The sequence below is a fragment of the Lissotriton vulgaris genome, chromosome 9 (assembly GCF_964263255.1).
Source record: "Lissotriton vulgaris chromosome 9, aLisVul1.2, whole genome shotgun sequence".
Taxonomy (NCBI): domain Eukaryota; kingdom Metazoa; phylum Chordata; class Amphibia; order Caudata; family Salamandridae; genus Lissotriton; species Lissotriton vulgaris.
The window spans coordinates 1,190,428,024-1,190,572,202 of NC_141697.1; the positions used below are offsets into that span (position 1 = coordinate 1,190,428,024).

Sequence of the window (144,179 nt, forward strand, 5' to 3'; positions counted from 1 at the left end):
GAAATGGGGTTGCCTTTGTGCTGTGGTGAAAAGGCAACAAACAGTTGCTTAGTTTTCCTGAAATGTTTTGTCCTGTCTATATAGTACAGGAAAGCTCTCTTAAAGTCTAGTGTATGTAGAGCTCTTTCTGCCACTGAATCTGGATTTGGGAAGAACACTGGCAGTTCTATTGTTTGATTGATGTGAAACTGGGATACCACCTTTGGCATAAATTTAGGGTTTGTACGTACCACTACCCTATTTGCGTGAATTTGGATGAATGGCTCCTGAATAGTTAGGGCTTGCAGCTCACTAACTCTTCTAAGTGATGTAATCACCACTAAAAAAGCCACTTTCCAGGTTAGGAATTGTATTTCACATGAGTGTAGAGGTTCAAAAGGGGGTCCCATCAGTCTGGTTAGAACCACGTTCAGGTTCCAGATAGGTGAAGGTGGGTGTCTTGGAGGAATCACTCGTTTAAGTCCCTCCATGAAAGCTTTGATAGCAGGTACTCTGAAGAGTGAAAGGTGCTGCCTGTTCTGAAGATAAGCTGCCACCGCAGCTAAATGTATACGTATGGAACTGTAGGCTAGATTGCATCTGTGTAAATGTAACAGATAACATATGATGTTTTGAGTTGATGCATCTAGCGGATTTATGTCATTATTGTTACAATAGATGACAAATCGTTTCCACTTCGCCGCATTGCATGCTCTGGTTGTAGGTCTTCTTGCCTCTTTGATAATATTCATACAGTCAGGAGGCAAGTTCAGGTAACCAAACTCTATGACTACAGGAGCCAGATCGCAAGGTTCAACTGTTGCGGATCTGAGTGCTGAATGTCTCCATGGCTCTGCGTTAAAAGACTGGGTGTTAATCGCAGCCTTTGATGAGGCACCACGGAAAGTTCTAGGAAAGTGGTGTACCACGGTTGCCTCGCCCACGTTGGAGCAACTAGGATGAGTGTCATCGAGTGTTGTCACAGTTTGCGTGCCACTAGTGGTATGAGCAGGGCTGGGGGAAAAGCGTACGCAAACCTGCCTGACCAGTTCATCCATATCGCATTGCCCTGAGACTGCGGATGTGGAAACCTGGCGGCGAAGCTTTGGCATTTTGCATTTTCCCTTGGGGCGAACAGGTCTATCTCTGGGTGACTCGACTGCTGGAAGTACGGTTGTAGCACTGAACGATGTATCTCCCACTCGTGCATCTGGTGGCTGTGTCTGCTGAGCAGATCCGCCATCTGGTTGTCCCTGCCTGGGAGGTGTTCCACCATGAGGAATATGTTTCTCTGAATGGCCCACTTCCACATGTTTTGCGCTAGATGTGACAACTGTGGAGAGTGTGTCCCTCCCTGCTTCTGTATGTAGTACATGGCAGTCATGTTGTCCGTCCGGATCAACACGACTTTTTTGCACATATGTACTTTGAACGCCTTCATTGCCATAAAGATTGCCATCAGTTCCAGCAGGTTAATGTGCATCTTCTTTTGCTGTGTCGTCCATAGTCCCTGGACTGTGTAATAGAGGACATGCGCTCCCATCCCAGGAGAGATGCGTCCGTCGTAAGCACTATTTGTGGTACAGGCTTTTGGAACGGTCGTCCCCTGCAAAGGTTTTGTAGGTTCCACCAATGCAGAGTTATATGTGCGACCGGTCACCAACACTAGGTCTTTTAATTGTCCTTGAGCCTGGTTCCACTGCCGTGCTAAGCACACCTGAAGAGGACGCAAGTGTAGTCTCGCGTGAGGAACAATGAAGATGCAGGAGGCCATCATGCCTATCAACTGCATAAACACCCGTGCTGTGAGCGAGTGTTGGGGTCTGAATTTCTGAATCAGTAATTGAATGCTGTTGATTCTTGCTGAGTTTGGCTGTGCCTTTGCTGCCAGAGTGTCTATTGTCGCTCCTAGGTACTGTTGTACGTGGGTGGGTTGAAGATGAGACTTTGGGTAGTTTAATGAGAATCCGAGGCTGTGTAGGAGGTGAATAGTGCAGGACATGTGGCTGGCACATTGCTGGGCTGACTTTGCTTGGATAAGCCAGTCGTCCAGATAGGGGTAGACGTGAATATGGTTTCTCCGTAGGTGTGCAGCTACTGTCGCTAGGCACTTGGTAAACACTCTGGGGGCTGTTGTCACCCCGAAAGGCAGAATCTTGACCTGGTAGTGCTGATTCTGTATGGTAAACCGGAGATATTTCCTGTGTACTGGATGTATCGGAATGTGGAAATATGCGTCTTTTAGGTCTAGTGTTGCGAGGAAATCTCCCTGACTGAGCAATGGTAGAACCTGCTGTAAAGTGAGCATGTGAAAATGTTCTGACAAGATGTATTGGTTTAGGGGCCTGAGGTCCAGTATTGGCCTGAGAGACACGTCCTTTTTGGGGATTAAGAAGTAAAGCGAGTATACCCCTGTACCCTGTTGCTGTATAGGTACGAGTTCTATGACCCCTTTTTGCAGCATGCTGATGACTTCCTGCTGCAATAAGTGTATGTGCTCTGCAGACATAGGACGGGTTCCTGGGGGGTATGTTGGGTGGAGTGGAGGTTCGCTCTAGACAATAGCCGTACTGAATAAGTTGTCTCACCCACCTGTCTGTGGTAATGCTTTCCCAGACTGGCAGGAAGTGTTGTAATCGTCCTCCGACCGGTTTTACATCGTCTGGGGGCAGTGACAAGGCGTCACTGTTTAGTATTGTTGTTATTCCCTCGTCCTCTGCCTTTGTTGCTGTTGCCACGGTATCCACCTCTATTGTTTTTATTATAGGTGGTCTGTGTGCTCCCTTTATTGTATGGAGTCTGCTGGGATGCCTGGCCTCGTGCAGCTCCTGTTACCGGAGCGACGAAAGGAGCCTCCTCTGAATTGTTGTGACTGCAAGGCACCCATAGACTTGGCTGTCTGTGTCCTTTTTAATCTTTTCTAATATTGTGTCCACATTAGGACCAAATAAATAATCAGGGTTCACAGGGTGATTTAATAATGTGGTTTGAATCTCAGGTTTGAACCCAGAGATGCGTAACCAAGCATGTCTCCTGAGCATGACACTTGTTTTGATGGCCCTGGCTGCGGTGTCTGCTGCGTCTAGCGCACATTTAATGGATGCGTTAGATATGAGTTTTCCCTCTTGTATCAGTGTTTCTGCTCCCTCCTTGTAGACATCAGGCAAATGTTGTAGCAGTTGCTCTAGTGTGTCATAATGCGCCCTATCGTATCTGGCTAATAGGGCTAGTGTATTAGAAATTCTCCATATATTAGCTGCTTGAGCAGCCACCCTTTTTCCAGAAGCTTCTAAGATCTTAGACTCCTTGTCTGGAGGAGGAGCATCACCAGTGGTTTGTGAGTTGGCACGCTTAAGAGCATTTGATACCACCAAAGAGTCCAATGGCAGCTGTCCCTTAATATATGTAGGGTCCACAGGTGCCAGTCTGTATTTTCTTTCGATTCTGGGGTTAACAACCCTTGCTCTTGTGGTTTCCTTGAAAATGTCTCCTGTGTGTTTAAGGACACCTTTCAACATTGGCAATGTCTTGACTGATTTCTCTGAAGTGGAGAAAGTGTCAAATAGGAAGTCCTCTTCAATTGGGTCAGCATGTATTTCCACATCATGATTGTGTGCTGCCCTTTCTATTAATGCGTTAAACGCAGCTGTATCCTCTGTTGGCGAAGTCTTGACGGGATAAGAAGGAGTTTCAGGAATAGTCTGTGACTCCCCCGGGTCAACAGGGTCTGTCCAGACTTGAGTCTGGTCATCCTGATCCGTGTCCAGAGGGTAATAAATTGTTCATTGTAGTCATACCCCATATCCTCATTAGTGCGTGTGGGTGAGTATGCAGAAGTGTCCTGGCCATGGTACCTTACAGTCTCAAAAAGGGCAGGTGATGTGGAAGAATCCCTTTTCTTTTTGAGTGGAATTTTATATGTTTCAAGAGGATTTTCTGACCTGATCTTCCTCTGATAAATAGTAAGTCTGCCAGATTCGGAGTCGATATGTAGCTTCGACTGCTCATCATAGGAGGGCTCTTGGTACACAATGTCCTCTTCTAGAGAATGACTCCTTTTCCCCATCAACACCTTCTTGGACGTTTCGATCCCCAGTTTCGGATCGAACGCCTTAGGCCGTGCAGTCGGGGGCAGTCCGAATTTTATCGGTCGCATAGTTTTTGTAGACAGACTGACCTTCTTCGGGGCCGGCGTCGTTATTGGTCCGACCGACTTTGTTTATTCGCCAATATGTTTTTGGCCTTGCGTTGACTTAGGCGCCTGTTGCGTTGGAGGCGCGCTCATCTGCCTCGACGTGCTCCTTCGAGCCGCTCTTGGACTTCAGCTCGAGGCCTTTGACGAACTGTGGCCTGTCGACTCGTTGCTTCGGATCGAGAACCTTCCAGGACTCGAGTCCCTTATTTGTGTCGCTGTCCGTCGACCTCGTCGGTTCGACGTGCTTGACTTTAATCATGGACTTCAGCGTACCGATCTTCGGTTCGACACCCCTTATTTGTGACCCCGCAGGGTCATCAACACTTTTCTTCTTCATTGAATCCGATGGATTCGAACCCCTCGATCCGAAGACTGTCTCCAGCAGTTTCGTTTTCGTCTCCATGGCTTTCGGTTTTGATTTAACTAGTGACTGGTAATGTTCGACCGATGGCTCGTGTGATATATTCTTAGCCGGGCCGAGACGCGGGGCTATAGAATGTTCGTCATGATCTTGGCTAAGGCCTTCCGACGATGCCTCGACCTGAGCCCTTGGAATTCTTTCAGTGTCTGTTCCGGGCCCTGTACCCACTGTTGGGCCTGGTTCATCGCTCGAGCTGTCATCGACGGCTCCGATGGCTGATGCGTCGTCCCTTACCTAGACGACGTTTGCATCCTCGGCGTTTTCTTCGTCCTCTTCATAATAGTTGGAGTCATGCGCCGAACCGGGATCCGACTGCTGTTCTGGATCCTCAGTCTCGACGACCTCATCGTCTTCTTCATCGAAGATATTCACCGGGTCGGGCACTGGCTTCGTCATCGTCTGCCTCGCTGCGCGTCGAAGTCTAAGCGTCTTCTTCGACCGGAATTGAGCACAAGCTAGACAGTTGGCCTCATTGTGCTCCGGAGATAGGCACTTGTTGCACACCAAGGTGTACATTGATGTGTGGGTACTTCGAATTTCAAAGGGGGCATCGTTTGAACGGGCTCCGTTCCATCGACGATCGGGCCTCTGGTGTCGAAAAGGCCACACGGCTCTCTTCGACGTCCTGCTCGAAAAAAACTGGAACAAAGTACTCGGCACCGATCAAAATAACAATACCGACGACCCCGAAGGCCTTTTGGCCTTTAGAAAAGTTTCCGAACTTGAGTAAAGAAAGTACATCCGAACCCAATGGCGGAAAAAAACAAAATCGGAGGATGGAGAGGTTGCCCATGCGCACTGTAGTCCGGGGGAGGAGCCACCTATCTCATGATACTTCGAAGACTCTTCCAGGACAACAATGTGCAATCATCCGGACCCAACACTAGGCGGCGATCTATGCACCGATATGAATTCAGCAGCCCACATGCCTCGAACATATATATATATATATATATATATATATATCCACCGCTTGGCTCCCTTTCCCTTCGCTAGGCGCTCCTTGATTCTCGGTCGCGTTGCTCCTGCGGTTGAGTCAACCGCTGTAAATTATCACTGGGTTTCCCCGGTCCCGGGGAAGAATGGAGTCGCAGAAAGACGGCTCTGACACGCTTGTTTCAATAAAGAAGGTTTATTTTCATTAATCCATGTGGGGGGATTTAAACAACAAAAAGCAACCAACGCGTTTCGACAGCGTCCGCTGTCTTGATCACGGTCAGTTTGGTTAGTGAAGCTCACAATTTTATAAAACAAACAAAACATTAAAGTTACACCCCCTTAATCACTGGCACCGCCCATGATTTTGGGTTTTGTGGGATATGTAGTTCGTGATCTATCCGTTTTACTTTGGGATGATAGTATAATTCTTTCCCCCAGTGAATGTGTGGGAATGCATGACAATTTTACATATAACTTGCTGTTCACATTAGTTATATACACGTTTGAATTAGCAGTTGGTATATTTTCTTAAGGTATTACGAGAGTCATGAGAAACCCATAGAAGTTGAGGTCCCGCCCTCCAGTGGACTAGGGTGATGCCCCTTTATCATATTACCCAATCTGTGACCTGAAATTTATGCATTGTTAACCAGGCATGGCATTTCATATAGTTCAATTCATTTATACAGTTTTAATATGTGAGCACAACCCAGTTCTATCTATATTAGGGTTCTCATTAGCGCAATACTGCCCACTGGTGGGCTGATTAATTCATTGGAACGGTAGTTCGTTTCATATGTGAGCTTAAATCAAGTGACAATAATAAGTGAGGTAGTGAAAAGATAAAGTGGGTTAAAATTGTTCATGGTTAGCGGGAAATTCGTAGAAAGCTTAGTTCAATTAGAGGTGTATGTATAGTTCTTCCGACTGATTGAGCCCGAAGGGGGTCATAGTCCTGAAGCTCAAGATGTGTTTCGATTCTTTTCGTCGGAGTTCCTTCTCATTGTGACCACCCCTTACTGAGAGACTCATAGTTTCAATGCCCCAGAAACGTAGCTTTTTCCAGTCTCCTTCGTGGTTCAGCTCCATGTGCTTTGCAACAGCGTTGCTTCTGTCCTTATGTACAGTAGCTCTTACATGCTCTAGTATGCGTTTTTTTAACTCGCAGATCGTGCTGCCTATGTATTTGAGCTTGCATGGGCATTCGATCATGTACACTGTGTTTTTGCTGTTGCATGTGATGCATTCTTTGATTTTCCAGGTTTTGTTATTAGGCATTGGTATTTCAGTAGTTGGCCTTGCAATTTCGCAGATCTTACAATTGTAGCATTTTACAAAACCCTTAGTTTGCAGCCATGATTTCTTGTTGGAGGTTTGGAAATGGCTGTGAACCAGTTGGTCCTGCAGATTTTTGGCTCTCCTGTATGTTAGTAAGGGGTGGTTACCCATTTTTTCTCCTATGACTGGGTCCAATTGTAAGAGCTTCCAATTTCTTCTTAGTATTTGATTTACTTGTTTTGTTTCTAGGCTGTAATCCGTAATGAATCTAATTGGCTCTTCTTGTGTTGGTCCTGGGATCTCTTTCGGTTTTAGGCAATCTTCCCTTGCTTTTTGATTGGCCTTTTCCCAACATAGTTATCCATCAACACGAGATCCACCGCCATGGTTGTAGTTTAAACGGCAGCGCGGAACAACAACATACACACACACATATATATACAACTGACTTGCACCTGGGTTACGCTGGCATATTTGTGCAGCGTATCTTCAACTTTCCAGGCCATACATACCCCGGCAGCCTTATTGGTCTGAGATCATGTGATACACTTGTTTCACGCTTGGTTCCCACAGCAACCTGTAGTTCCGCGCTGCCGTTTAAACTACAACCATGGCGGTGGATCTCGTGTTGATGGATAATCACATCGATATGCATGCTTGGCATAGGGGCACCATAAACACACACTTGTTCTCCTGTGCAATTAAACAGCAGATTTCTTTGTATTTACTTTTGCGGACAAACATGCATTTTCACATTTGGCAACTAATTATGCACGATGTCAATGTATTAATTCATATTGTTGTAATATGGGTTGGACCATACCCGACACAGTATAGTATGTGATTCATATGAAAATGACTGTTTAACATGTGAATACTTTACATTTTACGCGATGTATTACCAAGTCCTGTTTCTATGATGATGAAATGAAACTTTATTTACCGGAAACTGTGCACTTTGAAACTAACGTGAACAAGGCTGTCCGCAGCCGAAACATGTTGTTGGTTTAAATAAACACCCTTGGAGCTTCGAGAGGTGTTGCGTGGATTTGTGGACTGAGAGCACCGTTACTTTGGAACTCTTTTGAACATTCACTTTACCGGCGGGCTCGGCTGGCATTGGTGCCACTTCCCGCGGGGCCGCTGTCAGCGTTTCGAGCGGACTTTGGAACTATATATATATATATATATATATATATAGAAACTTGAAATGTAAAACGGAGTTGAGTGCATCACACAGTATTTCTTCTATGTCTACTAGTGAGTTTGCACAGGTGATTTGAGTTAACCACTTGCTTTCACTTTAAAAGGTGTACCTTGCACAGAAAACGCTGTCATGTGATCAAGGCTCCGTTGAGCCGAAACGTCGGTGACTCTTTCTGCGAAATAAAGATCTTTTATGCACCTCGAGGTCCGTGTCCGGAGTCTACTTGCTGGCTGTGCGAGCTAGGAGACAGACGGTGTACAGGATATATATATATATATATATATATATATATATATATATATATATATATATATATATATATATATATATATTATTCAGATGGGTTTTAATGGTTCAACATTCCAATTGGGGTTTCATTTAAATAAAAACGGCAAACATTTTCTCTTCGGGTAGGTATTGTGATACTCATTTTTGAAATTATCTTTTTGAAATTAGTGTTTCCAGGATCTTGCTCATAGGTGGAGACATTTCATTTTTATTAATAGAGTATATTAATGTAGTTACCGTGATGCATCACTATCCACTCACATGTTGTCATAACCAGGGATCCTCATTCTATTCATTGTTTGTAGTTGAGATTGAATTGAGGGAGCATTTTTTTAATTTGAGAAAAATAGAAAAATAATGTGCAAAATTAACATGTAGGCTTAAGAAAATAAATGTGTTTGAATGCGAAACTGTACTAGGTAGCCATACTTACTTGACTATTACTGAATAAAAAAAATGGCATTAATTGACCTACAACTGAAATGACTAAAGAAAGTTGACATAACCTAAAATGTTTACATTCTGACCTTTACATGGACATGTTCTCCATAATGAATAGTCGCATAAAATTTCCGCAAAATGTTTCTACTTACAAAAAGATCACACTTAATAATGATGAGATTAATTTGAATGGGGAAATGAAGGCCTCATGTATGTAGAATCGGTATTTAAACTTGATCTTGACCAGGGCCACTGGAATTATGCAATTGTGCGGCAGCAGTTATTTTCGCATAAGTATAGATTTGCTGCATGTGTCAGATAATCTGACGTCAGCTGCTTAATCTGCAGATTTTAACCAAAAAATATGTGATTTCTAGCTCAAGTGGTTCAAAAGCTACTAAAAGTGCAGCAGCGAGCATTGCCGCATAGTGGAAGGCCTTTCGCAAAAGTTGATATATTTGGTCATTAATCTGGTACGGACGAGGTGTACTCAATGCCCAGACAGGGCTAACAAGTGTAAAAAGTACAGAATAATGAAGAAATAAGATTAAAAAATGTGATTCAGAATTTGCCTTTTCTTGCCGCAAAATGAATACAACCCTACCACAGGATTTGCCTCTCTCTTGCCACATAATTCCAGTGGTCCTGATATTGACACTTTCAACTAACCTGTTATTTTCCCTTCCGAATGAACGGTTGCTGCTAAATGTTTTCCATTTGATATATTGATATTTCAACTTTTACATAGACCAATTATAATAAACTTGATATTAGAAGGTTAGAAATGTAGTTTATGCATGGGGAAGTAGTTCCGAGTGGAAGAATAACCCACATGAATTTAGAAATGATACAACTTTGTTGCAAACTTCATTGTTGTCTGTGGACTATTGTATTCTGGGTGAGAAGACGAGGAGTGATCCAGTTCTCATGAGAGCATCTGAAGAGTACTGGCTGACTGAAGAAGAGAAGACTGCAAAATGCAACATTTGAAACTTTGTGTTTAAATAAGTGCGGTTTCCTTAGAGTAGACCGAGCCGGAGAACCAGTCCATGCCACGCCGGGGCTAGCCTCGGCTTACCCCACTTACACATGCTCGGAGACTAGACTGAGCTTCTAGAATCTCTCTCTATATGAGAAGTTCTGCCTATATTGATTACTGAGACAACTTTAATGCTGGAGCTTTATGCTTTATTCTCTCGAACTAGAATTATATAGGGGATCCAACTGACACCTTTCCATTTCAAATCTTAGAATAGATATTCTTTCCTTTATGGAAAGTGCTTAATGCACTTTTAATGATTACACATTGATTATTGATTTTCTAATGCTATTCTAACAATTGAGATTGATGATCTTCACTTATAACTCAATACAGATGATCTACTAAATATTTGATTAATAAAACACTTTAGCTCATACCAAAATCTCATTATTAACTGAAAATAGATTAGACGTTGAAGGGTTAATATTGATGTGATATGCAGCTCCTGGTTAATCTCAGCCTAAATCAAAGGTCAACTGGCCTATTCAGCTGGGATTTTCTCCTGGATGAATGGTAAATTCTTCTCATGGTAACCCGACACATAACTGAGAACCCTGCACCACCAGTATTTTATGTTTAGAGCTCAGTGGGAGTGTACCGCAGGAGAGGGCAGCGGGGGAGAAGGTTAGAATGCCGTAAAGAAATACAATTGGTGGAGCAAAACTAAAAAATAGGATAAAAATGCCCTGTAACTTAAGAAAAGATGGTAGTGAATAATAGGATGAGGTGGTTTTGGCCCTCAAAAGACTGGAAGTGGACTGAAACATTACAATGGTTCAATGAACAATGCATTACTGACTCTATCTCTGAAGCTAGATAGCACTTAAGCAGGCCGACCACAAGTCAGACAAGAAACCAATATGAAAACTTTCCGCCCCAACTTGTTTATATATTTGATACAACCAAAGCACCTCCCTGGTTAATTTCAGGACTAGCTATGTAGTGTACAATATAATGTTATTTATGGCTCTCAGAGAGCCTCTATTGTTTATTTCATTTGCTGAAAGGCAGAACCCCATGGTATGACATCAGGATAGTTGATAACAAAACCGGTTACCCACTGTTGTAATGTCATATAGGGCTTCCAGGCCAGGTGACAGGCCTCCCCAAGAGCCTGTCTGCTTGTCTGCTTTGGTTGAAAGCAAAAAGCACAGCTGCAGGATGGGGTAAGGAAGGCAGTCAAGGTGGTGGGGATTGATTAAGGATAGCAAATAAGATATTAACTTCTCAAATTAGGGTCAGGAAGTAGAGAGCATGTTCTGTAATATTGGAGGCCATACTTAACGCAACATTATAGATGGGTAAGCATGAATTATGGGCCGGGGGGGGGGGTGTTTCGCCTTGGAGTTATGAATGATATCACAGACAATTTGAGCTCTCTCATTCTCTACTTCATGTCACTCGGAATCCCTATGTGAAAAACATCCCCATAATGTATTTACCCATCTATATTTCTATATGTTAAATATGGCTCTCAAAGAGAGCCTCTACCGATTGTTACAGTTTCTAAATCTCATAACCTACATCTATGACATGGAACAGTTGATAATAAAATTGGTTACACGCTGTTGTGATGCCATAAAGGCCTTCCACGATAGGCTGACAGGCCTCCAGAGAGCCTGTCACCGCAGCTTTGCTTGTCTGCTTTGACTGAAAGCAGATAGCACTGCTGTGGCAGGGAAGGTGGAGGGGTGGGAGTTGTCAATGATGGCAGGTACGTTTTTTTATATTTTCTTTTTACAATCAGGACAGGAATACAGATTTGAGGCAAGGCTAGGTATGGCTTCCCCATCACTCCTCTGCCACTGCGTAGCAGTTGAAAGGCGGCAGATCATTTTGGGGGCAATACATAAGATGAAATTATAGTTGGGTAAAAGTAGAACTACAGGATTTTTTAACCTTGGTGTTCTGAGAGACATCAAGGAAAATGTGAGCTTCGCTCTTGTTGTCTATTTGACGTCACTCAGAACCCCTCTATATAGTATGTACACACAGTAATGTAAAAGATGCATTATTCTTCTATGCCAAAATTGCAATTGGTCCTGTTAAGAGCTTACAAACATTTTAGCAACCGTCTTCCAAATGTTGTAGAGGTACAAATGCTGCCCCTAAAATGTTTTAAGCATTAATAAAACACAGGCATTGGTTGTTGCTGTCATTCCATAGCATCCCTCCTTATTCTGAACCTTCAGAATCAGTATTTCCATATGGTGAGGTAATATCACCTTCATCATGCAGGAACTGGTTGTGAACGCAACAGTAACCGACCAAGGATATCCCACTATAAGAGGAGAAAGGTAAAGTAGCCATGAAACTTCAGACAGTTTGTTACCTGTAGCACACTTGTTCAAAATACAGTAGATATCCGATTCAATCTGAAGGAAAACCAACCTAGGGTGCATATGCTCCATCCAACAGAATGGCAAGTCACACGTAAAATTAGCCCCAAAGCCAGATAGTAATGCTAAAATATTACAACGTTGTACTTTTGTTTTGTTGAAAATGTGTGTCATTGAAAATGTTTTAAAAAGACTACCACCAATGCTCAAAAAATAGAAGCAACAATAAAGTCCTTTTTTAATAATTTAGTTATGTGACAGCCTGAAGTTGAATCTACCAGAAGAAACTCAAATGTTTGGGGTGGGGGTGTGACAAACATACGGAAGCTACTGAGCAAGTCTTTCAAGTGGGCTGGGGCTTGTCTTTGGGAAACGTTTTTTTCAGGATTCCTCAAGCTCTTATTGCCTTGTGAAGGCACCACAAGCTCAGGGTCATTTAAATGAGGACGGTCAAGTCACGCGTCGGTAGAAAGAAAGCAGGTCATCCAGTTTGGAGGTTGTGGGATTCGGTGCAGACTGTGTAAAGCTCTGGGTATTCTGTGTTGGTTGAAAGCGCTGTCCTGAGGGTCCCCCTGGATTCCCAGGGTGTTTCCAGCTATGGCTCTGGAAGCTGCCAGTTTTCCTCTGATTAGTGGTGTAACTCGAAGGTGGCGCAAACTCTTCATCTCGTTCATCCCTGGGATCAGGGCGGGACTTGGACCATTTGCTAAAAGTAAGTTCTAGAAAATAAAAAAATAATTCGATTAACAATACTGCATCCAGAGGCATTTGCTTGTATTAAAAGATTAATGTAAAAACAATTGACAAAGACGAAAGCACAAATAAGGAATTGATAAATCAGTTATCCTTGTAGAACATAAAAGGTGGGCATCAAATCCGACATCAAACAGGTTTTTTTTATTGGCCTATCAGTGTCACTAAGTATGTTACATAACCTCAACTTTAAACAAAGCCAGAGCAATAGGACAGACCCAGCTCATAGGATTAAAGCCAGCCATTCCTAAGGAAGTCTTGAAATCTCTCTATTCTCCAGGTGACCAGGGCTTATGTGGAAGCAGTCTTTGAGGATGGTGTGAAGGATTGTGGGCAAGCCTAGTATCAGCTGATTGCCAAAGATGCTCTTTTGTTACTTCACCTTTGATAAGATACACTACATTTGCCTTTCGTGAAGGATCTTGAATTATCGTCACCCAATTCCTTACTACAATGACACTCTGTTTGTCTGCTTCACTGGATGGGGCACAATTAAAATGTAATAAGGATTTACAATGTGTCAACTTGAACTACAGATGTTAGTGCAGTGGGAAGAACCAGAAGCAGATGGACTGCTGTCAAAAAGGACCATTTCACAAGGTAGCAGCTGCTTCAATGGAACTAAAAAAGAAGTCAGAAGAGAAAGCACCACGTCTTTCTCGTGGGACCCCATCTCTCTCTAAAGGAATTATTCCGGCTGAGTGATAAGAATGTAACGCCCTCAACCATCCAAATTTCCTACTAAATGGGGTCCCAATGTTACACTTACTTTTTCACACCAGGCTTCCGAATTGACTGATTTCTCTGGTTAATATATGACGATAGTGAAATATTGGTCTTTTGTCAATATTAAATTGATCTACTGTTAAGAATAGAAGAAGATGAACCACATAATCTTTTGCATCACTGTTCCATTACTGGAGTATTGTGGAAGAGACAGCAGCTGTACCATACAAGAGGCAGAAAGAAAGAATACACTTTGAAGTGATATTTGGTGGTAGCAATTGGTTGCCTGACTGGCTCCAGTGACCTACTGTGTGCACACAGCTAAGTTGCAATGCGCTGCTCTTGCTGGTTCACTGTCTCGCTATAGCGCTTCGGCACCTTCGGGTTTTAGTGCGTTCTATAAATGTTATCCTATGTGTTTGTGAGTGAGTGAGTGTTGTGCATTTGTGAACACAAGTCTCTGCTTGTGTACAGGTGTATCCGACTGTGCATGCTTGTGCGTGCCTCTAACTTTCTGTACATCTATTTGCCAATATTTGTCAATTATAGTTCACAAGTAGCTTATAGTCTGATGTAAGAACTGCTCCAGACCCCCAATCTAATATGCACCTTCTGTTTTCCTTCACGATTCACTTACTCTTTCCCCAACCACCAAATATAGCTTTGTGAGTTGGGATACATAGTAAATAGATCGGTTAACATCAGTGCTGTGGGGATAAAAATGACAGCCGAGATATGCTTTGAATCAGCGTCAATGATAAACTTTGTTTTCCTGTGATCCCAGAACTAGTTGCAAAAAAAGTACCCTTTTGTTGAAGGCATTGAACATGTGTCAACTAGAGAATGAAATGTCTGCAATAGGCCTGGGCGGTAAATTCTGTTCAGCTCGCGGAATTTGGGTAATTTCGCTTTCCGCAGAGAACACGAAGTTGCCCAAAATACTGCGTTCCGCGACTTTGCAATTTTTTTTTCTTGTTCGCGTTCTAAGAATGCATGTTCGCAAGATATTTCCCCTCGAGCACGTAAACAGATTGCGAACAGGAAAAAAGCATTGTGTATAACATGTTCGTTGAGATTTTTTACCGTTTCTCGGAGATTTGCGTAACGCGATTCAGCAAATTCCGCCCACACCTAGTCTGCACTCAGACGGAAAAGTCCCAGAAGAACGTGACAATAATATATAGAGAGGAGACACAGATGTCCCAGAAGAGCCGGATATATATGTGAACAAGGCTCCGGGTGAGCAGAAACATTATGGCGACTAGCACGCAACTTTTGAAATAAAGAACAGCACTAAATCTAAGGTCCGTGTCTGTGCTGCTTGGGAGGGCGTGTGTAGCGAGCGAGCCTGGAGGCGGAATATATATATCAGTTTCTTTTGTCCTGACTACACCAGAGAAACGAAAACGGACCCAGGCAGGTAATTTCCAATATTTTTATTTTGCGTGCAACGCCATGACCGCCATGACGCGTTTCGGGCCCTATGAGCCCTTGTTCACATAACGTTGTAATGGCAAGCCCCACCCATATAAAGTGCAAGTGCAGGTATATCCATACTAATAAAATAAAGAGAGAGCCCAAACCTTTGAGGCGGGTAATTTTAGGAACCACAGCACCAATCACAACACCCAATACAGCGTTGGAAAGGGCAGTTGCAGCAGAAGGACATAGGCTATGCAGACGTCACCATATACATTTAAAAGGTAAAAGTACCGTGCCAGCAAAGTAGTCCCTTGTGGGCGTGTCTGCCCTGTGCTGTGGGCGTGTGCTGGGGGCGTGACAAACGCTGGGGGCGTGTGATACATTCCACCCTTCATGCCATGTCTCATCATATTGTGTGCTAATCCCACCCTGCTCACTTTAAATACCCCTGCACCCCATTATCATAGCCCACCCTTACTCCTTAAAATACACCAACACCCTTAAACACTAACCCATTTTAACCCTATAAATATACCCTGTACCCCAAAACCCAAACCTATCCCTAAACCCTAAAAATACCCCTGTACCCCAAAACCCAAACCTATCCCTGAACCCTATAAATACCCCTGTACCTCAAAACCCAAACCTACCCCTGAACCCTAAAAATACCCCTGAATCCTAAAAATACCCCTGAACCCTAAAAATACCCCTCAACCCTAAAAATACCCCTGAACCCTAAAAATACCACTGTATCCAAACCTACCCCTGAACCCTAAAATACCCCTGTACCCCAAACCTAGCCCTGAACCCTTAAAATACCCCTGTACCCCAAACCTACCCCTGAACCCTAAAAATACCCCTGTACCTCAAAACCCAAACCTACCCCTGAACCCTAAAAATACCCCTATACCCCAAAACCCAAACCTAGCCCTGAACCCTAAAAATACCCCTGTACCCCAAAACCCATACCTATCCCTAAACCCTAAAACTACCCCTGTACCCCATGACCCAAAATTATATCTCAACCCTTAAAATACCCAAACACCCCAAAACATATACCTCAGTACCCCAAAACATGTACCCCTATTCCCATACTTACCTTATCCAAACATTTTTTAAAAAAACATGCTTTTACCATTCTTGCATTTACAACGAATTTCGTTGTAAATGTATGCGTGGTAAAAGCATATAAAATGTAATGCCATGCGTTATAATGGCATTGCGGAGTCATGGTACTTTCGTAATGAAAGTATGCAGAGTGATGGTATGCCGAAAGAAAGTTGCGGAATAATGGGTTTTTACCCTCCCCCGGTAAGTACATTGGTGGCACGGCGGCCCACATCTCCAGCAACATACTCATATTTTTTCACCACCCATTTGAAAAATGCACGTGCATGGCATGCCCAATGATAAGGGAGTAAAGAACAAAGGGCAGATATTAACTGGACAGTCAAGGGTTCTACAGCACCAGTGGAGGCAGATGTTTAGGTATGGTGCACCCATCATAAAACGACATCAGGGCTATCAGCAACACAATTGTAAATGCATATAACACAGAAACTAGTTACAGCCACTAGAAGCTGCTACCCAGATTATATGTGGAATTTTATAAGCTGCAGCAATGCTGCAGAAGGAAACAACAGTTGAATACTGTGGACCCGACTCACAAACGGACTCACGACTCGTAAAATCACGAGCACTCGGGTGGAATCTCTGCACTGCAGTGCTCAGTTGGGAGAGTTTTCCCCAAGTTCGGGTACTCCACACTTGCAACTTTAAGAGTCAAAGTCCCTGTGTGAATTGGGCCCTAAATGTTTGAAGTCTACTTCGAAAAGCTAAGTACCTTTCAAATGTGCTGTATGCAGTGACCTGATGAATACTTTACATGTTATTAGATCTAAGGATGTGGTTTCAATAGCAACCGAAACAAAACAAAAAAACCTTCCTCAAGAGCCCAACTTGCTGCTACTTAACTCTAAAAGCCATTCCAAAGACTAGAAACTAAAGCTCGATCTAATACTTTTGCTTCCTACAGATTAGAAAGCATCATCAGAGAAGAGCAATTATCAAAGAACCAGTGGAAAGGTTTCCTTACCTTTGCCTATGTCCCATTCTCGGACGTAAGGAACACCAGGTTTCGTATCTTTCCTCTCCTGCACGATGACTTCCACCTTCCTATCAATGCCGACTTCTGGAACCAATGGGGCTGCTGCTTCCTCTGTGGGTATGGTGGGTAAAAAAATAGTTAGTGAGGTAAAAAGTACTTGTTTTATCATCATACCTGTTTTTTTTTGTTTTACAAAACATGTTTAATGGAAATGTTCTCAGTTCTGGAAACGGTATGGGTCAATTCTAAGAGCCACTAAAGATGAACAAGTTTGCTGAGGGGAGAAAATAATAACATAGAAATTGAGGTTCCACCCCAGAAGGCTCGTCTTTGGATCTTGCATTACGGGCAGGAGCCCTGAAACTAGAGGCATTATAGAGTAAGCACTCTTTCAGTGACAAGAAAACGCCACAGCCTGCGTTCATCACGGACTCTGTATGTTCCAATGTGAAACTAAAACTTTATGACCTGGTCTGTTATGTAAATGTGCTCTATCTTTAGGAGAGAAAATCTGGAGAACTAGATCGCATCAATCAAGAATGGACCAGTGGAAAAACGGAGGCACCTTTAATACTAAATATAGGACTCAACGCTCAGATACTCCTAAGAGTTACGTCTTTGATGCAACCAAAGGGTGTTTTATGCTCTGATGGATGTAATAATGCATTTCAACTCAAAAATACAATTTATAAGTATCTGCATAATTCCTGTCACATTAATACTAATGAGGTAGGATTACCTCTGAGAATCCCTGTGAATGTCTGCAAACACAAAATAGGTGTTCTGTGAGGGACTGAAGACCGCCATTCCTGCATTTGCAAAATGGAGATATTGAAGCCTCTATACCTAAACCCAACAGAGGCTGCAATGTTAAATAAAACTGACACGATGAGTGGATACTGTGGGGAGCGTGCTGGAGTTCACTGGACTGCTCTCTACTGTTCGCAATCCTGCAGCAGTCATTCACAACGTGGGCGATCTCTCTCACAGAGATAGCTTGCGCTTTGCAAATGCATTACCCCCACCCATCAGGTGATAACATTTCCTCAATGGATTGCAATTGCTTTAGTGGCTGCAATGCACTGATAAATATTCTTCCAAGTCACAGGAGCAGGGGGCTTTTCATACGCCCTTTTCCTTGTGCGTCACTAGTAGTCGCAGTGAGCACTCTGTGAATGGCAAATCCATTTGCGACTCATAACTCTTTTGTAGAAGCCCAAGTGGGGGGTTTCAGACTGGAAAAGTCTGCATCTATGAGCATCACAGGGTTTGGAAGTCTGAAAATGTTTCTTTCATCAGGCCCCTAATTTTGGTCTGTAGGAATTACATCACATCTAGTGTTGCATGCCTAGTGGGAGACTGAACGACTATCCCGTCAGTTAGTGAAGGACTTGCTGTCACTCAATGCAGAATCTTTCCCTTATGCAAAGGTTAGGTTTTATCAAAGAAAATAAAAAGGATATTGGCGAAGGGGATTTGACAGAAAGGTGATAAACTTGGTAGTTAAAAACACTGAACTTAAAATGGAATACAGTAGTGCCCCAAAGCAGGGTGACAGGCTACCATAGGTTTAGACACTTGTATGTTCCTAACATTGGACACACAGGACATTCTTTGGGTAAAACTCCTCGTAACAACAGGTGCAAGGCTGACTTTAGCATGGGTTAAGTAAGCTATCACTTCCTGTTATCACAAGAGGTGGCTAGAGGCAAACTGAATCCATAAGATTAGGCAGTGACTGTGACTGGTTGTATTTTCCGGCTTTGAAATGCCAACTTGGGATAACTCTGGAGGTATGGATTGCCTTACATCTCTTGCATCTTTCAAGTATGCATCATAAGTAAAATTGCAACACTTCATTCCTTAATTGGAGAGTTGCTGGCTTCAAGGCTTTGATTACAAATAAACAGGTATTGCAACAGAATTGCTTATTTATTACATATACTCAACAGCACTATTTAATGCTTTTCTTTGCGAGACTAATAAGTTTATTTCTCTTCTCAAATATTAAATATATCAATACACCAGTGATGTAAGGATAATTCTTCTACTTAGGGTTGACCTGGACTTTGCACCAAGACAGACTATTGAGGGTTTCAGTACTGGAACTACTAGTAACATGAATGATTCTAGCCTTTCAGCAGCTAAAAGACTGGCATCAGGGATAGAAAGGAGCTACATTTACTTTAAAGAAGTCCTACATTCAAATCCTCAATGAGTCACAAAAGTAAATCATACCTCACAAATATTCAGAACAAATTTGTCTTCATTCTTAAGAAGCCAGAATGTTTTTGCTCACCATGTCATATTGCTTAGAGTGCAAAACAAAAATGATTGTGAAACACATGCCATTGGAAACGTAAACGTAAAATCCTTAAACCTCAGTTGGTCATAAAATATGTTACTTAAACAGTACTTTGTCCTCAATGAATACCTTGGGACCTGCCTAAAGGGCAGACCAGGACAAATATTCCCTGGGTTCAATTTGCAATGCACAATCTCTCACCCAGATAATACTACTGGAACTAATGCTACATTTCAGAAATGTGCTTCAAAATGCATGGATCTGCAATGACTGATACAATCAAAGAAACTAGAGGCTGGATTAAATGAAAATGCTCCACTGCTTAGGTAATGTTTGTGAACTGCTTTATAATGTAATGTTTTCGTTCCTTGAGATTTTTCTGCAACCTCTGCAAGACAAGTTAACTTGTTTGTTTTGTACAACAATTAAAAAAAAGATCCTAATAAAAAATAAACTGGCTTTAAAGTAAAATAATGTGATCAAACATTTAGGAAGGGATAGGGCCCTCCAGCACCATCATACCAGACTGAACATATCTGAAATAATACATTAGCGCTTGGAGACTTCTTGGTAATAGTCACATTATTCTGACTGCACAAAAAGGCTAAAGAATGGCACTATAAGGAAAACAAATTAAAGTTTTGGAAACCTAACACAGCTATTTGTTGAAAAGAAAGATGTTCAATGACAGAATCGGCTTTTTAGTATCCTCTTTGTTACTCTGCACCATGATAACCTTTTCTCTGATCCAAGCATGTGCTTTCAAATGTTATTTAAAGTGAAACCAAAGCACCACAAGTCATTTTAACCAAACTCACCTTTAGTATTTTCCAGTTGTTCCTCTTCTTCATCGGGCCCATCCCCTTTCAGCTTCATCTTCCTCTTGCGCAGTTTTGACAGCCGAGCTTCTAGCATTCGCTTTCGTTTCTCTTTTAGGTTTTCCCTCTTGACTCTTTGTTCGACGGTCTATTTCAAAATCAAATTTCATTAACAAAAACTTGTGAGCAACTTAGGGGAATATTTTAAAGTTCTGAAAAGTTTGCAGTGTACATTGCTGATGGACATATAGAATGAAATAAAACTGACAATAGACCTTCCGCCTGCGTCATGCTTCAAGTCTTCGTACATGATATGGGTTTAAATATTCACAAGGTAGTTAATTAACGATGTTCAGCTCAAAAATTTCAAAGAACTTTTTTTAATGCTCGTTAGTGCATACCACTTATTACAGTTGTCATCATTCTGCAGAGACAGTACTAAACAATAGAAATCATTGAACAGTACACAATACCTCCTTACTTAAATTTCATCGCACCTATACTTTTCCAAGTGTAAAAGCTGGGTAGACATGAACCTAGAGATAAAACCATAGGGCATCAAGTAGCCATATCATATCAATCAGGCACAGTATGAACATCAACACATTTAGGCAAAAGCCATTATCCAGCAGCGACAGAGCTCCAACCCATTTCACCAAACTATGCAAAAAGAAACAGTAAGTGTGCATTGCAAAAAGAAAGAGTGACTGTGCATCTTTAGGACTCCTTTGATGCACATTATTTCTTTTTTCCACACAGGCTTGCGTATTGCCCTTTTGTGAAAACAGAATTCATAATTTTAGGTTTGGCAGGGTATGATAAGGGATACAATGCACCCATGATGGCAAGCTCCTCCTTGACCACAGATAGAGCCCTTTTGCTGTGTGGAACCAAAACCTGCTGTCTCCCACTTAAATGTTCTTCTTGCTTCCGGTCTTTTTAGTACTCGGGACCTGATTTAGATCTCGGCAGACAGGTTTATCCATCACAAAGGTGACGGATATCCCATCCGCCAAAATATGTCGGCAGACAGGATATCTATCACCGTTGTGATGGAGTAACCCATCCGCCAAGATCTAAGTCTTAGGAGTTTGGGTCTCCAAAAGTCATTATGACAGGACACCTGTCATGTTGCCAGTCTCAATGGCCTTTTGGTTAGGATCCTATGGCTTTTACTTCTGGCGGGAGAGACGCCTTGCTTGAGAATTTTTTTGGGGGGTATTTGCACCATTTTTCAATTGTTACCTTCCAAGACATTAAATATATCACCTTTGCCTTGAGCTCGAGGTTAGCTGTAGTTTTCAAATGAATGCCTCTAAGTTGAATAACCAGGGAGTGGAAGAATGTCTAATGTAAAATAATGGTACACCAGCTTTCGTCCATATTCTCATAAAACTCGATACCACAAACCTTGATGATGAATTAAAAAAATATACATTTACTGATTTAAAAAATATATTTTACTCAAATTCACCTGTGTTAACAAGGTATTGGTTTCAGGCGAAGTTTCCTATAAATACAGTTCAGTTTGCATCTGGAGGCAACATTCTGCACTGGCCTGCAATGATATGCTTTTGGAAAACTTCGAAATGCTCCACATATCTTGGGAGTAAGTCTATCGGTTTATGATTGACCATAAGGAAATGCAAAGAGCCTGCCAATTTCCTTAATTTTTGATTGCATGTCTGAGGTCCTGCTACTAACTTCACTCCATGAATTCCTCCCAGTCAGCTTTTCAAAATGTTTGCAACCTAAGAGTCATTTTTGGAAACAAACCTTACACGGATTCCACAGGGCAACACGTTCCCTAAAAACACACCTGGCACCAAGCAAAGTATGCAGAATCCTGCTTGTTCTAATTCTGCCTCAAGACTGCCCTAGCACTGACAACAACCAGGATAGAATGCTGAACTACTGAGGCAATCCCAAGAAGATGATGATCAAACCTTGAGGCACAGATCTTTAAATGTCATAGCATTTGCTCCCAACTTACAAAACCTGTCAAAGTCAAGACTTTGAATAAGACCCTGAACAATGTTCCTACCTTTCCTATTTGACTACGCCAAACTGACCAACCAGACGCCTATGTTCGCCAACCAAAACAAACGCTCTCTTCTTAAGGACCAAGGGAAGCATTTATGAGACAGTATACTACATTTACGAAGCTCCTCCATCTCGAAACTGCTTTCCCTAGCAGTATGACACCAGCAGATCTTTAAAGATTTTGGAAAGTCTCAGAAAGTTAGCTGTTGCGTGAAGTCATGTTCTAAGATGGCTGTTCCATCTAGCAACAATATTCCTCAAGAACATTCTTTTTCTCTTCTTCAAAGCGCTATGACGCAATGTCTGAGAAGTGCAAAGCTACATACAGCAATACAATATATAATAAATGTAGAAATATGATTTTCTTTAACTTCTGAATGTATATTATGGAATCTTATGTTGAGCTAGCATGAGTTACTGCTAACTAAATAGCTTTTTATATGATTCATCAAAAGAAATGAGACAATGACACTCATACTGGGTAGGTGAAATGTTTGCCTAGAGTTCCAAATAAGACATGCAATACCCAGCTATTTAGTGGGAGTACCCTGTAGTGCTGTAAGGGTGAACAGCCCCGATTAACCCCATCCTGTTGCAGCACTAATATCACCAAGACGTGCTCCTTGCATGGAGAAAAATCATTCTAACACACAGGAATGGTTAGCAAATGTGGCATTTACATTCTAAATTGCACCCCGATTGCAAATAAGCACAGAATTTGCGAAGCACAATTCTATAATCTTAATTATTTCTGGGTAATTTTGGGCTGAGATTAGTGCTCAGTTGTTAGAACAAGTGCATTTAAAGTTTGTTCCAGATGGTTTGCTTGTAAAGAACTACAAAGGAGAGCACAATCCAAGGTCTGACCCCCTACACCATGAAGCATCATTTGCAGTTTCAGTTGCAATGGAATTTTTGAGATTTGGGTGGCCTATCTGGCAGAGGGCGAGAATATTATTTGCATGTTCTCTTAGAAACAGTCAAGAGTAGATGGGGAAGAAATGATCAAGCATTGTGTTTCTTCTGTGGTACTAGCACAGCTGCAGCTTTTAAGATTATTTGGAGAAGGAAGATTTGGATTTTGGAAAATTAATGAAGTAATATGTTATATACTGGAATCAATACTTGTAGGGGACAACACTTTCAGATTTTTCTTTGAGTATTGGGGGAAGAAGAGAGATTAAGAGGGTCAGTTTAATATAGTTACACTGTACAATGAACCTCACAGAAGATACACACACCACTTTATACATACCTGGTCTCGCAGCATCTCCAATGTCTCCATTTGCTTCCTTCTGTTCTCCTGGTCACGTGCAAAGGCAAAGTACCCCACACCAAGCTCTCTGGCCTCTGAAACAAAGCACATTTTTTATCAACATTATACTCTGTTGTGTATGCAGAAAACGTGTCTACATGGAAACAATGAACAGTCCATATAAAACAAAGTGAAAAACACTTAAAACCTCATGTAAGCAAAGAGGGGGGATCTTGGAAGGCAGTTTTTTTTATCTCAGATTATCTGCTTTTGCACTATTCCGAAGGCCCAATGGTGGACACTCATTTCTGATCACAGCAGAGGCAGTTTAACGTAGCACAGATAAAGAGTTCCTACTCACTAACAAAGTTGTTTCGTAATGACACAGATGCTGGGAAAACAGTGAATGGCAGAGTAAAGAAATGGCAACATATTACATTACATTATTATGGTAGCCAAAGAAAACAAATGCAAAGATACAGCCATCTTTTCCCAGCTGTTAGAGGACAGGCTCCCCGTGGATCATAGGCCGATAGCCTTTCCATAACCAATCAGTCTTGGTCTGCCTTACTAAATGAGGATGCCTTACTCCCAACCATAAAACAAGAAAAAATTAGAACTCTCTTTTATAATATATATATTTTCATATGAAAAGAGAAGAGTCTGGGCATACACCAGACCCTGCGGACAATGGCCATTCTGCATATATATATTTATAATGATGGCTCTGGCCAAGAGGGCAGCTGACGATTCTAAGATATAATTTTTTTTTCAAATATAGTAGGAGGGCACGGTTCAGATGATTAGTCTGCAATATTGATAGTTTTAAATGTTGCTTCATTTGTTATTCACTAGTTGAAAAAGCATAGTCAGGCGGTTGCATGAGGAAAACAGTACAGTTTGGAGAGAGAGACTATGAGAAGCTAATGCTACCTGCATTTAGGACGAAAAGTAATTTGAGTTGATCAGATTTGCCAATAAACATATTCTGCCAAGTAGTGCTGAGTTCCCAGATGTAATAAGTGTTGGTTTGAGAGATGCCTACGTTGCACAATCCAGAGATTATTTTGATGACCACTTTAGTTGGCATGTTGCATCTGAAATGTGATAAATGATAGGATAGTCTGAATTATGTGAGGGTTACTTTGAAGATTTTGAATTGGAATCACTTTTTGTTGTTATGGTTTTAGGTGTTAATCATGGTCTTTTGAGGGTTCTTTTTTCAGTTTTCACAACAGATTCACATTTCCGACAGTTACAGATGGATAGGGGTTGTAGACGGAAACTATGAAAGACAGGTTGTGGGAGAAGAAAAGTAAGAATGGGAGCTGGAGCTACAGAAAGATTTAGGACAGTAAAATGTTTGCCATTTTGTTCTGAGCAGAGGCTGTTCAGCTGCAAAAAACACTCGGATACTTAGAGGGTTGTAATCTTTTGTTCATTATTGGATTGTCCAGATGAGGCGATTTGATCTGGAGCAGCGGAAAGTCAGCCAAACGAGGGACTACGATACCAAAGTAGGCAGTAGTCCATTGTAGTTCCATATTTTTATGAAGTTGTGCTTTGATCTGGAGGATTTGAATTTCGTCGATTTTTGAATTGAGTTAATTTGATCCGGAGAAGCAAAATATTAGCAACCATAGGCACTTGGATACTCAGTATAGTGTAATCTGTTGTAGATTCTGTATTTGTGGCACATGATGGTAAGATCCTGGTACAATGATAACTGGTCAAATGCTTATGGCAAGCCGGTGGTTTCAGAAAACCCACTGCCGCCTTCTTGATCACTTCAGGGTTCCTAGTTCTTTCCAGCAAGGCTACACATGCCAGCTTTCTAGCATTAGCTGGCTTGATGTGAGACATGATTCAACACAATCCAATTTAAAGTGGATCAATTTAACTGCTTTACCAACTTAATGCGTACTACTACCCTGATTGATTCATGTCTACTACACCTGCAATAGCATAGATGGATATAACACCTTCAGGAAAGACTGCTTCAGCAATGCTGACATAGCTAGTATTCCTTGAAGCACATCATAAAAAAAAAACAATAATAAGGCCTTGAAAAATCATTAAAAAGTTACTAGATCTAGGAACTTGAATAATTTACTCTAACTAAATGTAATGCACTTGGATCCATAAACTGGTCTCAAATTGTGTGATCCTAAGCAAATATTTTATTTTACAAAGCTGCCTTTTTTCATTATCATATTTGAGTGCAAGTTAAAAATATGTGAGTTAAGAATTTCAGCTGTCCAAAAACAAATTGTTTGATTAAATAGACTAAACGTTTGCTCCATGTATAATAAGAAATGAGCCCACATACAGGGTACAGGTGATCAATGACTTGACTCTTCGTTCAATAATTGCATTGCCATAAGCGCAGCGGCATGAGTGTTTATCAGTTCATATTTAAAAACTCACTTATATTACTAACACATGATGTGGTAGCGTAATATTTCAGCCAGTAAATATACCATCGAAATGGGTAAATACTTTCCCACTAACATGCAGGTTTACTGATCAATCTATCTAGCCTATAAATAATCTGTGAAAATTGGGTTTCAGCAAACATTTATAGTTTGCACATCACCAAGCAAAAGTATTCCGATTTGTTTTCATCCTATTACCATATTTTTTCCATCACACAGAATTACAACAAGCATTTACAATGCAATGGTCTCGGCATTATTAAAGGTAGAGCTATTGGCAATGCTCATGACATTTTTTTACATTTTTTTAAAAAAACATAAATAAATGGTATTGTCATTTACAATGGCAATAGGTGAGCATTAGAGAGTAGTAGAGAGTATTCGCGGACACAGAGCCACACACACAGAAAGCCCCACACACACACATACAGAGAGAGCCACACACACACACACACACACACACACAGTCCCACACAAAGCCCCACACCCACACACACAACGCCCCCCACACACACACACAACGCCCCCCACACACACACACACACAACGCCCCCCACACACACACACAACGCCCCCCACACACACACACACGCCCCCCCACACACACACACGCCCCCCCACACACACACACACAACGCCCCCACACACACACAACGCCCCCACACAACGCCCCCACACACACACACAACGCCCCCCCACACACACAACGCCCCCCCACACACACACACACAACGCCCCCCCCACACACACACACAACGCCCCCCACACACACACACAACGCCCCCCACACACACACAACGCCCCCCACACACACACACAACGCCCCCCACACACACACACAACGCCCCCACACACACACAACGCCCACACACACACACACACAACGCCCCCCCACACACACACAACGCCCACACACACACACAACGCCCCCCCACACACACACACAACGCCCCCCCACACACACACACAACGCCCCCCCACACACACACAACGCCCCCCCACACACACAAAACGCCCCCCCACACACACAAACAACGCCCCCCCACACACACACACAACGCCCCCCACACACACACAACGCTCCGCAAACACACACACACAACACCCCCACACACACAACGCCCCCACACACACGCCCCCACACACACACAAACGCCCCCACACACACCAACGCCCCCACACACACACACAACGCCCCCACACACACACACAACGCCCCCACACACACACACAACGCCCCCACACACACACACAACGCCCCCACACACACACACAACGCCCCACACACACACACACACAACGCCTCCACACACACACACACACAACGCCCCCCCACACACACACACACACGCCCCCACACACACACACACAACGCCCCCACACACACACACACAACGCCCCCACACACACACACACACAACACCCCCACACACACACAACGCCCCCACACACACAACGCCCCTACACACACACAACGCCCCTACACACACACAACGCCCCTACACACACACAACGCCCCCACACACACACACACAACGCCCCCACACACACACAACGCCCCCACACACACACAACGCCCCCACACACACACAACGCCCCCACACACACACAACGCCCCCACACACACAACGCCCCTACACACACACAACGCCCCTACACACACACAACGCCCCCACACACACACAACACCCCCCCACACACACAACGCCCCCACACACACACAACGCCCCCACACACACACAACGCCCCCACACACACACAACGCCCCCACACACACAACGCCCCCACACACACACAATGCCCCCCACACACACAACCCCCCCCACACACACAACGCCCCCCACACACACAACGCCCCCACACACACAACGCCCCCACACACACACAACACCCCCACACAAACACACACAGAGCCACACACACAATGAGGAACGGGGGGCAGAAAAGAGAACACAACAGGGGGTGGGCCGGTAGAAAAGCAAGCACAACGGGGAACAGGGGGTTGGGGGGCAGAAAAGCGAGCATAAGGCAACAGGAGGGTTGGGGGGCAGAAAAGCGAGCATGAGGCAACAGGGGGGTTGGGGGGCAGAAAAGCTAGCACGAGTCAACAGGGGGGCGGAGCGTCAAAACAGTCACTAGCTCTATATTAGCGTTCGTGTTCGTACTAGAAGCCGAAATCTAATACACAAATGAGTAACAGTCTTATTGGGAACATAGGCAGCCACAAAAAGGGGAACAAACAAACATTCTCAATCTGCACAGTATGAATAGAATACCACGGGCACATAATAGCTTCCCAACTTAAGAAAGGGGCTTCAAACACATGCCTCTCAGCCGACTACGCTTCTTTTTCCCTATACTCCCAATGCAACAGTCTCGCCTTTGCAAAAGGTAGAGCTATTGGCATTTTAAATGACAGATAAATAAATGGCATTGTCATTTACAATGCCAATAGCTTAATCTCTCTCAAATGCGAGACCTATTGCATTTGCACCCACACACACAGAGAGCCACACACAGAGAGCCAGCCACACACACACACACACACACACACACACACACACACACACACACAGAGCCACACACAGAGCCACACACATATAGACGTGGTGAATGTGGTGGTGGTGGTGGTGGTGGTGGTGGTGGTGGTGGTGGATGTGGTGGTGGATGTGTTGGTGGTGAATGTGGTTGTGGATGTGGTGGAGATGGTGGATGTGGTGGTGGATGTGGTGGTGGTGGATGTGGTGGTGGTGGATATGGTGGTGGTGGATATGGTGGTGGTCAGTGGCGGCTGGTGACATTTGAAAGTGGTGGGGCGGAAAGTGATAATGATACTACACCGTAGCGAGCGAGCGTAGCGAGCGAGCCTGGACCCCCCAAGGAGGGTTCGGGGGGAATTCCCCCCGAGAAAATTTTGAAAAAATAGTGGAAAAATGGTGCATTTTCGAGCAAATTTGAGAAAGCAGGAAGGTTAATAAAGCAATTGTGAAAGTGCAGGTATTACATTATTAAAGAGCTGTCATATAACATACTAGGTAGCTGCTTATTCAGTATAACAACAGAGCTTCATAACAGACAAATGCCGTGACTCACTGACCTCTTTACAGCATTTTCTGATCTGGATCAGGTACATGTTCCTTGCAGCAGGCATATTAACCTTCTCTGCTACCTTTCCATGAGTCAAAACCTCCATTAGACAAAACTCTGATCTCTCTCTAGGATAAACATGACCTGGGGCCACAAATTATGGCAGAGCAATGCGGGGAGTGTTTTAGGGTGTCCCATGGCAATGAGGGGTCATGGGCTCCAACTGAGTCAATTCTATTCAGTTCTTCACCTCTATAGTTCGGCCCCCCTTACCATGAGCCCAGCCTCAGCAGTGTCAGCAGCACCAAATAGACCTCGGTAGTGCCTGTCTTTTTAGGGGCGCCCGGGCAGTCAGCGACTACTGTCCTTTGACAACCAGACCCCTTTTTTTGCTGTTGATGTCCAGAGGCTCAACCCTAAGTGTTGGACCCAAAGCAGATCGCCAAGTAACCCTACAGCAGTGGCCCTGTGGGCAGTGAAGTCCCTTCGTCACACACCATGAAAAGCTAGAGTTGATCCACCTAACTCAGCCAGCAATGCTTGCCTGCCTTAAAATCCCACAAGCCCCCTGTTAGACCTGTCAGCCCTTGGGTGGTCTTTCCCTGTATTTTTTTGCCCTTGCCTCATTTTTCACACCTACTTTTTGTTGGCTTTAGGACTCTGGGCACCCTCCCATTGCTAACCAATGCCAGGGTGCAGGTGTTCTCTTCCCCCAATGTTGTATTACCTTTAAGGAAAGGCGTCCTTGAGAGGTTTGATGTGATATTTAAAGGCATTACTATAGTCACTTCTTGTAGGATCCTCCAGGTTAATACAGTTACCCCGTTGCCTGTCAGAGAGTTGATACGACAAGCGGGGTTAGCTAGTGTTTCACTGCTAGATGAGCTGGTTAATATTCTAATGAAATGTTCACCCATTCATAGAAAAATGTAACCTGAACGTGATTCATGAAATGTCTTGATGAAATGCTGATGAATTAATAATGCAACGCTCTATTTGAAAGCCTATATAAAAGATCTTGATTCTTTCAAATACAACTACTGGTGTGGTCTCCATTATTGCTCCACTGTGTGTTTCATTGGATGTGTGCATTAAGTAGCTGCTTTACACACAAGCCCCTGGCTGCCTTCCTGCTCGAGCCATGCTACCCCCTTAAGAGCTGGTGACCCCAGGTCTTACACCCCCTCTATGCAAACCACCCTCACACTTAATACTGTTTCTGTTCAGAAAAGCACCTAGAAGCAGTTCAATTATGTTGTGTGCGCCTTACAAACAACATTGACATGGATTATAACAGAGGGTCGGTCTGTCTCACTACCCACACATCATGAAAAGCTAGAGTTGAGCTAATGACGGCCTGCCATAATATGAAAACCTATTCAGTAGCACTTGAAAAAGGGAATTGTGTTTACATACGCTACACGGAAATATTCCACTTCGGCTACCAGCTTTTCCATTCTTTGTAAACAGAATGTTTCCCTGAATGGGGATAAAGCTCGACTCTGTTTGGTACTGACAGCTAGAGAAAGGAACAGTGTACTGAGCGGGATAAAATGCTTTACTGGCCCTTTAAAATGAAAACTGCATTCTACCTTCGTGGCCCCTGGCTATATCTTATCAGGTCTGCTAGAGACAGATTTTGCGTTGGCAAGATCTCATTTAACAGCAAACATGAGAATACCTGGGAAAATATAAACAGGGGATTTCTGGTCTTTTTTGAGCACTTGTACATTTTGAATTGCGTTTTTCATTCGTAAGGGCAATGAAAAACAGTCCCTTTATGCGACTGAACTATGCAGTTTTCCTGACACACATTCTGCCCCTGGTACTCCCAGTGACTTGAGTGAGCAATCACAGCAGGGACTACAGTAGTAGCCACATCTATCACCACAGAAGGGACCAGAGCGGCAACAAATGCTGTCCTTACAGCAGTAACACATGTGCTGTCATAGCAGTTACCAATGAAGCAATCACAGGTTCCATCATGACAAGGACCATACAAGCAACAACAGCTGTCTGCACTGCAGGGACAACAGCAGCGACCACAGTAGTAACCACACCAGTGGAGTACAATAGCGTCAACAGTTGCCTCCGATTGAGTCACAACCAATGCGACAATTGCCACCACCACTGTAGCAACAACTGATGCAACAACAGTAACAACGGCTGCAAGTACTACAGAGCTAAAGATATAACAGGACTCCAGTAGTGATCAAAGGTGCCATCAGGGTAGAGACCAACGCAGTGACCACAACTGTAACCACAGCAGGGAAGACAGCACCAACCAATGAATGCAGCATACAATCACAAGCGCTGAGTGCAAACCTCTCTCACACGTACTGGTGCTGCTCTCGAAAGCACCTCCTAGAAGCAATTTAACTAGTAACAGTGTGCGCTTTGCAAACAAAATTAACTTTGTTGGATGTACCAGCCGCCATGGCGCAGAGTATTAATTATTGATTATACACTTTAGGAATCTGAGGCTGAGCTCGACCTCATAGCGACGGACGGTTCAAATCCAAGTGGGTCGACTCCGCCTTTCATCCTTTCCTTCAGGTGCTGCTGCTGGCCTGCAGCTCGGAAGAGAAGCCAGTTCATGTGCATGGCAGAGCTTTACCAATGAGAACCAGACAGAGGGTTTGGACAATTGAAAAGGAGCGCGTTATAAATGGGCAGCACAAGTACCAGATGGAGCGCTGAGCATAGTTTAGAATGCAGAGCAAAGGTCAGGAAGCTACTAGTCGGGTCAGGGGCTGAGAACAGTGACCTGGCCCACGTAAAGCCCTGGATATATGTATACTCATGGGACCGATTGCTAGGGTGCATAATGCATATCTGTGTTACAGTGGATAACATTCCATTTTTGTGTGGATGTGCCCCAGTACTGTTTTTGCCTCTGTATGCAAGCAGTTCACAAAATTCAAACCTCTTGGTTGCTTTGTTAGTTCTTGATATAGCAGATGTGTTCAACATCAGCTGACCAACCATGAGGACGGGGAGAGAAACCTCTCTTTTTGTTTCTCACGTTTGGTCCATGGAAAATGAAATAAATACCAATGCTTGTACGTTGCTAGCTGACTTGACCTCTGAAGGTAAAGGAGAGGATGGGGGGGAAGGCCAGAGACCCCGACTTTAAGAAATGAGGAACCCTGTTCGAGTCTCTGCACTTCAGCTCAACATCTTGTGATTCTGGGCAAATCTTTTACAATCCTTGTGCCTCAAAAAAGGTGTCCTTGCATAATACAATTGGTGCTCGTGTACAGCGCTCCGAGTCCAACACCTTCGGTTGGATCGAGTTTGCGCTATATATAACTTTTAAAAAAACTGTTCCTTCATTTTTTTAGACTACCTATACTATACCCCATCCACGTGACAAGCGTAAATACGGGTTAAATGTTCATTGTATCTGTACAACAAGTTAGTTTGGCCTATAACTTCTCCCAGTCTTTAAAGCGCATTTAGGGGCAGGCATTTTTGTGATTAATGTATTTAGACAAGAATATTAATTGGTAAGATAAAAGGCACATTTAATTGTACTTTTTCTAGGAAGCAGCTCTGGCCCTGGGTTACCTCATTACTATTTACCATATAGCGGGAGAAGCAAATCCTGTGCATTGCAGTAATCAAACAGGATTTGCATACACTATTAAAGAGTCAAATCTCTGAGGTGGCTGCCTCGGCAGCAGAGAGAATGCTCTCTTGTTGTAGGCTAGAATTGGTTCCCAATCATGGGCATTAGATTAGTGAGAATGCGCTTAATTAATTCAATAACATATAGCTAGCTGCACGCAGGAGACGGCCCGGGGAAAGACGGCGGGCGTGTTTTTTGCTCGCACAATGAGTGGAAGATTGCTGATTATTAATTGGGGTCAAATTAAATATTTAGGCTGGGGTGCATCAAAGAAAACCAGGAGAGGGGGTTCCAGGCAGCAGAACAAGTTGGAAATGCAGGGCCCTGTTCCCTCAGCTGCCTCCACCGCCCGCACACTGGTGTTTTTCGTCAAAACAAATATCATAATTCACTTAAATGCCACTTTTGCTGGGGGTTATTGCTGTGAGGCAATGAACTGATTGGCGCCTGTTTCTTTGCCTTTACCCTCTTTGGTAGTGAAATTAATTGATCATTCTCACGGCCAGCTGGAGAGCAGCTGCTGGCATGCTGATGCTGACGGCGAGGCTGTGCTGCCCACCCACACGGGGACAGGAAGAGGGGAAATGCAGGGGATCAGACGATAAAGTTCTGCAAGGAGTCAGCGCTTCTCTTTAGGTAGGAGTTTTGCCACGAAATCGGACGTTTTACACTAATTGCCTTGTTTCTTGTGAATGTGGCCGCCCCAGCTTTGAGACCATTTCCCAGCGTTACCAGACGCACAGCCGATGGGTGCTGCGTGATTTTGGAACAGTGGTGTGCTGTTAACTTGTGCCTGCTCTTACACACACAACTCTAACCAGTTTCGGTTTAACTTACGGAGGGTGGACGGACGGTGGACCGGATGGCTGGCACTAACTCAGACTGCACGCACACTACTTCTGCTGCTAGTGACTGCCTACTCTGCTGCACAAGCAAAGGTCCAGGCAGGCCGCAGGCTGCACTCTGAAACGGCAACGCAACAACGACTTCACAGGCAAGCAATGCAGCGGCGAAATAAGGCAGTAGATGGCCACGGCGGATTTTGAAGCGCAGAGGCCTGAGGTGAAGGTGAGAAAAAAAAGGAAAACGGAGGCCAGTAGTAGTGAAGCAGGCGATAGCAGGCAGTGACAGAGAGCGGGTTCCCAGCCGCGATCGAGAGGCAGAGTCTGAGTCGCGCCGTTAATGCTGCTAGCGCAGTGAGCAGCATATTAGCACGTTAATAAATACACAGATGTGGGGTGCAGTGTGTGCTTACTCACAGTTGATCCCAGTTGCTCCCAGATACTCAAGAAGACTCGCGGCCACTCGATCCCTCTGATTTACGGAACAGCTGACAGGTAGCGGTGAGTGGTGAGTAACTCTGTTTCGCACCCTGGTGTGTGGCTGCTTGATTCTAGGCGCCAGCGCCAGGCTTCCAGGTTCAAGAGGTTTTCAAAAGGTTTCCAGTTAGTTCAAACACCGGACGTCTTTTCAGAACGCAGGAAACATCGTAGGAAAGCAGCTAAAGTGGAGATCTGCACCCGTTTTGATCCTGATAGATTTAAAGATTTTTTAGCATATCGGGAACTGAGACAATATATCTGGTGTATTTGAAAGAGGTTAAGCCATCGTAGAGTCTACGAGGACAGGGTGTGACAGTACTTTTCTTCACTGCTGCCGGTCACGACGAAGAGTCTCCAGCACTGGTGTGCCACGCACGGTGACGTCCCCACAGCGTAGGCAAATGGCCAATCACAAACTACATGGCGACATAGCCATATGTGATTGGCCATAGTGTGCGACCCTCAGCATAGATAGCAGCCAACACCCACGTGGCACCATCCTGCTGCAGCAGCCAATCCTGGCGCAGCGTTAACAGCGCCACTGCGCCAGGATTGGCTTAAGAGCAGGGTACTATCTGCCCTACATCAGACCGGGGGCCCGGGTCCTGCCTATGTCTCTGAGTGCAAGATGGGAGAGGGGGGGGGAGGAGGGCTACAGTCTACGCATGCGCGGGCCAGTCAAAATATTAAAGACTCCGGGATTTTACATGCGCGGTCAGCGGGCAGCTGTCTGTACGGTAACTGTGTGCTGCCTGCCTCTGCCTGTCACTCTCTGCCTCAGCCCCGCCCCCCACGGCCCACTTCCTTAATGGATGCCCGATTCAGTCGGGCTTGTCCCGGGCCGGTAGCGCGCAGTGCTCGGGTGCCTGCGCGCTCGGCTCAGTTTTATTTAAAAAAAAGTAATTACGCTCATTTTGGCAGTGCGGTCGTCCATGGCTAGTGGGGCACCGCCCCAACGCCCCCAATGGACGCACCGCCACTGGTGGTGGTGGATATGGTGGTGGTGGATGTGGTGGTGGTGGATGTGGTGGTGGTGGATGTGGTGGTGGTGGAGGATGTGGTGGTGGAGGATGTGGTGGTGGAGGATGTGGTGGTGGAGGATGTGGTGGGTGTGGTGGTGTTAATGTGTTGCAGAGCATTGTGAATGTTGTGCAGCATGATTAGAAGTTATAAGTTATAATTAAGAAAGTGTTATAACCTTTTGTCACTTTATATATAACCTAGAAAACATTATATACATTTGACGTATCCTAATAAAAACCAGAATTAACACCAAAAATGTGTTCTAGTTTTGTTGTTTATGCAAGGAAGGGGGCAGTGGGTGGAGGTATAGGGAGGGGTGGGGTAGGAGAGGAATGAAGGTGCAGGGATGAAGGGGATGGGAGGAGGGGGAGTGGAGGTGCAGGGAGGGAGGGGGTGGGGAGGGTGGAGTGCAGGCGGAGGGATGGGGTGAGTGAGGGAGGTGGAGGGATTGAGGGGAAGTGAATGTGGGAGATTGGAGGTTGAGGGAGGAGGGAGGGTGGTGGGAGTGGAAGTAGAGGGAGGGGAATAGGAGGTGCAGGGAGGGGATGGAGGTGGGAGTAAAGGTGCAGGGAGGGAGGGGGAGTGGAGTTAGTGGTGGGAGTGGAGGAAAGGGAAATAGGAGTGGAGGTGGAGGGGGTAGAAGTCGAAGTGGAGGGTGGGGGAGAGGAGGTGTAGGGAGGAAGGAGGGAGTGGCAGTGGAGGTGGGAGTAAAGGTGCAGGGAGGGAGGGGGAGTGGAGGTGGTGGTGAGAGCAGCGGTGGAGAGGGGGGATTCAGCACTTTGACTAGCACATTACATGCTGATCTCTGCATTTGTGCCCTAAAACATGTACCCTGTCAGCACTACACCCTGGGAGTCCCTGGACATACACAGATCTCTGCAGCAGGTGCCTTAATCCAGTGTAACATCTTAAAAGTGCTACTAAATGTCTAGGCTGCGGTATACAATTCTTGTGGGAAAGGAGTGTCACTTTCACACGTGCGGGGCTCAAACTACCGATTTTGTTTGAAGCAGAGGTCAGCCAAGCCTGGGATAAAACGGATGGGATGTCCCGGGACAGAAAAGGGAGATGCGAGATTCAATGAGACCTTTAAACCAGCATAAGTAGATATGGTCATGGAAGGTGTGTGTATCCCGGAGGGGTGTGTCTATAAGCAGTAGCGCAGCTTGGATTCCATGGGCCCTGGTGTGAGCAAGGACAATGGTACATTGGAATGAAGCTTTCATCGTATTATCCAGCAATTATCAGAGTTCAGTGGACCCCTATAAGCTTCACATAAAGGGCGGTAAAGACATGGGGCCTCCTTTCTGTGGCAGTGGTGGGCAGGGGGGAGTGCTGGAGGGGGATTTACAGTGCGAGGTCTCTGCCATGAGCACCCCACAGCTGTGTCTGTGTTCTTGCAGGGTGTGGGAGGGCTCCGAGGGAAGAGGGGGGGAAGGGGGAGGGAGACACAAACAGGCAGACTCTCCTTTGAACCCCAGCCCCACCTCCAAATTCCTGCATGCCCTCGCACCCTCCTCCAGCGCCCCTTTCCCTTCAGACCAATTTACACATCCTTCTAATGGCTCAGAGGGAGGATTTGACTTAAAGAAATATTGGTTTAACTCCGAGAGGCCCCGGCTTGGGGGACACCGTTAAAAGGCCGACTGGAAAAGTGCACATTTGTGATGTTTAAAAACACAACTTTCAGGGGAAGCCGTGGTATACAGCTATGGTTTCACAGAGAGCGCACAATGATGCGTCGTGATGAAATAATATTATGATTAATACTCAAGATACAAACAATTTTAACACCTTATAAAAAAAACTACAGGAACACGTTTGTATATTAAAGGAACAAATTATAGCGGTAACGAAAACATTGTAAAAGCTGAATTACAATTATTCAGATCATTATTGTTAATAAAGGCAGCCGTGCTATTAATCATTATAATATCATACAGTGTCATTGTTGCTAATATTATGTTACTGCATGGCGCCCCTTCTTCCTCTGGTATGGGGGTCGGCGGCACGAGCGTTTATTACACAGTCCCACGAAGCTCCTCCCGCGCTCAGTCCCATGTAGCAGCTCCTCAGCGGTTCCTGCTGTGAACACCCCATGCCCCCTCTCGGTCAGACTGCGCCCTTCCTCCCTTGGCTCCTCGTGATAGTTCCCCGCAGTGATGATTCGCACCCTCCCTGCAGCATGTCTCCTCCCCAGCGCCGGAAAGCAGTGATCGAGGTGCTGTACTTGACATTTTGAAGGGCGAGCGCTCCCTCAATTTCCAAATGCAAATACCTCGCCCTGACTCACAAAATACAATGTGTCGAAATTTTGCATTTGAGGGGTGCATTTAGAATGTGTAAACTTCAGATATGGGCAGGAATGTGGACATTCCTGAGGGGGAGAAGGTAGGCGATGAGGCAATAAGCAGCCACAAACTCTGACACGATTATGGGCATTTTCCCACAACTGATCAACAACGAAAAGTACACACGTAAAGTAAGTGTGCTTCAAAAATGGAATAAACAAATAAAACAAATTAACTAAGTCTATTTCTAAAAGATTCCGAAAATAGACTCATCTCGTTGGCATGGAAATCCTTTGGGGGTTGCCCAAACCACAGATTGCCACAGACGCCACTGGTGTCGTAGCAAGGGTGCCCTGCCATATGCCCCTCCTTCCCCAAATCCAATCTCTAGTTTGTTAGTAAAAACAGTTGTAACTCTCGTGCAGCGGGTCCGCTTACACACCTGGGCCCCGGTGCCACTGCACATGCTGCACTACTGTAAGCCCCGCCCATCACTCCACCTCACACGAGAAGCCGCGACCCAGAGTTAAGCCAAATTGCCTGGGTGGCTCCTTAACAACCGCAGAGCCATGCGGCTGCTCCCAGAGCCGAGATTAACATCTCGCCCTAATCGCCTCCCTGCCGTACATATGCTAATGGTTCGAGCCCAGGGCGATTCTCAAAGCCGCTGGTGGTATCACAGCTGAGCAAGACAAAGGGCCATTCATTTGACAGCCCACAACTAGGAAGTCGGGTATTGACGTTTTCTACAGTAGATCTAAAGCAGGACGAGCTGAGGTCATAAAAAAAGAATACTCTGTGCTAGTCACTGCGTGGGATTTTTTTTACGAAAAGGAAGGAAATAGTGACAAGCACGATCAAAACTGAACGCAACTAATGTTTCTACACATTACAAATGGAATCCCAGAATAAAAAATAAAAACAATACAGCCCTTGCACATTTTCCTTTAAGCAATAACGAGATAGTCAAACTTTTAATAAATACATGTTTCTATTCCCAGTTAATACTGGTGGCACAGTTTTGATGCACAAAAGTGCTTTAAACAAGAAATTGCGCACAAGCAGAGAACACCACCATCTTTCTCCGAGCGCACTCTCATTTTCGCATTCGGGGGCGTGGTTTTCTTTCTCTCCTCTTTCCATTGGCTGGAAGGTAAAATTCCAGGCAATGGGAAGAGGAGAGAAAGAAAACAAGAACCTTAAAAAAACGCCATCGAATCCGAAAAAGACGGTGCTTGGACCGAGTGACGCCCCTCTCCTCCAATGGCTGGCCAGCATTTACTAGGCCAGCCAATGGAGAAGAGGGGCGGGTTCCAAGTCCCCTCTAAGAAACATTAAATCTTCGGGCTCCGCCCACACTGCTTACAGCAGTGCGACGGAGTCCTCGACCTAAAAAATGGGATTTCATAACTACTCAAATACTTTGACATGTTTTTACAGTTTACTTATTACTAGCTATTTAAATGCTGCACGTTAGAGAAAAATCCTGCCACCTACAGCCATTCATTTCACACTCTTTGTATAGCACCTCAGATAATTCACTTTAAAAGATCCTGAAACTCTGCAGTCTGAGAAAGAAAAGTTACTGTAAGAAGACATAAACTGACTTCTGACCTCTGTCTCGGAACACAGAGCAAGTGTGACTGTATATAAATAAAATTGAAAGGCACTTTCTAAATGAACAGAACACCTGTTATTTGTCAGCTTGCCAGAAGGGGCAAGTAGGCTCTAAATATAGCTCGCCCTGATAAAATCTGACTCGACATAGAGAGTTGGCGAGTAGATTTCTTGAGACCTGAATAATACATTTTATCTTACCCACCCACCATTTTGGATACTGAGTGCTCTGTAGCAATTGCACTCTACAGCTCCCTGGACATTAAATAAAAACTAATACACATATAGAGAAGAAACAATATGGGTAGATGAGCGAAAAGAGGCTCAGGCCAGGAAGCGGGTTTAGGAAATATATATTTAACATGATTGGAGGGATAAAGAGGAAAAGAGATTGTAAAGGACAATCAAAGCGAGACAGGGAAGACGGATCAATTGGACATAATAGGTTAAAATATAGGGGAAAGAAGCAAATGAGATAGGAGTAACAAGAGAGACTAGAAGCAACATGGATCAAGACAAAGAGACAAGCAGAGGGGATATAGATGTGGAGGCTATCTTGGCAAAGTAGAGATGAGGGCAGGAGAGAAAAAGTGAGATAGAGGAGAATTGATCAAAGAGGTACACGACATGGAAGGAAAAAAGGAGAACTAAGCAAGACAAAAGTCAAAGGAAGTGAAGACAAGGGGAATCGCCGACCAATGGGTAAGACGAAAGATGAGACAAGTAAAAGCATTCAGATGGTATAGGAAGAAACATTTGAAAAGAGCAAGAAGATGATACAAATAAAGTTTCAATGTAAAATTAAATGTGGGACTCTTAAAGAACCCTATTCTTTCCACGTAATGGCCCTCAAGAATAAGAAAATCTTCATAACTAAAATACAAGAGCTTTCTGCCATCTGAACCTCAAGTCTCGAGACTGTGTTCCTTATCTTCTTTCCAATTCTATCCAAAATATTACATTCTCCTTGAAAATATTCTCCTTAAAACTAAACGATGGACAGATATTAACCAAGTAAGATAGTAGAGTGGCAAAGAGATTTTGTTTTTCTGGATTTTATACTTCGCAAGTCGTATGATTATTTTTATCTGGTGATGTAACTTACTTGTGTCATTGATTCAATACTGAAACACATTTTTAATTAAATGGATATAGTGTTTCCATGCTCTCTCATCTACAGTGGAAAGGTAACAAAGACCCAAGACAAACCATTTTGACGAATATCTTCATAGTGCATTGGCCCAATAGGCCTTTTCATGGCCTCTTCCTCCTCTTCTTCCCACTGTTTCCGCTGCAGCTCTCTCCTCATATCTTCTGACAGCAGCGTCTTTTCTTCAGCATCCGGGCTAAAGAAGCGCAGAATGGAAACGGGGCATAAAAAAAGAACTTTAACTAAAGGGTTGTAGGGCTATGAGCATGGATATGCCAGGATTGTGACAACCAGTGTATAATTCTATAATACATTTAACAGTTATGTGCTTTACTTGATTGCAGAAGACTTAGTCCTACGTCATTCTCTGCAGCTGCTGCGAGTGACTCCAATACACTCTATGCCCGTAGCAAAAAAAATTACATAATGTCACTTCTGACACTCCCCAACGCTAGTATCGCATGGCGTTACATTTTGACATTTCTACATTTTAACTAAGATGCTTGTACAGTTGATTCTGTTGAAAGATTTGATGACTCAAATTGGTGTTTACCATGTATGTATGTCGATTTGTAGAGCGCGATTGCTGCCCGGGGGCGTCCAAGCGCTAAGAAACCAACAGAACAAGAGGGAGTAGCCAGGGCGTTATTGGGCAGCAATGAAGAGGAATGTCTTTAGCTGTTTCCTGAATGAGGTAAGATTAGGATTTTTCCTTAGGTGGAGGGGTAGGGTGTTCCATAGCTTGGAAGCATTGTAGGTGAAAGTCCTACCGCCGGTTCTGGATTTTTTTATTTTGGGAATTGTGGCCGTGAAGGTCTGGTTGGATCGCAGATTCCTAGTGGGGAGGTAGTGTGACACTAGGTAGCGAGTGATGAGAGGGCCCGTTTTCCAGAACGCCTGGTGCGCAATGCATAAGGCTTTGAATTGTATTCTTTGGGGAATGGGTAGCCAATGCAATTTTTTCAGTCCATTTTTTACTGATTGACGTCGAGGAATCTGAAGCAAAGTGCGCGCGGCACAGTTCTGCACCGTCTGTAGTCTCCGTATCGTGTACTCTGGGGCGGCGAGGTAAAGGGCGTTGTTATAATCCAGTCGTGACTGGATAAGGCCCTGGATGGCTACTTGTTTTGCCTCCATCGGTAGAAGATGGAGTACCTTCCTTAGCACTCTGAGGAGGCCGAAGCAAGTGGCTGCCAGTTTGGTGGATTGGGTCCCGAAGGACAGAGATCTGTCTAGCCACACCCCAAGGCTCTTGATGCTGTCCTTTGGGGCCGGAGGGGTACCCAGGCAGGGTGGCCATAGAGTGCTGAGGGAGTTAGGGTTGGCAGGGCCCAGGAGCATAAGCTCTGTCTTGTCTCCATTCATTTTTAATGAGGAGGAGGACATCCAGTCCTTAACTTCCTCTAGGCATTTCCTCAGCCCTCCTTTCGAGGTATGGTTAGCTTCCTGTCCCAGTGAGACCACTAGCTGAGTGTCGTCAGCATATGAAATGATCTTAATTCCATGCTGACGAACAATTTCAGCCAATGGCCTCATATATATGTTGAAGAGCGCCGGGCTCAGTGAGGAGCCCTGCGGGACTCCACATTTTGATGACCTGCTGGTAGAGGAAGATGTTCCATCAAATACCCGAAAGGATCTGTCCTGTAAAAAGGATTCAAACCAAGACAAAGCTTTGTCCTTATGCCGATGCCGATGCCGATTATAACATTGGCTAATGTGCAAGATTTCTTATAAATTATTGATCACACTTTCTGACACAGACCTCCCCACAAGTGACAGCAGCGCTTTGCCTTCAGTGCATTTGAGCGCGCAGTGGGTAAGGCTGCAGCTTAAACAGAGCATTTTGCAGTATTTGGTCTTGATTCGTCAGGCCCCGGGGAAAACCTCAAACCCCAGACATTTCTAAAATGTACAGTCCAGCGTAAGCCACGGAGATGTGACTGGTCTGAATCCCAACATGTTCATCCTCCAGAATGCCTTGCAAATATCGAATACTAGCTTGCCTGCACCCCAAGCAAGGAGTCAGTTGTTGTTTGAATATGTTTGTCTAAGAAAACATCCAAATAGTATTTAGCTGCTTGCTGGGGCACAGCAAGCAGCCAAACACTGTTTTATCCCTTAGGATTAGAAAAAAATAAGCAGTGTTTAAAACTTTCCTGTGGCACAGATGTCAATATCTGTAGTATGGATTTTATCTTACACTATAAACAAGCATTTACAATGCAACGGTTTCGCCTTTGGAAAATTTAGAGCTATTGGCAATGTAAATGACAATGCCATTTATTTATCGGTTTTCAAAACCAACACATAAATACAAATTTTGTCATTTACAATGCCAATAGCTCAAACTTTTCCAAAGGCGAAACCGTTGCATTGTAAATGCTTGTTTTAATACTGTGTGCAATAGAATTTAAAAAATAATGACTGTCACATGGACAATGCTTTCAGTCACTAGCTGGGACCTCGAGGCACTTTAAGCGGTCACCACTATTCTACGAGTGCCCCAATCAGGATTCAGTTGGTTGACTGCCTAGTGACACACACACACTTTATTTTTCAATTAAGGTATCTTATCTGTAATTACCTCAAGGTGAAGGGGAACAAAATTGTTGCAGAACATTTGGTTTTAGTTTTTTAAGCCACGTCACCAACTTTGTTTTCAGCATCAAAGTTCACGTAGTTGTTTCTATGCACCTCAACCTCTGGATGACCTAGGAAATACCCTGTACGAGGCTGGAACTGGAGCCCATCAGCAGCGCAGCCCAGCACACACCAGCCAAAGAACTCTGTGTGTCCTGAAGCTGCAGCAGCCCTAGCTGACACAACATGGGTGGTGGTGAGCGGTGGTGGTGGTGGTGGTGGTGAGGTGGGGGGGGGGGGGGGGGGAGGGAGGGGGGGAGGGAATGGCGACTGCCACGATCGATGATTTACAGAAACAGCAAAGTCTGAGGCTTGCTCACCCAACCAAAAAAACGGGAAGTCTCTCTAATCGTACAACGCACCTCATAGCTTCCACTCACAACACAGCCATAGGGGGCGGCTGATCATTCATCCTCTTACCGGCTTCTCTCTTCTCAGGCTGGCGGCGGGGACGGAGGCTGCGACGGCGGTCTTCTTCTGGAGCCTTCAAGGCTCCCTCGCACTCCGGTCCCGAGGACCCACCAGGCGAGCCGGGGGCACTTCCGGGTCGCGCTGCTGAGGGCAGCCAGTAGCAGCGCGGCCCTGAGGACAGAGAGGCGGCACTTCCGGGTCGCACTAGGCAGCGGCCCGGCAACGAATTCAATGCCCCTGGGCTGCGGTGGTGATTCAAGGTCTATTCTACCTGTGACTGCGTTTTCGTTCAGCTGGAAATAGCCCTCTCATACTCGAGAGGCTACCACATCAGAAGCAAGTTTATGTACTCCTTAACAAGCCATTTATTTTGTTGATTCAAAGCGCACAATTCGAAGTATCTCATTAGGTCGGCCAATTCATGCGGTGCTTGCTCCCTGCTTATTTCTTCAGCAGCTTACTCGTCCACTGAATCCCACTTTACAAAAAAATATACAAGAGGTTAACAGTAAAACCGCAGCAAAGCCAGCCCGCCATCGACGGTTGGGCACGCGCAACGCGCTACAGCTCTCAAATCCCGTCGCACCTAAGATGTCGGGCTGTGACGCCGATGCCGTAAATCGCTCTCGTGACACTGTTCATAAAAGGCCCCTAAAGAGCTCTGATTGAGGTCAGGGGGGCGGAAGAAAAACCTCACGCCAACTGGAAGCAGAAGCAGCGCCCTCGTCAGCGGTGATAGCAACTTTGCATAAATACATGGATAAACAGATGCTATTCCGAAGGGCGGGCTACAGTAAAGACCACGTTGATTGCAAACTCTTGAATCCTTCAGAAATGCAGTTTTCTGTAGCCCAGTGACAATTCTGCGGAGAGCAGAGTGGGAGAAGAGGAGTGGGAAGAGCGGGAGGAAAAAAAAAAGAAAATCAGCCCGTTAACGTAACAGCTGTTGGCGCTCGCGCTGACATATTACTCCTGGGCCGTACGTCCTTAATGGGTTTTTTAAATGTGCTGCCATGTTCAGTTCATTAGTTGCCGGTGATCTGAAATGTCAAACTATTATCCTCGACAACGGTGGCCAAGGTTAGTATCTTTCAGAAACATCTTTCTAATAATATAACTGTTTGCAAGTGGGGAAGGTGATCCTCGCAACACAAAGGGGACGCGAAAGAATGGACTGCTGAAGTACATATGATTTCCCCTGCCTTTCACTTTCAACCGTTGAGTTGGGCGCGTGCTGCAATATCGCCCTTAATACAAAGGGGCATTGCCTCGAGTCTCGGAGTAGGGGAGGGAGAGAGGTGTACGTCTAATTAGGGAAGGACTATTTGATAAGAGGTGCTTTTTTTTTTACAGGCTATATATCGATGACAAACAGCATGTTTTAGTAACACATTGCTTAATAGAAGATTTATTTGCAAAGAATAGAACTTCCTCCTTTTCACCATCCACTCTCCATGCATGCCTTTTTCGGGATTGCACTGCAAAGGAGTAGCCATTTTAACAAGTCAGGTCCCGGGCCGCGCTGTGATTGGCTGACGTCACGGGGGTGTCCCGGGCTGGCAGCCAATCACAGCGCGGCCCGGGAATGACGTCACGGGGGTGTCCCGGGCCGGCAGCCAATCGCAGCGCGGCCTGGGACAAAGGGGCGGGGCTTAAAAAAGCACCAGAAACACCCCCGAATCGCGTTTGAGAGAAAGCGCGATTGACAGCCTCTGTCTCCCAATGGCTAGCCTCCATTTATGGAGCTAGCCAATGAGAGGCAGAGGCGGGGCCGACGTCCCTACTGAAAACAAAAGTTTTCGAACTGGGAGGGGCTTTGCCCCTCGCCAGGTCGAAACCTAAAAATTTTAATAGAGTCTGGCTCCATCGTTTGGATAGAAAAGCATTGTCAAATAAAGAAGTTGTGTGAAACTGAATCAAGAATTTGGGATTGGGAGGGGGGACATAGAACACAAAGTCCATCTCCTAACTCCCACCTCCTAGTTCATATCTTCTGTTGGCGGGTTTAGAAGGGTGATGGGAGAAAGGGTAGGAGGAGCTGGGCTTCGCCATCTCTACCACCTCCCTCCATACCTCCACAAAGAGGTATGTGTAGGTGGGCAGTGCTATAAAGGAGCTGGGCAAAGTAATAAAAGCTCCTCCCACAGCTCTGCACCCAACATTCAGGCACCAGCCTGCTCCTGGAAGGATCTCAGGTGGGCGTTAGATACCTTGGTTTGCAACCAGTTCTGGAATCCTCTCAAAGTGCTTGCCATTAATTGAAAGAGATGCAAACTAACCCACTAAGCCTGTAGAACCGTCTTCCTCTTCTGCAGAAAGCTTAAAGTAACAGTTAGGTAAAATCACAACTAGCGGCTCTCCCACTTGACATTCTTCCATTTCTATTACTTTCGCGTTCACTGAAGATCTCAGAAATTGGATGATAAAATGTATATGTGGTTTGCCAGGTTCTGGTCTGGGGTACAGGGCTCTGAGCATCTGGTCTGTTTCTGTTAGGTGTCCAAAGTCAGGATGTAAGGTAATGGATGACTTCCTGCCTTTATTGGGATGGGGAATGCAGACAAAAAGGGGATGAAATGGGAAGGTAGCAGCTGGCCATATACTGCACCTCATGTCACTACATTAAAGCATCCAGTAAGTCCAAAAAGCTCTCACCAAAACAGTTTTTCCCAGTTGAAGGTTATACACCGCATGCATGGGATGTTTTACAACGACAGAATGCAGAACACCTGCATCACTTACACAGGCTGGATAGATCCAGCCTAGGCAGCCCCAAAAGAAAAGTTTGACATTAGTAAGAAAACCCCCCCTCAACTTCATCCACCCCCACCAAATGCACCTTTTGCTAGTTTTCAGAGGTCTAGACTTTGGTAAATTACCTCAAATGAGTCTCTAGTGTGTACATCAAAGAACGCAGCTGGATGATTAACCTTCTATAATGAATAGAGGGAGTATTTCCTATTCAGGACTGATCTGCATTTTCTATTATGTGATCCATGTGCTCTACACACACTGTACTACATATCAATCCCCAGTTCTAATTTGTATTGACTTTCTTTCCAGTGAGACGTTTGTGTAAGTCTGCCCAAACAAATGATGTGAGGACCTAGGCATACTCCTAAAACAAATGCAAACAGGTACAAATACAAGCATGCTACTCAAAGCTGTACAAAGCATGGACAATGATCTTTTTTGCAGTTTCTTAAACTTACAGGATAAACAAATGAGAAAACAGACTGTCACATTTTAATGTGCAAATCAAAGGCAAAACAAGGACTCGCTGGTAAGTAAGCAGCAGCAAATATTTTACAATAAATGCGTTCTGCCAAGTTCAAAATCCAACTGAATGAACCCAGCACAATATTTTTGAGCAAACTTTAGAAGAAAATTAGACAAAGGTGAAATTACTAATTGTTCTTGCTAAAAAAAAAAAAAAGAACAAACACTAAAGAGTGTACTGGCTTCTTCCAATGCTCTTCGTCTAATTATAGCTTCATACAGTTGAATGCGTCTTTTTCGGATTAGTACAACATATTTTGATTGGGAATCGTAAGCTAAAAACTTTGCTTTGATTTGCCATCAAGTCATCAGTAAGGCTTTAGGTGTATTTTTGATATCGCCCCAATTGGCAGGGAAGTTCCCAGGCACACAGCTACTATACTTCTTTTGCCTATACAACACTTTAAGAAAAACAATTACCTCTTCCCCTGCAGTTCTTTATCCATTTTCAGCAGGAGAGGTAAGTCTTTCTTCATACAACGTCGGGACCTGCCCAAGGTATCCAGGTAGTCTACCCTGTAGAAAAAACAAGGGGGATTAGGAACGGTCGTCGAGAAGGGCGGCCTCCTTACACTGCCAGGGAGCAGCAGTTTTTGTCATGTTATTACGTTTGAGTTCTGATTGAAAATAAAGACCTGCTTTTAACTTTAACTGTAAAATCGGTAAAGAATATAGTCCTCTGGTGCATTAAAAAGTATCCTAAACTAGAACACTGATCAGTTGCCTACAGATTAATTGTGGCACTTACAGGGCCAAAAGAAAAATTTGTCACGATAACTATATAAAGTAGCAAACTTGAGATTAATGAATCCTACTCTGCTCCCTAAAGCCAGTTCCATCTTCCAGTTACAAGCACTTCTCATTTATAGATAACCCATATTATAAATTATAGCAACATGCTCCAAAGACAGAAACACCTGGTGAAATACTGTTTGACCAAATGTTTTAATTAAATATATTACTTTGGCATTAATAACACTTAAAATTAGATAAAACCTTTAAACGATGCCAAGTGCTCTCAAAGTTATTTAGACTTTTTATTTTACCATTTGGTTTGTATAATACTTTTTACCAGATTGAGCCACACAACATGCTAAGTGACCAATAACAAAAATTCACATCTGGCAGAATATGGCAATGAAAAAAACATCATGTAAGTCTGAGTATTCTCATCCAAATACAAGTTGAGCAATACTTGATCCTACGCAGTTATTCTATTTAATATCCTCTTTCCCATTTTCATCTGTGTAGGAGAGTAGGGTCTGCAATCCTATGATCACCCAGATTTTTTGCTTTTGTTTCACTGGTTTACGACTTACTCTGGCTGTGGGCCTGCCAATCAGACCCACAGCCTGGCTGTTCTCTTTCTAAATTACGAGATGTACCCTAGGTGCATTTACCAATTGGTACTGGGCCGCCTTATCAGACCCTGTAACCCAGGGCGTAGGTGTACCCAGGGCCGCCAGGGGCTGCAGCATGTATTATGCCACCCCTGGCTGGCCTCCTAAATCTGACACAACTGGCTGCATGACAGCTGGGGCAAAGTCGTGTAATCACCCTTTGCTTTAGATATAGTAGCCCTATATCTAACCCTCCAATGGACACCCGAGTCCCTATCAGTCACTCCTATGGCAGGCCTTGACAATCCTGAAGGCAGAGTGCATGGGCTCGTGTGAACTAAGCTCTGGCCCGAGCCGAGCCCGGTTGCAGCTTGCGGGATCAAGACCCAATGGCTGTTCCATGATAACGCGTACCATATCGGTAACTTCGGTGTCGCGTTATCAAGACATGTCGAGTAAGGTGTCATACGAATCGGGGTGCTGCCCTCTCACCAACCCTGGCGACGAGGTTAGCATTCCGCCCTTCTAGAGGGACACGACATGTACGTAACTGTGAACCCCGGTTAAAGTTAACGAAAGCCTCAGCTCCACAAAATGGATGCTGCCACCACAGACACAAGTCTGACCTCCTGCGGCTGGGAGTCCTTCCAGCGAGGAGCACTTGGACAAAGGGTTTCCTGTCGAGGGCGGTGTTCGCACCGTCCCAGACAGGGTTTGTGTATTCTGGGTAGGTAGGGCTTTTGCGAGAAGGTGACTGCGGAGTGGCACCCCGGTGCTCACTACGCATCTGCCGGTTAGAACCAGTTCCAGGGGCGACAGCCCTGGCCTGGGGAAAGTCCGGCAGGGGAGAGGGGTGTAACTACCCCCCTTCCTGGTCCCACCCTTAGGGCAGGACCTAGTCATGTACCCACCCCTTTCTTTAGGATAAAGGCCGGAGCGGGGACCCTTCCAAATTAGATCATCTTTGAATCAAGAATACTTTCTACGAAAGGACTTCAAGACTCTTCTTAAGATTTCTCCCTTGTGGCTAAGGAGTAGTCACCCTGCATCAGCGGGCACCATCTAAGAACTCTGCGGTTTGCTGTAAGTCCTTCCTCAAGGAATCCGACGGCCCAGCTCGACGAGAACCGGCTTCCCTGGCACCTCTGACCTCTACCCACGTCATCAGCTCAGCTGTGATCTGTGGGTGCGACGAGACCTCGAGGGACCGGCCATCATCAGAACCTGCACGCTCTTAAAACCAGCACGACCATCGAGGTAACTCTCTGGTGAGTGCTCTGGGGTCCGAGAAGCCCCGACCCTGAGCCGCTCCAGCCCCGAAGTGCAGTCTCCCAGCATCTCCACGATCTGCGTGGGGCCCTTCTGCTCGCTGCTCAGCACGTTGTCTGGTCACTTGCCGCTGGCTTGTGCCCTTCTGTGACGACGACCAAGAATCAACACTGCCGGTCTGGTTGCTCCAGACCGACCCTTGCTTCCACCTTTCCGAGAAGCACCCCGGACCCTCCTGGTCCACTCAAGACGCCGACAGCGACATCCGTCGTGGGACAGCTCGCACCTCCACCGTGGTCGCCGACAACGCCTCCTGGTCCGTGAGACTGCAGAGCCTAGCGTCGCCCACTCACCTGGTCGAGGTGACGGCCAACTGGTGCCTTCCTGGTACCCTCTGACTACTGGCTAGTAGTACGAACTTGGTCCCCTCTGCTTTCAGGTTTTCATCAATCTCCGATCCAGGCTTGGATCCCAACGAACTATTCCTCACTGGTCGCCGGCCAGCAACTCCTTTTCTTCCGGCTCCTGGCTCGTCAGCGAAGACCCCGACGCCTGTAAGACTTGCAGCCGCAGCCCTCGTGGCTAGGTAACTCGGCATTTCGGTGCCTGCATAGCCTCCTTACTCTAGGGTCCCGAGTCCCTCGCTTCCGACTTGCCTTAACCTTTCCGTGTCCTCGGACACTTGTCTTTAAACTGTGCACTTGAAGTATCTGCTAAAGCGATTTGGTTTGTGCTTAGTACCCTGTCCTCATAAAGAGTACAGGGCTGTTGTGATTCTTAATAAATATACTGTTTATTTTCATAACACTTGTGTGGTGTCCTTTCACTGGGTGTTCAAGGGGTACATGTGTGGTAAACAGCTGGCTTAACACGCCCTCTCGAGTCTTTAGCCTTAGACTGCTCGTATCCACGCTACTAGGATAGCTGGTCTATAGGTTGACTTACAACCAAACACCATAAGGGTCGTTGGAACGATACATAGCGGTCGCTAGAATAGCGAACGTTGCATATCGGGCCAACTTCTCACATTGGTGAGCAGCGGTTGGGATTTGAGCTTGCTGTTGTTTTACCACACGTATCCTAAGAATATCTTGTTGAAAGATCGCACAAGTACTGTTAGTACATATAACTAAAGCTTAGAATACTCTGAGTTCTACTGAACCAGCTGTTGTAGCTCCTCAAGGCTTAGCACACCTTGGCTACAACTCTTAGCAAGGGAAAAGTAGGAAAACACATAGTGTAGGTAGGTGCATCACTTACACCACACTAGAAACAGTATGTCGGGCCAAGGAGGAAACCCTGAGTCTCCCCTTGTGTCAGTTGACCCTCCACAGGTCATCCCTTCAGGATATACTGTGCTGAGCTTCAAGGAGTTAAGACGATTGTGTCACTCCCGGAAGATTCAGCAGGGGTCTAACCCCACAACGTCCTTTCTGATTGGTCTCTTGGAGACTTATGATGCCAGGAGAGCTGAGAAACTTCGTAGCTCTTCTAATCCAGAAGGAGACATGCCTCCCCTCGAGGGAACCCGGGACGATCCTGACCTCATTCACCTCGCAACCGAGAACGAGGATGTGGAGGAGGATGAGGATGAGGATCTCTCTGGGGACGAGGCAGATAAGGGACAGGTAGAAGTCGGCAGACTAAGCAGGTCCAACTTAAGCAAACATGATAGCGGTACTGGGGGACCCCTGGGGCCACTATCAGGTCAGCTTAACATGGGGAATGGACGAGCCAGATCTCTATCAAGAGGCTCTGGCAGATCCCTTCATACCAACGGCTCTCACAACTCTTCTCAAAGAGGGATGACGTCCCCTCAGAGGAGAGTGTACGAAGCGAAGGAAAGAGCAGCTAATCTGCGGATCGAAAGGGAAGAACTTGCCCTGGCCAAGGAAAAGCTTGCTTTTGCTAGAGAGCAACAGTTAAGTGGGGCAGTCCCCACTGGTGGCAGCAATGTACCTAGTAATAGGGAAAAGAGTTTCGATACGAAACACCTTGGGAAGATAGTGCCCCCCTTTAAACAAGGGGACGACATCCACAAATGGATTACTGCTTTGGAGAGGGCCTGCACTGTGCAAGGCGTTCCCCAGAGTCAGTGGGCAGCTATCTTGTGGCTCTCCTTTGAAGGTAAAGGAAGAGACAAGCTCCTCACCACAAGGGTAGAGGACGCTAACAATTACCAAGTCTTGAAGAATACACTCGTTGAAGGGTTCGGCCTAACCACTGAGCAGTACAGGGTGCTGTTCAGGGATACCCAGAAAACGCAGTCTCAAGACTGGTCTGATTTTGTCGATTGTGCCACTAAGGCTTTTGAGGGCTGGTTGCTGGGCAGTAAGGTTACTGATTACAAAGGATTGTATAATTTGATGATGAGAGAACAAATTTTAAACAATTGTCAGAACCAGTTGTTGCATCAGCATCTTGTCGACTCGGATCTGACCTCTCCTCAAGAATTGGGGCAGAAGGCAGACAAATGGGTTCGTACGAGAGTTAAACAGAACCAGGGCCAGAATCAAGGTGGTCAGAAGAAAGCAGACCAGAAGGGTAAAGATTCTAAGGGGGAACAAAATGACCAGAAGTCTTCGACAGGTCCCCAACAACCCAAAGAGGGTGGGGGTCAGGCTCCCCAAAAGAAGAAAGAAGGCCAATCCAAACGATGGTGCCAGTACTGTAAAAGTAAGTCTCACTGGTTTAGTGAGTGCACCAAGAAAGGAGGAGGGCAGACTCCTGCCACTGCAGCCCCTAAGGCACCTGTGCCCCCTAGTACAGTCAGCAGTGGTAGTGCGCCTCCCAAGGGTTTAGTAGGGTTAACCCTGGGTTCTGAGGGGCGTGACAACTTAGTTGGCACACTCACTCAGGCTGTCCTTGTCAGTACAGGGGACGTAGACGTGTCCCCTGACGTAAGCCCCAATACTTTGGGCAAATACAGACAGACGCCTTTTATAAATGGAAAGATGGCTCAGGCCTATAGGGACACTTGTGCCAGCGTCACCATGGTGACGCCTAACTTTGTGGACCCTGGACAGATCATGCCAGGTACAGAATTCCTGGTGACCAATGCAAGCAATGTCACTACCAATCACAGTATGGCAATTGTAGCTTTCTCCTGGGGAGGGGTAACTGGCCAAAAGAAGGTTGTAGTTAGTCCAGACCTCCCAGTGGATTGTTTGTTGGGCAATCATTTGGAGTCGTCACAATGGTCAGAAGTGGAGCACCGGACTCACATGGAAATGTTAGGTTTGCCAGCACATGTGTTCGCTGTGACTAGGTCACAGGTCAGGAAATGCCCCACTGAACAGGTGCTGGATCCTGGAACAACGGACCAGACACCTCCCAAGAAAAAGAGCAGTAGGGTTAAGGCTGCGCCTTCCCCCTTGCCCCAGGTCGAGGATCAAGTCTCAGAGGAGGCTGACCTACAGGAATTGAGGGAAACTGAGCCGAGAGAGTTCGAACTTGATCAAGTTGAATTCTTGGGCTCAGGGGGACCCTCAAGGGAAGACCTGGGGAAGGACCAGTTAGACTGCCCTTCTCTTGAACCCCTCAGACAGCAGGCTGCTGCTGAGGCTGCTGGGAACGCCACAGGTACCCACAAGGTATACTGGGAAGATGGACTCCTGTACACTGAGTCAAGAGACCCCAAGCCTGGCATGACCAGGAGGCTGGTCGTCCCCTTGTCTCAGCGTGGTTTCCTACTTACCTTGGCCCACGAGATTCCCTTAGCAGGTCACTTAGGCCAGACGAAAACGTGGGACAGGCTTGTCTCGCACTTTCACTGGCCTCACATGAACGAAGATACCAAGGAGTTTTGCCGCTCCTGTGTCACTTGCCAAGCCAGTGGTAAGTCAGGTGGCACGACAAAGGCCCCCCTTATACCAATGCCTGTGGTGGGGGTGCCCTTTGAACGGGTGGGGATCGACATCGTCGGTCCCATGGAACCACCGACAGCATCAGGGCACAAGTTTATACTGGTGGTAGTGGATCATGCCACCAGGTATCCTGAAGCTATTCCCCTTAGGACCACTACAGCACCTGTTGTGGCAAGAGCCCTAGTTGGAGTATTCTCCAGAGTGGGCTTCCCTAAGGAGGTCGTCTCCGACAGAGGTGCAAACTTCATGTCGAGCTACTTAACTGCTATGTGGAAGGAATGTGGTGTCAACTACAAGTTCACTACACCCTATCACCCACAATGCAATGGGCTTGTTGAGAGATTCAACCGGACCCTAAAAGGGATGATTCATGGACTACCGGAAAAGCTTCGGCGTAGATGGGACGTCCTGATCCCCTGCCTCTTGTTCGCCTACAGAGAAGTCCCACAGAAGGGGGTTGGCTACAGCCCTTTTGAACTTTTGTACGGGCATCCTGTAAGAGGACCCCTGTGTTTGGTGAAGGAAGGATGGGAGAGACCTCTCAAAAAGCCTGCAGCCAACATAGTGGACTATGTGCTCGGCCTCCGCTCGCGGATGGCTGAATACATGGAAAAGGCATCCGAAAACCTTAAGGCCAGCCAAGAACTCCAAAAAGCTTGGCATGACCAAAAGGCTGTCTTGACTGTTTATCAGCCCGGACAGAAGGTGTGGGTGTTGGAGCCAGTGGCCCCAGCAGCACTCAAGGACAAATGGTCCGGGCCCCACACCATCCTGGAGAAAAAGGGAGAGGTCACCTACCTGGTCGACCTGGGAACTCCCCGGAGCCCCCATAGGGTGCTTCATGTCAACAGGCTAAAAGCATATGTCGACAGGAAGGACATGAGTTTGCTCATGGCCATAGATGAGGGACAGGAGGAGGAGAGTGACCCTCTCCCCGACCTGCTCTCTCAGAATCCTGACGATGGCTCGGTAGATGGTGTTGTCTTTTGCGGCAGCCTCTCCGAACATCAACAGAGCGACTGTAAACAGGTTCTTCAGTCGTTCCGACATCTGTTCTCTCTGACACCCAGTCAGACCGATTGGTGCACCCATGAGGTCGACACTGGTGACAGCTTGCCCGTAAAGAGTAAAATCTACAGGCAGCCTGATCACGTCAGAGACTGCATCAAAAGTGAAGTGCAGAAAATGTTGGAGCTGGGAGTCATTGAACCCTCGGACAGCCCTTGGGCTAGTCCCGTAGTTCTAGTGCCGAAACCTCACACCCAGGGTGGTAAGAGAGAGATGAGGTTCTGCGTAGACTACAGGGGCCTCAATGCAGTCACTAAGACTGACGCCCACCCAATACCAAGGGCAGACGAACTTATTGATAGGCTGGCTTCGGCCAACTACTTAAGTACGTTTGACCTGACAGCTGGGTATTGGCAAATCAGGTTAGCTGAGGACGCCAAGCCTAAAACTGCATTTTCAACCCCTGGTGGGCATTATCAGTTCGTGGTGATGCCCTTTGGTCTGAAAAATGCACCTGCCACCTTCCAACGGTTGGTGAATCATGTCCTTACTGGGCTGGATGACTTCTGTGCGGCATATCTTGACGATATTGCTGTCTTTAGCTCCACCTGGGAGGATCACCTGGTCCACCTGCGGAAGACGTTAGAGGCACTGCAAGCAGCAGGTCTCACTATCAAGGCCACCAAGTGCCAGATAGGGCAGACACAGGTTGTATACCTGGGCCACCTAGTCGGTGGAGGTCAGGTTCAGCCACTGGAGAGCAAGATACAGTCAATCAGGGACTGGGCTCCTCCAACCACCCAGACTCAGGTTCGAGCTTTCTTGGGCCTGACTGGATACTACCGGAAGTTTGTCAGGAACTATGGGTCCATCGTGACACCATTAAATGAACTGACAAGTAAGAAAATGCCAAAAAAGGTTCAGTGGACAGCGAGCTGTCAAAAAGCATTCGATGACCTAAAGCAGGCCATGTGCACGGCGCCTATCCTCAAGAGTCCGGACTACTCCAAACCATTCATTGTCCAAACAGATGCTTCTGAGTTGGGTGTGGGAGCTGTTCTTTCTCAACTGAATTTTGATGGTCAAGACCAGCCCATTGCTTTTATAAGTAGACGGCTGACCCCTAGAGAGAAGAATTGGTCAGCTATTGAGAGGGAGGCCTTTGCTGTGGTTTGGGCCCTGAAGAAGCTGAGGCCGTACTTGTTTGGCACTCACTTCAAGATTCAGACCGACCATAAGCCCCTCTTGTGGCTAAATCAGATGAAGGGTGAAAACCCCAAACTGCTTAGGTGGTCCATTTCCCTACAGGGGATGGACTTCACAGTGGAACATAGACCTGGTACTGATCATGGCAATGCCGATGGGCTCTCCAGATATTTCCACTTAGAACAAGAAGACTTACCTGGTCAAGGTTAGTTAGTTGTTCCGACGTTTGGGGGGGGGTCATGTAGGAGAGTAGGGTCTGCAATCCTATGATCACCCAGATTTTTTGCTTTTGTTTCACTGGTTTACGACTTACTCTGGCTGTGGGCCTGCCAATCAGACCCACAGCCTGGCTGTTCTCTTTCTAAATTACGAGATGTACCCTAGGTGCATTTACCAATTGGTACTGGGCCGCCTTATCAGACCCTGTAACCCAGGGCGTAGGTGTACCCAGGGCCGCCAGGGGCTGCAGCATGTATTATGCCACCCCTGGCTGGCCTCCTAAATCTGACACAACTGGCTGCATGACAGCTGGGGCAAAGTCGTGTAATCACCCTTTGCTTTAGATATAGTAGCCCTATATCTAACCCTCCAATGGACACCCGAGTCCCTATCAGTCACTCCTATGGCAGGCCTTGACAATCCTGAAGGCAGAGTGCATGGGCTCGTGTGAACTAAGCTCTGGCCCGAGCCGAGCCCGGTTGCAGCTTGCGGGATCAAGACCCAATGGCTGTTCCATGATAACGCGTACCATATCGGTAACTTCGGTGTCGCGTTATCAAGACATGTCGAGTAAGGTGTCATACGAATCGGGGTGCTGCCCTCTCACCAACCCTGGCGACGAGGTTAGCATTCCGCCCTTCTAGAGGGACACGACATGTACGTAACTGTGAACCCCGGTTAAAGTTAACGAAAGCCTCAGCTCCACAAAATGGATGCTGCCACCACAGACACAAGTCTGACCTCCTGCGGCTGGGAGTCCTTCCAGCGAGGAGCACTTGGACAAAGGGTTTCCTGTCGAGGGCGGTGTTCGCACCGTCCCAGACAGGGTTTGTGTATTCTGGGTAGGTAGGGCTTTTGCGAGAAGGTGACTGCGGAGTGGCACCCCGGTGCTCACTACGCATCTGCCGGTTAGAACCAGTTCCAGGGGCGACAGCCCTGGCCTGGGGAAAGTCCGGCAGGGGAGAGGGGTGTAACTACCCCCCTTCCTGGTCCCACCCTTAGGGCAGGACCTAGTCATGTACCCACCCCTTTCTTTAGGATAAAGGCCGGAGCGGGGACCCTTCCAAATTAGATCATCTTTGAATCAAGAATACTTTCTACGAAAGGACTTCAAGACTCTTCTTAAGATTTCTCCCTTGTGGCTAAGGAGTAGTCACCCTGCATCAGCGGGCACCATCTAAGAACTCTGCGGTTTGCTGTAAGTCCTTCCTCAAGGAATCCGACGGCCCAGCTCGACGAGAACCGGCTTCCCTGGCACCTCTGACCTCTACCCACGTCATCAGCTCAGCTGTGATCTGTGGGTGCGACGAGACCTCGAGGGACCGGCCATCATCAGAACCTGCACGCTCTTAAAACCAGCACGACCATCGAGGTAACTCTCTGGTGAGTGCTCTGGGGTCCGAGAAGCCCCGACCCTGAGCCGCTCCAGCCCCGAAGTGCAGTCTCCCAGCATCTCCACGATCTGCGTGGGGCCCTTCTGCTCGCTGCTCAGCACGTTGTCTGGTCACTTGCCGCTGGCTTGTGCCCTTCTGTGACGACGACCAAGAATCAACACTGCCGGTCTGGTTGCTCCAGACCGACCCTTGCTTCCACCTTTCCGAGAAGCACCCCGGACCCTCCTGGTCCACTCAAGACGCCGACAGCGACATCCGTCGTGGGACAGCTCGCACCTCCACCGTGGTCGCCGACAACGCCTCCTGGTCCGTGAGACTGCAGAGCCTAGCGTCGCCCACTCACCTGGTCGAGGTGACGGCCAACTGGTGCCTTCCTGGTACCCTCTGACTACTGGCTAGTAGTACGAACTTGGTCCCCTCTGCTTTCAGGTTTTCATCAATCTCCGATCCAGGCTTGGATCCCAACGAACTATTCCTCACTGGTCGCCGGCCAGCAACTCCTTTTCTTCCGGCTCCTGGCTCGTCAGCGAAGACCCCGACGCCTGTAAGACTTGCAGCCGCAGCCCTCGTGGCTAGGTAACTCGGCATTTCGGTGCCTGCATAGCCTCCTTACTCTAGGGTCCCGAGTCCCTCGCTTCCGACTTGCCTTAACCTTTCCGTGTCCTCGGACACTTGTCTTTAAACTGTGCACTTGAAGTATCTGCTAAAGCGATTTGGTTTGTGCTTAGTACCCTGTCCTCATAAAGAGTACAGGGCTGTTGTGATTCTTAATAAATATACTGTTTATTTTCATAACACTTGTGTGGTGTCCTTTCACTGGGTGTTCAAGGGGTACATGTGTGGTAAACAGCTGGCTTAACACGCCCTCTCGAGTCTTTAGCCTTAGACTGCTCGTATCCACGCTACTAGGATAGCTGGTCTATAGGTTGACTTACAACCAAACACCATAAGGGTCGTTGGAACGATACATAGCGGTCGCTAGAATAGCGAACGTTGCATATCGGGCCAACTTCTCACAATCTGTTTATCCCTTTCTTCCCATTCCACTGCATCAATTGCTTGAATTTTGACAAAAGCGATCAAATATGATGACGTCATTGCTGCAGGATATAGAAAATACCAGTGGATAAAGTTTCAACATGCTACCTCAACGAGTCTATTTGATTTTGCCTAAGTGTATTTACCTGCACATAAATATGTTTTTACTTTTACACAGGCACAACCTATGGCAGAATCCAAAATATTATGACAATTGGACTGAGTAAATTAAGTCTCTATGAGATGTTGCTTAAGGTCCTCTCTACCAGTCAGATACTAATAACACAACCTCAAATAATGTTGGTAAACCATAACATACAAGTTGTCTGAATCAGTACCTAACACCAGCAAATCTGAAGTTATGCACTATGCCTTTAAATGCAGCAGCTCATCCAGAATTTAAGATACAACCAACAAGATGCAGACTTAAATCATATAAATGTACAAAACACTTTCCAAAGGGAATCTCTGGAAGAGTAAAAGAAATATATAACCAAGGGAGAGGGATGAGAGGCACCCTATGATCTGACAGGCCATGGTTACCTGTAATAATTGTTTAACAAATAATATTAGCTAAAAAGTGGTTTAATTCTACAATACTGTCATCTTTAACATAAAAATTTGCATGTACGGATAGTTGGATATGTGATTTGATTTTTTCATGTACCTGGCTTACCTGCAATAGGTACACAAGTATTGGCCTTTGATCTCAGTTTGATTGCCACACTGGAAGAAAAAATAATGATCTCTGCTGGTAATTCCCCAGACAAGGATGCAGGCATTTCCTGAACTAGCTAACAATAAGAAACAGGTGAGCCAAATGCATTGCTCGGACCCAGACTTATGCATCTTGCTAAAATGAAAGTGGGTGTTTTTTTGCTAATCTTAATTACTTAACATAAAATCTAAACAAAAGCCGTCAATAAGTGGAAATTAGTGCAGCATTAGGAAAAGCTTTTCCATGCGCTATGCCAACATGTGGAAATGATGTGCACTGCCCTTAGATGACTGGGAAGACGTGGGTATGGTGTGGGGTGCTATATCCCCATGATTATAAGATATACATCGACAGTTTTATTTTTGAAGTCTTTCTGATTCCAATGGCTAAGAGACAAATACTAATAATTTAAAGGGGTATGCAAAGGCAACCTATCCACCGAAAGTTAAGTTTGCGCTGGACTGCACCCAAAAGGCCTATGTACCTGGATGGAGGACATCTCAGTAACCCGAAAGAGCTGTGAACAGACTAACATAGTACAGGGCATTATGTTTTTTCCAGAGAAAATCTCTCTGGCAGCACCTGTGCACAACCACTAACTTGATTTATGTAATGCTAAATGAAGCACTTCTGCAGTTTTACTGGCAAATGACAAGTAATATTATCTGATTTCAGTTACTCAACTTTCCTACTTCAATTTACTGACCCATTGTTGGATTTCGTATACAAATATGGAGTGATGAGCAACTAAACAAGCATTTGCAATGCAATAGGTCTCGCATTTGAGAGAGTTAGAGCTGTTGGTGTTGCAAATGACCATGTCTTTCACCTATGTGTTTTGGTTTGGAGTGTAATGGATGGTTGTAGGTTGTTGTGGAAATATGTGGGTTGTATTTGAATTATCAGTTGTGGTATAATGTGTACATTTGTGGTGTTTTGGAGGCATGTGGTGTGTTGTGGAATTGGTTGTGTATTTGAAATAGGTTTGTGTGGAATTATGTGATGTTTTTGTAACTGTGTGGAGTTGTCTTGTGTGGCATTGAGAGTAATTATGCGTATTGGAACTATGTGTTATGGTGTGGAGTGCATTTCTGTGAATTGCTGGTATGAGGTGTGGAGTGCATTTATGTGGGGTGTATTTATATTTTATTGAATAGAGTGCTGTGAAGAGTAATTATGTGGAGTGGAGTGGCAATATGTAGAATGTAATTATATTGAGTGGTGCAGAACTGTGTGGCATTGAATTGTGATGGGTGGAATTTTGTGGCATGGTTTATAGTGGCACTATGTGGCAAGGTGTAGAGTAGTATTTTATGGTATGGAATTATGTGGTTGAACAGGGATCTCTAGTGGCATATCTTGTGTGGTTCTAGAATGTCTTAATGGCTCACACCAGTGACAAGAAACCGTGCGCTGGGGATACATCTATTGTCACCAGTGTGGCTCTATTCAAGAAGATTGTGGGATCAATAGATGCCAAAGAATAAATCAAGTAGAGCTTACCTGTGCTAATCCATGCAGTGGCGTAGCAAGGGGAAGCGGTCTGCACGAGTTGGGGCGGGGGAGGGTAGGGGGGGCTGGGGTGAGGGAGCATCACCAGAACCCCCACTTCCCCCACCCGTTCTTCGTCGCGGCCGTGGGGCACCAAAGGCAAGGAACACCACAGGCAGCAATGTGCCTAGCTACCCCACCGGGTCCATGCCTTTTTGAGGTTTCAGCAGCTAATGTTGCCAGCCACCCTTAAACGCAATCACAAGTATTTGTAAAAGAACGCTTTCCTTTGGTTAGTTAGTTCTTAGCTCTCCCTCCCATATGAAGATCCTCTGATGAGAACAAAAGTAAGCCTTCAATGTTCATGACTTCAAGGAGCACAATGGCTCCTGTCGAAGCTTACTGAACAGGTGTCTTCTCTGCTGGTCTTCAGCAGTAGCACCAGAGAGCTCTATGCGAGCAGGCAGATGAGGTAACCGACACTTGTTATCGAAGGGTGCAGGCGTACGCTCATAGCACTGTTTCATGTACCCGTAATTACCAAACTGTAAGTGCATCTAAGGACGTAAGAACTTGGAGTCGTTCTGGGCGCAGCACCCAGAAAAACATAAATGACAATTTACAACACAGTTAGCAGCTCTGAAATTAAAGAGACTGAAAGTATTTTTGGTAAGCTTGTAGATTTTCTTATACTTTGCTACCCAGAGCCTCACACCAGCTTCTGTATTTCTTAGCTTGGGATGAGCCCGGTTTAAGCTACTTTCATCACCTTCCAACTATAACATCGGTAAACCCGTCCATACTACAATAGAGGCTCAAATTAACTAGCCTAAAACTGTCTTGAACAGTGTGTGCACATAAGAGAACATCAAAATAAATGTAATTTGGCTAGGTTCCTAAAGTTTAGACAGGTATACTTGAGACCAGGTGGCGATTTAGAGGATACCCGCTGGAATTATGAGGCAGGGGAGGACCAAATTATGTGGCAGGGATTACCAAATTATGTAAAGATAAGACAAAATATGTGACATAATGCAGCACATCTGGCGATTGTATGACCTCATAATGTCATTTTTACACGTTAACACTATCTGGAGAAAGGTTTTATTCCATTAGTACCAGCCCGACACCAAAACACTTCAATCTACAAAACAAAGATTAACAATCAACCTTTAAGAAGGGCCTTTTAGTACCCCACAACACGTGTTGCTGCGTTTTAGTAACTTTTGATCTGTTGGAGCTAGAAACATTGTTCAAATCTGCAGATTACGCATGGGTTATGATGGATTATGTGGCAAATACTGAAAATCCATAAACATTGAGGCTGAAAAATTGCATAATTCCAGTGGTCCATCAAGAGTGATGGCCATCTGAGGTGAAATTAAGCCTTATTAAACTATTTTATTAGCCTATATGGGGTTACATATAGTCTATATTTCAGCTGTTAAATCCAGAAGTTGGCATTACACTAGACTAGACAGAAGGGCTGGCAAAATCATGACATGTGCCCAGTCACCTGAGCATGAGGACATGGCCCTGCAAATATGATGAAAGAACACAAGGAAACTGGCAGTTCTTTTGTAATTTAGTTTTTAAGCAAGTTCAAGAAAAACTGAAGGGGCAAATCTGGTGGGACCTGCTTCTGTGCAAGCCTTGTAAAGACCTGGACGCACAGGGATCCAAACACCTAAAAATTACAATTCTGTCAGGAGAACGCTGTTTAATCATATTTTTTTAAACTACCACCATCATGTGTAAAAACCAATAGGTCTGTCCTTAGCAATTGTGAGGTCGTTTTTGTTTGCTTAATTTGAAAACCTGCAATATGGAAAAACAGTGTGATAAATATATCAAATAAAGGAGCATTCCAGAGCCCAACACAACAGCACATACACTGAAGTGTACTCCTTCTCATGCTCCTGTGCGCATGTGATCGAACAAAATGCTCTCATTCACAACGCGGACAGCCGGTGAATGAAGTAGGTTGACAAACTACCGTGTAACCTGAAGTTACGGGGCAGTAGATGAGCTATACAACGAATGGGAGATATGCAACTCTACTTAGCAGAACTATTAAATAACAAAAATCAAGGAGCAGCTCCAGTGGAATTGCTAGTGGTATATAAAGCAAGTTGGGCAAAAATGAACAGCTTTTCCATCCATAGAACGAAGTGAGCATCTCCCGGTTTGAACACTGAAAGTGTTCAGACCTGAAGCGCTTTGCAATTTCTGGCTCTAAAGGTGGGGAAGGAGGGCACAGAGAGGTTTTGTTAGCCTTGGGGATGCCACAACACCTAATCAGCAAAATACATTTTTATAGGCACATAAGCTGGCACTGGAGATTAGAGAACAGTGAGGGAGGTTTAAAAGGGGAGCCAAGGAAGGTCGAACTATTGGTACTCACAGCTCAGATCTTTTGGCCCTACTTTCGGTTTGAGAAGGAAAGGGCTTTTACAGGTTATTTTGTTAAGAAAATAAGTGCCGGGACTCTTGTCAGAAGGCAGCTTGCACAAGGCCATTTCTCCTGACAGCACCACCTAAAACAAAATAGAAAGTGGGCGAAAATGTGGTGCAATGGCCAGAGCTGCCGACCTTGGGAACGAGGCTAGAGGTTTGGCGTCAGCTCAACATTAGCAGCTGAAATCAGTGGTTAATTTGTTTGTATGAGATGCTCTTTAACTTGACTCAACCTATAATCGAAATGTTTGCCTGTTTCCTATTCCACTCGTCTACAGCAAGCCAGCGTTGTCTTAGCAGAGGCGTCTCGTATGCAACTCCGAGACCAGATGCCTTTAGTTAAGACAGCGCAGTGCCCACCTTGCGGGTGTTCGTGCAGTGGAGGGGGCGGGGCGGACGGGGAGGAAAAGGTACGGAGCAGTGTAAAAGGTATACCGCGATGCTCCGAGAAAAAAAACACAAAGCCACATGAAGGGCGTAGATGGGTGAGGGAGGGGAAACAATGGAGGAAGCGTAAGATATGTGAATGATTGAAAAAACAAAGTTGATTGAGCCGTGCGCAACGCAACGCTCGGCTACCATTATTAAGTATGTGATATGATTTCTTTAATTAAGGTAGAGCCTGTCTTGCGGATGTTGGTATAGCAGTGTAGAGAAGGAGGAACTGAGCGTATTTTAAAGATGTGACGCAATGCTTCCGGTAAAACAAGTTCTCGGCATTGCGTGGTGGGGGCAGGGAGCGGCACTGCGTGGCGGGGGCGGGGGAGCGGCTTCCTTTGAAGTCTGATGCCGATGGTGTACGATGTGCACGCGCCTGGCACACATGCACTGTTGGCAATCTGCCTCTGGGTGCATTTTTCAGAGCCCATACTTAAGTCTCACTGAGAACGCATGGGCGTTCAATCAGCGAGACCTAAAAATAACCTATCCTTGTAAATACTCAGAAGGTAGATCTGTAGTCATTATTGGAGGCTGAATGTAACACCCTAAGATCAGATTACGAGTCTGGCGGTCCTAGGACCGCCAGACTTGTGGTGGTGCGGCAGATCCAGCCACCGCCGCCCCGGAGGTCCGACCGCCCGATTACGACTCGGGCAGTCAGACCACACTAGGACCACCGGATCCGCCAGGGAACTGCCGTTCACTGGCATAGGAGCAGCAGTCAGAGGCCGCAATATGCTTGGCGGGACCATCATGGCCCTGCCAAGCATATTACGAGTTTCCTCTAAGCCAGGCTGTTCATGGCAGTAATCCGCCATGAAAAGCCTAGTGGAGAGGAAAGAAAGGGGGCCCTGCAGGGCACCCCTGTGCCTCAAACATATGTGGATGCACACAGGGAGTATCACATGTGCCCCCCTGTGTGCACGCACATAGGTTCCTGTACGCATGGACTTTCAAGTCCATGCTGTGCAGGAACTTTTTGAGGCGTTCCCATTGCGATGCCCCGTTAAAAGGCACAGTGCTGCCTTTTAAAGGGCACCACAGGGGGAACCACCACGCCGCCCACCAGACCACTGAAAAGTAGTGATCTGGCGGGCAGGCGGCAGAGACCTTTGGCGTAATTAGGCCCTTAGTGTAAACAGTTGTGTTGCAAGGTACTAACCTAGGATTTGCCTATTAAAGAGACGAGGCATTTCTTCCGAGTTTATAAACCTGTGCTGTTCAATTACACTATTTTCTGTGTCTGCACGTAATGCATACGGACTAGCAATACAGAAAGAAGTCCAGAACTCAAATGCAAGATTATGACAGTTTTATATACAAGCCTAGGCACTATTGTATCAATCGGGTGTCCCTCTGTACGGCAGAGCTGACAGACCACATACTTTACTATTTACACCAAGCAGTACCTCAATAAAGTCAAACAGAATAAGAAGTGCCAATTGAAGATTAAACTGTGATCACAGCAGGATGGTTTGTGTTGAGTTTCTAATTAGGCACTGCTCACAACGAACGCACTACAATAAACGGTAAAAAAGTAGCTTTCTATCCCACATAATATTTGTTTGCAACTCAGAGCAGTTAATGGAAAACATAAGAGATTTAAACTTGATAACATTTAAGAGAATTCCTAAAATATAAACCCGTGAGGAAGGTTATACTGTTCTTATATTGGACTGTAAGGTTTAGAGGGTTAGTACAGTGCGGCATGGGCTGTTCTTTCTTGCTGACGAGTTCCCAGATGCTTGTCTGGATTCACATTGAGGTAAAGACCGCCCACCCCATGATTGGTCTTTTATTTATTTATTTATTTATTTGTTAGATTTATACCGCGCATGGCTGCCCCAGCAACGGGGCGTCCCAGCGCACCAACAACTCCTGGACATTAACCGCAACAAACAGCCTTAAGCCGGGAAAAGCCAGGTCTTAATGGCTTTCCGGAACGCAAGATGGTTTTGGATTATTCTAATTGACCCGGGGAGAGAGTTCCAAAGTTGCACGGCCAGACAGCGGAAGGAACGACCACCCGCTCGGCGGCAGAAGAACTGCATATTAAGGATATTGTGCAGGGGGCAGATGGTCAGGCGAGCCTAAATAGAAATGCCACTATTAAAGCGGATCTCCAGGGAATAGTCACTCAGAAAGAGGCCAGAGAATACCAGTCTTCCATGGCAAAGCGTTATGAAACGGGTGAGCAGGCGGGGAGGGCATCTGCACTCCGGATCAGGCAGAAGAGGACTAAAAACACAATTTCCAGTATACAAGAGGATGGTATCGATTATACGGTGCCTAAGGATATATTAAGAGTTTTTAAGACCTTTTATCAAAAAATGTATGATGAGGAAGATAGGTTGCATGATCAGAGACCGGAATGCGACGATGTTGGTCCTGTGTTAGACAAGCATAGCAGGGATCTATTGGATAGAGACCTGCCCCTGACTGAAGTAAGGAAGGCTTTGCGGGAGTTAGCAGCTGGTAAGGCCGCAGGCCCAGACGGGATTCCCCTGGAAGTCTACAAATGCCTAGAAAAAGAGATCGCTCCAATCCTTCTTTATTTATTTAATGGTATAGTCTATACAGGCGTAAACCCAGACTCTTGGAAAGAGACTAATATTGTTATATTTCATAAAAAGGGCAAACCCAAAGATAACCCAGGGTCATGTCGACCAATCTCGCTTATCAACGCGGACACCAAATTATACTCTAAGTCTGGGCGAAAAGATTGGGGGGGATCATTGGCCGCCTCGTCTCTCCATGGCAGCATGGGTTTGTGCCAGGCAGGGGCACAACGGATCATACCAGACGGGCCATCGCACTATTTGATGCCCATGCTGCCACGGGGGGAGGGATGGCCATGGTCCTCCTCGAGGCGGAGAAAGCGTTTGACCGAGTGGTCCGGGAGTTTCTGTGGGGTATCCTAGCTGGCAGGGGTTTTGGGAATAAAAGCATAAGAGCCATTAAGGCGACGTATAGGGACCCAGTGGCGAGGGTTATGGTCATGGGCCAGCGATCTGACGAAATATTAATTAGAAGGGGCACTCGCCAAGGATGCCCGTGCTCTCCAATTTTGTTTTCTTTATACATTGACCCGCTCATCCAGAAAATTTTAGCCTCTGAACAGATTACCCCAGTGATGCTTAATGGTCACTCCACTAAATTGTAAGCATACACAGACGACTTGGCAATAATAACCACGGATCCTCATCAATCTATGATAGAGTTGTGTCAACTGTCCAAGGATTTTGGGGGGCGGTCTGGGTATCGCTTGAACGAGGAAAAAACTCAGATAATCTGCACGAATAATATCATTAAGACAGATCAAAGGTTTGTAGATTCAGCCGTGTATCTGGGGGTAAGGGTTAATGCCAATGTGGATGTGATAGTTAAAGATAACTATTTACCCTTGATAGATTCTATTGAAACCGAGCTGAAAAGAATCGATGTGTTACATCTATCACTGATCGGGAGGGTGAATGTTTTAAAAATGACCATGTTTCCAAAGGTTATGTATTATTTCGGGCCATTCCACTGCTGTTAGAAGAAAGGGTGATCAGAAAAATAGAATCAGTATTTTTGCGGTTCATCTGGCAGTATGGCAAAACCAGACGATTGATTACTCGTATGTCCTTGCCAGAGGGGAGGCTTGGCTATGCCGAACCTTAGGTTGTATCGGTACAAATGAATATACTGTTTCAATTAGATCCTGTAGCACTAGAAAGCCATCCGGATAATCAGGCACCCCCCTCCATCTTTGAGCTCCTATTGGGAAGGAAGGCTATTGGGTTACTAAGGTGTGAAGTGGACCGCAGGTATTATAAAGAAAGCTAGATACAAGATTCTGGAAGGGGTGTGGGGGACATGGAAGGCAGTCAGGAAATTTTTGAATATTCCAAAAATAAATGGCAATATCGATCTTTGGAACTCCAACATCTTTCCCCATCTAGGCCAGAACAGGGACAGTCGACTTTGGAATGAGCGGGGGGTAAAGTGCTTGGGGGACATTATGGTAGCTGATGATATCCTTGGCTTTGACATATTGCAGCAGAAATTTGGTATTCCATCTAGCCAGTGGCTGTTATATAGTCAAATTGTCCAGACATTGCGGGCAAATAGGCCAAGGATCTCTCTCCCTGCGGCAAACCCAATGGTCTAATATCTGAGAAAAGGGGGCAGGAAAATAAGAATAGGGTATAATTATTTACAACAAGGTATTTTGTCCCAGAAGTTAGGGGACCCAGATGTTGACCTAGATCTTGCCTTACTCATGAGTAGGAAAATCTTCCGATCCTCAAATCTGAAGGCCCAGCATTACAAGACTCTGTATAATTTATACTACACCCCCGCAAAATTATTTGCTTCGGTGTACGGGAAGACGTCAGATGCACCAGATGTAATATGGGTCCCGCAGATTTACTCCATATATGTGTTATCACTGCCCTAATTTGGCTCCAATTCTTAGGGAAATACAGGTGTTTTTGGAGAGGCTGCTAGATCAAAACATCGATCTATCCCCTACAATGGTTTTACTAGGTACTGATGGGAAACTGAAGGCTGTGGGGCATGCCGAAGCCCTGGTTTTCATCTCAGTGGCAGTGTTACGCATACTTATTTCTTCTGGTTGGAAGGATAACACCGCGCCCACTTTCCAGATGTGGCTCACAAGGTTATTAGGAATGCATAATACAGAGGCGTGTTTATATGAATTTAAGGGAAAGAAATTGCAGGAAATGGGAAGAAACATCTTGGCTCCCCTCAGAAGATGGAGGGAATTTAGGCGTTGAACTTTTAAGGAGAAATTTTGTAATAAGAAAAACTGTTCCTTTTATCCTGCCTGAGTTGTGCTGGCATGCATTTTAATTTTGTGAGCCTTGTGTCTTTTTATTAATGCTATCAACTGATGCTTTTATCTTGCCCTATCTATTCTGGTATGAAATCTATTAGACTGGTGCCTTCTTATTAATGTTTGATTGATGCTGATGTATTTATTCTGATATTGTCTCTTTCTTTTTTGTACCTCAATTGCACCTTAACATCTCAATAAATATCATTTAAAAAAAAAAAGGAACGACCACCCGCTCTGGGTCTCCGGACACGCGGGGTGCATACCAGTGCTGCGGTGGCAGACCTTAATGGACGACGGGGAGCGTAGGACTGCAACAATCCTCTCAAAATCAGCCGGAGCCTGTGGTGATAAGATCTTATGCGCTAAGCGAAGCGTCTTAAATTGGATACGCTTTGCTATTGGCAGCCAGTGGAGCCTCTTCAAGACAGGGGAAACTGAACAGGTATAGGGGAGAGCCATCAACATGCGAGCGGCAGCGTTCTGTGCCCTCTGCAGGCGCTTAACGCAGGCTTTGTTTGCGCCTAGATATAGGCAGTTCCCGTAGTATAATCTCAACAGAATGGTCGCCTGTAGGATGAGTTGGCGGACTTTCCGGGGAAAAAAGCCCAGTAGTGGTTTCAAGCCCCTCAAAGCGCCAAAGCACGTTCCAGCCACAGCTTTGGATTGGGCATCGAAAGTTAGTTCGCTGCCGAACCAAATACCGAGATTTTTCACTGTCTCCTTAGGCGCCGGAGCAGGGATCAGCTGGTCCGGCCAGTAACTCTCGGACCACATCCCTCGATCTCTTCCGAACAGCAGGATTTCGGACTTGCGTTCAACTGCAGGCAGTTAGCTGCCATCCAGTCCGCTATAGCGGCCAGATCCTCCTTGAACTTCACCAGATTTGTGACTTTTTTTGGGAGAAAGCGATCACCAGCTGGGTGTCATCCGCGTAAGATACCAGTGCCAGGCCCCTATCCCTCGCAAACGCAGCCAGAGGCTGGACGTAGATGTTGAACAATAGAGGACTTGGCACTGATCCCTGCGGTACACCCTGGCGCAAGGCAAACTCCTGTGACTGGAAAGGCGGAACATGCACTTGGAAGGACCTTTCTGCCAAAAATGACCGAAGCCACTTTAAAGTCCAATGTCTTCTGGTAAATGGGTTTTCAAAGCAGAAGACTGTGTAGGGGGAGGTGGGGGGTTTGGATCATGCGAACATCCTTCCAACCAGTGTCGATAAGCCAAAAATATGATAAATGATTCACAGAATGTTAGTGCTTCTGCAACTTACAAGAAGCTTCATGGACCAGAAGTGGATAATTTATGTTTGTTGGGCACACTAGAGTTTCTAGACTGTAAGAGATTACATTCAGAAAAGCCTAAAAGGTTATTAAGCCACATCTGTACAGTCAAAGAGTATATGAAGTAGATCACCAACCATTCTTCATCAGGGTGCTCCGGAGGAGGTATCTCTGATTCGTGTAGTCTTTCTTCTCTCTCATCACATTCTGATTCTGCATTACTTGGTGCCTTCTGATTCAGAGCTTGGACCTCTTTCCTCTTATCGATTATCTTCTGAGTGAAGTCCACAAGAAAAAGATCTTCAGTTTCCTCATCTGGGAAAAAGGTATTTATTCAAAATTTAAATCTAGAAATCAAACCACAGACCTTTGTCTCTGTCTTTTAAGCGCCAACAATAGTTTGGCTTGACCTGCCTTGTTACTCCTGAACTGGAAACTCATGTAGCCAAACACCAGTTAAATTATCCTTCGGAACACAACTAATCTAGTGTCATTGCTACTCCATGTAAATTACAAACACGAGTCCTCAATCCAATGTACAAAGATAGAATCAGAAAAAAAGGAAGAGGCAGGTTTGATTAGGACCCACTGTGCATAGGAATTGTATGAAGCAACCTTTTAGAACAAAGGTCAGTTAGTAAAATTATTTACTGGTCCCAAATTATGTCCAGTTTTTTTGCAAACAATAATCAGTACACCTGACTCACAGCTATAATTTTTTAAAAATATTTTCATAAACTGCTAGATAAATTTACATAAATCAATATAAATATGCCTAATGTATGGCCAATACATTTGTTCAAAGTTTTGTGTAATTATATTCAGGTTGTTTAGGTCTCGCGACCTATCAATGCGCGCAAGCGCATTGAGCGGAGCGAGAATTCAAGTGGTCAAAATGCTCGTGAAACCAAGGGTTTCATTCCTGCGGTTTTGTTTGAGTTCACGTGAATCACGTGACCAAACAAGCACGCGCATTCCCGGCCGCACAGCACAACAAAGGGCTTCTCCTCCCCTAATTATTCATGGCCGGCCGCAGGCCGGCCGTACTTTCAGTTTCCCGGCATTATCAGATACGTGTTGTTTTTCACTTTGTCTCCGTGCGTGCTTTTTCGTTCTAACCTTCTCTAATCTCTAGCTGTCTTTGATTCTATCTACAATCTCTCTGTGTCTACCTCTTCCCTCCCCTCTTGGTCCGTCTCTGTCTTTGCCGGTCTTTCTCTCTCCGAGTGTCTCTCGCTTCAGCCCTACCCCCACACACACTATCTTGTTATCCACGTATCCTGCCTGTCTCCTTACCCCTGGCCCTATGGCTTGTTTTATGATTCTTTATCTTCTCCCCCTGTTCTTGTCTCTGTCTCATCTCCGCCCCCCACTCCCCTGGCTCAGCTTGGCTTTATTTCTGTTTCTCGTAGTCTTTCTGTGCATCATCCAAGCATCCAGCCAGATTTATTGTTTCTTTATCAAAGGTTACGCTCTGTTCCAAAACTTTGGTTTTGGAAGACTAGTCGCTGTTGAGAGAAACCCTGCTTTTCACAAGAACGCAATTGTTATTTTTTTAACAAATGAATGAAAATGAAATGAAATGAAAATAGCCGCTTTGTGTTTTCATTTTGAAGAAAAGAATTCTAGAGCGCCAACCTTTGCCTCCGAACGAAAGCATGCAGCTGTACTTGGCCTCATAGAAGCTTGCAGTGATGCTAAGCCTCAGCCGTGCAGCGGTTTGCTACCTTTTTGAGGGAAAGACCGTAGATCACGTGTGAAATGTATTGAACCTACTAATTTCAACCATGGGAAGAAATGAAGGAATGTGCTGATGTATCCAGGTTATGGGTGGTGATTGTTGACACTGTCTGATGTGTTCTTGTGGCTGTTAACATTTGGATGTGAGACTGACTGGTACTCATCGCATACCGCATACATGCAACCCTTCAGTGTATCTCATTGAAAGTGGACCCCCTCGTACTCGTGGGATTATGAATCCTAGTAGCACAGACGACCGTGAAAACAGAACTCTACAATGCCGTTCCTGCAAACGCTGACCAGCTGCAAACGCTGACCAGCTGAAATGGCTCAAGTGCGTGACCAGTAGTAGTAAGTAGAGATAAAGAGCTCACACACGCGTCCGAAAGATGGTCCAGAGTATTGTCCACTGACCACTTGGGACACTCTTACGGAAAGGCAGTGTCATTTCGTACCTGAGGAATTTGGAAGGGTTTGTAAAATGTGAGCTAACACTCCTGGTCTTTCATCATATTGGATCTGATGAAATGAAAACTTCATTGCTGTAGGCCTTGCCCTGAATAAATAAAGTTCTTTGGTCCCTACTATCAAATGAGTGTGCCTTCAACCCCACCAGCCAGTGCTGGAGCAGCTGCCACCCCTTAGAACAGAGAGACGAGCCTGGGGTAATGTACACGCCGCACATGGTATTTATTTATTTATTTATTTTTATTTATTTATGGAATTTTTAATGCGCACTACTACCCTGAGGTGTCTAGGCGCAGTGAGATACTCCAAGATACAGTGGTCAGGACACGATATAAGAAAGAGCTATAAGCTCTTTTTGCCAGATGGTTAATATTAATAATATTATTGATTGAAGAGCCAAGTCTTCAGAGCCTTGCGGAAGCTAATCAGGGTTGGCGCAGTTTTAATGTCTAAGGGGAGTGAGTTCCACAATATTGGAGTTGCTACCAAAAATCGTCTGTCGCCCCATGTTGCCGTTCTTGTGCGGGGTACAGACAGTTGATAGCTTGCTGCTGATCGTAGGTTCTTTTTAGGAGTGTACACCTGAAATGCCTCCTTTAGGAACTTCGGTCCAGTCTGATGGATGGCCTTATAGGCAATGCACAAAGCTTTGAATTTGATCCTGCTCTCCACTCTTAGCCAGTGGAGCTGACGTATGGCTGCCGAAGTGGAGTGGCGTCTGGGTATGTTGAGCAGTATCCGTGCTGCCATATTTTGGACAGATTGAAGTTTGTTCAGGATGCATTTATGCGTGTTGAAAAAGAGAGCATTTCCATAATCAAGCTTGGAAAACACTAAGGTAGTAATCAGTGTTTTTCCTGCTGATGCTGGTAAATACGGCAGAAGTTTTTTTATTTTTTTCAGCATGAAGAACGCCGCAGAGACCACCTTGTTAACATGATATCCAAAGGATAACTTGCTATCAAAAATCACTCCTAAATTCCTGACCTTGGCGGCTGGAACCGGAGGAGGGCCCATCTGACTGGGCCACCATGTCGGGGACCACTCTGGAGAGATATTACCAAAGGTCATCACCTCCGTTTTCTCCGCATTAAGCTTCAAACAGTTCCTGTGCATCCATGATTGTATGTCCAGTAACCCCTCCTGAAGCTTAGCTGCTACCACTGGGCCGTTCTTATGCACCGCCAGCACAAGCTGGGTGTCATCTGCGTAGGTGGTTAAACGCATCCCATAAGATTTGATGACCCTCGCCAAGTCCGCGACATAAATGTTGAAAAGCGTCGGACTTAACGAGGATCCTTGAGGGACCCCGCAAGGCAGTTCAGACGTCGGTGAGTAATGATTACCCAGTTTGACTGCCTGCTTACGGTCAGCTAAGAAAGAAACTATGAGTTCTTTTGCCAGATGGTTAATCCCGAGGGCTGCGACACGGTCGACCAAGATGACATGGTCGACCGTGTCGAAGGCCGCCGATAGGTCCAACAAGATAAGCACTGCCGCTCCTCCCGAGTCCATAATATGTCTGATTTCATCGGAGGCCTTTATCAGCGCTGTCTCGGTTCCGTGTCCTTTCCGGAACCCGAACTGAGTGTCATCCAAGAGTCCATTTTGCTCAATAAACTCTGACAACTGTTGGTTCATAATGGCCTCTACGATTTTAGCCGGGAAGGGAAGGCAAGCAATAGGCCTATAGTTGGCCGTAACGGTGGGGTCTAGGGAAGGCTTCTTGAGCAGAGGTTTGACAATAGCCTTCTTCCAAATCTCAGGGTAGACACCAGTTTTGAAGATGGAGTTACAGATATCGGTGAGCGGCTGGGTGATGGTGTTATGTAGTTGGTTCATTATGAGGGGAGGACATGGATCAAGCGGAGATCCAGATTTGATCTTGGCAACAAGCATGCAGACCTGATCTTCAGTGACTGACCGAAACTGAGCGAAGAGAGGGTGAGTGGGCGCTGGATGGATGGATAGGTCCATGGATCCTCCCACTGGTTCTTTGGAGAATGTGGAGTAGATATCCATCACCTTAGAGGTGAAGAATGTAGCCAGTGAGCTACAGAATTCCTGCGAATTCTCAGTTGTGGGTCCAGTTGGAGGATTAGAAAGAGAGCTCACCACTTGAAAAAGCATTCTGGCTGAGTTCTGTGCTTGCTCAATTTGGCCAGTGAAAAAAATATTCTTTTGCGTAATGAGAGCTTTCTTATATATTGCCAGTGCAGTTTTATAGACTTGCTTAGCGGGGGGGCTATAATGCTTTCTCCAGCGCCTTTCTAAGTTTCTGCAATACTGACGTTGGAGTCGCAGCTCCTCTGTATACCACTGGGCAGATGGAGTGGCTCTATTTGGACGATAAAATTTTTCAGGTGCAACTTGATTAGCTGCCTTCAGGATCCAATCTTGAAAATTAGTGGACATGGTTTCAGGATCACATGATCTTTCTGGGGCTGATGTCATAAGGAGATTAGTGAGGTGTGGAATGTCTGCATTTTTCCACCTCCGCGTCCCCACTGACGACCGGATTTTGGTCTGAGAGGTACACTTATGCACATTTGTTTGCACCTATCCAAGTCAAGCAGGTTAAGGTGAGGTTTATTGCTCAGTTTTACACCTGGACAGGGCTTCAACAAAAAGGCGAACGGTAAAGATCGGACCATCGACAGTGGTAAAGACATTCTTATGTCGCTTAAGCAGCTTAATAGGCCAACGCCGAACTCCGCTCCTTGACACCTGCCTATCAAACAACGGTTTTAAACTAATTGACATAACAATCGTCCGATCTCCCTCTAGGGATAGGATACTACAAGCGTCATTGTGCGCCTGTTCAAGATACCCCACCCACCCTCTCCCCCTTATTTCAACATCCTTTCGTGAAATAAATCCTGCATTCAGTTTTAACTTTGGATTTTGTAATCGCTTGTAATGTAGCACCCTCCAACTGATCTTGAACTAGACTAAAACAAATGTACTTTGCAGCACTTGGCTCCTCAAAGTATAACACTTCCAATCTGTGTTTTGTAGTAAAAAATGACAGCAGAACAAGGACGTTCATTGTCAAATATTCCTTAGTTATGAAAAGGGTTGGGGGTGGGGGGTCTCTTACCACATGCTCGGAAAATGCGACGGGCCACAGACAGAAGGTGCTTCCACTCTCCAAATTACAGCAGGTAATGGCCAAAAAAGTATTTCCGACAGTACAAGTCGATCACTAATTGCAAATGCTTGCTGCACACAAACTATGACAAAGGCTTTTCATAATTTGGTATTATGTCTTCGGAAACGGCGTTTGTTGAAGGAACTAAAGCCAATCCTTCCTCGTACAGCAGCTTGAGCACTTCTCCCTCGGTGACAGCACCAGTTATGGCAATGAGTGAGCCAGAGCATTGTGACTGGTCTTTGGTGGACAGACATCTTTGTTGTATTCGTCATTGCCATGGCTTTGTGGACCAAAGAAGCTGCACCTTTTTCAGTAGGGCATAAGTTGCCAATTCCTTGTTCATATAGTGACACATCCCACAATGTGGCTATCTGTTTCAGTTCCACTACAGAAGAATGCTCCAAAATGCAAGGGGATGTTTCATTATGGAAAGGCTATGCACGGGACATGGAAACGCACAATATTTGAATGGACAGCACTCCCAGTGTACTCCTGGAATTCAGGAATACGGCAGCAGTAATTAGATCACTCTTATGGCAGAATGTTTGTGAATCAGGCCAGTGATCTCCAAGGACCACTCTTACTTCTTTACTTAATTCTCGTGCAGGTCTGTAGGCCTTTCAGATGCAACCTCCCCCCACCCTGTCTGGTGAGAGGCTGCTCCATTCATTACTACCCTGGCTGCCAATGGGGTTTTATAACATTGCTTGTGGCTTTCACCCCTCCTGTAGTATGCACTTAGTTAGACATGCCAACACTTTTCTCTTCTGCAGTGTATCCTATTCATTATTGAGCGCCTTATATGACACCCCGCTTGAGCCATGCACCGCACTGACCGCCCCTCTCTGGACTGTCTGTGTTCTTTGCCCTTCGACATACGTGACCTCCGGTACTGGACCCAGTAATACGCCTCATGAGGCCAGTAGGGGCGCTAAGGAGTAGCGCAGCATCCTTTCCTTCAGGTGACCATCTCACCATGTTAAACATAGTAACCGCAACATCACTCTCAGTTTGGTGGCTTTGGAGACCTTACTTCTCTTGCTCCAGCATGCTCTAATGTTTACCCCTCACGCATTCAGATTTCCAGTTTTATAAGGCTTTGTAAATCACGTACTCTTGTAGTACTTATGGCTTACTCCTTACAGGAGTAAGGCACACAATGCAAGTTATTTTTTGTTAGGCCCATAGAAGGGTTTCTTTCGTGCGGTTTTGTTTAAGTTCACGTGAATCACGTGACCAAACGAGCACGCCCATTCACGGCCGCACAGCACATCAAAGGGCTTCTCCTCCCCTAATTATTCATGGCCGGCCACAGGCCGGCCGTACTTTCAGTTTCCCGGCCGCTCTGCATTATCAGGTACGTGTTGTTTTTCACTTTGTCTCCGTGCGTGCATCTCCCTCGTGGTTTTCCCCCACCACTCGTGTTGTTCTCTCTCTTGTGAACCCAACCCACCCCCCCCTTGCATTTCCCGTACTTGTCTTTATTTTTTTCCTTTCTATTCTTTTCTCACGTATATTTTTGCTTCTTTTTCGTTACATTCCTTTATTTTCCTTTGTGTCTCCCTTTTTCATAGGTAATGTTTCCTATCCCACTGTTCCGTTGTTCCTTTTCTCTTTCTTTCGTGTGTCGTGTTGGTGACGCATTATTTAACTTTGTCTCCGTGCGTGCGTCTCCCTTGTGGTTTTCACCCACCACTCGTGTTGTTCTCTCCGTTGCCAATAGGTCGCGCAGTAGGAAAGTTGGAGCTATTACAATTGCAAATAACAATGCCTTTTATTTTTGTTTTCATTTTAAAAACATAAAGGGCTTTGTCATTTACAAAACCAATAGCTCCAACTTTCTTACTGCGAGACCTATTGGCAACGCCAGTGCTTGTCTCCTATGCCACCACAATGTCTTCACTATGGGAGATTAAGTGTACAAGTAACATGTGGGAACTTCCATTACCCTAAACCAGCCCAGAGGTAAACAAAATATTTCAAAGCAAATATGTAACATTGGGCCAATTTTACAAGCAAACAAACCATTTTTTATTAACACCTTGGATGAATGTTATGTTAATAACTTTTATTTGGCGCACAGCTGCCCCAGCGAAGGGGCGTCCTGGCGCCTGATCAGGTACCACAACATAACAGGTAAAGCTGAGCAGGGAATCAATTAACAGAGGCGAACAGGTGGGTTTTGATGGCGCGTCTGAAAAGAGTTAGGCTGTTTAGGGCACGAATGTGTACAGGAAGGGAATTCCATAAATCAGCCGCCAGAATACGAAAGGAGCGTCCTCCCATCCTGCTCAGTCTGAATCTTGGCTTAATCGCCAGATGGTGAGATTCAGACCTGAGGGACCGCGTAGGGACATACGAAGAAATAAGGCCCGCAAGGGCGGGTGGGGAGGAAAGCTTCAGGATCTTAAATGTTAGACAGAGAGCCTTAAATTTGATTCTCTGTCTGACCGGAAGCCAATGAAGGGAGGTCAGAACGGTGGAGACGGAGCGTCGTCTCGGAAGGCCCACAATGGCCCGTGCAGCAGCATTCTGCACCCTCTGAAGCCTAGTAGCCTCAGCCTGATTAACTCCAAGCAGCAGGGCACTCCCGTAGTCCAGCCGAGAGAGGATAGAGGCCTGAACCACCAGTTGCCGCGTGGGAGGGTCGAAGAATTTGAGGACAGGTCTTAGTCCTCGCAGGATACCAAAACAGGTAGCTGCAGTCTTCTTTGTATGGCTGGTGAAAGAGAGGTTGGAATCCAGCCAGACCCCCAGATTTTTAACTTCGGCTGCTGGAATGGGAGACACCCCCAATTCGGGAGGCCACCACTGGTCTCCCCAAAGTTCCGCCTGCTTCCCTAAGATCAGGACCTCGGTTTTCTTAGCATTAAGCTGTAGGCAGTTGTTACGCATCCAATTAGCCACAGCTATAAGTCCTGCACGGAATCTGGGCGCATTCACCTCAGGGTCCCCACTAAGTGTCACCGCCAGCTGCGTGTCGTCGGCGTACGATGTCATGGTAAGGCCACATTGCCTGACGACAGCGGCCAGCGGTTTCACATACAGATTGAACAGTGTGGGGCTTAAAGCAGAGCCCTGAGGGACTCCCAGACCCAGAGAGTGGAAAGAGGACTGGCCAGGTGGAATGGCTACTTTAAAAAAACGGTCCGAGAGGAAAGAGCGGAACCACTGAAGAGCCTTCCCAGCGATACCTACTTCCTCCAAACGCCGCATCAAGATGTCATGAGACACCGTGTCAAACGCGGCGCTCAGGTCTAACAAAAGGCGCGCCGCAGTCTGCCCCGCATCCAGCACTGACCGCAGATGGTCAGTCATAAAGAGCAAGGCAGTTTCAGTGCTGTGCTGCGAGCGAAACCCATTTTGACTCTCGTCAAGAATATTATTACGAGAGAGATGGGCAGACAAGATGGAGTTCACGTGTGCCTCAGTGACCTTAGCGGTCCAGGGCAGGAGGGAAATAGGCCGGTAATTCTCCGGGAGCAAGGGGTCAAGGTTGGGTTTCTTCAAAATAGGGCTGACCACAGCTTGCTTCCAGGAGGAAGGAACCACGCCCTCACTAAGGGAGAGATTAATCAGGTCCAAAATGGGCTCACGACAGAGGGGCGGGATGAGAGTAAAAAACTCCGGCTTCAGCGGGTCTAAGGGGGACCCAGATTTAATTTTGAGGCTAAGAGTGTCAAATACCTCGTTAGACATGGCCGGCAAGGAGGACAGAGTTTCAGAGACCGAGACCTTCACAGCACTAGGAGCATCCCCGGGAACAGATGGTATAAATCCTCGATAGATTGTCTGCACCTTCTCGACGAAAAAGGATGCCAAGCTTTCACAGTGCGAGTCCGTGCAGATTTCACGCGAGGTAGCCCGTTTCCCCATCAGGTCTTTAAGTACCTTGAAGATTAATTTGGAAGGGTTAGGGCTATTGGAGAACTCAGCTGCGTAATAAGCAGCCCGGGTTTGACAGATAGCTCTGTGGTAGATCTTGAGCTGGGCAAAGTACTGCGATTTTAGCAAGGGATCAAAGGATTTCCTCCAGGCCCTCTCTGCTTGCCGGCAGGTTCTCTTAAGCTCGGCAAGAATCGCATTGTACCAAGGGCTGCGGGTTTTAGCGTGACATATAGACCAGCGCAGGGGTATAAGAGAATCGAGGGCGGTGAGGACCCAGTTACAAAACTGTTCATATCCTTGTTCCACATTCTGTAGTGTGCCTAGGGGCTGTGCCTCCATTATCCTAACAAACTCCTCCAGCTTGAGTTTACGCCAATTGCGCTTTAGGATCTGTTTATCCACAGGTTTAAGTTGTGGTTTATCTAAGGGACATGACACTTTAACCAACATATGGTCCGACCAACCCACCGCCATCGGGTCAGATGTTCTAGCCCGGACTAGGGTGGTGAAAAAGGGGTCAAGTATATGTCCTCCTATATGGGTGGGGGAGGTGACTAGTTGGTTAAGTTGCATCGCTTCAAGGTCCGCTAGCAAGGAGCTGATGGGTAGAGATGACGTCTGATCAAAATGTATGTTTAAGTCACCTACGATGTTAAAGTTAGCACAACTAGGAACCAGCGAGCTAACCACATCTACTAGGGCTGCCTTGAAGGTGGTGTCGTTCCCAGGTGGACGATAGATAAGCATGCCACTAAAGGTAAAATGATGACTAACCTTTACCTTAAAAGAGGCGCTTTCACACATAGGAAGATCCTGAGCCTTCCACTCAGCCGGGAAGCAAGATTTAGTCGCCATGGCTATACCACCTCCCCTAGTTGCGCGGTTCAAAGTGAACACCGCATAGGTAGAAGGGAAAGCCAGGTTTATGATGGCAGTGTCAGCATCCTGTAACCAAGTTTCGGTAAGAAAAATGATATCAGGAGAGTCCATATCTATCATGTCCCGGATTGACTGATAGTGCTTGACCAAAGATCTAACATTCAAGCTCCATATATTAAGTGATCGCTCAGTACAGTCTATGTGAGTGCCGCGGGCAGTCTCTTCAATAGGGCGCACCCCAATGGGTGAGGCCAGAGAGAAACAGCCGCAAGCACAGTCATAAGGTCCCGAGAGTGGAGGTAAAGGGACATGGTTGCACACCGGAAGACTGTCTCTGATAGAAAGAATATCAGCACGATCGTACCTGAGCGTCACGATGTTACACATGATGGTAAAGTGGCAGAAGGCCAAAGGGCAACATTCATAACGTCATCCCAGCTTCTGTAAGGACTTGTAGCACATTCCCATACTTTTGACAATGATGCACAACTTTTTTCTTAGAGGGTGTTATTTGCAGTTTCTTTATTACAATATAAAATGCATTACAGTCATCTCATCAAAAGCAGCGCAATGATGTGTATGCAAATAACTAGGAGCTTACTAGAAATTCAACTTTAGAAGACTATTGAATGAAAGTACAATGACAGTCAGAATTAAGCGATGAGTTATGGAAATTCAACTTATTTTGGGGTCACTTATAATTTCAACATGATACTTGGAGAAGTGTGGCTTACTGGTTAGAGGAGGCAGACCTGGAAGCAGAGGTCAGCCCGGGACCAGGGTTCAATTCCCGGCTCGGCGGGGTCTTGAGTCCTAAAATTTCCATGGACTCGACAATTCTCGCTCCGGTGCCTACTCGATTCACGGGTTCACACTCTGCGACTCTGGGCAATAGCTTGCTTAATCTCCACAACGGCCCCTCGCGGCGGAATGCCTGGCTTTCACCTTGCGGATACCCTGCCGGGGTTATCTCACAGGGGAATACCAGGACGGGTTCCCTAAGCAAGCGCTTAGAAACCGCTCGGTGATTTGCGCTATATAAATTCCTGTACATTTACATACATGATAGACCTGTTTTAAAAAAATGTAGTCCGTATTTTTTTATTCAAATTGAAGCTAAAGCCACACTATTTCCGGTTATCACTTCTCAAAGGCTATGAAGATTAAAAATCTGTACTCTAAAACGCTATTAAGATTAAAAATCTGTACTCGCAGATGATCAATGCAGATAATCTCTGATCAAGAAAATGTGTAATCTCTAGTCATGATGTTTGACTCCAAGTTACATTAATCATCTATTGTATGCATTTCATGGAGTGTCATCTCAACTCCAAAAACCAGTGAAGATCTTTATTGTCAAATATGACAATGAAACTAAATGTGAACCAAGTAATAGCCTACACAGATTAAAATGTAAAGAGAGTAGGGCACATTATCATTTTCCCCCTAGCAAACATCATATTAATATTAAGCAGATATAGATAACCTCAATTCCCCTTTAATTTTGTTCAGCCAAGTACCCCATTCAAAATCTATACATAAGTCTACGACTCATACTTCAACGTATACAACAAGATGGGAATGTTTATCCTCCATTTTAGGCCACTAGACTATTCAAGATAGAAAGCATGGTTCAAAAGATCTATAACAAGCATTTACAATGCAATGGTCTCGGCTATGTTAAAGTTAGAGCTATTAGTTAGAGCTATTGGCATTGCAAATGGCATTTTTTTCATTTTTTTTTTTTAAACAGAAATAAATAGTGTTGATATTTATAAGGGCAATAGGTGAGCATTAGAGAGTAGTAGAGAGTATTAGTGGACACAGAGCCACACACACGCAGAGCCACAGAGCTACACACACGCACACACACACACACACACACACACACACACACACAGAGCCACACACACACAGAGCCACACACACAGAGCCACACACACAGAGCCACACACACAGAGCCACACACACACAGCTCTCTGCTCAGTAACGCCCTTGGCAACAGAGGCACAAAAAACCGGATCACAAGCAGGGAACAGAGGCACGAAAACCGGGAACAGAGGCCCGAAAACCGGGAACAGAGGCACGAAAACCGGGAACAGAGGCACGAAAACCGGGAACAGAGGCACGAAAACCGGGAACAGAGGCACGAAAACCGGATCACGAGCAGGGAACAGAGGCACGAGCAACGAACAGAGGCACGAGCAACGAACAGAGGCACGAGCAACGAACAGAGGCACGAGCAACGAACAGAGGCACGAGCAACGAACAGAGGCACGAGCAACGAACAGAGGCACGAGCAGGGAACACAGGCACAAGCAGGGAACACAGGCACAAGCAGGGAACACAGGCACAAGCAGGGAACACAGGCACAAGCAGGGAACAAAGGTACAAGCAGGGAACAGAGGCACAAGCAGGGAACACAGGCACAAGCAGGGAACACAGGCACAAGCAGGGAACACAGGCACAAGCAGGGAACAGAGGCACAAGCAAGGAACAGAGGCACAAGCAGGGAACAGAGGCACGAACAGGGAACAGAGGCACGAAAACCGGATCACAAGTAGGGAACAGAGGCACAAGCAGGGAACAGAGGCACAAGCAGGGAACAGAGGCACGAACAGAGGCACGAAGCAGAAACCCTCATCATCCCTGTGCAGGGCGAGCTTGCAGCCCAGTCAAGTCTAAAACGCAGGCTCAGGGGCCTCCTTAAGGGTTTACCACCTTGGCCACAACACGCTCACTGATAGACTTCAGAATGCAACCAACACTCACGGCACATCCTTGACTGGCCTTCATCCCTCTAGAGCAAGCACAGCCAAAAAGTCAAACTAAGCCACTTTCTCTCCAATTTCTAAAGTGATAAAATACAACTCATCATGAAAGTTTGTGGCCCCAAGACCTGCTTTTCTTAAGTCTCCAATATTCTAGATCCCATCAAAGGGTGTGCACAAGAGAAGCCTGAAATTCAATCAGCAAATAAAATATATTCCGTCTTCTTCCCCAAGCCCTGCCCTGGCAAAACTAACTCACCCACTCATTGCTCCTTCAGCAGCTCTGCCCCTTCGCCCCGCCCCCCCCCCCCCATGAAAAGATCCCTGGGGGCTAGCAGGTGCTCTCAGACTACCAGTGTCCGGAGCCTTTCATCAACAATTTCACCAATTCAGCAGAACATTCTTAAGCACAGAGTCCAACGTAAGATACATGCACAATTCAGGTCCCACTGCAAGCTATACAATACACTGCGCCGAATACTACTGCAATATCAGTTGAACAAACTTCAGAAAGCCCACCGCCTTCTTTTGGTCCAAGTGAAAAAGACACAACATAGATAGCTATTGTCTCGATTAAGCTGCCCCGGCTCTTAATCTGAAAGTGAAGAACATTCACGGTTCGAATAGTTGTGCTACCCTTGGACTCTTTTTGCAACACAATGCTCGCTGACACACCTAACAGTCTATTGAACGGAGCCATCCACAAGCTGCTCACCAAACCTAAAACTTGCATGAAATGGTAACAGCAAAAAAAGATTCTAGGTGCAAGAATCCAGAGTCTAGAACAATCAGTCGGCCCAAAACCGAGCAGGCCTGACTGAGCTGTCCTTTAGGAAGGGCACAGATCCTTCCTCTTTCAGAGTGTGATGGACAAATGAAACGACCTCTGAACTACACTGAGTTTCCTTTGCTGCGCTCCCCGGCTGAGTGACTGTCACTTGTCTTGCACTGAACCATCGCTCGTGTACAAGTCAGCGTCTGGCATTCAGGACTGTGCTTGACACATGAGTTTATTCTGCATGAAAGAGAAATGAAAAATCATCCTGCAGCTGCAGGGTACCCGGCATGTAGAGGTTACCAGCAAAGGGGTGGTGCGCACTTTCCCAAAAGTACCCACTTTCTTTAACTGACCCGAGGACCATAGAAGGGCCTCTCCTACACCCAGCAACCAGACAACTGTTGCTAGTTCGGGGTCCCCCAGGTTGATAAACCATTCATCTTTGTTTAAGTAAGATTTCTTGAATTGTGGATTTTGCCACAAAAAGTGGAAGTATGCCCAGGGGCGGCCTTAGGCATGTGCAAGCTGTGCACCTGCACAGGGCCGCCACGCCCCAGGGGCCGCCACGCCAATATATATCCTTAATATAATAATCCTCTGAGGATGGATACATATTGGCGTGGCGGCCCCTGGCAGGGATTTGGCGGCCACCGGCTCAGTTCCACTTCCAAACAACTTCCTGAGCTCCGGGGGTTGGGGTTCTGCCCCGCCCGGACACCCTCTTCCGGGGCCCCCTACCTACGCTTCCTGCCCAGGGCCGCCATGAGCCTAGAGCCGCCCCTGGTATGCCTCTGCCTTGAATTGGCAGGATTTGTAGTGCACAAGATATATCCCTGCATGGGGTGCAAAGTTTGCAGACCTGAAAAAGGGTGTACCCCATATTTCTGGTTTCCAAATGCTACAAAAATAAATGCTTGTGTCTGATGCAAAACATTGCATGCTTTAGCCAAGTGCCAAAGATCAGAGTGGGAAGCGAGACGGAGCAGAGAAAAAGGGGAGGGGCAGGTGGGAAGAATTGGGGGCAAAAACCAGGCTGGTGCCAGCCTTGTGCTGAACTGAAACTCCCTGGATGAGGGGGTTTGGCCCTCATCTCCTTGCCGCATACATAAATTAAACAAGCTTTGGTGGAGCCAATACGTCTAGTGTTTTTATGTTTACTGTGATTTTGATTGGTGACAGTAGCGGAAAACGCATGATGGAGCTATGGGGTGAGGGGAACCAATGCACACAAGAGAGCACCAAGGCCCAGTAGACTATCGAAAACAAAGAGCCCGTGCACCTGCAGTACGAGGGCTCGTAATAAACCTAATAGCTTTACAGAAGAAAGAAGCCGCTGGCGCGCAGATGTGGCCTAATGCACAGCGTGTGGCCAAGCGAGAAAATCTGGGCTAACAGCAGAATCCAGCTAATAAAAGGAGGAGGAGGGGGGGTTCAGGGAATAATCCGAGGCCACACTGCTGCAGAGTGTCTGATCTGGCCGTGTGGTGCTGCTTACACACAATATTAGGATGCTCTGCTAAGGAGCGGCTCCCTACCAGACAGGCTGCATTACCCCCAGACAAAACAGGGCCAACCAGACTTACGCTTAACGAGGCGCGTTCCCAACAATTGCTAGCGTAAGCAAAACACCGTAGCATGGGGTTTATGAGAGAGAGGGAGAAAGAGGGGCGTGTGGCCCCTGCGCATGCAAGTCGTGGGACATCGCAACAACACATAAATAAAACAACTGCATCGTGACGAGTGTTCGTAAAGAGATGCGCTTTGCTTTAAAATGCAACGATTTGCAATTGTTTAACTAAATATTTAATTCAACACTAGAGGCATGCTCGAGCATTAAAAGGGCACTCGGAAATCTCGCTGGCTGGACGGCAGGTTTTTGCTGCAGTGTCCTGTTAGATATCGGCTCCTCTTGGTCGCAGTGCCGGCATGCAACTCCCCATCCCCCACACACTATACAAACACCCTGTACCACTCTGTCAACATGGTAAAATACACACAGAAGCATACATGAATCACGTGCCTCCTTTCCCCTCCTCTTATCGGGTCTCATGTGTGCATTCTTCCTCGTAGAAATCACAAATGCCGACGCACACGGCGTTTCCGGAGTCATTGTAGACACTCATTAGTGGTCTGGAAATACCACAAAAGAGATACGCGTTTTAAAAAATAAACTCAAGCCGCAACCGCAATGAAGACAACAATTACACCCTAAACAAGCACTTACTGGCTGGGGCGAGGACTCTGCAACTTCCTGCGGCGGCGGTCGGGGCAAAATGGCATAACAAAAGCGCCGCCATTTTCGCGATTCGGGGGCGTGTTTTTAGCAGTTGAGTGACGGATGACGTCACGGCTTAAAAACTGCAAAAAACACGCCCCCGAATCGCAAAAAGACGGGGCTTTAACTGAGTGACGCCCCTCTCCTCCAATGGCTGGCCAGCATTTACGAGGCCAGCCAATGGAGAAGATGAAGATGGGCGGGTTCAAGCCCCCATACTGCCAAAAAATAAAATCTTGGACTCCGCCCACTGCGTGGGACGCTAGTCCGAGACCTAAAAATGGGTGCTAATTATACCCCAATTACAAGATGGCAATGTATAAATCGAACAAAAGCAATGTAGTAAAGATGAAATAATTACTGACACTGCCAAAATGCAAAAGGAATTGTGCTGGAGGGAAATCCTTTTCAATCAATGCAATCATAATGCAACACAGGTCGTGTTCTATTGTTCAAGAGAACAATACAATTTGCTAGATTTTCAACGCCATCATCTAAATTCATTGCTACATTTTAATGGCTCTAAAAATGATAGATGCTGATAGTAAGTACTGTAGGGCTCTGGCCAGCTACACTGAATTGGACTTTAAATACTGCAGACGAGTGGGCAAAGAGACACAAGTTATAACAAATAGCAGACGCAACAGGTCAAATGTTAGTAGAGTTCGGAAAACGGAATGGATAAACCATGTACTAAAAAGCCTGGACCACAAAAAATTAAATGACATTACTTTTATCAGAGGAGAAAACATTTAAATACAAAACTGCCGAAACCACTGAATTTTGTCTGTGTAATGGTTACCTGGAAAGTCTCCTTTGATCATCTGGTCATACAGCTGGGCTTTCTCTTCCAGTTTCTGCCTAAAAGTATTAAAAAATAAAGAAATCACAAAATAGCTCCTCCTCACTACATCCAAAATAATTGCAAGCACTGCTTTTGGTAACTTGTTAAAGTTCAGGACTTGCTACTACAGGTTTGCAGTGTCTTAGAGCTATAACAGATGTTGCTATGACCAATAGTAATTGTACTCTATTTATCAACCTCTGAAGACTGAAAGGTGATTCGGTCCTACAGGAGTACAAACCTAGGCTTGCAGGTTGAATGCACTTCTTTGTAGCAATGGCTCAGCTCAGTGAGTTATATACATGTATCAAATATGAATGATTAGCCATATTTTTAATGTAATTTCCCTTTTAAAAATGTATTTCCCTTGAAAAGGGAGCTGTCAAGTAATAGATGGTGGGTGAAGCTAAACATGTAGCAGAGAAAGTCCATAAGGCTAAAATCATTTCAAGATCTGTTAACATTACCTTGATTTGTCCAGCGTTTTGTCCTCTTCAATCCTTTCTTCAGCATCTTTCTCTGCCCTCTCTGTGACCCCCGAGTTCTGCTTCGCCCAGATGTTAGGTTTCTGCAGTGACACAAAACCTTCATAAAGATGCATGTTCACACATTGTGCAAGAGGACAAGATTAGCACGTATGTAATGTTAAGATGTCAGCATATGTGAGTATGTCGAATTAAGATGCGACATAAGATTGAAGACATTTCGATTGATTTTCATAAAGACACAGCTAACCCAGAACATAGTTAGCTGGTGTTCTCAGAATCACCTTAAAATTAAGGATATGCTGCCTTCAGTGTTCAATCTAATAAAAAGTAGATAGAAAACAATAGAAAATGATTCATATTAACAAATTAGGGAACACAGGACCTTTAACATGAAGATTGAAGTGATGCACATTCAGTCTGACAGACTAGGACGACATTTTATGCCATCAGGTGAATTATCCAGGATGCAAGCTAACTAAGGAGAGCAATGCAAATATAACTTTAAACTGAATTATTCAATAGGCGAAGCTGAGTTAATCTGTCATTATTAACATCCATTCTTACCTTACTGACAGTCTTGGGTTTAACTGGTACTCCTGCATCCTTCAAAAGTTTCTCCTTTTTAAAATCTTCTTGCTTGCGAAAGAGTTCTGCCTTAAGATCAACCAACTACAACATACAAGTAAGAGGACTAGTAAAATCGAGTTATGATTTAAAAAAACACAGGGTTATAATGTGCTCATCAAAATTCCTTGCAACTTCATTTACTCATATTGTTTGTCTAGCAATAAGTGACTAGGTGGGGTCATTGGTTTGCATTATTTCTTCATATTTGGGACAGGAAGAGAAGTAGCTTGATATATAACAGAGCTCTTTTGAAGTGACTCCGTAATGTCTTAAACATGCGTGCTAAAATGCAACAAAATGCCATTGCTTCAACATGAAGGCCACATGCTTGCAACAAAAAAAATATAAATGCAAACATGAATTAAACATTGCATATAATTTTAATTGAATAGAATGGGTGCTTCCTGGCAAAGTGGGATACTTAGAACAGTTACACAAACTCTGTAGTTTTAATGCAAGTCACAGGATAATTTGCTCAATATTGGTGCATAGAAAAGTTACTAGTACCACTAAATCACGGTTGTCTAAACACACTGTTTAATCGCACTATGACTAAAAAATGTAAAGAAAGAATCAAATTTAAAAAAACATTGGCATTATAAATGATTGGCCTACCCCAACTGGCACTGAAGTGCAGCTCTTTTTAGGTGGATGTATATATGCGATCATATTTTACCTCTCTGAGGGGCATATCAGCAACAGCCGGCGATACTTATCGCTAAGCGTGCTTAGCACGAGGATAATTATCGCCGGATTTTATTGCTGAGCGACGCATATCTCCAAAGCGATAAAAATCCAAGCGATAGCTACTAAATGTGCGAATATCGCTGGAAATCCAGCGATAATCGCACAGCCATCTGCGATAGCTTGATGATAGGGCAGGGCAGACTTAGCCATAATATCCACCTTCCATTGGCTATAATGGCTAAGCCAGATTGAAAGCAGGCGTAAGGAAAGTAGCGATAAGCCTTTTCTTATCGCTGTGCAGGTTAGCATGCAGATTAATAATAGGAGAAATGTCGGTTAGCGACATTTCCCACGTTATTCTGGTGTGGAACGCCCACTTGCATATCAGAGATGCAAAGCTGGGCGTTAAGGGAAAGGGCACTGAGGCATGAGAACACGCGCTAGCGTCTTTGCTGATAGTGCAATAGAATTATCGAAGCTTTTCGCCTGAAAACGGACGCTAAAGCGGCGATAATTCTATTGTGGCCCCTTGCTGATATGCCCCTGAATCCTTTAAGATGTGAGGGAGTGGGAGGAGAAGCGCCATTTGAAACTATCATTCGAAACTGGATTTCGGAGAAACAACAGCACCTTTGAAAACAATGGTGGGCTTGGGTGCCCGTACAGAATTCTATAACTAACAGCAGAACCCTTCATGCATGCTTCATTGAATTCAAGAAAATATTTGACAGAAACTTGCTCTGGTGCAAGTTAAACAACTGGGGGCTCGTAGACCATACCCCAAGTGCTATAACATTCTTATACTCCAATAACTGGATCCAAGGTAAAGTTAGTGGAAGATGGAACACTGCCCAAAAAAGTCTTCATTGATAATGGCATGAAACAGGGGTGTGTGTTCGCACCCATTTTGCATAATTTGTTTGTCGATGACATGGAGGAATCAATAAATTGTAGAGCATGTCCACCGAAATTAAACAAACATTCATTGCATGTTCTACAAAATGCCGATGACGCAGTTTTAATGGATCATTCAGCCAAAGGTCTCAAAGAATCATTGGTTATTTTGGAACGCTACTGTAGACAACAATTTTGAAATTAATGATGAAAAAACTAAAGTTATCACCTTTCCAAGGAATCGAAAGAAATTCATAAAAATGTGGAAGATGGGCCCCCTTACAATTAGCAGTGCAAACTTATTAGTACCTGGGGGTGGTTTTCCAAGCATTAAGCCACCCTAAACAGCACATGGAGTCTCATCCTGAAGGAATCAATTATAAGATGTACATTACAAAAAGCTTCAAGCTATCTTACATGTCCTTCCTTAGTACCACTTTTTGAGTCTTGAATGCTAAATATTTTCCGTCGCACACATATGGGGTTGAAGCCTTTCCTAGCAATTTTGGTCAATAACCGGGCACAGTCGAAGCAGTACAAATCGATATTTAGCTTACCAAACTCAGCAAGATAAGCCCAACTTTGTCTAGAGTTTGGTCTCAAAGAACAATCAATGACCCAAAATGCTGCTTTACTAAAGTTCTGGTTTATGTTAATTATGGGAGACACAGGCACCTTTAAATATTATTTGGGTCTTCAAATGTTGTCTTCTAAGTGCAATCCTTGGGTCCTAACCACTCGGACAATCTCCAGCGGCTTAGAGATGATTGCGCGATGAAATCCTGTTAACACTTAGGAAAATTTTAAGTTGATCCTCAAAAGATAAAACATTGTTTAAAATAAGACCTAGAAGAGTTAATTTATAGATGAAGTTGAAAAGATTTATAAAGCGCTCTAACACCATGCGGTTTCTTGGCGCTACGCCATGACATAAACTGAGGGGAGAGGGAAACCGAAAGAGTACTACAGAGGATAAGCTAGGGAGAAGAGGTGGGTTTTAAGAGGTGCGCGGAAGTCCATATAAGTGGGAGCGGACCTGATAGTGAAAGGAAGCGAGTTACAGAAGTGGGGGGCAAGGGTGGAGAACCTCGTGCCTCCGAATTTTTTCTTCCGAAAGCGAGGAACGTTCAGCAGGATCTGCGTGGAGGAGCGGAGGCTTCTGCTGGGAACGTAAGCGCACAGCAGGCTATTGATAAAGACTGGAGCAGTGCCAGCTAAGCCCATGAAGATCAGGCAACTCATCTTGAAGAGAGATCGCTGAAAGATGGGTAGCCAGTGAAGCGCTTTTAGTAGGGGAGTGACTCGATGGGTTTTAGGAAGCCTATAGATAAGACGTGCTGCTTGATTTTAGATCAACTGTAAGCGCCGAATTTCATAAGCCGGAGCGCCTACATACAGGGCATTGCCGTAGTCAAAGCAGGATAGAATCATGGCCATGAGAATGAGTTTGAGGGCATCAGTGGAGAAAAAGCGGGAGATTTTGCGTATAATCCTGAGTAACAGAAAGCAGGATGAAACAACAGTACTAATCTGGGGACGCATAGTGAGATCTTGACTGATTTTGATGCCCAACGCTTTGACAGAAACAGAGGGTGTGGGAGCGGGACCGAGAACTGGAGGCCAGAAAGCAGGAGTCCAGGGGCTAGGGGAAACACCAGTGAAAACCAGCTCAGTCTTGTCGGGTTGAGTTTTAAATGATTATGGTTCATCCAATCATAGATGAAGGTCAGAGTAGATTGAAACTTGAGAATAGAGTCGGGGGAAGAAGAAAGGTTGAAAATAAGCTGGAGGTCGTCGGCATAGTTAAATACTGTGACCCCCATTTGTAACAGAACAGTTATGAGAGGATAGATATAGAGGTTGAAAAGGAGCGGGGAGAGAGAAGAACCCTGGGGGACCCCACAAGAGACCGGGCGGGAGGGGGCAGAGAAACCCTCCAGCTGAACGGCCTGAGTGCGGTTATGTAAGAAGGAGGCGAGCCAGGCCAGGGCGGACCCCCGAATGCCGGCGCCCTCGACACGATCTAGAAGGATGGAATGGTCGACCGTGTCGAAGGTGGCGGACAGGTCGAGGAGAACCAAGGCCTGGGGGGAGTTAATATCAGCGCCTCTCCTAAGCTCATCCAGGACGGAGAGTGCGACAGATTCCGTCGAGTGAGCTGGACGAAAGCCAGAATGGTGGTAGGCAAGTAGATGGTGCTCCTCAAAATAGGCAGAGAGGTAGGTGGTAACATGGCTCTCCAGGATCTTACCCAGGAAAGGAAGCAGAGAAATGGGGCGAAAGTTGGAAAGAGAGGTTGGCTCAGCACCAGGTTTTTTTTTTATGGGAATGACTAAAGCTGATTTAAGAAAGTCTGGGACAATTCCCTGGGTATTAGAAGAGTTAAGAAAGGTAAGCGGGGGGGGGTCAGGGCAGCTGGAGAAAACGTCTCTCAGAATGTGAGCAGGACAACAGTCGGAGGGGGACCCTGATTTCACTTTTTTAAGCAAGAGGAGGAAGGCCTCCTTAGAGATAGGGGGGAATTGATGAAGGGAAGAGGATGTGGGGGGAGGAAAAGGAAGGGGCAGGCAAGGGAATGTTGCGTTTAATGATCGCAATCTTCTCAATGAAATAGGCTTTGAGAGAGTTACAGAGGGATTGAGAGGGGGCGGGTTTGGGAGTGACTATCAGCGATTGCTAGATCGTGAACCGTAGAGAAGACCTCCTTGGTTTTATTAACTGCAAGGAGAATTTTTGGGGGAGAAATATTCCCTCTTGGCTAGGAGAATGGCTTTTTTGTAGTCACGAAGGCGGTCCAGGTACTGTGTCTTGAGGATAGGGCAATACCCACATCTCCAGTGGCGTTCGGCTTGCCTGAGTGCCAATTTAAGGGTCTTGAGTTCGTTAGTAAACCATCTACCAGCCGAAGAGGGGCAACTAAGTCGCAAGAGGCAGAAAGCCAGCTGTTGATGGCTGCGACCTGAGAGTCAGGAGAGACATCGACCAGGCAAGGAGGCGAAGCCGCAAGGGAAGAGCAGAGTGCAGCAGAATCCACACGATTCCAATTCCGAGCCCAAACATTTTTTGGAGGGGGGGGTTGTTGATGGCCCCATGGTCAAGGGAAAAGGAAATCAGGGAGTGGTCGGATCAGGTGCAAGGGAGGACAGTGAGGACAGTGAGGGAGGGAATGGACAGATTGGCTGACCAGATCTGGTCAAGAGTGTGGCGGTGTATGTGAGTGGGACAGTGAATGTGGGAGGTGAGGTTTAGGCAGTGAAGAGATTCTGTAAAATCTTTGGATGTGCGGTCCTCCTGGGGATTGCGGGGCCAGAAATTAAGGTCACCCAGTATCAGGACAGAGGAGTTGTTGACCACCAAGGTGGCCAGCAGTTCCTGTATAGCAGGAATGAAGTGAGGCATGGTGTGATGAGGACAATAGAAAAGAGCACAGGTGAGAGGAACTGCGAGGTTGACAGAGCCAACAGCTAGAAAGTCCACTGGGGTGATAGAAGGGTAGGAAAGAAGCTGAAACTGGAGGTTGAAGCGAACTATCAAGGCCACACCACCTCCGGCCTTCCCAGCGGGGCGATCGGCTCGGAGAGCATAGTAGGAGTCAGGAAGAGCTGCTAGTACGTCAGGTAGAGAGTCAGGGGAAAACCAGGTTTCAGTGAGGAATAGGAGGTCAGGTTTAGCTGAGTCCAGAAGGTTGAAGAGTTCCAGTTGGTGCTTAGCCGCTGAGCGAGTGTTAAGGAGAAAGGCCTGTAGCCACAGCGGGCGGTGTATAAAAAGGCAGGGAGGGAGACTCGGTTAGGGTAGGTGACGGCAGGGTAGTCTGGATTGAGGGAATGGGAGATCGCACTAAATGGAAAGTGAGCTGAGATATGCCAAGATTTCTTATATGGGCTAGGATGGAAGGGCCGAGAGACCAGACACCCTGGCAAGCGAAAAGTTGGGTAGGAGAGTAACATAAAAAACGGGCATGGTGGTGGGCCCCGGGTCCCGACCGGGCGGGCGGGGAAGGGCGTAGACAGGCTTGCCTTTGGAGCGCCGCCAGCGCACCCGCTGCGCGGCCAGGAGGTGGTGATCATTATATGCTACCTGAAGGTGGGAGTGGCCGTGCGACTGCACCAGAAACCTGGGCTTCCCCCAAGATGGCGGCGATTCTGCCCGTTCCCCGCTACCGCTCCAGCGCCTAATCGGCTGTGCGGGAGAGCAGAGAGAAGGGGCGGGAAGTGACCAGGGTTAGTGCACAAGTTAAAAAATACAGAACAAATTAACAACGAGTAAAACTCCCGGCTTTCCGCCTCAGGAGTGGGAGATGATGCCAAGCTGCGCGCGAAGCCTAGGAGCGCGTCTTAAATGCTACCTGAAGGTAGGAGTGGCTGTGCGATTGCACCGGCAACCTTGGATTCCCCCAAGATGGCAGCGATTCTGCCCATTCCCCGCTACCGCTCCAGCGCCTAATCGGCTGTGCGGGAGAGCGGAGAGCGGAGAGCAGAGCGAAGGGGCGGGAAGTAACCAGGGTGAGTGCACAAAGTAAAAAAATACAGAACAAATTAACAACGAGTAAAACTCCCGGCTTTCCGCCTCAGGAGTGGGAGATGATGCCAATCGGATCTTGCAAGCAAAGCAGCATAATCTGCTAATAGTTATCACCAATACTGAACCTGCAACCCAAGGTAGGGAATGCTGTTGCTTTTTAGGAAAAGTTAACTCAAATTTTTAAGACTAAATTTTTGCCTTTTTGACATAGGCGAAATTGTCTAAAAATAGAAATATGAAAGAACAATTGGGAGCATATAGTTATTCTAAGGAATCATTTGTCCGTGTTCTCCGCACATTTCTAGCTTTTCTTTGTGAGAGGAAGAAATTCTTATGACAGCCTTTTCGGGAGCTGAACATAAGGGCCTGTTCTGAGGCCATATTATAGTTTTCAAGGGTCAGATCGCAGACTAATAGGTAGATTTACAAAATGTCACGGGGTGGAATTTAATCAAATATCTACTTGTCCGTGGGGCCGGTTGCTTCATAAATCCACTTGTCTTGTAAAAAAATCCACTTGTCCCTTTGGTGCCATGTAGTGCGGCGACAAATTATGGCCGCAATCTTATTATATAAGAGTTCTGATATAGCCTCTCTGATTATGCAAGGGCTCATACCATAGTAGTGTTTGAAAACTTGCAATCCCCTTATGTTGCACGTTTCCGCAGATATACATACTGGGGCTGAAGGTAGTGTTAAGCAATAGTTCCAAGGTTAGAATGCCCTTTTGAGTCTGTGCAAACCCATTAACTTGCATGTTTTAAGGGTTTTCAACAACTCTTCTTAATCTTTTCCCACACTGAGAAATATTGGAAATTTACTCTAGACAATATCAGACATAAACCTTCTTCCAGAGTTGGGAAAAAGTGGTTGAAGGGAAAGTGAACTTGCAAACACTCAGATTTTCGCAAGAGCAAATTTACACATGCATATTTTCTCATGTTAAAATGCAGTTAACAAATAATTTATAGCAGTATTATTTCTTGTCCTACTTCTGTAAATTCTTGGGAATTCACGAAAGCCATATAGCTGCACTTAATGCAGGGACATATACCATGGGTGCACTTGTGAGACTTTCTTTAATAATTGGGCCCCTAATTTGGTCTGGCGTTGACCATGACCTTTTAGCATTTATTAAAAAGTCTCTTTCTCTCTGTATCAGCTGGCTTTACTGTGAGTGACTGCATTCGGCTCTTTCACAAGGAGCATATCGGCACACAAAGCAGTTTTGTTCAGTGCCAGTAACTACTGGCAGTGTGTGGGTTTTGAGACCAAAAAGTAGTTTTAGTTTTGCCAATGTTTGTTATAACGGTGAGGGCCCGGCAGCTCCCAAACCAACAAGGTTGTACAAAAACCATTCCAAAAAAATTAACACATTGACAAACCTAAAAAGCTGACCACCAATTTCAGACCTACTGGGTTTGCCAATGCTTGTTTATTTGCGTTTCCCATAATCTTATTGAAACGGGTTACACATTTTCCATTATGAATATTTTTGGGAAATACTAGCATGCATCAACATATGTTACTAAATGATGCTGCAAATAAATGGTACCTTAAATGTTATAGTAGTTAAGCTAAATGTTTTTTTCCTGCTTTAATTTTTTTACGAACATTTTATTTTGAAAGCAATGGGGCTTATTTTAAGAGGTCAAGAAAGTCATTTGAGAGAGGAATTCACATAGTGGCCTTCCAGAGGCACAATAAAGAACATTTTGTGGAAGGGCTACAAAAGCAATTGTAACAGAACCACAACATTGTCTTTTATGTGGTCGTAAAATGGGATGTATCGTCCTTCTGGAGTCCCCATTCACACATGGACTCTCTTCAGACAGAACCGGCTGAAGATGTCAGTCGTGATGCACCATAGGACGATCTGGGAGCAAAGGGTTGCTCTTCGAAATAGAGAACAAAATAAGTAATAGGTAAACATAAACAGGACATAAACTTGGTGGTGGCACCGACAGGAGAGTACTAGTTATAGGTAGCAAGTAACTGTAACAACCCCCTCCCAACATCGTACAAACACCTCCCCCGCAGCAGCAGCCAGGGCATGCTCCCACCCCCGACCTAGATACCGAGGAGGCAGTGACGTCCAGCGGCTTCTTCCTCTTGTCCATGATCCCCCAAAAAACGAATAACACTATAGTCTCAGCACTGCTCGCTGCGCCGCCATCGCTTCTTTTGCGACAGATGAGCCGTAAAGCGTTTTGCTCCTCTCAGCTCGGAAAATAAAGGAAGGACTAGAAAGAAAACATGATCGGCGTGTTCCCGAGGCGGCCTTCGTGGAAAGTCATGAAGCACAGATGGGATATATGAAACTCCTTTCTTTGAAAGGTACGATTATATAAAGCCAGAGAAATTGTTCTTTTTTCCTGAATGTTTGATACTGTTTCTCTAAATTCCCTTAGTTATCCCCTAGTACATAAAAGCATTTTGGGATAATTCAACTTTTAAATTAAATAAATGTTTAAATCTACTTTTGCCGCAATACAAATTATGTTTTGGAACAGTAGGGAAATAAATGCCTTTGTTGTGATGATGTCTGTATTAAAAGTTGCCTGTTCAAGATGGCGATCCTATTCGTCAGTAGTCGACACGGTGGACCGCAGTAGACAGTTGTGAAACGATATCCATGTCTTCCTAGGAAGGAGGATTTCTAAACTTTCTCTATCATTTTATTGGCGAAAATCCAAACTCCGTTGCTTGTTAGGGGCTAATGGCGGTTGCTAAGACTTTGCTGCGAAGGTTTCAGATTGCTTATGTTTTCATCATTTTTATGAGTGACATTTAACAAATATCAGTGACACTTTCTCGTGAGAAAAATCAAGCAATGAAGACGAGGGAAACAAATAAATATAACAAATTATATCCATTTGAGTAAGAAGAAAATCTGACAAGATCTTAAAAGTGCTGCAAAGCACCAGAAATGGGAGTGCGCTAGGATGTGTGAAAGGCCCCAGTGCGGTGCCTGAGCAAGCCTCACTGCTGAACTCAACTTTGTGCAGACCGCAGACAGCGACTGCAATGCAGAGCTCAGCTCAGGCACTGTAACACATGACATATGGAACTTGGCAGGGCTGATTTTACTCAGACCTTGCAATTCTGAAATTAAATTGCAAGACAGTGGTAGTCAGTGGAATTAAAGTTACCAGGAGTCTTCCTAGAACAGGGGTCTCCAAACGCTCGATCACGAGCTACCGCTAGCTCGCCGACACCCAGTGTTAAAAGTGGACGGGATCGGAAGGGCACTGCGTGCCCCTACTTTTAAAAATTATGTTTTTCCGTTCCCCTACTTCTTGGTTTTAAAAAAGCGTACCGGGACTGCAGGAATAGCCCTACTTTAAAATGACAACTTTTTTTCTGCCTCTGTGGTGCAACGTGCACATTGAGGAAGGCCTCTGCAGTACGCCCAACTTCCTCCCCTTCCCCTCTGTGTCTAGGGGCCTGCAGAGTGACACTGAAAGGGCCATCAGTCTTAGGATAGCGAGAAAACGGCTATCTCTGATGGCCCTGCTGCTGCAGTGAGCGTGTGATTCACACCTCATTTTGTGAGGACTCTGCCTGCCTTCCCCCCCTGTGACCAATACAATGGTCACTCGAGGATACCTTGTTGCACGCAGACTGACAGACACCACCTGGGAAAGAAGAAAAGGGCTTCACTGAGGACTTTGTGACTTGCTGTAAATCAGCCAGCCAGAACTGAAAAGCTGACCCAGCCCCACCAGCCTCTCCTGAAAATTATTTTCTGTGCCTGCAGTCTAATTTTTTTTATTTTTTAGGATTACAGTGGTAGTACGCATGTTATTGTGCACGTGCTACCGGAGGACTTAGCACACATAAACAGTTGGAAAAACAAAATAGCCAGTTCCTGTCCTGTCCTGTATAACAGAGGGTATAAACCCCAGCATATACACAGGGGCTTTCTAAAAACGTATTGTGTGGCTTATATTTCTGTTTCTAATAAAAGGACCCACCACCCCAAAGTTGTGGCGTAATGGTCCGAGCTGCCAAATTTGGAGCTAAAGAAGCACATTTGAGTCTTAGTGTAGTCTTCACATCCTGTGTTTCTTGGCAAATTATTAATTTACGCCCTCTTCCCCTCTCCTTCCATCCCTTTTCCATGTGTTTTAAATACTAGGTCACGCAGTTTCCCAAGCACATATTCAAGTGTACCAATACTTTAATATGTTGTTTTAAATGCTACAACATACTTTTAGCGTTACGCATATTTTTTTTCTTCAATTGTGCAATCGAGTGCCATAAAAGGTGTTTCCCAAATATTTTTTGTTCATTTTGAAATAGCTCACCTTTTTTTAATATTGCATAATTGTGTTATTTTAAAACATGTACATATTAATATTAACATTGTGTGCATCACAGGGAGGACACGGGTATTCCGGAAAACTGTGAAGCTGTGCATCAGGTTGATTTTTGCCATAAATAATAATTGCCTGAGCCCGGAGCAGTTAGTACAGAAAAACAGTTGGAGAAATAAAACAGCCAGCTTCTGTCCTGTATGGCAGGGGGCATAAACCCAGGCGTCTTTCTACAAACCTGTTGTGTGGCATATATTTAGATTTTTATAAAAGTAACCCCTACCCCCAGGTTGTGGCGTAATAACTGCAGCTGCCAAATTTGGAGCTTAAGTAGCAGGTTTCAGTTTTAGCGTTTGCTTAATATCCTTCAATTCTGAACAAATTACATAATCCTCCATACCTACTAAAAAATAAATAAATGAAGTTTTCTGGGCAAATTAGTTAATCCTCTGTGCCTACCAAAAATTAAATGGGAATGTCCTTGTTGGTGCTTATGTAAAACACTTCCAGTTTAGCAATACAAAACTGCAAAAAAATTAAAACTTACATCAAAAATACAGAACTGCTGCACAGTTAAGGTTTTTTTTTCTATTCTCAGACTAAAGACGAAAATGGAAAGGCAGATACGGACCTGTATCGGCTCACCAAACTACTGCACAGTTAAAAAAAATTCTATTGTCAGACTAAGGAGAAAATATACAGCATAATAACCACCTGTCTCGGCTCCTGCTTTTAACAACTGCTGATGGTGAGCACCGGCAAGACCCAGCCCACTTAAAGCCCTGCGTGATGTGATGTTTTTAAGGTGTGTTTTACCTAATGCGCCACAATACAGTCTGCATCACAGTGGGGGGCAGGGGTATTCCGGCAGACTGTCGTCCTGTGCATCAGGGGGGATTTTTGGCATAAATAATAGTGGCCCTGCTTAATAACCGCCTGTACTTCAAGAATATGCCCAACACGTCAAAAAAACGCTCCAATAAGAGTACAACTGTATCGGCTCCAGGCCATTTTATTTGTAAAACATTTGTGTGAGATACTTCCTGCAGGATACAGACATGCCTTTCAGACATGCCTTGCAGCAAGTTTGAGCTGTTGGCATTGTAAATGACAATACCTTTTATTTATGTTTTGGTTTTTGAAACATGAATAAAACGCATTGTTATTTGCAATGTCAATAGCTCAAACTCGCGTAAGTACGAGACCTATTGCTTTGCAAATGCAATAGATCTCACATTTGTGAGAGATTAAGCTACTGGCATTGTAAATGACAATGCCATTTATTTATCTGTTTTCAAAACTAACACATACATAAAAGATTTGTCATTTACAATGCCAATACCTCTAACTTTTGCAAATGCAAGACCTATTGCATTGTAAATGCTTGTTCTATCTCTCACTCAGTCTCACTTTTTCCTACTCTGATTACCTCATTCTAGCTTACAGATTCACTTACTCTACGTGACTCATTCTCACTCAATTTCTCGCACTTTCATCCACATACACTCTTTTACTCATGCTCAGTTACATTCAGGCACTCAATCATTCGCACCCACATTTACTTACTCACACTCATTCTTCTTTGCAGGACACTTGAATACATAAGTGCTATACTATGTTTGAGCAGCTAGCTGGATGACATGAATATGAAGGAGCCCTTGTGGGTTTCCGTGAGTCAGATCAGATTCTCTTGAAGAGTTCCTTTTTCTTCTGAGTCCTGCTTAACACATATGTACAGGAGGAGCCCTATATTCATGTCCTTAATGTTTGAGACAAAAAATACTTATTGATTTCTGAACAATGAGAGTAAAAGCGTTAAGGTAACATGTTGTTCCTGCTTATATTTTGCATGCTTTACATAATCCTGCATTCCCTATGAGTTTTTGCTTTTTCCTGAATGTTTTTACTTTTTTTCAGGCAGTGCATAATTTGAAATGAGTCCCATCCAGGTGTTTATAACGGGGCAGAATTGGGTTGTAGCTGAAGACAATGCGAGATTCACTCAGTGGGGCAGAAGGGTGTTCGATGGGGATAGGATGTGGCACTATGGCCAGAGCTACCGAATTTGGAACTGGGGAACCTGGTTCAGCCTTCATGCCTAGTCCATCAGACCACTCATGAGGGAGCACATTCCAATGATATACCTTAGAAGGCCCCACTAGACCTTAGAAGCCCTGGTCTCTTTGCACCAGCAGGTGAACCCTACCAGTGGCCAGTGTTGGTTAACCTTGAAGCCCTGGTCACCACAATTCATACTGAAGTTCACCTCCAGTCTTGCGGGCAGGCCTACAAAGCAGCACACACTAGAGCAGCAGTGACTTTGTCACTGAGGTCACAGGAACCTTGAGGCCAGTCCACCTCACCCATTGGTGTCTCCATTGTTCTTGTTCCAGTAGTACTAATGCAACTCACCAGGGATTTGCAATGCAGGATTTGCATGCACACCAGGCAAAGGAGCATGTTTTCAAGGGCCTTGCGTCATGCTTGCACCTTGCAATGTGTTACATGCACAATGCAAAGCTCCAAGTCATATTTTAAAAGCCACGTAAAGCCATTTTGCATGTCTTTGAATGGCTTCATAGATATGGAGTAGGCAACGCAGCACAAACTGCTGCATTGCCTTACTGTGTGCAAGTGAGGTGTTGCGGTAAATGCTGCAAAATCGGCCCCCAGTAACAAAACCAGCAGAACTGTGCAGCATAATGACTCACTCTTAAAAACGCATAAATCACAGCAGAGTTCCTTGTAAACCTAGTAGTTTTTCTGCAACAATAAAAGTCTCCCACACAACTCCCACGTTTTTTGACGCATTCACAGATTTACAAGGACTTGTAATCCTGGGAATGCGTCAAAATCTTGCGCTGCCCCAGGGGAGGCATAACTAGGAGAAATATCTTTATTACTACTTGTTTTTTCCTCTTTCAAAGTGTGCTTTATTCTGCAGCACACATAGAAAGAGGATAAAGCCTCTCAAGATTGTTTTTGTACATGAAGGTGCCCCTTCCTGCATAAAAACAATCCTGCATGCAAAAGAGGCACCCATGCACCATGGGGCAAGTGTGCCTGCGTTGATGCTAGGCTGTCGAAATGGCGCCAGCGCAGGGGGAAAAGACAGGAATGCACAATATTGGATAAATATCGTGCATTCTTGCCCTTTCCCTGTGACACAGGGCAGTTCAGCAAAGTAACTTGCTGTGCTGCCCTGCGCCACCATTCATGTAAATATGTCCCCAAGCTCACAAACTTCATTGTCTCTCTGCTTCATACACAATCAATTTTAGCATGTGCTGCCTGCTTTGGGGGCACTGCAATTATGCAGCAATAGAGGACAACATTATGTTGCAGTGTTGACTAAATTATGCAGCAAAAAAGACTGCCGTGTTATGTAGTATATTTTCTTATACTTTATTTTGACATTTTTACACATACTAACAGTCTCTGGAAAGCTTTCGCCTCATTAATCCCAGTGTAACATGTAAATGCAGCACTGAGAAAGGTGACCAGTCAACCTTTGCACACGGCCGTCCACTCCACAGCAACACAATTCACATTGTTTAGTAACTTTTGCTCCATTAAACAACTTGTATATTAAACCTCAAATAAACATGTTTATCGATTGTTTGAATTAAATAGCGTTATAAGCTGTAACTGATCAGTGAAATGCCAAACATACAAAAAATTGGTATGTTTTGCTATTTCTAGCCACACCTCCGACTCCGCCAACTAATCCAATCCTCTGCTTATTCCCGCCCCCTGAGTCTCCGCCCACAGTTCCCCAACTTTTTTTTCCCCACTTCGACCACTGCCGACACCTTGTGAGTAGCTCATGGCCCGAACAACCATTTTAGTGCAGTTTGATGCCCTGCATTAAAAGTGAATGTGGCCTGTCTTTATTGTTTTTTTTAGGCCTCTTGTAGTGCTTGCCCACCCTCACCGAAAAAGATTCCTCACAATTGGCTGAATTAAACTTAGCTGGAGCAGAGGTATGACGTCAGTGCCAAAGTCTCCTACCCCCCAAAAATGGGCAAAAAACCTGGGCATCCTAATGGATAATAACCTATTTATGGAGGAGCATGTTAAGACCCTATCGGGCAAGTGTTTTGGTCTGATGCGCACGCTAAAAAAGATTTTTCCCTGGATCCCTCTCTCCACCAGAAGGGTCTTTATAAAGGCACTTCTAGTCAGCAGACTTGATTATGGAAACGCTCTACTGGTGGGGATAAGGGAGGACCTGCTTTCAAGGCTACAAGCCATCCAAAACACGGCGACACGTTTAGCACTGAATAAGCCAGCCCGTACCCCATCTTTACCATTATTGAGAGAGCTACATTGGCTCCCTATTAGGAAAAGAGCAGTTTTCAAACTTCTGTAACTGGTTTTTAAAGCACTGTTCGGACTGGGACCTAGATACCTAACGAAGAAACCAGTGGCGGTTCGTCCATTGGGGGCGTTGGGGCGTTGCCCCACTAGCCATGGCCCATAAACGACCGTCACGTCACTGACACTGTGCAGCGCATACCAAAAATTAGAATTACGAGCGCAGCGCGGCCAGCGCCGACAGTCATAATGATTTATTTTCGGAGTAAGTCACTAACTGTAGTGACCTCATCGCGATCGCGGAAGGGTGGGGGGCGGGCCTGTGGCAGTGAGTGGCAGGCTGGCAGATAGCAGCGTGTTAGGGAGGGCAGCAGTGTGTGCGCATTTAGGACAAGTCATTTTTTTTACTTGCCCACGCATGCGCACACACGCAGTAGCCCCTTACCTCCTCCTCCCCCTCTAGCAGGAACACAGGCAGAGACCCGGGGGAGCCGGGTCTCATTATGGGCAGTATAAGCCCTGCTCTTTAACCAATCCTGGCGCAGTGGCGATGTTATGCTGCGCCAGGATTGGCTGAGTTACCGCCGTGCGAGCCCTAGAATTTAAACTAGGCCCACCACGGGCACGAGGAGCGCTGCGGCCTCATCTCCAGCGCTGGGTGTCCCACAGCATCAGCGATGCCCGGAAGATTGCTGCGCCTGCGAGTGTCAGTCAGTGAGCAGCTCATGAAAGCTGCACTGCTCAAGACCACCAGAACAGTCTGAGGATGCCACCACCAGGATGAGCGACAGGGCACGGCAAGCCCCGATGTGGCACTGAAGTTAACAACTAAAAAAAAACAAAGCCAAACTGTACTCCCCGCGGCCCCGCCTAACTCACTCTGTGAGTACGTACCGGTTGGGCTGCCAGCTGGGGGAGATCCGACCTAGTCTCCTGCTTTATAATGAGGGCGGGTCGCTGGAGCTGTTAAGGAAAGCTGAGAGAATGGATAAGAGAGCGCTGTAAGTGTATGCCCCCCTGGGGTCCGCCACCCAGATGTTCTACTCGGGCAGACGTGCATGCAGTCGGACTCGGGGAGGAAGGAGGCCGAGATCAGGGAGCAAGTAGTAACAGAGGAGGATAAAGAAGTTGGTGCAGTTCATGCACAATTACAATGACTCAGCCGACTTGCTGCCTTTGGACGGGCTGAAGAAACTGGGGACATCAAAGCCGGTAGCCGGATACTGTGAGAATTTACTAATTACATCCCTCCCTCACCCTTACTTTTACTTAGGAACATCTCTCGTAATGTACACCTTTTCCTCCCATCATGGTGTGCAGTGGGCAAAAGTAATGTTCAGGTGGGTCTTCTGGGGTGGTTTATTTGCTGGGTTATTTAATCAACGCCTGCCTGCAGGCACTCCAATGCCCCATGCGAGCTGTCGGTGTTCCCCCAGTTAAATCGGACTACCTTTGCACTTATCCTCCTGTGCAGGGCCACAAGCAGATTGTCTTCACCCCGATGACGTGGTCTGCTGTCTTGGCAGATTGTCTTGTTGCCTGAAATGCACTGTGGAACGCTACCTGGAATGACCACTTTGGCCTATGTCGTCATTATGGGTCTTTTTAGGCGGTGCAGTGTAACTGAGCTCAAACTCCTGTGTCACCCAGGTCACTTCGCAGTGTTCATTGGGTTCTGCCCATTACTTGTCCTAGAGCTCTGTAGGTGCCTCAGTCATCTCTCTGGTGGGTGCCTTGAAGTATTGTGGTGTAGTCCGCTCAGCACCGAAGACGTGATTTGCCGCTGTGTCGAGGGCATGCAAGTGGAGCGGGTGGAGGGAGAAGGGAGAAAGCCCCCTCATTAGACGGAGACATGCTGCAATGTGTTTGGTGGCCTGCGCGCACTCTCTCACATGGCAGGCCTCTGGTATTCCAGTCTGCGTGCCTGTAGCCCTTCTTCAGTCCTCACCATCCTGGGCCTCTAGGCTCCTGACTATTACACCCACCCTCCTTCACTCTCTCGGAGAGGCTCCCAGCTTGCCCCAGCACTCACAGGTGGTAGCAGCAGCACGTCATCACCGGTGCTCCAGACAAAACTGTGACCTCCCGACTGTCAATAAATGTTGTGACTGGAGTGGGGAAAGGACGTGTTCAAGGTGAGTGAGCACGCAATAATTATTTATACAGAGAGAGAAGAGAGGTAGTAGCATCCTATATGAAAAGGGGGGGAAATTACTCTTTCATTCGTTTTGTCCCCTCCCCCCAATTCTCTTTAGTGGGATATTTACAACAGCAGCCCTTAACCCTAGAGGGAAGTACGACATTATTATTATATGTTTGAACAATTATAGTACTGCTGTGCCTGTGTCAAAGTTTTATAGATTAAGCTTTTGTTTTTTATAATTTTGTGAAGTGTCACCATCCATCCATGTCGCAGCATAGCACTCATTTACGTATCTTTTACTTGCTTTGTGGGACACCGCATTATCGCATCAGTTTATTGAAATGCAGCCTAATCTCAAGCATACTAATGTAGTCTTACTTACACATGAGTTTAAAGAAACACCACTCGACTAGCAGGTGGCTTGACAGTACAAGGCAGCAAATTCGACATTCCAGTGCTTTGAGTCTCCGCCACATGGCATATTTTTCCACAGAAATTGTACAAAGTCCATAGGGGAAAACGGAAATGCTAATTTGTGACTATTTATAAACATCTCTAAAATGAGTTCCCACATTTTAGAATTAGCCTGGGTGAGTGATGTCTGTGTGAGTGCAGGTTGAGCAGTGTGCCTGTGTGAGTCCAGGGTGAGTGATGTCTGTGTGAGTGCAGGTTGAGCAGTGTGCCTGTGTGAGTCCAGGGTGAGTGATGTCTGTGAGTGCAGGTTGAGCAGTGTGCCTGTGTGAGTCCAGGGTGAGTGATGTCTGTGAGTGCAGGTTGAGCAGTGTGCCTGTGTGAGTCCAGGGTGAGTGATGTCTGTAAGAGTGCAGGTTGAGCAGTGTGCCTGTGTGAGTCCAGGGTGAGTGATGTCTGTGTGAGTGCAGGATGAGCAGTGTGCCTGTGTGAGTCCAGGGTGAGTGATGTCTGTGAGAGTGCAGGTTGAGAAGTGTGCGTGCCTGTGTGAGTCCAGGGTGAGTGATGTCTGTGTGAGTGCAGGTTGAGCAGTGTGCCTTTGTGAGTCCAGGGTGAGTGATGTCTGTGAGAGTGCAGGTTGAGCAGTGTGCCTGTGTGAGTCCAGGGTATGTGATGTCTGTGTGAGTCCAGAGTGAGTGATGTCTGTGAGAGTGCAGGGTGAGCAGTGTGCCTGTGTGAGTCCAGGGTGAGTGATGTCTGTGCGAGTGCAGGGTGAGCAGTTTGCCTGTGTGAGTCCAGGGTGAGTGATGTGTGTGTGAGTGCAGTGTGAGCAGTTTGCCTGTGTGAGGCCAGGGTGAGTGATGTGGATGGGTGAATGCTGGCTTAGTGATGTGTCAGGGAAGGGTGAGTAATGGGTCTATGAGTGCAGGGTGACTGTGCCTATATGAATGCAGGGAGAGAGATGTATCTGTGCAAGTGTAAAGAGACTTGTCTGGCTACACCTTGAGATGTATTCGCCAAGCCACCTCTTTCTCAGATGTGCTTGAGAATGCACCATTTGCCCACTTTTTTCAAAATGTACTTGTGGGAGAACCCCCGACCCCCCATAGGTGGTTCGGCCTCACTACATGCGCTGCGCTCGCTCGCTCGCCACAGTGCAGTATTTACGCCTCACTACTTTCAAATGTCACCAGCCGCCACTGGAAGAAAATGGAATGGTATACCCCGGCCCGGCAGTCAAGATCCAGTGGCCAAAAGCTCCTTCAAACTCGGAGAATTAAAAAGGTCAAGATGGGGGGCCGCGCTTTTTCCTACCTGGCCCCCAAATATTGGAATGCGCTGCCAGAAGACCTGCAGGCATGTCCCACTGTTAGATCTGGGGATCTCTAGTTGGCAATGGTTATACCCTTTGTCCAAATAGGGACCCTTACTTCTAAGTCAGGACAAGGGGATTCAACTCCTTAATAACCCCTGCTCACCCCCTTGGTAGCTTGGCACGAGCAGACAGGCTTATCTCAGAGGCAGTGTGTTAAGCATTTGTGAATATACACAGTAATAAAGTGAAAACACTACAGATGGACACAACACAGGTTTTATAAAAATAAGTATTCTTCATATAGACTTAAACAGAAGACCACAAATGACAAAAATACACAATACTACACTTAAGTTTACTTAAAAGATGGTTAAAGTCTCTTAGTTCAAGTTGATGATAAATGCGGCAAAGTTCTCAACAAAGTACCTGGATGCGTGAAGCAAATTAAACAAAAGGCTCGCAAAAGGGGAGATGCGTCGGTTCCGTGATCCAGGGGAGATGATGCGTCGTGCCTCAATGCTTGCGCAGAGTAGGGGATGCGTCATGCTTCTTACCGGTGCGGAGGTGATGCGTGGATTCTCGTTCTGCGGGCCCATTGCGGTGCGCAAGATGGCACCTTGATGCGATGCAATGATCCAGTTGCGATGTGAGAAGATGGTGCCCTTGATGCGGCGATGCGATGACGATGCGATGACGACCTGGCAGCCTTGCGACGACTCTGTACTTTGGAGCCGCGACAGGCCCCGCAACACGCTTCTCCGGTGATGCAACGGCGGCACTCTCGATGGCGTCGCGCTTCTCCGGTGATGCGACAGCAGGCAGCTTTGATGAACACACGCTTCCAGGGAGATGCTGCGAAGGCTCGCTTCTCTGGCGTTGCGATGATCTCCGCTGCGGCTGCGACACGCTTCTCTCGATGTGTCGCATTTCCAGCTCCCAGCGGCAGAATTCCCAGCAAGGAAATTCAGGAGGGAGCTGGAGGTGAAGTCTTTTGGCCCTGAGACCTCAGCAGGAGGCAGGCACAGTTAAAGCCCTTGGAGAATATTCTGTAGATAATTGAAAGTCCTTCAAAAGTTCCTTCTCCTTTCCCTTGGCAATGAAGCAACCACTGCAGGCCAACCCAGCAAACAGCACACTGGCAGAGGGGCAGTCCAACTCCTGCAGCTTCTTTGTTTCTTCTCCTTGAAAGAAAGGTTTCTTGTTCCAGAAGTGATCTAAAGTCTGTGGGACTGGGTCCCAATATTTATACCCCGAAATCCTTTGTTCTCTGAAGGCAGAGAGGCCTCTGCCTAGTTCAAACCAGTTCCCGAGCACTTTGTTTACAGGACTCTTCTCTTCCTTTCACTGTGCAGGGCAGAAACATCAGACACCCCACAGGAGGTGGAGCCAGCACAGGGGAGGGAAGATACAGCTCTGGAGCACTCTGTTGACATGATTCCCCTTCTCCTTTCACAGTGCAGGGCACAGACATTAGACCAGCCACAGGAGGTGGAGCCAGAATTGTGGAGGGGAGGCCTAGCCCTATTCAGGTCCCAGGTGCACACCTCCCTCCCATCTAGGTGATGATCTCTCTATTCACCACTGGGCTGCCCCAGCGTGTATCCTGGAATTTCCCCAGCCCTGTCACTCACAAACCCAGACAAGGAATACACAAGTCAGCAGAGGGGGGCTCAAATGGTTATGCAAGCAAATACCTACTTTCTAAAAGTGGTATTTGCAAGCACAGAATATTAAAATAAACTTTACTAAAATATGTATTTTATTATTCTGAGTTCAGGCGTACTAAATTCGAATTTCTACCATGCTCCCTGAGTCAGTTAGGATTTTAGGAATGTAACAATATTAACTGCCCATGCTGGCCTATGAGAACAGGTAGCCTTCAATAGTGAAAAACGAAAATGGCTGTAATTCACTATTAGAACATGCTACACACATCAGAGCATGTCCTACTTTATACTTACAATGCACCATGCCCTTGGGCCTTCCATAGGGGTGTCTAAGGTTTAGGGACTGGCAAGGGGATACCTTTGGCCAAGTCGACATGGGAGTCACAGACGACCCATAGGCCCTGCAGTGGCAGGCCTGAGACACAGTTAACAAGCTGCTTCTGTGGGTGGCACAACCAGTGCTGCAAGCCCACCAGCAGCATCTGATCTACAAGTCCTGGGCACACATGGTGCACTGTACTAGGGGCTGACAGTAGCTCAAATAAGCCAATCATGGAATCCAATCAGTATATCAATTTAACATAGGGAGCATTTGCACTGTGGCACTGATTAGCAGTGGCACAGGGACCAAAACATTCAACCAGCAAAAACATAACACAACAGAGGAGGCAATCCGTCAAAAATGGAAGGGAGACTCACGCCAATGATGTCAGGTCTAACACGTGTCCCCTCCAGCTGAAATGTGGGAGAACTACCCTTCCCCTTGGGAGTTCTCTTCACTAAGGTGGAAAAATCTGAACAGACCATCAGCGTTGGCGTGTTCTGTACCAGGGCGGTGTTCCACCGTAAAGTCCATACCCTGTAGGGAGATGGACAACTTTGGGTTCTCACCCCTCATCTGCATCAGCCATTTGAGGGGCCTGTGGTCGGTTTGAACCCGGAAGTGAGTCCCAAACAAGTATGGTCTCAACTTCTTCAGTGCCCAGACCACAGCAAATGCCTCACGCTCAATTGCACTCCACCCCTGTTCCCGTGGAAGTAACCTCCTACTGATGAAGGCTACAGGTTGGTCAAAGCCCTCTACAGTAATCTGTGATAGAACAGCCCCCACACCATGCTCTGAAGCCTCTGTCTGTACAATGAATTATTTTGAGAAGTTAGGTGCCTGAAGCACAGGTGCTGTGCACATGGCAGTCTTCAGGGCGTCACAAGCCTTCTGACAGGTGTCAGTCCAGTTCACTTTCTTGGGCTGCTTCCTGGAAGTCAGCTCAGTCAAGGGTGCAACAATGTTGCCATACCCCTTGACAAACCTCCTGCAGTACCCCGTGAGTCCTAAAAAGGCTCTCACCTGTGTCTAAGTCTTTGGGGGTTCCCATGCCAGGATGGTATCAATCTCACGAAAAATGCGCATGCACGGCCGCCCGCGCATGCGCATTAGTACCCAAGACGGCAGCGATGAAGAGAGCGAGCCCCGGGGACGCGGCGAGCAGCGGCGGGCAAGGTAAGTGCCTTTTAATTCTTTCTAACATTTAAATTAAAGTATTTAGGGTGGGCGGGAGGGAGGGAGGCCTGCGGTGCGTAGTGGGGCTACGCGGAGTGCGGAGGTGGGCGTAGTTTCTCGCCCACTTCACGTAGCTCCGCAAAGCCCCACTACGCCCACTATGCCCAGGCCTAGTTGTAGGGGCGCCACCTGGCCGCTTCCTACCTGGTGACCCAAGTACACAACAGAGCCCTGCCCGATCTGACACTTACTGGCCTTGATCGTGAGGCCTGCCTTGCGCAGTGCCATCAACACTTCCCAGAGGTGCTGCAAGTGTTCCTTCCAACTGGCGCTGAACACTGCAATGTCATCCAGGTATGCGGCACTGAAATCCTCCAGTCCAGCTAACACCTGGTTGACCAACCTCTGAAAGGTGGCAGGGGCATTCTTCATCCCAAAGGGCATAACCCGGAATTGGTAGTGCCCATCTGGTGTGGAGAATGCTGACCTCTCCTTAGCCCCATCAGTCAAGGCGATCTGCCAGTACCCAGACGTCAAATCAAACGTGCTGAGGTACCGTGCAGCCCCTAACCGATCAATGAGCTCATCAGCTCTGGGGATGGGGTGTGCGTCAGTCCTGGTGACTGAATTGAGCCCTCTGTAGTCCACACAGAACCGGAGTTCGGGTGTGGCACTCGGCAAAGCAGCCTTTGGGACCAAGACCACTGGGCTGGCCCAAGGACTATTGGAGGACTCAATGACCCCTAAAGCAAACATCTTGGAGATTTCCTCCTTAATGTAAGCCCTAACCTTGTCAGTCACTTTGTAAGCCTTGTGCTTCACAGGAGGACTGTCACCAGTGTCCACATCATGGACGCACCACTCTGTGACACCAGGAACCAAGGAAAATAGATCAGAGAATTTCCCCAACAGTTGGCGACAATCTTGCTGCTGATCAGGGGTCAGGGTGGCAGAGAGGCTGACACCATCCACTGACCCATCTTGCTCTGTTGCAGACAGGAGGTCAGGAAGAGGCTCGGTCTCCTCCTCCAATCCATCATCTGTGGCTAGGAGCATGCCCACTTCGGACCTTTCTAAGTGGGACTTTAGGCGGTTAACATGAAGGACCCTCAAAGGGTTCCTTGGAGACCGCAAGTTCACCAGATAGGTGACATCACTCTTGCGCTCCACCACCTCATACAGACCAGTCCACCTGTCCTGGAGCGCACAAGGCTCCACAGGGGCAATGACTCAAACTTTCTCTCCAGGTTGAAGCTCAATCTGAGTGGCATTCTGATCATACCACCGCTTCATCTCTTCCTGGCTGGCTTCCAGATTCGCCTGAGCGAGATCCCTGAAATGCCTGGTCTGGTTTCTGAAGGCCAGAGTGTAGCTATATACATCCTGGGGAGGTTTCCTGGGAGATTGCTCCCAGCCTTCCTTTACCAAACTCAAAGGCCCTCTTACCGGGTGACCATACAAAAGCTCAAAGGGGCTGAACCCTAGAGACTTTTGTGGCACATTTCGGTAGGCAAACAGAAGGCATGGCAAGAGGACGTCCCACTTACGCCTCATTGATTCTTCAAGACCCATGATCATGCCCTTAAGGGTCCGGTTAAATCTTTCAACCAGCCCATTACCTTGTGGGTGGTAAGGAGTGGCGAACTTGTAGGTAACACCACACTCCTTCTACAGAGACTTCATATAATTAGAAATTAAGTTTGTACCTCGGTCAGACACAACCTCTCTGGGGAATCCCACACGGGAGAAGATCCCCATCAGTGCACATCTTACCACGGGGCCGTCAATGTCCTGAGGGGAATGGCTTCCGGGTACCGGGTAGCATGGTCCACCAAGACCAGGATAAACCTGTTGCCCATGGCTGTCTTGGGGTCCAGTGGCCCCACAATGTCAATGCCCCCTGTTCAAAGGGGGTACTGACTACAGGGAAAGGTTGGAGAGGGGCCTTGTGCCTCCTTCCACTTTTCCCGCTTGCCTGGCAAGTTTGACAAGTTCTACAATGAGTATCTGAACTCTTTCGCATCTGGGGCCAATAAAAGTGGGAGACAAGCCTTTCAAAGGTCTTGTTCTGCCCCAGATGACCAGCTAAAGGAACATCATGAGCCAAACCCAGTAGGAAGGCTCTGAAGCGCTGGGGTACCACCAGCACACAGGCTGACCCAGGCTCAGCAACCTTAGGCTCGCTGTACAGGAGACTATTCTCCCAGTAGACCCAATGTGATCCAGACTGATCACCTGCTGCCTGGTTTGTGGGCTGTTGCCTTAAACCCACAAGAGAAGGGCACTTCTGCTGCTCTTCACAAAATTCCTCCCTGGAGGGACCCCCTTCTTGCTGCCAATGGGTCAGCTCAGGTAAGTTCCCCAGTTCGGAAACCTGCTCACCAATGGGTTCCAAGGCATCCCCCTCAAGGTCTGCCTCCTCCTGGACCATGGGAACAATGGGGGCTGGTTTCCTGCACCCTTCACCTCTTCTCTTTGAGACAGGTCCCTAGGCCATATTTTCAGGCTCCAGGGTCTCTTGAACACCCTTAGCTGCCATAGACCGAGTGGTCACACATGCCCACTCATGCAGACCCAACATCTCTAAATGCGCCTTCCTTTCCACCTTAGCCCAAGGGGAGCTTTCTAAATCATTGCCCAACAGACAATCAACAGGCATGGATGGCTCACAGCTACTTGAAAAGTACCAGAGACCCCCCCCCACTCAAAGGGAACTTGAGACACTTTGCAATGGCTCTCTGTGTTGTCAGCGGCAACAACTGAGAAGAATGCATGAGGGACTACCTGCTCTTCAGAGACCAAGTGACACTTGACAGCTGTCACACTTGCTCCTGTGTCTCTGAGAGCTTCCACTCTATGGCCATTGATGGTCACCCACTGCCTGTATTTCTTAGTGTTATCAGGCAGCTGAGTTTTAGGGACAATCTCAAAGTCTCCTAATGAGACAAGGGACATTTCTGTGGGACCCCACCCACCTTGGGTACCCATCTCCTCCCCACCCAGGGCTACACTGGCCATCTGATGGGGGTACACGGGGTGGCACATACTGCCCTTTCTGAGGACACTGGGGATCATACCAACGGTGCCCCACCTGCTTACACTGAAAGCAGGTAACAGACCCCCTATGAAAAGGGTTACCTGTCGGGGGTCCTGGCTTCTTTTCGGGGAGAGGCTGGGAACCCTTACCTTGGTTCCCTTGGGAATTACTTTGGGGACCTTTTTGGAACTCCCTCTGTTTACCCTGTCTCCCCCACTCTTCTGCTGGGAAACAGACTACCCATAGGCCCTGCAGTGGCAGGTCTGAGACACAGTGTACAAGCTGCTTCTGTGGGTGGCACAACCAGTGCTGCAAGCCCACCAGCAGCATCTGATCTACAAGCCCTGGGCACACATGGTGCACTGTACTAGGGGCTGACAGTAGCTCAAATAAGCAATCATGGAATCCAATCAGTATATCAATTTAACATAGGGAGCACTTGCACTGTGGGATTGATTAGCAGTGGCACAGGGACCAAAACATACAACCAGCAAAATAACACAACAGAGGAGGCAATCCGTCAAAAATGGAAGGGAGACTCACGCCAATGATGTCAGGTCTAACACCCACCTTTTCTGTCTTTAAGAAATAGCTAAAAACGTGGCTATTTTAAATAAATAGAATGCTGCATTATGACGCCTGCTTCCCGGGCGCCGAGAGATTCCCTGGTGGATGATTTGTGCGCCATATAAATAATAATAATAATAATAATAATAATAATAAAGAGCAGTTTTAGACTTGCCACTGGGAAGTGATTGGCCTGCCTTTTGCTGCCCCACACTACACTTCCTTAATGCGCAATCTCTGTGGCCGGAGAAGCAGACTTGCCACTGGAGCCTTGAATCCGGTTGGGTTTGTTGAAGTTGCATACCGCAGCACAAGTGGTGTAGTGCACGGCCCTTTGGCCGAAGAGCACAACCAGCGTTAGGACTGGGACCAGCAGCATAAGGGCCCGACGCTGGTTGGGGGTCAACATGTAAGAGGTACTTTATTTTACACCATCATATTGTTGAAATAGGTGACATGTAAAATGAGGAGGTACTTTATTTAAAAGAAAAAAAGTGAAACATTTTATTAAATGAGAGCAGCATTTCACAGATAAAAAAAAAATACCTCTCACAATTTCATTTTACATTTCTTTACAGCCCAAAGAAACATAAAATGAAGTTCCTGGCTCTGTTTTTATTTACAGCACTACAATAAAAATAGGAAAGGCAACGCAAGTACTCAGGGCGAATCTTGCATACAATGGGAATTCACTGGTAATCAATGTATGTCATTCCGTCCTTAGGTTACGAAGTGCGGGATAACTGCTGGGAAGCCAGATGGCAGATATAGATAATTTCTTTTTTGTGATTTAATTTAGGAGTTTGTCTCTTTAATGACCTCCAGACGTTTCCTAAAAGCAAACCAGGCACACTAGCTATTTATTACTAAAAACCCAGACAAGAAAATGGAATACAGTACAATGTGGGTTGAAGTCCAGGTGGAGAAGTGGCAACTTTGGTACAATGTGCACTGCTCCGGGAGGCTGACTGCTTTTTAAACTGCTCTGCAATTCATATGTCTCGGGTATAACACTGTGGCATAAAGCACACAACAGTCTGTCACTTTATTTCAATGTGCACAACTGGAGTGGCAGAGTTACCCCACTATGGCATTGTGTGCACTGCTCGAGTGGTGGCGTTTACAACATGCACCTGTCGGCCGTTTGCCTAGAGCTCCTTCAATAAACAAAAAAGGGGGGAGAAGGAGGTTAAACCAGACCAGGTCGGCCTCCAGTCAGTATATGAAATACAGGAACCCTATGTGAAGGGTCCAGAGACCTGGTAGGTATTGTGTGGTTACTGCTTACTAAGTCAGTGTGTACCAAAAATATGTAAGAAAGAAAAATTTCTTTCTAGAGTCCCCTCACTCACCGGGGTTGCCCCACGGTGACATGCTTCATCATTGGGGCCATCCCAGTTCTCTACGAAAAGGGGCGTGCTGCGACAAGGCGACTACGCTGGAGCACTGGTTTTGTGAGATGACTATGTGTGGTGCAAGTGTGGTGATGGTGGAGTGGGTGTGGAATTAAAAATACCGTGCTAGTGGGCCTCAACAATTTATTTTGCTCCTAGTGTGGTATAAAAAATTAAAAAGGGGTAACACTGTATTCTAACTTTTACTGAGCTAGATCAGTGTTAAGGTCAACATGTTTCAAGCTCCCCCAAGCTTTTCTTCAGGACCATACAGGGTCCAGCCCTGTATTGCCACTCCTGTTTTTCAAATGAAAAAAGTGTTGCTAAAAAACTACTTATTTACATTAAACGCTGTTGTTAAATAAAACATGCGTGTTGTTGTACATACGGTTTGTATTCTACTTGGAATTCTGTAAAAGAGAATAACAGTTGTTAAATGATGGACAACCCCTTCCAAGAAGGGGGACAACTCACATGCATCTCACTTCATCTAGGGCGTGGGTGTGCCCTGGGCACCATACTGATGCGTGCTGGTTTTCAAACCGGTGTGGAAAGATAAATCACTGTGAATCAAGTGGTTTAGTGGTTTCACACACAAAACATATAGACTTAATGTGACTATTGACAAGACACACAACACATACACACAAAATAATAACATGGCAGATGGTTATATTTACATAAAAGAGTGTTTGATTACACCCCATGGTCTTAGGCAAGGGCAGGAACGCCTCGTGGAAACATTGCTGAAAAAGGAGTTGCAAGGTTAGAGTTAGAAGGCTCCTTTACTGTTCACCCTTTTAAAATTGCCAGTTTCCTTGCAATCTAGCGTCGCTTATTTAACTTACTTCCTATCGGCAAACCCGCTCGGTACTACCTGATGCTTCCTCACCCGACCGCATACTGAAGCGGAACGGGGCTCGCGGTGTATTTAGAAAGCGCGAGCTTCCGGGTTGCCGGAAATTCTCTGTACACTAGTGCGCTCGTTTAGAGCGGCCATCTTGGTGGTATGTTATCGCGCTTGGCGCGAGTGCTGGCAAATAATAAGGATTACTCTTGAATTTTACCGAATTTAAAGATAAGAAATAATTTAGAGTGATGCTAGGTATGGGGGCTTTCTAATAAATAAATTTAGAACACAGCTTTTTATCACGGATGGACATTGTTTTTGTAAGATAAGGCTAACTATATTTTTTTATGAAAAACGGGTGTTTTGGCATTTGGTAGATAGGAGGGCTAGTGCCTATCTTTAATGGAAAAGCAGTGGAGTGTCTTAAGTTATTATGGAAGGTATTATTCATGGTTGCTGGGGTTTCTTATCCTTGGGGGCAGTATTTCCATAGTGATGATTCAGTTTGGTTTTACCCATCACAGTTCATTTAATTGTTACAGATGGCCTACGGGCGAAAGGCCCCCCATGGGATTTCATCATTGAGTCCCAACCACAGACAAGTTCAAACTATGTTGTGAACTGAAAGAGTTCCTGAGAAAAGTCAAACTGCAAGTATTCTTCCAAGATAAAGATCCCACAGAACGAACGAAGAGTGACACAGGACTACATGAAAAATCAAACTTTGTCCCCCCAGCACACAGCCTACCTGTGGAAGTATTAACTTTTGAAAAAGCGGTCATGAGAGAGGTCCAGGATTTAGACCCACGAACCATCAGAGTATTTCATAATACTAGCAAAGCTGAACAATCAGCATTGCAGGAACTGTCAAAAAACAACCTCATTACTATAAAACCAGCCGACAAAGGCGGTGCGATTGTACTACAAAACACCACGGATTACAGGAATGAATGCCTCCGTTTACTGGGAGACACAAGAAACTACGCCAAACTGGATGAAGATCCGACAGAGAGATTGAGAATCTCAATCGCATACCTAACAGAGGAATGTCAAGCCAACGATTGGCTTAGTAAAAAAGAAATTGAGTTCCTAACAAATAAAAAGCCAACAATACCATACTTCTATACCATCCCCAAAATACACAAGAGACTAGACAACCCGCCAGGGAGGCCTATAGTCTCGGGGATAGGCTCAATTCTAGAGCCTCTTTCACAATTCGCGGATGCCTTTCTCAGACCCCTAGTGCAGAAAACGGACACCTATCTGAGGGACACCAAGGACGTACTGTGCATGTTACAAGATCTAACCTTTGACGAAACATCCAGTCTTTTGATAAGTCTGGATGTCGAAAGTCTATATACCAGCTTGCCACACAGAGAGACCTTACAGATTCTGGAGGAAGTACTATACGAGAACGAGTGGGAATTCCATACCCCTCGCCATGTAGTACTAGAATGCTGTCATTTAGCACTGTGTGAGAACTTCTTCCGTTTTGAATCAACCCTATATAAACAACAACATGGGACCAGTATGGGCAGTACATTTGCGCCGAGCATAGCCGGATTGTACGTCCATCAACTGGAGAAAAACAAAATACTGAATGAGAGGAATCCACACAGACACCAAATCCTACATTGGAAACGCTATATCGACGACATTTTGTTGATATGGCAAGGCACAGAAGAAGAAGCACAGACTTTTCTAACCTGGCTCAACACACAGGATCCCTTTTTGAAATTCACCTGCTCAATGAGCAAGACCGATCTAGTTTTCTTGGATCTTAACATTCATGCTGAGTCAGGCAGACTGACGACAACAACCCATTTCAAAGAGACAGCAAGAAACTGCCTCTTGACATTTGACAGTTTCCACCCTCGCCATCTCAAACAAAACCTCCCTTTTGGGCAATTCCTCCGTTTGCGCAGGAATTGTAGCAAAAAATCTGACTAACTAACCCAAGCGGAGGACTTGAGCAACAAGCTGAGAAACAGAAAGTACCCAAACAAACTGATCAAAGAGGCTAAGAAACGGGCAGCAAACAACAATAGGGAAGCACTATTGGAACCCAAAGAAAGAACACAACCTGAGAACAAAAAAACAATCTGTATAACTACGTACAATCAAGTCTCTGACAGTGTGTCCAAAATAATCAAAAAACATTGGCCAATACTCAACAGCGGCGGCCTAAACATACCTACCCCAATGTTCAGCCATAGGCGGGGAAAGAATTTGAAAGATTTTTTGGTACATACACGTCCCACATCCACATCCAGACAGTAAGATCCCAACCACTACCTGATGGCCATTTCCCATGTAACAACTGTAGTGTCTGTCATTTGACTTCCCCAACCAAAACCATAACCTTCAACAACACTACGAAATGGGAGCTAAAGGGATTTTCTAATTGCAATACCAGTGGAGTTGTGTATTTGATAACCTGCACATGCAACCTACACTATGTAGGTATGACCACTAGAAAGGTCAGTACCCGCATAGTAGAGCACAGAAGCAACATCAGGTGCAAAAGAGCCACAACAAGAATGACCGCCCATTTCATTGAACAGAACCACACACCTAATGATCTAACCTGGGTGGTCATAGAAGCAGTCAAAAACAAAGACAATCAGGAACGAATCCTCCATGAGAAAGAACAAAGATGGGTGTTTCGTCTACATACGGACACCCAGGGACTCAATGATGAAATCCCATGGGGGGCCTTTCGCCCGTAGGCCATCTGTAACAATTAAATGAACTGTGATGGGTAAAACCAAACTGAATCATCACTATGGAAATACTGCCCCCAAGGATAAGAAACCCCAGCAACCATGAATAATACCTTCCATAATAACTTAAGACACTCCACTGCTTTTCCATTAAAGATAGGCACTAGCCCTCCTATCTACCAAATGCCAAAACACCCGTTTTTCATAAAAAAATATAGTTAGCCTTATCTTACAAAAACAATGTCCATCCGTGATAAAAAAGCTGTGTTCTAAATTTATTTATTAGAAAGCCCCCATACCTAGCATCACTCTAAATTATTTCTTATCTTTAAATTCGGTAAAATTCAAGAGTAATCCTTATTATTCGCCAGCACTCGCGCCAAGCGCGATAACATACCACCAAGATGGCCGCTCTAAACGAGCGCACTAGTGTACAGAGAATTTCCGGCAACCCGGAAGCTCGCGCTTTCTAAATACACCGCGAGCCCCGTTCCGCTTCAGTATGCGGTCGGGTGAGGAAGCATCAGGTAGTACCGAGCGGGTTTGCCGATAGGAAGTAAGTTTATAAGCGACGCTAGATTGCAAGGAAACCGGCAATTTTAAAAGGGTAAACAGTAAAGGAGCCTTCTAACTCTAACCTTGCAACTCCTTTTTCAGCAATGTTTCCACGAGGCGTTCCTGCCCTTGCCTAAGACCATGGGGTGTAATCAAACACTCTTTTATGTAAATATAACCATCTGCCATGTTATTATTTTGTGTGTATGTGTTGTGTGTCTTGTCAATAGTCACATTAAGTCTATATGTTTTGTGTGTGAAACCACTAAACCACTTGATTCACAGTGATTTATCTTTCCACACCGGTTTGAAAACCAGCACGCATCAGTATGGTGCCCAGGGCACACCCACGCCCTAGATGAAGTGAGATGCATATGAGTTGTCCCCCTTCTTGGAAGGGGTTGTCCATCATTTAACAACTGTTATTCTCTTTTACAGAATTCCAAGTAGAATACAAACCGTATGTACAACAACACGCATGTTTTATTTAACAACAGCGTTTAATGTAAATAAGTAGTTTTTTAGCAACACTTTTTTCATTTGAAAAACAGGAGTGGCAATACAGGGCTGGACCCTGTATGGTCCTGAAGAAAAGCTTGGGGGAGCTTGAAACATGTTGACCTTAACACTGATGTAGCTCAGTAAAAGTTAGAATACAGTGTTACCCCTTTTTAATTTTTTATACCACACTAGGAGCAAAATAAATTGTTGAGGCCCACTAGCACGGTATTTTTAATTCCACACCCACTCCACCATCACCACACTTGCACCACACATAGTCATCTCACAAAACCAGTGCTCCAGCGTAGTCGCCTTGTCGCAGCACGCCCCTTTTCGTAGAGAACTGGGATGGCCCCAATGATGAAGCATGTCACCGTGGGGCAACCCCGGTGAGTGAGGGGACTCTAGAAAGAAATTTTTCTTTCTTACATATTTTTGGTACACACTGACTTAGTAAGCAGTAACCACACAATACCTACCAGGTCTCTGGACCCTTCACATAGGGTTCCTGTATTTCATAGAGCTCCTTCAAGGCAGGGCTTTGCTAAGCTTTCTCTCTGGCCCTCCAATGAATCTGCTGCTGACCTCTGACTGCCAAGCTTCATATATCCGCCTGTTGAGAGCCGCCCTAAACACCCCTATCTCTCCCATATCACACCTTACAAGTTTTTTAAAAGCGAGCACCAGAAGCCTTTGATGGTTTCACTTCACTGTGACAAATGTTCGCGTGACCCCTGCTTTTTATATCACCTGTAGCCTGTGCCGATGTGAACCACAGCAAGTGCATTTGGTCAACTCAGCCAACAGACTGCATTGGGTGCTTGAATAACAGGTCTAATGGTTACAGGGCAGAACCCATGTTATTGAGCTTGTAAGGATGACAGGCAAAGTAGGCCCTGCTGGAATTCAAACCTGTTCCAGTAGCTCTCCGGGAAGAACCTCAACCAACTGAGGCATCCTACCAGCCATGGGCCCTCTACATTACACAGTGATATTTGTAACAGGAACATTTGAAACTTGTGGTGGGTGTTGTACACTTAACAAATGAATGAACCTGGACTTGGGAGTCTCTTGGAACAATGCACTATTATCTGCTTGGCCTTCAGTAGTCCATTAGGATTGTCACTAATCAGAAGTAGCTCTCACTACAGGAAAGGTTGTAGACCCCTGCCCTAGATATATTTCTGCTCTTTGAGGATTAGGAATTATTGTCCTCCATCTCTCGTCAGTGAGCGCGGCTGCGAAAGACAGATGCTGCATGAAGCCACCAATGAATTGTATTCAAATCATCTACCAGTGACCAGATGTTACTGGTGCAAGTGTCATAATAGCTGTGAGCGCAAGTAGGAGTGCAGGGGTGATTGCTAGTGCCAGAGCCGAGGTCAGTGCTGTTTTGAGAGCGGTTAATGATGACAGTCCTAGTGTGAGTGCATATGAGAGTTACCATGCCAGTACAGGTGCAGGTACAAGTGACAGTAAAGGTGTTAGTGAGCCTGAGCTTTCTGGTGGAAGTTCCAGTTGGGTGAGTGAGGTGCAAATGAGAATACTTTGTAACTTTCATTGCAGGTGCGAGGAAGGTTACTGATGCATGTGGCAGTGAGGTGTGAATGAGGTTGCTGGCATAAGTATACTAGTGGCTTTATGAGTGCATTGTAGACTGCCACGAGTTGAGCCAGCCAGAGCCCCCAAGCTAAGAGCTTTGGCAGTCAGTGTAGGTGCTAAATAACAGCACTCCTTCAGACAGCTGAGGCGCTATAAATGCGTGCCAATGCGTGACAATGCATTTCAGTGCAGTGATGCAGATCACCACACTGAAATGTGTTAGTTTAACGCCTAATGCTTGTTACTTGGCAGGGCTGCTAGGTTAGTGTTCGTCTCTAAATGCTATCCGCATGGTTTACACTGTGCCGTTTGATTAGTATTTTGGTGCTCCTTGGTAAAGTTCCAATTATTTCACAGGCAATAGTAGAGGTGGGCGATGCCACCAAATTAACACGTAGAGCCGAGCAAAGAGTATGGTTGGCTCTAAAAACCTGTACACAAGCTGAGCTCTGAAAATAGTTGGCATGTAAATCATACAATAAACATCATGTGTGCAGTGTTCTGCTGGACACGTTCTAGTGTTGAAGAGTGTAATGTAATACACTTTACACCCACTCATCACAGGCATCACTGGTCTGGTGACCCTGCTATCAAAAGGGGCAGGGCACGTGCCCTAGGCCAGTTCCAGTACCATACTCTAAGTGTCCGCGCAGTTATTTACCAGACATGTGGGCTTAGGGTCGAAGACACCACAATGGCACAAGCGGGTCGGCTCAGCGTGTGTGCTGGCAGCTGTTCCTGGTGGGGAGAAAAGTAGCCACGTCATAAGATACCTACTGCCAGCATGACCACAATTGATGTAAAGAGAGAGTAAGGCCTACAGGAGAAAAAAATGCGTGGGTAGTGATGTGGGCCCTCAATGCTCGAGGCGCCTACGAACACTACCGGTCCCAGCATGGAAGAAGCAACCAGCACCATGAGATGTGGAGCACCACTCCTGCACATAAAAAGCCCATGCCGGGCAAGCAGACTGAGCCCAAGTGCCAGTGACCAAGAGGAGAGAAAACAGCACTAGCCAGGCAATGGGACAAGAGGTACGTAGGCTGCCTGCTGAGGTCTCAACCAGAGTGGATTTGGGAAGTAGATGAATTGCCCGGCCGTTCCTGCATCACGTGATCCCCAAGCCCATGTCTGCTGTCCCAGCGTGGCCTACAGCCAGTGAGAGACAGCCACAGAGAAGAAAAGGCTTCCCTCAGCTGCTCAAAAGCCAGAGAGAATGAGGCAGATTACCTGCCCTGTATAGTGACGCCCTTGTCTGCTGCACCTCACCAGCAGTCAATACAATTGAGGCCACCATAAGGCATTGCATGGCTCCTGCACTTGCAAGTGAGCAACCAGCTCCCAGACCATGGGCATACATGCCAATAGACCTGATTCAGGCGGGAGACTACCGATTTTTCAAGCCAATAATGGCTTTATTTTAGCTGTCTCTCGCCTGAAACAGCATTTTCTACAATAGAAGTCAATGGGGAATTTTCATTCTCCCAATTTTTTATTTTAAATCTCCCACGTCCCTGTCCTAAAATGTTGCCATGTATGCATGGGGTAAAGAAGGATTGTGTGGTATCGTGTTATGTGTTGTGCGCGTGTGTGTCTCGTGTGTATGGCGCGTGTATGTGTATGCATGCGCGTGTGTGTATGTTCTCGTGTGGAATGCGTGGAATGTATGTCAGGGAGAATGCTGTGGTAGGGAGTCGGTTACTGGAAGGGAAGGTGGAGGATGTGCTTTCATGTCGCTGTATTGCCTTCTACTTACTTGTTAATAAAGAAGACTTGAGGAACCCTATCTGCCTACGAGACTTCCTACTTACAATACATGGCGACGAGTGGGATACGGCAGCAGCGACATTGATTTTTCTTGTAAAATTTTTTTTTCTTCGTTTCTGTTGGGAGTATTCAACAATTATTTACAACTCTATCTTAATTGAAGAAATGTTCATCAACCATCAACTGTGAGTAACTATATATATGACTGTGCAATTATTTGGTATGCCGAGAGAAGTTTACCTTGCAACGATCTTCAGCAACACATCGTGCATCTTTTAAACTTGCCTCGTGAATGATTAGTCTGCGCGTGCGGATTGTTATTGTGAACCTCCTGACTTCCCGTACTTGATGCCTTCGCGTAGCTAATCGTCATCTTTACGTGATATTGTCATCACGTATTACGCATGCGTGCAGCCATTTTGCATGTATCCTGGCAACGCGGCAACCACATCAACAGAGGAACCCTAGCAACGCGGCAACCACATCAACAGAGAAACGCTTCACCGCGTATGCGCACAGATTAACGAAAAATACGCGATTTACATGTCAACAAAGTGCAACGCGTTCAGATGCTGATGCATTTTTCAAATGAATAACAAAGTGCAACGCGTTCAGATGCTAATGCATTTTTCAAATGGATATAAATTTCTACGTTTATGAGCAAATTCTACGCTTGCCATACCAGTTGATTCTACGTTGTTGGTAACATTTATATGACTTATCTCAACATTTTTTTTTTAAATTACCTATACTAATTCTACACTATTAAAACTTTGGTGAACTTTTTGTTCAAGGAAATTACATATTAGCTTGGACTTTGGTGAACTTTTTGCGCAAGCATTTACAGAGATTTTTTTTTATTATTTATTTAATCTTTCCATGTGTTAAATTGTATTAACTTACATAGTAATTGTAATGTCTTCAATTCATCCACCACCATTTTTTTTGGCGGAGTCTGGTGAACCTCCTATTGCTTGGGATTTATGGATTGATATGTTTGAGGCTTATGTTGAAGTGTTAGCTGAAGAGGAATCTTCTCAAGATAGGAAGGTATCATTACTTAAACATAGGTTAGGTGCTGTAGGTTTAAGGGAGTTCAAAAATTTACCGAAAATTGAAAATGCTGGTGATATGGGTGCTTATCAATGTGCTGTCAAACAAATGCAGGAAAGGTTTGGAAGGAAAATTAACGTAGTGATGGAAAGGTTTAAGTTTTATTCAAGAGCTCAAAAAAGTGATGAGTCAATTGATCAGTTTGTTTCAGCTTTAAGGGGTTTAGCAGTCACGTGTGAATTTGAAACTATCACGTACGATCAGGTTTTGCGAGACCAGATCCTTATGAAGACCAAATCTAAAAAAATTCAGGAGAAATTATGGTCATCTGGAAGTACTTCATTGAAAAATGCTATTGAAGTTGCCAGGGGTGTAGAAATTTCTGACCAATGCATTCGTGAGGTTAGAAATGAAAAAAATGGGGCGTGGCCAAGATGGCGGGTGAGCGGACGCTTCCTCCCGTAGCTCCTCCGGCCCGGCTCAGCTCGAGCCCCGATTCCTGCGCTTCTCTCCCCCCGCGGCTGCACTGCGGGCGAGAGAACTGTGCCGGAGTTCCTGGAGCACATTTTGGTGCCACTTTGACTTCTGGGACCCCGGGGGAAGTTCCCGAAAAGTTTATTCGGAGATCGCTCCGAGGAGTAGAGCCCGGGTCGCCCCGAGGAGAAGAGCCTGGAGGCGGGGCGTAGTGCGGCGCTGTCCGCGCGCCTTGGCTGGCCCGAGTGCTGAAAAGCGGAACGCCGGAGATCCCGAGGGAGCGGACTAGACGGACTCCGCGGAGCGAGGTGGCTTCCTGGCTGGAGGCAGGCGCCATTGCTGGGCGACGGACCTTAGCCCTGCACCGGCGATCCCCCCCCTACCCAGGGTCTCGAAGGGTGACGCCTTGCGAACTCCGCGCCTGGAGGCGCTGGATGGCGGAGTTCGAGCAGTGCCCGAGCCGGGCAAATCAACTGGTGATGGAGGGAGGCACCGGTTTCATACTTTCCGGACCCGTTATCATTTGAGAGTTGCCCACGGACTTGCTGGCCCGGGCTGCCTTCTCGGGTCCCACCCTCCCGCCATCTTGTCTTTGTGTGGCTGAGCCCAGTGACCCCCTCCCTGCGCCCTTCTCACACGGGAGCCTCGACTCGCTCTGGCACCGACTCATCTGCTGCCCTCCCTGGGAGCACGAGGCGGGAGGCCTACACTTCGGACATTGCTGCCAGCCCTACTGGCCCGGGGGCCGTCTTGCCCATGCCCGGACCGCCATTTTGTCGCCTGTGACGCACTACCCTTGTCCTCGGCGAGGGCCTCACATCTGATGCCCGCGGGCGGCGGCGCTCGCCTACAGCAACTGACCCTGGGCTTTGCCGGGCCCCACGATGACTGGAAGACAAGGCGCAGCACGGGGAGATCGCACCTTGCCGGAAATGCTCGGCAGGTCCCAGCAACTACGCGACAGGACGCAGCCGTCCCCGGGAGCCTCCCGGGCATCAACGGACGCACCTGCGGGCGAGCCGCCGGTCACGCGGTCCTTCATGGAGGACTTATTCACCTCCCTCAAGGAGGAATTTCAGACTCTTAAGACCGAAGTGGCTGGAGAGGTCCGGGAGGTGCGCAGGGAAGTCGAGGGCCTGGGCGAGCGGGTCGATACTGTGGAGACGGCGGCTCAACGTCGCGATGAGGAGATAACCCATCTCCAACAGGACGTCCTCCGCCTCCGGGAGCAATGTGTCGAGCTCCAGGCCCACTCGGAGGACCTCGAGAACAGGTCCAGACGGAATAACATCCGGGTGCGGGGTGTTCCGTCCGCCGATGAGGGTGCGGACCTAGTGGCTTATCTGCAGGACCTGTTCCGCGACATCTTGGAGGAAGGAGCGGAATTCCCCATCCGCATTGACAGAGCACACAGGGTGGGCCGCCAGCGCCAGTCATCGGCACCCCCGCCTGATATCCTGGCATTCTTGCCGGATTTCCCCCTAAAGGAGCGCATCATGACGGAGGCCCGTAGGAAGCAACCATTGACCTTCCGCGAAAGACCTGTGGCGCTCTATCAGGACCTGTCCGCCATCACACTGCAAAAGCGCAGGTCTTTCCGCATCGCTACGGACTTTCTGCGAGAGCACGAGACAGCCTATTCCTGGGGTCACCCCTTCCGTCTTATCTTTCGATGGAATGGGGTACTGCATCAGCTGCGCTCCTTACAAGATGTCTGCGGGGTGCTGGGTCTTACTGCTACGGAGGAAGAAGGGGCTACACCCGCATGGAGGCGCCCCGAGCGGCGGGGCCGACGGAGGTCGAGAAGGCGCCCATCGTCAGCGCCAGCGAGTCGCCCAGACTCGCCCACCATCAGAGCTGAAATGGCGGAGGCCCTGAGGACTGCGGCCAGGAACTTGCCTGAATCTACTGGTGTGGCCTTAACGGCCTAACTTTTCTCCGGGGGGAGAGGCTCTTAGCTTTAACGATGCTGGGCTGGGGGCTGGGGGAGCGGGGGGGTGGTGTGTGGCTGGACGTCCACTTGACTGTTTTCTGCAGACTCGCCCATTTGGGCTAGACTGAGACTATGGGGTGTTGTTTTCTGCTTTTTGTTTTGGCCGGTTGCCAAAAATGGGTTTTGGGGGGGTTTAATTGTTGGTTTGTTGAAGGGGGGGTCCCGTCCGAAGATGTCCGAACGCGTACGATGCCGCTTCTGGCCTTCCCTGCGCCCCTGCCCCGCGCGCCCCCTCCGCTGATCCCCCGCCTGCTGCATAGCGCGCTGTTTCCCTGGAGGCGATGCCACCCCTGAAAGTAGTGACCCTTAATGTCAAGGGTCTGAATAACCCCGTGAAGCGTAGGGCGATCCTCTCCCTGTTAGAGGGGGCGCAGGCGGATATCTGCCTCCTGCAGGAGACCCATTTACTTTCCAGAGATTGCCATAGGCTGCGCTCTGCCAAGTTCCCCACGCAACTCTTTTCCTCTGCTGCGACTAAGACCGCTGGGGTGGCCATTCTTCTAGCCAGCTCCTTTAGGGGGGAGGTGCTGTATAAACATGCTGAGCAGAAGGGGAGGCTCTTAGTGTATCGCATGCGCTTAGGAGGTGTTACCTTTACGGTTGGTTCGGTTTATAGCCCAAACGACCACCAGGATCGTTTCCTGGAGTCGGTGTTGGTGGACGTTACTGCCTCGCCCGATCGCCATATCATCTTGGGGGGAGACCTGAATATGGTCTTCGACTCCACTTTAGACAGGTCTGCCCAGCGCTTTCCGCAGACAGGGGAGCTTTCTAAGGCGGTACAGGACCAGATTGCGGAGATGGACCTGCATGACCTCTGGCGCACCATGCATCCTACCGATAGGGACTACTCCTACTTTTCCCACGCACACCGCACTTATTCGCGGTTGGATTATCTTTTGGTGAGCGGCCCGCTTCGCTCGGCCGCCACGGCGGCGGACATCGGGGTCTTGTCCCTGTCCGATCATGCGCCGGTTTCTGGAGTCTTTGCGTGGCCGGCGGCCCCCCCCTCGAGAGGGATGTGGCGGCTTCGGGACACGCTTCTCCATAAGAAATCGGTGGTGAAGCGAATGGAGGAGGTCATCCAGGACTACCTGACCCACAATAACAACTCTGACACGTCCCTGGCTACGCAGTGGGCGGCTTTGAAAACAGTCGTCAGGGGAGATTTTATCTCCATTTCCTCGGCGGAAAACAAGGAACGCCAGCGCAAGAGGGAAGAACTCACGGCGCAGGTGAGGGAGCTTGAGCAGGTCCACCGCCGGACGGGGGCTCCTCGTGTTTGGAAGCAACTGAAGGCGGCACGAAAACTCCTCTCTGCGTTGGATCTAGATCGGGCGGAGTATGCAGCGCTGCGCCTGAAACATGCCTTTTACACCGGCGGTGACAGGTGCGGTAAGCTCCTGGCCCATAGGCTCAGGGCTGCGCAGCAACGCAATGTGGTGAAGGAGCTGGTGGGAGTGGATGGGATCCCGATTTCCGGTGACGCGGAGGTGGCAGATGCCTTTCGGTCCTTTTACGAGGCACTGTACGCTTCAGAACCTTCTCCACCGGGAGAGGCTGAGGCCTATCTGGAATCCGTGACCCTCCCGGCCTTGGACCCCTCCCAGGCGGACCACCTAGAGAGGGACATTCACGTGGAGGAGGTCATCTCCGCGATCGCACGGCTGAAGCATGGTAAAGCCCCGGGCCCGGATGGCTATACGGCCTTGTTCTACAAGACCTTCTGTCCCACTGTCGCTCCTCTCCTGGCTCGCTTGTTCAACTCCTTCTCCGAACCGGGTGCCATCCCACCGGACCTCCTCTCAGCGACTGTGTCGGTTATCCCCAAGCCGGGGAAGGACCGGACCTTGTGCGGCTCGTACCGGCCCATTTCGCTCCTAAATGTGGACCTCAAGCTTTACACCGGAATCTTGGCGGCCAGACTGGGTCTACACTTACCAGGTTTGGTGGAGGCGGATCAGGCCGGTTTTGTACCCGGTAGGCAGACGGTCGACAACACGAAGAGGGTGACGCACGTGCTGGAAAAGGCCTCACGCGTCCCGGGGGAGCGGATGCTGCTATCGGTCGACGCGGAGAAGGCCTTTGATAGGGTTCATTGGCCGTACCTTGAGCTGGTCCTTGGGAAACTAGGGATCGGCGAGAAGTTCCGCACTATGGTCTTTAACTGCTATAGGAGACCGTCGGCGTCAGTGCGTGTCAATGGACACAGCTCCAGCAGCTTCGCCATTGAGCGCGGCACGAGGCAGGGTTGCCCCCTCTCGCCGCTCCTCTTCGCCCTTTATATGGAGCCGTTTGCGCAGAGGATCCGTGACAATCCGGACGCTATTGGGGTGAAGATGGGGCAATACACACACACTGTCAGCTTATACGCGGACGATGTCTTGCTGACCCTAGATGACCCCAGGCGGTCACTCCCTGCCTGCGTCCAGGAGCTGAACGCTTTTGCCCGCGTTGCGGGCTTTAAAATGAACATGGCCAAGTCGGCTGCACTGGATGTGTCGCTCTCTGCCGACACCAGACGGGACCTTCAAAGTCTCTTCCCTTTGCAGTGGTCTTCCTCCACGGTGCCTTACCTGGGCATTTTGCTTGCTCCCACCCTGCCTGCCATGGTCGCAGCTAACTATTCCTCTCTGGGCAAAAAGATAAAGGAGGAACTCGGCCGATGGAACAAGGGCCTACTCTCGTGGCTGGGCCGTATTGCGGCGGTGAAGATGACGATACTGCCCCAGATCCTGTATCTTTTTCGCGCTCTACCTCTTCAACCCCCCGTGGGTTGGATACGGCAGATGCAGGCAGACATCTCCCGCTTTGTGTGGCAGGGCCGTAAGCCTCGGATGAAGCGGGTCCTCTCCATGCTAGCCCCGGAGGCGGGAGGTCTCGGAGTCCCGGACCTCCGGAAGTACTTTCAGGCGGCGCAGCTCCGGTACCTGGTGGAGTGGAGCCGGTGGGAATCGGACAAACACTGGCTCTTTCAAGACCAGGCAGTTGCAGGCCGTACCCTCCAGGAGGTCCCGTTCCTACGGCGCATTCATCGCCCGCCTAATCTCTACGCCTCCTTTATCACCCGGGTCCCGCTAAGAGTGTGGGACGCGGTGTGTGAGCTTCGGGAGCTCACCACTTTTCCGTCGCCGTTCACTCCCATTGCTGGCAATCCGGACTTCACTCCGGGTCTGGAGCCAGGGGCCTTTTCCCACTGGGTGAGTGCGGGATGCAGGGCGCTTTTCCAGATCTACGGGCCGGAGGGCGTGCTCCCCTTCCAGCAGCTCCGACAGGAGTTTGGCCTGACGGAAGAGGACAGACTGCGTTACATGCAAGTCCGCCACTGGGCTCTTCAACCCCCAGTGCGTGACGTCGCCGCTCGTACGATTACGCCCTATGAGCGATGGTTGGTGACCCGGGCCTCGGACGCCAAACTCATCACTGATTTATATAAATTTCTCCAACCCCCGCCGTTTCACTACCATAACCCAGGGAGGGAGCGCTGGCACAGGGAACTGGGCAGGACCCTGAGCCACAAGGAATGGGACAAGATTGCGTATCGGGCGAGGCACTCTGCGTACCACACTGGGCTGACGGAAACCTTCACTAAAGTGTCCACCTATTGGTACTACACCCCGGAGCGGCTCTACGAGATGCGCAAACTAGGCGATAAGGGTTGTTGGTGCGGCTGCGGACAGGAGGGCACCCTCACGCACATTCTCTGGGAGTGCCCGGTGCTGTCGGCCTACTGGAAGGAAGTCTTAGATGAGGTGGATAGGCATTTTGAGATTGAGCTTCCGCGCTTCCCCGCGTATGTCTTGCTTGGCCTCCCCAATGACTTGATGTACCCGCTGAAATCCCGCAGGGGCAGGCAGATTGCGATTGCGCTAGGCTCCGCCGTTCAGAACATACTTGTCCTATGGCGCACCCCCACTGCCCCCTCTATCACTGGTTGGTTGCATAGGCTCTGGCAGGTACTGGGCATGGAGAAGATATCGCTAACGGTGGCTGGGAATGTTGACCAGTTTGAGGAGCTCTGGCATCCCTTTTTGGCACTGCTGTCCACGGAATTTCGCGAGCTAACGTGTCCACGGTACTTGCGCCTCCTTAGGCTGACACCGCCGGCGCCAGCGGCGGAGTGATTGTGCGGACTGGGGACCGGGGGTTGGGGGTGGGAAGTGGGGTTATATGCTTCTAATGCTGACTTTCGGACGGGGAGGTTGGGGTATTGTTTTCTTTTCTTTCCTCCTTTGCCTTTCTTTCTCCTTCTTTTCTGGGGTCGAGGGGCTGGTGGAACGGTATGCTTTTCTTTTGCTGTGTCGCAGAGTGATATTCTGGCTTGGCCTTGCCTAGGGAGTGGGGGCCTACAGGGGGGTTGTTCACAGTGCCTTATTGCCTTATGTTTTTGCCTCGTTACCCTCTGGGGCATCCTGCCTCCCTCTTTTTCTTCTGACTCGCTGCAACGTTTTGCTTCTTGTATTGTATGTTTACCTGACCTCCTGCTCCCCTCCCCGTGTTTTTTATGCCTTAATAAAATACTTTAAACCTAGAAATGAAAAAAATGATATTGATTCTACATCAATCAATGCAGTGAATAAGGTTGATAATTATAAACCCAAGACTGATAGTAAGATGACTAGTTATTCATCTTATTCTAATAAAAAGGGAAATGAAAAAACTTATGAGAAAACTAATGAACTAAAAAAGTTTGCGTGTTTTAGATGTGGGTCTTCGACTCATCTAGCAAACTATAAGTGGTGTCCGGCTCTCGACAAAATATGCACTAATTGTAAAAAAAAGGGACATTTTACTAGAGTTTGTCGGAATTTTAAAGCTAAAGTTAATTATTTACAAAATGATGAGCAAGATGACATTAATTGTGTCCATGCTAATAATCAAGATGATGCTTTTCACGTTGTAGGCGATGTATGTAGTATACAGGACGAATCTGTTAAAGGGACAAATAAGGTAAAAAAACTACCATCATGCCTTGTCAATATTGATGGTTTGGAAGTGAAGGTCATGGTAGATTCTTGTGCATGGTACACCATTATGGGCATGGATTTGTTTAAATCCCTTTGGCCTACTAGACCATTATTAGGTCCTGATGTACGTCCTGGTAGTTACACTGGGCATAAAATACCTTTAGAAGGGTTCATAAGTGCTAAAATAACCTTTGGCTGTAATTCGTGCCAGGGTAAAATCTATGTGGCCGACAAAGGTGCGACTATTTTGGGGTGGCCACACATTTTTGATTTGGGCATGAAAATCGACCCCAGACGTGAGTGTCCTGTGTACTCTATTCAAGATGAATGCGTTGAGAATAATGCTTACTCAAACCTACAAGAAAAATTTCCTGATGTATTTTCGAATGGGATCGGCAAAATGGTTGGGTTCAAGCACAAAATAATATTAAGAGAAGGTGCATGTCCTATTCGACAAAAACTTAGGAATGTTCCCATCAGCTATAGAGAGAAGTTAGGTGAGATACTTAAGAAACTGTGTAGTGATGGTATTGTCGAACCTGTTGAAAGCTCAGATTGGGTTTCGCCAGTCGTGATTTCGCTTAAATCTAATGGCGATTTACGACTGTGTGTGGACCTAAGGTGTTTAAATGAAGCTATCTGGGTGGACACATTTCCTCTTCCTAATCTGCAGGAACTTACATCTTCTGTTGGTGGCTCATCTTGGTTTTCCAAGATAGACTTAACCAGTGCATACCATCAAATTGTGTTAGAGGACGATTCTAAACATTGCACTGCCTTCATCACTACAGAAGGAATGTTTAGGTATAAACGGATGCCATTTGGTCTCGCTAGTGCATCTGCTGTGTTCCAAAGGGAAATGTGCAGAGTTTTACAAGGTATTGAAAATGCTAAGGTGTTTCAAGACGACATTTTGATATATGGGAAAGACAAAGAATGTCACGATAAGAGTTTATTTGAGGTTTTAGATGCATTGAGAAGAAGTGGGCTAACTATTAAAAATGAGAAATGTGTATTTGGGAAATCTGAAGTTGAATACTTAGGACACGTAATATCTAAGGATGGCATTCGACCTAAGATCAGTCATGTAGACGCTATTTTAGCTGTTCCGGAGCCTACTAGCAGAGAACAATTGATGTCATTCCTTGGACTCACAGAGTTTTATTCACGTTTTATTGAGAACTATGCTTCAAAGGTTGAACCTTTGAGATCATTATTAAAAAGAGGCGTAGTATTTACATGGGGTGAGCAACAAAAGACATGTTTTGAGAAAGTGAAGAAGGAGATAGTTACTACTCCTTGTCTGAAACCCTTTTTACCAACGGCTGAATGTGTGCTATCTGTGGATGCGTCTGGTTATGGAATTGGTGCTGTGTTTTCCCAACGAGTCAAGTCTGAAAAATGGGTGGTAGCATATGCTTCACGCACTTTGACCCAAGCGGAGCGGAATTATTCCGTAATAGAGAAAGAATTGTTGGCTGCTTCATGGGTAGCTAAAAGATTTCGAATGTACGTGTGGGGGAGGAAGTTTAAAATTTGTACTGATCACAAACCATTGGTGAACATTTTAAGACCTGAGGGAGGAAAAAATTTAACTCCAAGGTTAGCTCGTTTAGCTTCAAAGCTGCAGATGTTTAGTTTCGACATAGAATACATTCCAGGTAAAGATAATGTAGTAGCGGATGGTTTATCCAGATTACCCAATGTGGATTCTGAGGAGGTCAAAACCAATACTGATTGTGAAATAGCATTTACTGCTAAGGATGTATTTCTTGTAAGTACTCAGGATGCCATTAGTGGTATTTCTGAAACGTCCTGGATGAATGAGATGGAGAAGGATGTAGTTTTGAAGGAGGTCAAACGTTTTATAGTTGAGGGTTGGCCAAGAGAATCCAATTTACGTGGTGAATGTGTTGCGTTTTCTAAAATTAGAGATGAATTATGTATTGTCAATGATATTATTCTAAGAGGCGACAGGATTGTTCCTCCCATTGGTTTAAGGAAAGATATTGCTGAGAAAAGCCACTTAGGGCATGGTGGTATGTCCAGTTCTAAAAGGAGGGTCAAAGAGTGGTTTTGGTGGCCAGGTGTAGATTCCATGGTGGACCGATTGGTAAGGGATTGCAAGATTTGTAGTACTAGTGATAAGGTGGTTAAACCATTAAACGTACCATTAACTATGGTGGAGTTACCCGAATACCCGTGGCAAAAGGTTGCTATCGACTTTATGGGGCCCTTTTCTGCTGTGGCGTCTATGGACTGTTATGCCATTGTACTAGTTGACTATTATTCAAAATGGCCCGAGGTAAGAATGGTAAGTGGGATGTCAACAGATGTGGTTATTGAATTTTTAGAGGACGTATTCTCGAGAGAGGGTGTTCCTGAAATATTAGTTTCAGACAATGGTCCCCAATTTGTATCACAGAAGATGGAAGAATTTTTACTGGTGATGGGTATCAAACACATTAAATCATCATTATATCACCCAGAAGGAAACGGCCAAGTTGAACGCTTCAACAGAGTGGTTAAGGAAGCGATTGAATTGGCACTGAGTGCAGGTTTGCCTAGGAGGAAAGCTTTGCAAGAGAGGCTGACTGCTTATCGCGTCACTCCCCATTCAGCTACAGGGAAAACACCTTTTGAGATCTTGAGAGGTAGAAAACCTTTCTCTGGGTTGGTACCTTGGTGGTTGAGGAAAAGAAACGATAAGATGCAATGCAACACTAAGGATATTGATGAAGAAGTCAGATCTGAGGTTAAGAAGTACCAAGATCGTAACCAGCAGTATCATGGTAATAGACGTGATTGGCCTTTAGTTAGAATTGGTCAGATGGTTAGGGTGAAGAACCCTAGGAAAGTATTGAAAGGTGAAAGTGTGTGGTCTAAACCCCTGAGGGTAATAAAGGTTTTTGGTAGTGCTGTTGAATTAGAAGACGGTAAAAGATGGAATTTTCGCCAATTGAGTTTTTGTAATGAGAGGAGTGGTGTGGTAGGTGCACATTATGATGGCGGGTCTTCTAGTGGTTATTTGTTAGGTGATGATTTTGGTCTTGTAAAAGAGTTAGCGTAATCTAGCAATGCAGGTAGCTGTAGCACCGGTTGTGAGTCTAGTAATGGTGTTGGGGATGTTGGCGATGCTGGACCTTCTTCTTCTAATTTGGGCGTTGATGAAGAATGCCTTCGCCGTAGTGAAAGAGTAAGGAAGTTGCCTGTCCAGTTTTCTGATTTCAGTTTAGGATGATTCTGTTTGTGGGTACTTAAGCTTTTTGAGGAGGAGGGTGTGTGGTATTGTGTTATGTGTTGTGCGCGTGTGTGTCTCGTGTGTATGGCGCGTGTATGTGTATGCATGCGCGTGTGTGTATGTTCTCGTGTGGAATGCGTGGAATGTATGTCAGGGAGAATGCTGTGGTAGGGAGTCGGTTACTGGAAGGGAAGGTGGAGGATGTGCTTTCATGTCGCTGTATTGCCTTCTACTTACTTGTTAATAAAGAAGACTTGAGGAACCCTATCTGCCTACGAGACTTCCTACTTACAATAGATTGCCTACCCAGTCAGGTTGCGGTACCTGAAGAGACCGCTCAGAAGCACTGCGCTGAAAGAAAAAAAGAAAAATCAAGAACAGTGCGCGTGGATATTTACCTTAAGGAAAACCGGCACTGCATATCCGTACTTGGTGGGAGAGGGCAGCTATCTGCTCATACTGCCAACCCGGCGACCTCCCATACTCGCTGGAGAGAGTGCGTTCCTATGGGCCGTATCGTAAGCCTTCCGTCAGCAAAGCCGTTTTCCTGGTATTGTGCGAGGACACAGCACCACCTACTGGCCGTTTCCCAAAAAGGCGAAGAAAAGAAAAGCAAATCATAGAGGACAACCGCAAACTGCAGCTAGATTTAACTGGCATTAACAGCTCCTCCACAAGGAACAGGTGGCAGGCGAGACTTTCGGTGGAAGAGCCTGCAGAGCTGAACATACTGGAAGTGTTACATGTCATCTTAGAACAAGTGGAAACCCCCTGTTGCCCCCTGCACCGATTGTACCACAGTGCCCTGTCCCTCAGTAAGCGAGAGACTGCGAACCCTAGTACAGAGAAACTGTATACCCTAACCCCAGCAAAGAGCCCCTATGAGCACTGCCAGGCCCTGGTGGTTATTAAGGTGGGGAAAGAGAAACCTGCAGTGGTTCCGCCCCAGGCAGTAGGAAGAGACATTGCAGCATGGAGGATAGGGCTGCCCCAGCACAGAAGAAGTTTTAAGCCACAGGACGCACCAGCAGCCCTATGCACATCGCAAGGGCATGCCAAGAAATCCTTGTAGAACTGCCGGCATGTGTGGCTGCCATGTGCCAGAGATGCGGCCAGTAGTGGGAAGAGAGGCCCCAGAGAACTCCAAAGGCTGCATTACAAGCAGCCAAAGCCTAAAGACTGATAGAAGAGAGCGCAGCACACCCCTGTGGACTACCTCGGTGGCTGAAGGGGAGAGACTGAACTCCTGCTGAAAGAGCCTCAAGAAGCTCAAAGCTGGCTAACTAAGGAAGCTGCCAAGAGTCCAGGGAAGGCAAGAGGACCGAAAGCAGCCAAGCCCCATACATGCACAAGGAGAATGTGCGCTGCGTATGAAGCCCTCAGTGGCTGTCTGATGCCACCGCAAGCAAGGAAATTGTGTCACATGCCCTCATTGGTGAATGGACATCACTGCAAGCTAGAGAATAGGTGCTCCAGGCGTCAGTAGAAGGCACCCACAAACAGGACTGAGCGTGCAAGGTCAGAGGTGCGCAGAAGGCTGTGTCAGAGAGCCTGACAGCGTGGGCATGAGCCACGGAAGGAGAGACCTCTCCACAGAAGAAGCAATGCTGAATGCAGCAGGGAGAGCCTCTACATCTCCAGTGCACCAGCGAAGCCCCACAGTGGGTCAAAGACAGCACAGAGTATCCTCCCTCACCCTGCCTCAGAATGGAGTCGCCAGTGGCCCAAGACAGGCAAGAGGAGAGTCGCACACTCCAAGTGGCAAGCTGCCACCACAACATGGGCACTAAAGGCATGCCACATCGCACTGCAAGCAAGAAGGAGCATGTCACATGAAGTGACTGACCCTGCCAAGCATTGCTGAATGGCGGCAGGAGCAAGCGCCACTACGGTGCAGGCCGAGGGACAAGCACTACGCCCTCGAGCGAAGGAGATGGAAAAAGGTCACCTCCATCCAGGTAGGGGAGCACTGCGAAAATCCCTGAGGAGGGGTTGGGGCCTGGAAGAGGTCCACAAGGAGTAGATGCAAGTAGTACGGGCAGGAGAGATTCCTGTTACAGGTGCACAGCAAAGAGAAGACACAGCCCTAAAAACTGGACGCAACCAGCAAGATGTCCATGCGGCGCGAACATGAGACATGTGGCATGATGATTGGGGGATGAAGTTTCCTTGGCTGATGATGATTGTGAGGGGGCCAAGGACCCTTATTGTTGCAACAAGTGAGTCCCCCACAGCAGGATTGCTGAGACCTCATAAGAGGCCTACTACTTTCTGAACTACTCTGCAAATGTGCCTTCTGTCAAACTACTGGTTTGGGAGTGAAGTCCCCTTGGTCGCTTAGGGTTGTTGGAGGCCAAGTACCCCTATTTTTGCCACAAGTAAGTCCCCCACAGCAGGATTTCTGAGACGTTTATGGAGGCCCAACACCCCTTCTCAGCCACTCTGCAAAGGGGCCCCCTGGTGAACTACTGGTTGAGGGATGAAGTCCCCTTTGCTGCTGATGGCCGTTGTGGGTCAGGAACCCTCATTGTTGCTACAAGTGAGTACCCTTCAGCAGGATGGCTGAGACCTTTATGGAGACCCTACACCCTTTCTCAGCCACTCTGAATAGGGGCCCCCAGGTGAACTACTGGTTGACGGATGAAGTCCCCTTCGCTGCTGATGGTCGTTGGGGGCCAGGAACCCCTATAAACGCAAGTGATTACCCCACAGCGGGATTGCTGAGACCTTGTCGGAGGGCCCATCCCCTTTCCAATTCACTTTGTAAACACGCCTCCTGGCTCTCTACTGATTGGGGGATGAAGTGCCCTTGGCTGCTTAGGGTTGTTGGGGACCACGAATCCCTATTGTTGCCACAAGTAAGTCCCCCAGAGTGGGATTGCTGAGACCTTGTCAGAGGCCTCACCCCCTTTCTCAACCACTCTGCAAAGGGGGCTCCTGGCTCACTACTGGTTGGGGGTTGAAGTCCCCTTGGGGGCTGCAGGTCGTTGGGGGCTAAAAACCTCTATTGTTGCCACAAGTAAGTCCCCAACAGCGGGATTTCTGAGACCACCTAAGATGCCTCGCCCTCATTCTCAACCACTCTGCAAAAGTGCCTCCTGGCACACTACTGTTTGGGGGATGAAGTGCCCTTGGCTGCATAGGGCTGTTGGGGGCCAAGAACCCCTATTGTTGCCGCAAGTAAGTCCCCCACAGTGGGATTGCTGAGACCACCTCAGCGGCCCCGTCCCCTTTCTCATCCACTATGCAAAGGAACCTCCTCGCACACTGCTGGTTAGAGGATGAAGTTCCCTTGGCTGCTGAGGGCTGTTGGGGGCCAACCCCTATTGTCGCCATAAGTAAATCTCTATTAATGAAGTCCAACAGGCAAGAAGTAGTTTAAGATGATTTATTGAAGTAAGTTACAGGTAGAAGAGTTCTAGTGTAGCAGCCCCACCAGGAGCAGCCTGCCTGCTGCTCCGCTCATACTCAACCTGTCAGACTTCACCTCTCAGGCACCCAACATTCCAATTCCACCTCATTTCTCATCTACTCTGCAAACATGCCTCCTGGCTCACTACTGATTGGGGGATGATGTCCCCTTGGCTGCTGAGGGTTGTTGGGTGCCAATAACCCCTTTTGTTGACATAAGTAAATCCCCAACAGCGGGATTGATGAGACCTTGTCAGAGCCCCGCCCCCTTTCTTAGCCACTCTGCAAAGTGGCCTCCTGGTGCCCTTCTGGTTGAGGGATTTAGTCTCCTTGGCTGCTAATATTCGTTGGGGGCCAAGAACCCCGATTGTTGCCACAAGTTAGTCCCCCCACATCAGGATTGCTGAGAACTCATTGGAGGCCCGACCCCTTTCTCAGCCACTCTGCAAAGGGGCCTCATGGTGAACTATTGGTTGTAAGATGAACTCCTCTTGGCTGCTGAGGGTCGTTGGGGGCCAAGAACCCCTATTGTTGCCACAACTGAGTCCCCCAGAGAGGGATTTCAGAGACTTCATCGGAGGCCTTGCCTCTTTTGTCAACCACTCTGCAAAGGGGCTTCCTGGTGCACTACTGCTTGGGGGATGAAGTCCCCTTGGCTGCTGTGGGTCATTGGGGGACAAGATCCCCTATTGTTGCTACCAGTAAATTCCCCAAAGTGGGATTGCTGAGACCTCGTCGGAGTACTCACCCCCTTTCTCAACCGCTCTGCAGAGAGGCCTCCTGATGCATTACTGGTTGTGGGATGAAGTCCCCTTGACTGGTGAGGGTCGTTGGGGGCCAGAAACCCCTATTGTTGCTACAAGTAAGTTCCCCACAGCGGGATTGCTGAGACCTCGTCATAGGCCCCCTCCCCCTTCCCAGCCACTCTGCAAAGGGACCTCCTAGTGCACTACTGTTTGGCGGGTGGGGTCACCTTGGCTGCTGAGGGTTGTTGGGGGCCAATAACCCCTATTTTTGTCATAAGTAGGTCCCCAACAGCGGGATTGCTGAGACCTGGTCAGAGCCCTCACCCCTTTTCTCAACCACTCTGCAAAGGGGCCTTCTGGTAGCTAAGGGTCGTTGGGTGCTTTGGACCTCTATTGTTGCCACAAGTAAATCCCCCACAGCAGGATTGCTGATACCTCGTCGGAGGCCTTGCCCTCTTTCTCAACCACTCAGCAAAGGTGCCTCCTAGCTCACTACTGGTTGGGGGATGAAGTGTCTGTGGCCTAATAGAGTTGTTTGGGGCCAAGAATACCTATTGTTGCCGTAAGTAAGTCCCCCCACAGTGGGATTGCTGAGACCTTCTTGGTGACCCATCCCCTTTCTCAACCACTCTGCAAAGGGGCCTCCTGGCACACTACTGGTCAGGGGATGAAGTTGACTTGGCTGTTAAAATGGCCAAAGCCTTTTACTACTCCAGGCACAGTGTTACCACAACTGAGAGGGCAACCATGCCTATCAGAAAAAACACATTTGGAACTTTTCTTCGACGCCTCATAGGGAGACCCACACCTCTTAAAAGCAACGTAATGCTGAATTATGATAGTGTATTTAAACTAAAGGGACTACCAGTGCAAAAAATAGAAGGGTTCCCAGAATGTAGAAGGGATCTTAAAAGCTATAAGGCCTATTGACGTGCATGAAAACTACGAGGTGTTGGGAAAGGGTATTGGAGAGATGCAAGAGGTGTGGTAAAACTTGTCACTACGCAAGATATACTTTTGTGATTTACCACGCAAAAAGACTACCAGTTGTGGCGCAGGAGGTGTCAGAAAATGTGAAAACATAAAGTATTTACTGTGATATTTCCTCACTTTTGAGGAGGTCTTCCACTGAAATGGGTAACTGCAGTTAGTTAATGTGATCTTTTCTTGTTCGGGAAGCTATTTGCTTTACATGTTTTAAGTACAGTGTTATTTTCTCACCCTTGAAAGAGGATTAGAATGATCAATATTGTGGTGCATCAGATGTGATTAAATATATCCTCATGCAGTAATTGCTGTGTTTTTAACACACAAGGAAACACTTGCTGTGGTGTACCCTGTAGACTGGTGATGCCTAAAGGGTTGGAGGGGCTGAGGGAAAGGGGACAGTGATTGCTGGGGCCTATATCCATGGAGCACATGCACAGTAACGAGCCACACCAGTTGCTCTCTCTGTGACGACAGCCCGTCTCAACACCTGCCATTCCTTCTTCCCCTCTTGTCGACTCCTGCTCTTCTTCTTCAGGTGTCCCCATAGGCATGCTCTCTTGCTCCACTCTGTGGCTGCCCTCTTCCTCATGATATTGTAGCCTCTTAAACCACGTCACATTCCTTGCCAGCGTCCTGTTGCCTCGCCTCACCTTGACCATGGTTCCCTGTACCTCGATGACCTCCCACGGCTCATGCTCAATGTGGGTCCGGAACTTCCACCCCGGGTGTCGATATTTCACCACCCCTCTGTCGCTGCGGCATAGTTGCACCACTTTTGCTCTTCTCTTCTGACTAGGCTTGTCATTGTTCTTCTTTCGTCTTGTCTGCGCTGCTTCACTATCCAATTAGCTGGGGACCCACTGTTCATTAGCTGGCACCACGTCCCTTACTTCTCTCTTCATTATTAGCTCACTGGGGGAGCACCCTGTTGTGCTGTGTGGTGTTTGCCTGTAGGCCCTCAGGAAACAATGTAAACACATCTCCAGATCTTCCTTCATGTCCAGGCCAATCCTTAGTGCCATATTGATTGTCCTCATAAATCTTTTTACTGCACCATTGACCCGGGGCTACTGGGGAGTCACCTTCCGGTGCCAGATGTTGTAGTGCTGTAGATGCTCCTTAAACTCTTGGCCATGAAATGGTAGCCCATTGTCTGTGTGTATTTACTCTGGTGTCCCCAACAGTGCAAATGTCTTTTCCATTGCTGCCTTGATGGACTCAAATGCCGTAGATTTCACCACTTCTATCACTGGGAACTTCGAATAACTGTCCACCATTACCAGGGTAAACCTCCTCTCCGGGAAGCTTCCAAAGTCCATGCTTATGTTCACCAATGGCTTCCTCGCGGGGAGTTCTGTTATTACAGGAGTTGCAGGCGTGTCACTTCCGGGGAAAATGAAGGATGACAACCCCTGACTTTCTCCTCAACCGTCCTGTCCACTCCCAACAACCAAACTTTTTCTCTCAATCTTGCCTTTGTTTTCTCAATCCCTTGATGACCTTGGTGTGCCAGGTCCACTGTCCTCTGCCACCCCTCCGATGGCATCACTATCCGCACGCCTCTTAAGATTAGGCTTTCCCCACTCTCACTTAGCTCATCCGGACATCTCCAGAGGCCCATTCTGGCCTCCTTCTCCTGTTCCATCAGACAGTTCACACCTTCCAGAAAACTCTTCCACTTGTGGTCACGCATGTGAGGCATGCGTCTGCTCCAGTGGCCTCCACAATCTCCTCCAGTGACAGAGCATGAGGACATGCCGCCTCCGTGAGGTGCTTGACAAACACGTCTTCCCCGGTGTCCACCTCCCTTTGCTGACTTGGATCCACTACCAAGGGATGACGAGACAAGTAATCCGCTGGATTGTTGACCCAGGTCTGTACACAATGTCAGAGTTGTAGTGCTGAAGCTGCACTGCCCACCTCTCAATGCAGGACGGCCCACGAACAATGGCACCAGTGGTTTATGGTCGGTAACCACACAGAACCTGTGCCCACAGAGATAGAAGTCAAAATGGTGGCACGCCTACCTGATTGCCAGCGCCTCCCTTTCGATTTGAGCATATCTTGATTCCACTGCAGTCAATGCTCTACTGGCATATGCTATGGGCACCCATTCCTCCCTTACATCTTGCTGAAGGAGCACAGCCCCTAACCCAACCAGGCTAGTATCCACCACCAGCGCCCCTTACACCTCTTGGAATGCCTTAGCTTCCTCGCTCGTCCACTGCCACTTCACATCCACCTTGGTGAGCGCTCTCAATGGCTCCGATATAGTGGCCAGATGGGGAATGAAACCGCCACAATAATTGGCCATGCCAAGGAAGCTCTGCATCTCTGTCTGGTCCTGCGGCAGCTCTTATTGCCTCCACCTTGGCGGGATCTACCTGAAGCCCTGCCTTGGAAAATCGGTATCCGAAGAATTCAACCTCATTCATGTAAAAGGCACACTTATCCTTGTGCAGTGTCAAGCCCTGGTCCACCAGCCTTTTCAATGTTGCTCTTAACTGTTGATGATGTTCCTCCAACAACTTTGAGAAGATGAGCACATCTTCACTTACATTGATCACTCTCACTAGTCTTAACAATGCCTCACGGATCGTGTCCTTAAAGACCTCAGCCGCCGAGGATATGCCAAAACGGAGTCTTTTGAATCGTCGCAAACCTACTTGCGTGAAGAACGTGGTGATGTAGCGGCTGGTTTCATCAAGCAATAGCTGGTGGTAACCAGAGTTCAGGTCCACTTTTGAGAACCATTGCGCTCCATTAATGTCTGCTACTATCTTGTCGATCGTGGGCGTTATGTACCGCTCCCTCCTTTTCGCTTTGTTGGGTAAAAGCATATCCACACACAGGCGGATCGCACCAGGCTGTTTGGGTTTTGGGGCGATTACCAATGGGGATTCCCACGGGGTGAGTCCTGATACCTTCTCAATCACCCCTGCTTTCTCGAGCTTCTCCAATTCGGCCTCGACCAGTGGCCTCAGATGAAACGGCACCCTCCTGTGGTAGAGAGCCACTGCCTTGATCGTTTTATCGATATATAGCTTAACCTTCACACCCTTAAGACAGCCCAGGCCCTCGAACAGTGTGGGGAACTCGGCCATGATCTCATCTGCATGCAACAAGTGCACCTGCCTTGCAAACATCACTAGCCCTAGATCTTCGGCTGAGTGACATCCTAGCAGCGTTCCAGCACTGTCTTTAGTTACGTGGAACCTCAGCCTCGCTGATATCTCTCCATGCGTTACTTCCACCTCAAAGACCCCTTGAAGAGGGATCGGAGTGTTTCTGCCATACTTGAAGATTCTCGCTTTTGTCGTTAGCAAAGGTGGTTGGGGCCTGAGTTGCTTGTAGTGGGCAGCATCTAGTATGTTCACTGATGCTCCAGTGTCTATGAGCGCCGTCAGCATGCTTTCTCTAATGTTTATCTGGCACATGGAAGGCGGGTGTTTCTTGTGGTTCTTTCTTTCGGTGTAGGATATCACAACCTCATCCTCCTCATCATCGTCTGGGACCCTCCTGCTCCTGCATAGACTGTCCACCTCCTCTTCGATCTCCGCTGCCTTGACCACTTGTCTGTTGTCTCCCAGCTTTCTCGTCATCCCTTTCGCTGTGGGTGTCTTGGCTGCACCCCTGCACACTTTGGCAAAATGCCCTATCTTGCCACACCTCAAGCAAGGCTTTCCCTAGGCAAGACAACCCCTTGGTGGATGACTCTCTAGTCCGCAAGTACTGCAACCTCTTCCTTCAGAGCGCACACCTCCTGTTGCACTACCTCCGCCTGATCCCTCTCGAATGGCTTCCACTTTTTCTTCCTAGGCCGTGATGAGTTGCGCATGTAGTGTGCCCATTGCCCTTCTTGCCAATGCAGAATTCACCTGCTCTTGCATCTGCTAGCTCATGTGATCTTCCACGCACCAACATGTCATCCAGCGAAATGCCTGGCTGTCGCAGAATTAGCTTCCTCAGATCCAACGACTTACAACCCTGAATCAGCTGCGCCCTGATCTCCAGCTGCTTGTCGATTCCTGTGCAGGAACTCGCTAACTTCCTCAACCTGGCAAAGAACATATCCACTGACTCTTCTTCCTTTTGCTTAGCCTACCTCAGCTTAAAGTGTTCGTAATCAGGGTTTACCTGTGGGCCGTAGTAGCGGTCCAATGCTCTCACTGTTTTCTCATAGTTATTTCTGTCACCAGTGCCAGGCAAGTCTTGGAACAGCTCATATAGCTCCTCTCCTCCCATGTGTAGCATGGTCAACCGCTTGACTGCCCCATTCATTTCACGCACTGCCACAAAGTAATTTTCAAGTTGTCCCGATCCATTTGCGCCATCTGAGAACTGCTGTAGCCGGATCCGCCAGCTGACTGAAGGGCGGCAGCGCCGCTAGTGTGGTGCGAGCACCTTGCTCTGCAGCCCTTCTCCTCCTCCTTCTGCCTGCCTTGACATTTTCAGTGACGTATCCCTGCTGCGACACCCGTGCACCATGTACTGATCTCCGCTGTCTGTTCACCCTGTTCCTTGATCCCAGTCCTCCTTACTGATTCTCCCTCAGTGTCTGACTTTTGGCGTTGAGTCTTGCTCCAGTCCCCTCAGTTATTTTGCTTACTTCTTCTTTTATTACTTTTTTTTCCCTGTACCTGATGCCTAGGCCTCCAGCCCTCTCACTGGGCCCTTCTTCTTCACTGCCGCGCTGACTTGCCACCTATTCCCAGTCTCATGCACCGCCAGCTCTCCTATCTCAGGGCACGTGCCCCTCGCTGCTAATTAGCAGGCCCCCACGCTTCTCCTCTGCACTTCGCTCAGTCGGGTCTTCTTGGCGCTCCTGCGCATGCCAGCCACGCCCCCTCTCTCGTGTGTAGCTGCACGTGCTCGCTCACCGCTCAGCGGTGTCTCAGATGTGTTGTGCAGCCACACACCAGCTCGTCTCAGTGCTGCAGGGCAGACACACCCGGTCACCTCTTTGGGACCCTCGTGTCCCACCGTTTCTGTTTCCTGCGCCTTCCACGGACACCTCGACCGCACTTCACCTCTTTGTCCACCGGTAGGGGTTGCGGCCTCTGGCACGTCGCGGGTCCACTACACCTTGTCGCCAATGTAGACTGGTGATGGCTGCCTAAAGGGTTGTTGGGGCTAAGAGAAAGGGGACAGTGATTACTGGGGCCTATTTGCATGGAACACATACACAGAAAAGAGCCACACCAATTGCTCTCTCCGTGAAGACAGCCCTAGCGCTGACGTCACCTTTATTTATACCCTTGGCCCGAGCCCGGCACAGAGGGTTGCTGGCTGACACATTGTATAGAAACGGCTGGGTGGCTCACTACATACCCTGCTTATGTGTTGCACCTACGGTGCAGTGGTTAATTTGCACCGGTGGGTACAAGTGGTGGGCATCTGCAATTGTTTCCGTGACCTGGGTTTATTTTTCTTGATCAGACTTTGACCGATTGCAAGAGAGAGAAAGGCTCATTAGAAAGAAGGACGATTAGGAATTTTATAAAACAGTGGAGAAAGGGAGAAAGAAGTGACGAAGAATCTGTGAGAGTGAGATAAGGGGCAGGAATGTGGGTGGCGGAAAAAAGAAGAGGGTGATGGAAT

The 144,179-nt window shown here is 46.8% G+C and overlaps 1 protein-coding gene across 1 annotated transcript; it reads right to left on the bottom strand.

Moving 5' to 3' along the window:
• Positions 1-12,343: 12,343 nt before the first annotated feature.
• CCDC174 (coiled-coil domain containing 174) lies at positions 12,344-95,242 on the bottom strand. The gene is made up of 11 exons (XM_086939255.1): positions 95,113-95,242; positions 86,870-86,974; positions 86,285-86,385; positions 85,776-85,834; positions 69,158-69,335; positions 46,868-46,963; positions 40,174-40,310; positions 23,559-23,653; positions 20,261-20,408; positions 17,126-17,248; positions 12,344-12,848 (listed from the first exon to the last, which is right to left on the bottom strand). Exons 1-11 carry the CDS (start codon positions 95,152-95,154, stop codon positions 12,580-12,582), a joined length of 1,353 nt encoding a protein of 450 aa, XP_086795381.1. The 5' UTR covers positions 95,155-95,242; the 3' UTR covers positions 12,344-12,579.
• Between the last annotated feature and the right edge of the window lie 48,937 nt (positions 95,243-144,179).

Excerpts from the sequence above, each read along its gene's own strand:
- CCDC174 (XM_086939255.1), bottom strand. The coding sequence starts at position 95,154 with ATGGACAAGAGGAAGAAGCCGCTGGACGTCACTGCCTCCTCG. Across the intron at positions 86,386-86,869 it reads AACCCAAGACTGTCAGTAAG|AAACCTAACATCTGGGCGAA; the intron begins GTAAGAATGGAT and ends GTGTCACTGCAG. Across the intron at positions 12,849-17,125 it reads AGAATGGGACATAGGCAAAG|AACTTACTTTTAGCAAATGG; the intron begins GTAAGGAAACCT and ends TTTATTTTCTAG.